The sequence below is a fragment of the Nannobrachium achirus genome (assembly GCF_963921795.1).
Source record: "Nannobrachium achirus genome assembly, chromosome: 9".
NCBI lineage: Eukaryota > Metazoa > Chordata > Actinopteri > Myctophiformes > Myctophidae > Nannobrachium > Nannobrachium achirus.
The window spans coordinates 61,575,072-61,719,250 of record NC_137818.1 but is presented as its reverse complement, the minus strand read 5'-3'; the positions used below and the strand labels follow the sequence as shown (position 1 = coordinate 61,719,250).

Here is a 144,179-nt window from a genome sequence, read left to right as displayed (position 1 = left end):
ACAGCTAAGTGTGCCCTCATGCACATTTCAGCACGGCTGGAGAGCCGATTTCAGCTTGGTCAGAAAAACTACCTGTAGTATAATATAAATATTTCACTCCACTTATTTATCTTATTTTTGGGAAACTCCTCTGAGTACCACCAGGGGGGGGGGGGGGGGGGGGGGGGGCATGTACCACCAGTGGTACACGTACCACAGGTTGAGAACCACTGCACTAGTCTAAAGGGGAATTCCCCTTTGACCAGGGGAGATGTTACGCTTTAGGTCATCAGGCAGTGGCTCTGAGCCACTATTGCTACACATAATAAAAACATTGTATGAAGCATTCAAATAATTGAAATCAACAACACAAACTGTACAATTAATCTCAGAAGACAAAACAGCAGACATCACATCACACACAGAGGATAAACTCAAGGACATTCCGCCTACGCTTGTTTAAACAGTACGTGTGAGGACTTTTATCTACTTTTATGTCCAACACTTTATAGCCTAGAAAAGACAGACTCGAGAAAAAAACAAAACAAAACAAAAACTAATCTTAACCCGTATCCCCACCTGACACAACAGTGCAGGGACGTGCAGAGAATGTTAGAGAGGCAGGGGCTGACATTTCTAAAAGGGCCTTAGAAAGAGCTTGGAGGTTGGCAATTTTCGGTGCGTAATACCACACTGTACTAAGCGTAATCAATACTGGAGATGTGGTGTAACGGCATGGATTTCTACACACAGAGGGCAATTCTTTCAACATAAGATGCTGCATTCAAGTTCCGAAGAGTTTGGACAAGGCAATTCTCTTGAATGCTGCCTTCAGGTATGGCATATAAAGAAGGCATTTGCATTTCTTTCACCACAGTAAAAACTGCATTTATGGTCTGGAAAGGGCACTTTTTTACAAATGGATAAAAGGGCAGGGGCTCAAGCCCCCTTTGATGTCTATTTGTGCACGTATACCTGCAACAGTGGTCTCCCTCCCCAGTTTGACTTCTAATCTAGGAGGATGGTCCCTGCACGGTAGCCTGCCTCCAGCCCCTGAATCACTAGCCTCGCATTCTGGAGTGAAACAGAATGAAAATTCTGTACGAGTGTCAGGCCTAGGTCCCTGGTTCACAATCTGGTTCACAGTGCTAGATACTGGGCTGGGGTATCCTGCATTTCTGTGAGAACTCTGATCAGACCTGTGATGCATCAGTGTGCCAGTGGTAAAAAGCTATGATTGCGACCTATATGTCGCTATTTGGTATGAAAACGTGCAGAGCTCTCATGTCTGTGTCTGTCACACCGCTAACCTGTTCTGACATCACAATGATGATAAGTCTCATTTGGTGTATGACGTCAGACATCTATGATGTCAGACGTCAGTCATATCCATATTTTGGAAAATATGGCCACATTTTGTCCAACTTAAACAACCAACCAGGTCTGGTGATTTTTTGGTCAAAGTTGATCCCATGCCACAGCGTCAGCGCCCGCCCAGGAGTCTGCCATAACCCAGGTGGATGCGTGCACGCACATGTGTACGTGTCCATGTGCGTGACCTCGTCGCTTCTCGCCCTTAGGGCGTCTTACTGGTGTATTCTTATCTTCTCTACAGCCCTACACCTTAACCCCACGAACCCTAACGTCATTATTCTGGGCATGTCATAATATGCAACACATTGTGAGCTTATAGATCAGAAGATTTAGTGTACGATGTAGGGGACAAGGGAATAAGGAAGGGGGAGAAGACGACAGCCAGCCCCATGGCCTCCGGACCAAGTAGGCTGTATAGTTCCATGATGGGGGTCCCCGGTCAACAAACTGTATAGGTTAAGTGGTTAAACGTTTTAGGTCAGGGCCCGGACGGCTGGTCTGGCAGAGCCTGACAGGGTGTCGCGGGTTAAACTCCCGATCCCGATGACCTTTGCTGCCCACTAGCCTAGTAAACTGACTCCTCCAATCTTCTGTTAGAATCTGAATCAGAATGAAGGCAGGAGGAATCTGGTTTACGAGGCTAGCGTGTCATTCCCCATCTCTCGCTCCCCATTTCCAGTCAGACTACTGTACCAATAAAGGCAGACAAAGCAAAAAGGAACGATAGGGACCCTCATGATTCCTTTCTATAACTCTGAGTGACCATTTGCAGGGGTGTTGCACCAAATTCTGGGCCCTGGGTGCTCGCTGCGAGCTTGTAGATCTGCTATTTTTGAAAAATCTTGAAAATGTGCAAGTCTTTGAATATTTCAAATCCTTTTGAGGTTTTATGAAAAACCTATGTTTCTATGTCCGTGGTGCTCAAACCTTGTGAAGAACCCCCAAAATGATATGTATTTGGCCACGGACCCCCATCTCAAAATGTTTAGTTCCAGGAACCCCCCAGAGCAAAATTTGAGTTACAGTTGGTCGCTTAAAAAAATACATATAGGCCTATTCAAGATTTGCAGACATTTTCACAATGTTTCAAAAATAGCAGATCTACAAGCTCGCAGCGCTGTGAGCTTGTATGTCTGCAATTTTTCAATAGCTAAAGTATAAAATAATTAAGGTTTTTGAATAGGCCTACTTATGTGGGGGACCACCTTTGTGATTAAACCTTTTATATCCACTGGTATAGAACGTATATGAACAGTGGGCAGCAGTACCCAAGACCAACAGTGGTAGGCAGCAATACACACCAACAGGCGAAAACTGAACACACAAGGTTGTGTTGTTTCTGTGTTTGCGACTGTGCACCGCATGTCCCTCATGGCATGCCGTACGCACGAACTGTGTGCAAGTCACATGACTCTAGGCAGGGCTGCTATTCTGCAGCTGGACATTTCAAGCTGTCAGAACAACCCAAAATACAGTTGTTGTTGTTCTGTACATTTGTAAGTATGCTATAAACGCCGCCTTGTTTTAGTTTTTCTTTGCAGGGGTGATTTGAGCATTATTTGCCTATAAAACGATGATGTCTATGATGTTTTAGCTTTACAAGACAGGAGAGAAACTAGGCTAAAGCTAACGAGGCGTAGTTCTGTCTGCAACGGGCAGCGCTAGCCAACAACACTGATCCAAATACATATTTCACCCAACAATTGTTATTTATTATTATTTAAATTTTGGGCCAGGTCTGCGATTATTTTATTCGGATAGTCACAGTAAACTGTGTTAATGTTGTGGTGCGTGAAATAGCCTGCAAAGTCCACTGCCCGTTAATATAATTTCAGGTTTTCTATGTGCATAGTAGCCTGGGATATGCTTCTTTTGTTTATTCTGACATTTGCATATGATATATGGAAATGTCAGAATCGATCAAACCCCCACTACATCTACGAAAGTTGGATCAATCCTGGTAGACAAACAATGATCGTTTTACATACCATGTACAGCAGTGGATCTCAAACATAGACATTCTCATGTCAAGGAGCCAGAGACACAAATGACCTGCATTTGGCTGCGGACCACTACACTACCTGAAAAGATATTGTGCCCATGAGACTTATAGCAACATTTACGTAACGAAATAGCAGCTATACCAGCTCACAATGCATGCATTGTGAGAGATTTCAGAATATAAAATAGGGCTTTAAATATTTAAACTGTTCCACATTTTGCTGGGGACCCCCCCTGGAACTCCTTCAGCTCTCCAGGGGGGTCGAGGACCCTACGTTAAGAACCAGTAAGACCAGTTAAGAACCTGAAGAACAATGGAATTGTACACTACTGAGTAGTGTACAATTCCATTGTTCTTCAGTTATAGCCAGCCTATGCCCTATGGTGGTCTGTTGGGTGAAGTGGGGCCAGAGGGATTGAGTATAGTACCAGAGCAATGCATAGTAGGCTAGTCATATGTGTAACAACATTGTACAGCACATTATTTAGCCTAATAACATTGAATATAGTATGAACAGGAAGGATGAATTGAATCAAAAGATTCGGTTTCACATCTTCGACTCATCATTCTGTTTCTGTGTGTCTGGTCCTAGCCACAAATTGCAACACTAGAAATGTTTTAATCGGTTGAATCTAGGGTTGCAATACGTCCCATAGGCAGCCAATGCATCAAAATGTTTTTTGGAGTATCCTCTTTCTATCTGCAAAGTGTTTGTTTCATAAAAACCAAGCGTAGACATGTTATGAGCTACTTTCTATCAAGAAATTCAGTTCAGGTGACTATTTTTTCTAAGTGCTGGAGTTTGGAAGCGCTCGTGGGAAGTCACACTGCGGTCCTGTGTACCATCTGGTTCTAAAGCCCATTTTCCACTGGCCCAACTCCACACCACTCCACACCACACCGCCCACTTGTGCCAGGTCTTCCACTACAAGGACCGGGGTAGAGTGGTGTGAAAGTGGTACTAAACAGGGTACTAAAAAGTATCCACTGTAGAGTAGGTCTGAGCTTGGCCAAACAGGGCCAAACACTTCATAATGACTGATCACTCACTGACTTTTCATTTAGACCACCAGGAGGATATAGTTGTAATACATGATAATAGATTCTATTGTGTTTTAACCACTATTATAATCTATTATAGTGTATTTTAATTATCATAGTAATACATTAATACTTTATAATGTATTATAATCACAGTTATAATCCATTACAGTGCATTATAATTAGGATAGTTGTAATACAAATTTATATAGTATTATAATCACAGTTAAAAGGGTCAATTTGTTTCTTACCGATAGGGGTACTTTTTTGTAATGGAAAATGTAGATATTTTTATGTGGTGTGGTGTGGTGCTAAAACTGCAGTCGAAAAGGGGCTTATATGTCACAACCTAATGCAGGAGGCAGAGGGACATGGCTTTATAGAAGACAAGCGCTTCCAAACACTTAGAAAAAAAAAACATGTCTGCTCAGATTTATTGACAGATAGTAACTCATAACATGTCTACACTGTGTTTTTATGAAACAAACACTTTGCAGATAGAAAGAGGATACTTCAAGCTTTCCATACAACCCCAATATTGGTGAGTTTGATGTCGTTTAATACAATCAGAAAGAAAAAAAAAACTGTTTTGATGCATAGGCTGCCTATGGGAAGTATTGCAACCCTAGATTCAACGGATTTAAAAAATATCTAGAGTTGCAATTTGTGGCTAGTCTGGTCCAGTGGACACAATGTTTAACAGTGCAGGACACTTTAAACTCTGCTGCAGCACAGCTGCATTACAATACTCAAGTAGGCACACATGAATAATAGTCTTGTGAAATCACTTGTTACAAAAATAGAGTACTCAATTCTCAAGTACCGAAAACATTCAACAATGTGTCAGTCTGGGATGCATTTTGCAACATATTGGAAAGGACAGTCTCAGGCCTCTATATCGTCGTTGTCGGGTGAAAACCTTGTATGTCCAAAACCGTTCATTTTGCATTTTTCATTTTAAAAATTATTTAAACTAGTGAAAACAGCCGATCTACAAGCACACAACGCCTCGCGGTGCGAGGCGTTGTGTGCTTGTAGATCTGCTGTTTTCACTACTTTTGTGCGACGGCCTTGTATGATGAAGCAGCCAGGGCTTTACTTTGCGAAAGAACATACACATTTGGAACTTGGAGATACAAGGTTTCCACCTGACAACGATAATATACTGTAAGACAGGGCAGTGTTGCAAGGAAAGACAGAGATAGAGAGAAAGGAAGTCCTGGGTGGGTCTCACAAGAAGCATGTCATTGCCGCAAGCAACTTTGATGCTATCTGAATCTTTGTAGATCCTGTGTACCACCTGTTTTGAAATTGCACTATATGCTGTTACATTGAGAGATCTAAAACAAGTGCTTCCAAACAAACACATAGAAAAATCATGGAGTTTATGGACAAAGTATTGACAAAGAGGATAATCCATGCTGTCCATAAAGGTTGCATATTAGTGAGTTTATCAGTGTTTATTACTGTCAGATAAGACGTCTCATGAATGGGCTGTCAATGGAGCTTGTTTTAGCTTATTTCAAAGTCACTAATACATATTAAATTAACTTCGAAAAGGCTTCTATAAGCCTACACCAGGGGTAGGCAACCTTAGGCACGGGTGCCAACATTGGCACAGGGGAGGGTGATCACCGGCACACTGGCAGAAGTGTGAGAGGATTTTTATATTTTTAGGGGCACGGTGGTGCAGTGGTTAGCACTTCGCCTCACAGCTAGAAGGGGGAAGCTGTGGGCGCTGGGGGCGTGTTCCTCCACCCGCGTCATCAGCACCCACACCCTAGGTGGGGTTGGCGATAGGGCCTTTCTGTGGTGAGTTTGCATGTTCTCCCCGTGTCTCCTTGGGCATAGGCCCTCACACAAAAACATGCAGTAGTCCTGGTTTCTATACTACCTCCCCCTAGCCAGCCGGGTGCTCCCCAATGTCCCCTCGCACGGCAGGGGGAGAGCGGAAACCAGGACTACAGGTTAGGTAGTCACCGGGTGAGAAAAATGGGTTGCAAAAAAATGGCCCCAAATAACTTTTAAATATCTTGCAATTGGCGACGAGTCTCTTACTAAATCGGCAAGAGTGCCTCTCATTCTCAATACATAAAGGCTAAGCTATATAACCTCTCCATCATCAGCAATAGTCATGGTGCGTGTTCCCCACAATCCCAAGCCCCCACCGTTGTGCTTAGATTCACCGGGAAATACGCGGTCGCACCCCTGCCCTAGAACCATTTAAAAAGCCACAAATCCTCTAGGAGTCAGTCTAGTAGTGCAAGCTTTACTAATACACCACCTTTCTGTGATCCCAGGAGCCAGGCGTTTTCCTCTGGTGCAATGGAGCTGACATGGGGTGGGCTGCCCGCCCAGCGCTGGGCAGACTGAGGCTATTGGATATTATCTCCTCTCCAGTCTTGCACACCAGCCAAGTCTTGTCATCATGGCCTCTGGCTACCCACCCCCATTTGAAGGGGCAGAAATGAAGGAGGGCTTCCTCTGCCCTCTGTGTCTGAAGGACCTGCAGTCCTTCTACCAACTCCAGGACCACTATGAAGAGGAACACTCAGGGGAGGACCGCCATGTGAAGGGACAGCTCAAAAGTTAGTCCATACGCACAGGGCTGTTGCACCAAATTCTGGGCCCTGGGTCCAATTCACTGCATTATTTCGTGCTTTAACTATTGAAAAATAGCAGATATACAAGCTCACAGTGCAGCACCGAGTGCCACGCTGCGAGCTTGTAGATTTGCTATTTTTTTTAAATCGTGGAAGTTTGTGCAAGTCTTTGAAGGTTTTTTGAAAAACCTATGTTTCTATGTCAGTGGTGCTCAAACTTTTTCATGTGAAGGACCCCCAAAATGATATGAATTTGGCCACGGACCCCCATCTCAAAATATTTAGTTCCAGGGACGTAGTGTAGCAGAGCCTTTCCATCCAGTGAGCCAACAAGCACACTAGCGTTACCCTGACTATGTTTGACCTGAATAGAACACACCCTTAAAGGACAACTTTAGTTTTTTACATCAAGGGTTCATATTTTAGATTGTAATTAAAGAATATAAAAGATAAATGTTAAAATTATTTCATTTACTTCTTTCTATTGTTTTAGAGATTCTTATTTCAGTGGTTGGGGGCATGCGTACAAGTGGCTAAATATGTCAATTTACACAGAATAAGCCCATCCCCAAGATACAACGCAACCTTTCATGATTGGATGTGACTTATGGGGGCTAGAAGGGTTACTGTAAATAGCAATACAGAAACTGCTGGCTTATTGTGTCTAAAAAGATATACTCTGCCACTTGTACACATGCCCCCATGCGTACGCATGCCCCACATTTTAGCACGGTAAACGCGATAAAACAATAGAACGAAGCAAATGAAAACATTTTAACACTCACTTTTTCTTTTCTCTAATTACAATCTAAAATATGAACCCTTGTTGTAAAAAAACTAAGTTGTCCTTTAATTAGTATCATTGGTAACACACCTGTTTACCCTGCAATTTCATGTCAAAATGGCTGAAAATATCAGTGGTTTTTATAAAGGAGATATGATGGAAGAATTGACTATAGAAATCACCACCTTTCATCCCTCCCATTGTAATAGTGATTACCTCTTCTTTTGTAATCCCTCTAATTAAGGCTGCACGATATGGACCAAATTTCATATCTCGATATTTTTGCCAAATATTTCGATATCGATACGATATTACCGTACACATTCCATATTCAATATTTTAAGTGTTGCAACAGTGAAAACTAAGCATTATTCAAAAAAACTGCACAATAAGTCAATATCACTCTTGATTTTAAGTCCTATTGGGTTCTCACACTTGTTATTTTGATAATCTAAGTGTAGCAAAAAGCAACGATATATAGGCGATGTATTGCCCAGGGCAATATATCACGATACCGTTGCCTTTCGCGATACTGATATTGTGCATGGTCATATCTCGAACGTTAACGATAACAATATATTGTGCAGCCCTACCTCTAATCATTGTAATCTGTCTGCCTTCTCTTCTGAACCGTATGTTTATTAGGGATGGGTTCAAATGGTCAACTAGAACACTGGTTTTCAGCATGGGGTTCCACTTTCCAGGGGGTCCCCAGTTAAAATGATTTAGGAACCAAATCGACCCCTTATGTCTAACTCATAGAGAGTCAAATGGAATGTAAGGTTCCATTTGCACATTCAGTTAAATACAACAGGATTTTACTGTGTCTGCAGATAGGGGTCAAGGACTCCCATCAGTATCAAATGGGGGTCCTGGAAATTAAAAAGGTTGAGAATAATTGGACTAGTTGACCAACAGTTGGCTATTTAAACCCTTAAATAAAGCAACAACATTTAGTTGAACAGCCAAATGCCTACAGTATATACAGTTAGGGCTGTCACAATTATTACATAATCGTCTAATCGCAATTATTTGACATAATAGCAATTATTTGACATAATAGCAATTATTTGACATAATAGCAATTATTTTGTGATAATCATCATAATTGTTGACATGTTGAAAAATGTTTATATATGTACAAAGTAAACATTAAAAAAATAGTGGAAATAGCCACAACGCATCATCAATGTTCTTTTTAAAGTGTAAAATTGTCAAATATGTCCTTCGTTTCTTTGTATATTTAGGTTGTGTCATATCTACCATGTGCAACTTGAAAGCCTACAAGCCAAACAGAAATGGAGTTGTCAACGACAAAAACACAATTAAATCGTTAATTGCAATTATTTGAGTGACAATTAATCGTCATGTAAAATGTCATAATCGTGACAGCCAACCGCTAACGTTACTCTCATGTACTGTACAGGTCTGGTCCAGAAGGCTAAGAAAGCCAAAGACAAATTACTGAAGCGAGATGGAGAAGACAGGCCTGACACAGGCAGCTACGAGTCCTTCTACTATGGTGGAGTGGACCCGTACATGTGGGAGCCCCAGGAACTGGGTGAGAGACTGGACACAATGGACATACTGTATCTAATTCTATTAGGTCATTACCAGCAAAGCACATCGTCGTTGTCGGGTGGAAACCTTGTATGTCCAAAACCTTTTGTTTTGTATTTATCATTTTAAAAATGATTTAAACTAGTGAAAACAGCCGATCTACAAGCACACAACGCCTCGCACCGCGAGGCGTTGTGTGCTTGTAGATCAGCTGTTTTCACTACCTTTGTGCGACGGCCTTGTGTGCTGAAGCAGTGCTTTACTTTGCAAAAAAATTTACAAATTTGAAACTTGGAGATACGAGGTTTCTGCCCGACAGTGGCGATATCTTGCTAATATGAGGGACCTCATTATTTTCTCAGCGATTAATTGAATGGAGATGCGTGTTTATTTTTTATATATCACCAACCAACATTATTATCGACTACATAGATTTATCTGATTAACCATTTAACTTTATACTTTGTCGTACAATGCTGAAGAAATAATGAAACTTGATTGCGAGTTTACATATGCTCAGAAGCTTGTAGATCTACTCTTTTCTCAATTCTTTGCTATTGTACTAAAATTATATATGTATATTTATTTCCTTTTTTTGAATTGATTATATTATTTAAATCGATAATTTCTCATAATTGATTCTATTGATTCGTTCTATTAACCACTTGAAGTTGAACTCATTTTACTACATTGACCAGAGTCGCCCAAGGGATCTATTTTTCCCTCTACACCAAATCTTGTTGGCCGATCATTCGCGCCAGAATATGGATGCTAAGGTTCATGTGGTTAACCTTTGCACCTCTAGCTAATATTATATTCCATTGATCAGCCTTTTCTTTGTCTCATTGGTAGGAGCAACTAGAAACCATGTGGACTTCTTCAAAAAGCACCGGGCAGCCAGGATAGATCATTACGTCATAGAGGTCAACAAGCTCATCATCCGTCTGGAGAAGGTGCAACAGCAAATCGCTACTTGTTAATACCAATGACTTTATTTTCACTGTTTCACTATAGACCAGGGGTCTTCAACGTTTTCAGGCCAAGGACCCCTTAGTTGAGAGAGAGATGAAGCAGGGACCCCCCACAACCTTTCCATAGATTCCATAGTTTAATCGTTTGACAGCACAATCATCAGTGTATTTTGGATTCATGGCAATTTTTGTTTTCAGATATTTAACCACTTGAACCGTCAATGCTTAATAACCTTGACCTTTCACTCTGTACTTAGTCTGCTCTTTTTCCCCTCTACACCAAACTTCTTGCTGAAAATAGACGATCTACAAGCTCACAACGCCTCGCAGTAGATCTGCTATTTTTGTCTAAAGTTCTCAGATTATGGATGCTAGGGTTCAAGTGGTTAATATAAAAAAGGAGAAAAATAGTTTCTATCACACAAAGATTCGGAGGACCCCCTGTAGTAACTCTGAGGACCCCCTAAGGGTCCCGGACCCCCTGTTGAAGACCCCTGCTATAGACTAAATGCTACCACCTCATCCCTTACCAAGAAAACCGTTTATTTTCAGCTGACGTCATTTGACCGGACCAACTCGGACGCTGCCAAAATCAGAGGTTTGTCCTCATAGCTTTTCAATAGCTAAAGCATTCAATAATTCTAGGCCTAAATGGGTTTAATATGAGCAAATAACTGAATGCCCGTATCTGTTACAGCCATAGAGAAGTCTGTAGTGGCCTGGGTGAGTGACTCGGATGTGCCCTTCTGTCCCGACTGCGGGCACAAGTTCAACCTGCGGAACAGGCGGCACCACTGTCGTCTCTGTGGGTCCATCATGTGCAGGAAGTGCATGGAGTTTGTTCCCCTGCCGTTGGCCTGTAAGTATCATGTTCATTTTGGGGGTCATTTTAGTTAACTGACGTCAGACGCAAGACTGCACATTTAGGCAAGGGCCTGATAAGATCTCCATTGACTTTCATTATGAAATTAAAGTTAAATATTTCAGAAAGTAAATATTTCTAAACATTTAAGTGGAGATAACCTTTCTGAATTACCTCTGGAAATATGCTAACACTAATCAACCCGGGGCCCTTGACCCACATTTCTCCCACACACTTTGCTAACCTAGGGTGGCTAAATGCAGACGACAGGGTTAAACCACTAAAAATGGGATTGACATTCAAAATAGTAAATGCAAATCGGCCCTCCACCAAAACAGTACCTGTTTATCTGACAAATCACCTTAAAAAAGGTTAGCGACACCCACAGCCACAATACCAGAGGGAGCACACATAACGACCTGTTAGTACAAACATGTCACACAAATATGGGTAAATTCTCTTTCTACAATACTGCCACACAGGTGTGGAATTCCCTGACTGTTTCACTTAAGACATGTAGCTCGCTGGGCCCCTTCAAGGTGGCCCTGAAAATCCACCTTTCAGGAGGCCAGAGGCAAAGGTAGTCAACACTTCTCCCAGTGAACACCCACCACCTTCTCACTTATTTATATTTGATAATTGCGTTAAATGTAACTATACTAAAACTAAAAGCCTTTTCACAAAATAAAAACTAAACCAAACTAGCCAATCAACTTTCACAAACAATTACAAACTGAAATTGATAACATAAAGTCAAAATGAAATCATAAAAGACAAACGCAAAACTATAATAACCTTGCAGAGCACGCATAGCGAAATAAAATCCTATCCAATCATAACCAGTGTCAGAGTGGAGTCGAGTCACATTTCTGCCAGTTCACCACCACGGTGTGAAATTCGAGCCCCTTTTCCCTTCCCTGCACTACTATGCTCGAGTCTCACCTACAGTACATAATAGGTACTGTGAGGCTGAACTGCACCTACTGTACATAAATATATATACTGTGAGGTTTTTAATTATTCTGACCTGTTGCACATAGAACACACTGTGAAGTGGTTTACAAAAGGTTAAAGTACAGTAGCTATTACGGGAAATAATGCCATTGGTGTATACATTATGCCAAACTTTATGCACATCATGACATGTACTGTACAGCTGAGGATGCTTTTTTCATTTTCTTTGCTCTTTTGCCTTTTGCACTCTCTTTCTTTCCTAAGTCATTATTATTATTACTGTATTAATGTGTTGTTTCTTGTTGTTCTGCTGTTATTTTATATATACCACTGCATTGTCTGAAAGGAAGCCGAAAAAAAAAAAAAGTTTTACTCTTATGTACCTATACATAGGGCTGTCACGATTATGACATTTTACTTGACGATTAATTTTCACTCAAATAATTGCGATTAACGATTTAATTGTGTTTTTGGAGTTGACAATTATGACGATTATTTCTGTTTGGCTTTTAGGCTTCGAAGTTGCACATGGTAGATATGACACATAACCTAAATATACAAAGAAATGACTGACATATTTGACAACTTTACACTTAAAAAAGTACATTGATAGTGGAAATAGCCGATCTACAAGCTCACAACGCGTCGCGATGCGACGCGTTGTGAGCTTGTAGATCTGCTGTTTCCACTATGTTTGACCTTTTTTTTTAAATGTATGAAAATGTTTCAACATGGAAACGATTATGACGATTATGAAAAATAATCACGATTATGTCAAAGAAAATCACGATTAGACGATTATGTAATCATTGTGACAGCCCTACCTGTACAAGTACAAAAGACGTAACAATAAAGTACAACCTTGAACCTTGAACCTTTCTCCGTTTGCCCCCTCTCCAGATAAGCTCATCAGTGGGACCCGGGAGGCGCTGTGTGTCCCCGGCAGCCCTGGCCAGTCCCAGCAGCAGCAGGTGTCTGCGGCGGGGAGCGGCGGTGGTGGCGGTATGGGCTCCCGGAGAGGCAGCATCAGCAGCCTGAGCAGCGTCACCTCTATGCTGGAGGAGAAGGACGACGAGAGGATCCGCTGCTGCCACCACTGCATGGACACCCTGCTGAAGAGGCAGCAGAAGCTGGAGGAGAAGGACCACATGCCCGACATAGTGAAACTGTATGAGGTAGGGCATTCACCAAATATTCGAATATTAGAGTATCAAAGTCACTATTCGACGTTGTTCACAGAAGTCGAATATTCACTTGTTTTAATTTTTTTATTGTTTTCTCTTTAAATGCCCCTGGTGGATGAATTTCTTAATGCTCTATACCAGGGCTTCTCAAACTTTTTTAGGCTGTGACCCCCAAAATAAACATATTTGAACTGGGGACCCCCACTCTGACAAGCACATTGTAGGTATTACATTTAATGTGACGGTTCCGCAGATAAATATTGTGAAAATAGCAGATCTACATGCTCACAACGCCTCTTGCTTATTTAATATTTGACAGTTTTGCCAGTCCTGTCGAATATTCGACTATTCGAATACTTTGAGGTTGAATAATTCGAATAGTAAAAATCACTATTCGTGAATGCCCTAGTATGAGATACGGTCAGGGGCGGGGGGGAAGTGGGACTAAGTTACTAGGGCCCAAGGTTGGAGGGGCCTGTCATTATTTTATACTTTAGCTATTGAAAAATAGCAGATATACAAGCTTGTAGATCTGCTATTTTTGAAAAGGCGTGAAAATGTGTGCAAATCATATGTATATATATATTTTTAAGCGAACATTTGTAACTCAAATTTTGCTTCTGGGGGGGGGGTCCCTGGAACGAGATGGGGGTCCGTGGCCAAATACATATCATTTTGGGGGTCTTTCACATGAAAAAATGTGAGCACCACTGACATAGAAACAATAGAAACATTGAGAAACAAAAACGTTTGAAGGATTTGAAATATAGACTTCCACACATTTTCACAAGGTTTAAAGAAATAGCAGATCTACGTGCCGCGCTGGGTTAAACCCCCTCCCCCTATGAAGAACATTCATGGGGGGCCTGCAGTGAATCCTTGTACCCAGGGCCCAGAATTTGGTGCGACAACCCTGGGTACAGTAGGTCATCGGTATCGATAGTCAGCAGAGCTGAAGGTCGGAGGCCTGGTTATACGAGTGCCCGTGGACGGCGAATGCGTATTTAAAGGAATATTTCACCCTCAATATGACTATCTCCCTTTGAACCTTGAAGCCTTGAATACATGGAACATTTTATATTTAGCTTTTGTCGCTTTCTTTTAAGGTGAATGAAGAATGGAAACATTTGAGAAGTAGAGAATACTTGATGAATCGACTGAAAAAATAAGTGGACCATTCATTAACACATTGACCGCCATTTTAACATACCTCCGTACTCCCACCTGCCATTCGTCTCCATAGACTTCCATGTAATTGGGTGTGCACGGATCATGCACACCCATGCCTAGATAATGCACCACGTGTGTCCACATTGCTCACAGCTTTCAAACAAAAAAATCCGAATGGAAATCCGTTCAGGCATTCATGAGATAACAGCCACTATGTTTAACAAAGATGGCTGCCAAAATGGCTGCCATGCTTGAAAGATGGGGTTGCTATGGGGGTTAAACATGCAATTTCGCGATTGCTATCATGCCTACTCCATTTTTTGGGGTCCAAAATTCAAAAAAAAAAAAATGATTTTTTTTTTTTTTTTTTTTTTTTTTTTTTTTTTAATTCTCGGGACTATCGGGCCTGGCGGGGAAAGACATTGGAATAATCTCGGGACTATCGGGCCTGGCAGGGAATGAGTTAACAACAGCAAAACTAGTACTACACATCAAAAATGTGCTTATAAACTCCAACACTGTTCCCAGAGTGTAATCCCAAGTGTTTTGTATCCATTCGTATCCTCATTACTTCAAAAACACAGCTTTGATAAACTGCTGCATTTGTATGCACAAGCGAGGAACGTGCCCTTGGGGTTAAACATGAGCTGAACATGCACATGCTTGTGACGTTGGCGCGTGGTTTAGCCTGGAACAGTTTTTAAACAATAAATATTCTGTGAAAACGCTGTTTTTTAAAGTAATAAGTATATGACTGGATACAAAACACATCGAATCTGAGAATCATGTGGATGTCTGTGAAGACATGAGCTTGTGGCTACGCTTCGTATTTATTGTTTGCCTGACATTCCCCAATTCACCCTTTGTCAGCCTTCTGATTGGTCCCTGACTGGCCAACCAGAAAAATCATTCACTTTTGCTGTACCTGGTCAGTGCGAGGTACCCAAGATGCACTGCTCTCTCTCTCTCTATGCCCCCTGCCTGTTTCAGAGGATTAAACTAATTAAAACATGTATTTTTTTGTTCCTTTTTTATTAATATTATGTAGATGTTTTTCTTTTGGTACTTAAAATAGCAATAATGAGGCTATAATGAGGCATTCACTTCCATTATAAAAACAATCTTCCCTGGCTTTTTTGTCCCACCTAGTTACAGAGTGACATGGGGTGGGACTTGACAAAGGGTGAATTGGCAAGATGATTTCTCATGATAAATAAGAAACCATAACAAATTTGATGCACACTGCCGTGACTGGCAAAGCATTTTGCTTGTAGACCTTCATCGTGCATAGATGCATTCCTCCATTACTCTTTCTTAGTCGCATCTTTATGTTTGTTCTGTCATATCCTTCCTTCCTGGGATTTAGTCAGTTATTTCCTTCAATTCACTGGCTCATATTTTGTCTTCCTGTTTGACAGAGGCTGAGGTTGTGCATGGACAAAGTGGACGAGAGGGCCCCAGAGTACATCCGAATGGCTGAGTCTCTCAAGTAAGGCCCCTTACGTTGGCAGCCATCATAAACAGAGAAATGACTGAAAATTGGCATTCTTTGATGTATGTAGATCAGGGCTTTTCAAAGTGGGTGACGGGGCACCCTGGGGTGCCGCGACGGCAGTCCAGGGGTCCAGCGAGGTAATTTGATAATATTTGGAATTTATTTGGACACTTAAAAACATATTTAGTATCATTTTAAACTTGAAGTACAAAGTTATTTTCAGTCAGTTCTAACCAAAATGGCTGTTATCTCAACGTTTTCCTCGCAACATAATCGCTAAAATATCGTCACTGTCGGGCAGAAACCTCGTATCTCCAAGTTTCAAATGTGTACGTCTTTTGGTAAAGCAAAGCCCTGCTTCATCATACAAGACTGTCGCACAAAACTAGTGAAAACAGCCGATCTACAAGCACACAACGCCTCGCGATGCGAGGCGTTGTGTGCTTGTAGACCTGCTGTTTTCACTAGTTGAGTGAAAATTATAATGTAGGGGTGCCTCGGATTAAAAAAATGAGACAAAAAAGTTTGGGAACCCCTGATGTAGATGACTTGAACTGTAATTCTGGCTGCATACATCCACAGTGCTGGAGAGACGACGTACAATCTGGACACTGCTGGGGGACTGAGAATGGAAGTACAGAAGTACTATGAACTAATCGATGCACTAAGGTAGAAGTCTAAACAGATTTGACTTTTAACAAAAATAATTATTGCTTTTCAAACATTTTTACCCGGGTTAAATTGATTTTTTTTGTGTGTGTTTTTGTTAGTAAGAGGATTTTAACTCTCGGCGTGAAAGATGACCCGCCGCCACATCCCAAGACCCTCCAGCTGCAGAAGATGGTCCGCTACACAGCTACACTCTTTGTTCAGGTGAGACGTCCAACAATCCTGTTTAACCCATTTAGGCCTTGAATTATCGAATGCTTTAACTCAGGGGTGGGCAACTTTGATGATGGAGAGGGCCACTATATTTTCACACTCACCTCAGAGGGCCAGTGGGCCACATTGCATATACAGTCAAAAATAGCAGTCAAAATACAGTCAGACGTGTTGCAGTGCGACACATTTTGTATGTACCAAAATTTAGTATTTTAATTTAATTTCAATTTGAATTTAAATAAAAAAGGATTTAGAAGACACTTATAGAATCGGGTCAGAATTCAAATGTTCACGATTTTTCAAAAATAGCAGATCTACAAGCTTGTGAGCTCTGCTATTTTTTAATAGTTAAAGCATAAAATAATAATATGCATAATGTGTATCCGTTCTGAATGGGTTAATATTGTGTTATTTCTTCTTTTATGGATCTTTTTTATGTAAAGCACTTTAAGCTGTATTTGATTTCATGAAAGGTGCTAAACTTTCAATCACTTTCAAATAATTTATTATTGTTAATTTGACAACAGATGAATGTGATCCATAAAACCTTTTTGTCTATCCACACCCTCCTCACTTCATACCTTCCTCTGTTCTGCATTTTGTTCCACTTTCTAGGAGAAGCTGTTAGGTCTGATGTCTCTGCCCACTAAGGAGAAGTATGAGGAGCTGAAAGAAAAGAGCAGACAAGAACAAGAGAAGAGGCTTCAGCAGGAGAGATTGGTGAGGAGGTCCTGAATACGCACTGTTAATGTATCCTTGTCACAATGCGGTGCCGCTCGTTTTTTGGCAAGCAGCACCGTCATGGTAGCCTGGCGGGGCCCGACGTCATACTGTGTTCACTCACTCTTTCCTTCCACAGTATAACGTCTGGACTTCCCGGCATAGGCAGCGAGTATCCTGATTATTTTCTGATCGGGGCACAACAAACGTAGTCTTTCTGACAACAAGTGAAAAGCTTTCCCTGATTGGTCCATGTGTAGACGGTGACGTAGATGCATGCCGCAGCATTTTCAAAACGACAATGGCTGCCCTCGCGATGCAACAAGTGTAACAGTTAACGCTCTAACGATAAAACAAACAATAAGTGCAGTTATTTCAGAGTTGGAATCAATTACAACAATTAAAAAAGACCACGGGGGATGCGCTAGCAGAGTTCATCGGCCGAAAAGACGTGTTTGTTTGCCGTTCTTCCGACTGGCTGAGAGATGTTTTGCTACGCTGATTGGTTAGAGGAGTCTGTCTGTCAAGGCAAGTACTCCCGCCCACTTTTCAAGCTGCCAATAGGCCGAAGGCCAGGCGTTATACTGGGGAAGGAATAGAGACAGACGGGCTCCTACAAATTCACGCCCACAATTGAAACAGCGGCCCCGCTTCGGGTAAGGGAGAACGGTGAACTGCAAGCCAGCCCATAGAAAGTCATTGCAATTCACCTTTGGTTAGCCTAATATTAAAATAATCATACACGAACTGAAGACTATATTGATTTAAATAAAAATGTGTTTTCAAATGTATGGCCTGACCCTGATAACATACCTTCTTGTTTGCTAAATACATGATGTGAGTCACGTTTAATTTGCCACTTGAATGGGTTACCCATAATGTTAACAGAGAAGAGGGGAAACGGCAGAGAGAAAACCTGTCGCTTTTCAGTGACATCACTGTCTTTACTGCTGTGCGTTTAATGAGTGCCGACTTTGAAGATCCTGACCTTTTCAACTACAGAGTGGATTCTCCAGGTTAGTATTAATCCAAAAATAACCTGCAAGACTCCGTTTGGAAGAAGCGAGATGCGATCATTTTCCAAAAATAAACAGCCTAATTATACATGAGAGACAAGCATATCTGGGTATTGAAACCCTCAAGGGATGCGTTCATGACGTATGTACCATGCGACCACCTAAACTTAAGATTTCCAATGCTAGCACTTTTGACTCACAGATGAAGTATATTAAAGTATATTGTAGGTAGTGTGTCAAGATGACAGATATGCCACTTTAAAAAGGCAACATTAAACTCATGGGACACTTTATTAGAACACAAAAAAAATCGCTATGGACTCAGTAGTCAACCACTGAAATTATGATATTTCACGATGCCTCTCATTGGGATTGCATTGGCAGCTGCAGTTCACCGTTCATCCTTACCCGAAGTGGGGTCGCTATCACAATAGGGCGGCCATATTTGTAGGCGCCCGTGTGTCTCTATGAGTGAGTGAACACAGTATGACGTCGGGCCCCGCCAGGCTACCGTCATGGGATGAAGTGCACACATTTGGCTTCAGTCTCCAGTTACCTGTGAAGTTAGGGTACAGTATGTGTACATCAGTGTTGTTTTTGACAGCAAATTTTGATTTCGTTTTAGTCATAGTCTTTTGAATAAAATGTCATTTAGTTGTAGTCATAATTTAGTCACCTGAAAAGTTTTAGTTTTCGTCTAATTTTAGTCGACTAAATATAAGATTTTAGGCGACTAAATCTACAGTTTATTTAGTCAACTGAAATGTATTTTGGCAGGCCTTGATGGTATCGTAATGACTGATTTTACACTTGGTTGCGTGCTGAAAATAGCCGATATACAAGCTCACAACGCGTCGCTTGTAGATCTGCTATTTTCAGCACGCAACACTGGAGAGCAACCAAACATAAAATTACTCTCTTCTCCACTAGTCCCTCCCTAACGTTTTAGTCTAGTTTTTATTTTGTTGACGAAATTGTCAATATATTTAGTCTTAGTTTTTGTCAGTGAAAAAACGCAGTCGACATATTTTGTCATAGTTTTAGTCGACAGAATCAACACTGGTGTACATTTCACACTCCTCTCTTTTCACCAGGTTGTCCAGGAGACCCTGAAGAGGAGGCAGGAGTCCGAGAAGAACCGCCAAGTCGCCAACATCAACGGAGAGCTCCCCCAGCAGGCCCCCGCGCGGGCGCCGCGCATGACCAAAGCCGGCGGCTGGCTGCCCTCCTCGGACTCCCTCCACGCGCGGTGCGAGTTCGAGGACCCGCTGCTGCAGCAGATCGAGAACATCCAGTCGTTCCTGCGCCAGGCGCGGGAGGCCCGCCGGATGGACGAGGTGGCCATGCTGGAGGAGAACCTGCGGCAGCTCCAGGACGAGTACGACCAGCAGCAGACCAGCCTGGCCATCGCCCTCTCCCAGAAGCTGCACAACGAGGAGAGCCTGCAGCAGGACGAGATCCGGCGCTTGGAGGCCCGCGAGAGGGAGGAGAGGGAGGAGATGGAGCCCGTGGCCACGGCCCTCTCCATCGTCTGGGGGAACTCTCTGGACCTGGGCCCGGCGGGGGACTCCCAGCGGGACGAGGAGGAAGAGCCGGCGGAGGAGGAGGAGGAGCTGACCCCCAAAGCGGAAAGGAGCCCGCCGTCGTTGAGGGCGTTCCCGGCTTTCGCGTCGCAGGAGGAGTCGCCTCCGAGACTGAGAAGCTTGGGCGGACACGTGACTCCTCCCGGAGGCGAGGAGCAGAACAGCGTCTCCCTCAACCCCTTCGACGAGGAGGACTCCTCCACGCCTGTGGAGGAGGACGCGTCCAACCCCTTCTTCGAGGAGATCCGGAAGGAGCACCGGGCGACCAACGGCAAGAAAGAGTACAACCCCTTCGAGGAGGAGGACGAAGGCGGGGAGGAGGGACAGGCGGACGGCGCGGCGGGCAACCCTTTCGAGGAGGAGAGCCGCGACGCCGGCAACCCTTTCGCCGAGGCCTCCTCCGGGAACTCCCCCCCGGGGGCCTCCTCGACCAATCCGTTCGACGGGGCGGACGAGGACGACGTCCTGCGAGACGTCGACGTGATCGAGGAGGAGCTGCTCCTGCAGCAGATCGACAACATCAGGGCGTACATCTTCGACGCCAAGCAGAACGGCCGCCTGGACGAGGTGGAGCTGCTGGCGGAGAACCTGAGAGAGCTGCAGCGCACCCTGCAGGAACAGAAGAAAAAGACACGCTGACGCTTTGGTTCTCCCCTAACGGCCCGCACCGGATCACCCGCTACTTATAACAAAGGTTCTCCATCCACGTGGATAGCTCACTTTAAAATGACTAAATGATCCCTCAGACACAGTGAGGACAAGGTCGGTTGTACTTGATACGTACTGTGTCTCAGTAGTTGGGGAGTTATGAAGTGTCTACAGAAAGTTCCATCCTGTACAAGCACTACAAAATGCATTTTGAAGTCGTGTTGGCAGTAACTGTTGGCTGTTTTGATAGAATGGAGACAAGGGAAGAATACCACTTAAAGGATAATTCCTGTTTTTTTTTATGCAGTTGCCAAATGGATGTTTTGAACTGGAAGTTGTCTACTAAGCTATGATATGCATAGTTTGGAAGTCCCATCAGATTTGGCAAATGTTGCCATGTCACAAGGCAACTACAGAATATTTCCAAAATCACTTTCAAATAATCTCAACAGTACCAAGTTGCTTATATTAAGATGATTTGGCCCAAAATAAGAGAGATGTTTTAATTGCTCTTGTATGGCTAATACTCTAATTTGTGTTCATGTGATTGTTAACAATCAAACAAACACTCTACTTACTCTACACTCTACACAGGCAAATAGCCAGTTGAACAAAACAAAAATTAATCGCACAGGAAAAAAAAGAGAAAAGAAACCGTCTGGTCCAAGACTGAGAATTGTGCAACGTAGCACATGAAGGACATTGACCAAGTATGAAGTATATATTGCATATTTAAGCTACTAATTCAATTTCACCATTTGGAATTGTCACTAAAGAAAGACAATTTGTTTTCATAGAGTTGCAGGTGAAAAGCACAAGGCTCACTGCACGATCGCAGGAACGGGTCGTGTCGTTTGCTAGCAGAGAGCAGAGGCTGGCTTTAATCTTAGTCCTACTTATTAATAGAGTAGGTACAACTACAGTACAAAGAGAATATACGTGACAGGATTACATGCACAACTAGAGAGGTTTGCTTCAATCTTAGCCCTACTTAACAAATACAGAAGGTAGATGAACTACAGTACAACTGAATATACCTGACACAGGGTTCCCACGGTCATGAAATTCCTGGAAATATTTTGAAATTAGAAAAATATTTTTTCCAGTACTGGAAAAGTTTTGGAATTGATCAAGGGTCCTGACTCCTGGAAGGTCCTGGAAAAAAATAGCTATGCATTGTGTTTGGTTATTGATTTTGTTAATACCTCTGAAATGACAAATTAAACATTGGCCAAATTGTCAAATATTAGAGGCAGAAATTGTGAAAATGGCAGATCTACATGCTCGTCGCGAGGCGTTGTGAGCATGTAGATCGGCTATTTTCACAATAAAACCGTGTTATACAAAATTCCTCTACTCTTAGTGCTCGTCAGGGTGGTGGGTCCCCAGTTCAAATATGATTATTTCGGGGGTCAGGGCCTGAAAAGGTTGAAAACCACTGGCATACACTACTACCTGTCTTTGGGCATTGAGCATAGGAGTAAGCGACTCGTTATTGAGCTGAATTATTGTTATATAGTCCTGGAAATCGGGTTAAAAATTCTGGAAACATTTTGGAAAAGTTTTAGAAATGAATTGGTAAAGATGTGTGGGAACCCTGCTGACAGGATCACACAACTGGAGCTCTCAGTGGATTGTAAACTGTATCTATGCCAGACCAGGTGTCCAGTCTTATGACGTATCTGGGATGTATGACTCAACATTTGAGCGTAGTTACAACTCTAGCCAACCCCCATTGACTTACATATTATAAAATGGACTCAAGTTAAATATTTCAAAAAATATATAAAACATGAAAACACGCTGCTCGCTCCTCTCTTGCCTTTGGCCTGGCAGAGGTAATTAGGGCTGCAACAGTTAATCGAACGAATCGATTTAATCGATTATTACAAAATATTCGATTTTGGTAGAGGGGCACATTTTTGTTTTGTTTTTTAAAACCATTTCAAAAACGGCAGATCTACGAGCTCAAAAACAATTAGAATTAATTTGCATAGATCTGTTGATATATATAAAAAAAATCGAAACGATTATTTGATCAATCAAAAAGTGTATCGATAGAATCCGCTATGAAAATAATCGATATTTGCAGCCCTAGGCATAACTTAAAAGCGTGATGAATGTTGTGTTCGTCTCGAGTGGTTTGCTGTTAACGGCTGTTAATTTGTCAGTGGAAGTTTTTGCATTTTGGATGCAACAATACAAATTAGCATGTGTAAATTAGTGTTTGGCTACTATCCGTCTTTAATGCATGATTCAGTTCAAATGCGTTCTGCTCAGTCTTCATCTCAGGCCTGCGTGTCATAGTTGGTGTTAACGCTGGTTAATTTTGGAAATGGTGAAAATGTCATGGTTAAACAATATTTTCAAAATCCTGCTTTTTTTTTGTTTCGTTTCGTTTACCGTGGTACTAATTTGAGCCACCCGAGCACAGAATGAATGCGTTAACGTAGCTTTTCCTAAAGGTAGCATGATTTGTGTCCACGACGATATCCTTGTGAATTGCTGTTTGATGCTGTATTTCTGTGCGGGCAATGGTCTAGTTTCTTGTCCCTCTACAGCTGTGTTTCTCAACCTTTTTTCTGCATGGGCACACTTGTCCCAAGAATCCATGGGCACAGCAACATAATACGGGGGTGTAAATATCGTCACTGTCGGGAAGAGACCTTGCATCTCCAAGTTTCAAATTTGTACGTTTCTTCGCAAAGTAAAGCCCTGCTTCATCATACAAGGCTGTCGCACAACAGTAGTGAAAACAGCAGATCTACAAGCACACAACGCCTCGCATCGCGAGGCGTTGTGTGCTTGTAGATCGGCTGTTTTCACTAGTTTAAATCATTTTTAAAATGATAAATACAACACTGGCTTTCAAGCAGTTTCAAGGGGCACACTTGACCCTTTTCAGGGGCACACCAAAGGTCCCCAGGCACAGTGGTTGAGAAACACTGCTCTACAGTACATTTTTACACATTGTAGTTCTACTGCTCAAGGCTCAGCTCTGCTCTTCCGTCTGCCAAGTCCAGTCCTGTGAAACACCCTCCCTCTCTGCTAAGTCCTGTTATGAATATGTACAGTATACACAAAGCTACCATTCATTACACTAAAGCCTGTTCAGACCAAAGATTCGCAACGAGACAAACCCGAAAAGTGTACTCCATGATGGCGTACCATGCTGGAAATATAGATCGGCTATTTTGGGACATGCGACGCGGTAGGGGTGGGCGATATGGTGATAATTATCATTGAGACGATACAATGTCTCCGCGATATGCCTTTTCAGAGGTATCGTATATTATCGTGGTACAATTGAGGGAGCCTTGTAATAAATCCTGTTTAATCGTTAATGCAGAGATTCATTGCAGAATTCAATTTAAACCTGCATTTTGGTGTAAATCAGTTCTCAAAATTTAAAATGTCAAGGTCTCCACTTAACTCTGACAGTAAACAAATGAAACCATTTGGTTTCATTTGTATACTGTCAGAGTTACATACTTGTAAAGTTCAATTTAGACCTCCCAAAAGGAACCCAGAGTCTTGTTTTTGTCAAGTAACTTGAAAAATATCCATAAAAACTACTTGAAAAAGGAATCGTGATAACATTGTAATACAGCTTGGGTAAATATCGTGATATTGTATTTTTCCATATCGCCCACCCCTACGACACTGTCGTTCTGATGAAGCATTAGAATGAAGAAAAAAACGCAGCAGTCTGATTTACAATATTGTTGTAAAATGAATCTAACCAAGTCGGTTAGAAATATCATTTGCTTAACACTCATCATAGGCAACACAGTCACATGACATGCACGTACAGGTAATTTTAGTTTATTATATAGTATGTACATTGTACAGTACAGCACTGACATTTTTAATGGTTCTCCAGAATTCTTAGAACAAGTCAAATCATTAAACATGTTGTGCACCCGGAACAATTCGTATCTGTTATTGATGGATAAGACACTAATCAATACAGTGCCACTAAGTATTAACAGATCATGCTGCTACTGTATGTCTCACTTTGTGTAAAAAGCCTAATTTGTGCTCTGTCTGTAATACAGTGGTGTCACCGTTGTGTGAGGGAGTTTAAGGCCTCTCCATACTTCGACCGAAATGTTCGGTGTTTTGTGTTTTCTGACGTGCAAATTTCCGAACTCATTCGGTCTAATGCTTTTCAGAAGTCCCCAGGGACATAATTTTATGGTCGAAAAAGGACCTTTTGACCGAAATCTTCGGTTTCGGTCGAAGTATGGACAGCCCTTTAAGCTTCAGTCTGAATGTGAGGGTGGTTTCTTGCTGTTCAAGACGTCCACGTTTCCTTTTTAAGGACATTTTAAGCAATGTGTTGGCTGTTAATCGGGCACCACTAACCTATGTTAATATCAGAACATATAAATCCATTTACTTAAGACATGGAAAACTATGGAAAATGTGAATAACTTGTTTAGATTTTTGATAATGTTGGCAATTCACTTTGTTACCTTTGGAAACAATTAAGTGTAACATTATCTCCATTAAAGAACCCATCTTATTGAGACACTAACATGTTTCAGACACTTGGATTTTATTACCATGAGAAGGCACCATCGCAACACTAATAAAATATATGGCAAAACTATATGGTTTCTTCCTCAGATATATTTGTGTATGTGTAAACATAATCAGAACAGAACAACTGGAGCTCATTACATCCAGTTGCCATTATTTACAAAACAGAAAGCAATGTTCCAGTCTTGTTCAACTTAGAGGAACCAAAAGGAGTGGTTAACACTTCAGAACATTAAGTTAGGCCTAGAATTATTGAATGCTTTAAACCAGTGAAAAATAGCAGATATACAAGCTCACAGCGCGGCACCGAGTTTGAAAAAGTCGTGAAAATGTGTGCAAATCTTTGAATACATGTATTTTCAAAGCAAATATTTGTAACTCAAATTTTGCTTCTGGGTGGTCCCTGGAACTAAATATTTTGAGATGGGGGTCTGTGGCCAAATACATATCATTTTGGGGTTCCTTCACATGAAAAGGTTTGAGAACCACTGACATAGTAGTCTCTCAAGAACAGACTAACTGAGCTCCATTTAAGTGAAAAGGACCTTTTCTTTGACAATGGCTAACCAGATTGCTGACATAGAAACAGGTTTTTCAAAAAATATTTGAAGGATTCAAAAAGACACTTATAGAATCGGGTAAAAATTTGAATTTTCGCGATTTTTCAAAAATAGCAGATCTACAAGCTCGCAGCGCGGCACTCGGTGCCGTGCTGTGAGCTTGTAGATCTGCTATTTTTCAATAGTTAAAGCATAAAATAATGATACACAATAATGTGTACCCGTTCTAAATGGGTTAAGGGCTTGTTCTGTCACCATGTGTATCTGGAAATGTAGAACACTAATAGAAACAGCAACAGAAAAAAGTTCATAACACAGACAACAGTAGCTTCGTGGTCTCAGGAGCACTGATGGGGCAAGACTCGTCTTGAGTTGAGCCACACCCAGGAGCAGTCAATTATGTTTCCATGTATCATTGAAGGTCAATGACACAATTTCTTGTGAAGGAGAAGTTGGACCACTCCTTTTCTTCTCTATGTTGGCTGTCCTACTACAGGGGTTCCCAAACCTTTTTGGCTCGGGGCACCCCTATAAATATTTTTTTCATCCGAGGCACCCCTACATTATATTCATCATTTTCACTCCCAGCACCTTATATTCATAGCATATTTTAGCCATTATGTTGTGAGAAAACATTGAGATAACGGCTATTTTGGTTAGAACTGACTGAAAATACATTTGTACTTCAAGTTTAAAATGACACTAAATATATTTTAAGTGTCCAAATAAATTCCAAATATTATCAAGTTATCTCGCGGCACCCCAGGGTGCCCCGTCACCCACTTTGAAAACCCCTGCTACACACCTGTCCTCTGTAAGTGGGTGTGAAAAATCTATTTTTTAACGTACAAAAAGAACCATAGCGAATATGTTACATCTTTTACAGTAGTTATTGTCCATTGCTCTTGTCGGCCTCTCAGTCCTGCGAGGCAGCCATCTGGGCTCTTTTGTATTTGCCCGTCATCTCTTTGGGCAGTGGCGTGGTGCCAGGGCACGGCACCTGGCCCTCCACCTCGCAGATGCACTCCCTCAGACAGTACTTCTTAGGCCCAAAGTTGGCAGGGTTGGAAGCCTCCCTCTTGGCGTCAGCCTCCGCCTGTAACACGTCTCTGTGGAGAGATGAAATACAAAATTAACACATCATCCACAAACATATCTTGTGGTAATAAAACTTGAGGTGCTATAAGTGTAGTGTTGGGGAAGTTAAAGTTACATGTAACTGAGTTACGTAACTTAGTTACATTTTGCTGTAACATGCTGGTAACTGAGTTACATTCATATTTCTGTAACTCGTCAAGTAACTGAGATACTTTTTGGGTCATTTTTGGCTCAAGTTACAAGAAGTTACAAGCGAAGTTATAATTTTACATTTAAGTTTTGTTAAGATTGACGATCAAATGTCCAGATCATATATATATATATGTTTTTACTTTATTTTAGGAACACGAAACGTTTACTAAAGAAAATGTCAACCTTTTTTAAATAAGACATAAAACTCAGTTGAGAGGCACATTTCTGCTGGCATGTGACTTTTTTTGTAGGATATTATATTTTGTTTCATATACACCAAATGCACATTCTCAATTTAACGCTGAAAAAGAAAAAGAAAATCAAGTAATTCAGTTACTTTTTCTATGTAACTTGAAACTTGAAAAGTTATATTTCTCCAGGGGTATAACTTTAACTTGATCAAGTTACTGCCATGGTGAGTTACTTGTAACAGTACAAGTTACGCTTTCAAAGTAACTTCCCCAACACTGTATAAGTGATATTTTTTGGGTGGCAATGGTGGGTGTCATGTCGGTATAATAAAAAAAAATCACTTACTCTGATTTGCCTAGGATTTTCCTCACATGTTGTGAAATCTGTTTGAAGTCCTTTCCTTCGGCATCAACCAGCACTTGCTCCCCATCATCTGCAGGAGAGAGACAATTCAGAGTCAGTGCATTGTGCGAACCACGTCTCATGGCATGATGTCATATTAGACCAGGGGTCTTCAACGTTTTCAGGCCAAGGACACCTTAGTTGAGAGAGAGATGAAGCAGGGACCCCCACAACCCGTTCATAGATTCCATATAGTTTCATCGTTTGACAGCACAATCATCAGTGTATTTTGGATTGTCAATTTGTGTTTTCAGATATTTAACCACTTGAACCGTCAATACTTAAAGTGACCTTTCACTCTGTACTTAGTCTGCTCTTTTCCCCTCTACAACAAAGCTCTTTGCCAAAAATAGCCGATCTACAAGATCGCGATCACAACGCCTCGCAGTGCGAGGCGTTGTGATCTTGTAGATCGGCTATCTTTTGTCTTAAGTTCTCAGAATATGGACACTATAGGGTTCAAGTGGTTACCTGTAATAGTTCTATCACACAAAGATTTGGCGGACCCCCTGTAGTAACTCTGAGGACCCCTTAGGGGTTCCAGACCCCCTGTATTAGACTAACACTTTCAGATCTACACCGGCTTTTGAATAAGTGGTTGATGTTAATGAAGGATGAAAAACACTAGAGACACAGGCTTCTTCTCACCTAGGTAGAATTTCAAGAAGGGCGATGGGGTCATGTTCTTAAACATGACTACTTGGACCCATGGATTCTTGTACTGGATTTGAGGAACGTTGAAGAACACGAACTTTCTGAAAAACAGAAGGTTAGATGGGAATATTATCATGGCAAAGTCACATAAGGCGAGGTATAACATTCTCGTACATTAATATGTAATATTCTTCAATTAATATGCAAATATTTAACTTTTTATGCCACTACAATTATTTGAAAGCTTTAGTTACTAGTTACTTTTGTTACTTTAAAAAAATATATATTATTAATACATTATTACAAAATATACATTACTCACTTAAGTTAATCATAGGCTTTTGATTGATTGAATACTTTATTAGAATAGGAAAAAGTACAGTTTCATGACGGTACAGTTCACTGGTACAAGGTCTACTAAAAGGAGATCCTAGAAAAGACTAAGCTTATTTTCATAGGAAACCATTGAAGTATCTCATAACACTGAATGACAGACAGATAGAACACAGTACTATGCAGTAGATATAGTCAGGCTATACATTTTGGCCATTTGAAATAGCTGATCTACGAGCTCACAATGCGTTGCACTGCAATGTGAGCTTGTAGATCTGCTATTTTCAAAGGATTCGTAGGCTACTATACCACATAATGAATAATAATGCCTAGTCAAGTGTTGAAGTGCCACTGTCGTGTTGTTGGAATCACTGACCTTGCTCCCTCGCTGAGCTCTCCACTCGTGTTGTAATTCACTGTCATAAGCTTCACTCTGTTTTTAAATATAATGTCGCCTTTCTGGAGATATTCCAGCGTCCTTCTGATCGGAAACCGTCCTTTCATAGGCATGTTTACGTCTTCAATAACCAAAATGTGTCAGAAATAAAAGCAGACGGCCGCTTACAAGGAGGCGCACATTGATGACGTCAGTTAGGATTTGTAGCCTGGTGGTACTTGTAGTTTTTAGCGTTCATACTTAGAAAATCATAATTCTTTGTTCTTTGGTAGAGCAATACATATCTGAGATTACTGTGCTATTTATATCGTTGGCTAAAGTGCTAGTGTCATCCTGGTGATGTCAATATGACTCAGTCATATCAATAGGCCTATATGGAGTCAGCCATGCCCAAATATGGATGGAATGGAATGTATGATGTCAGACAGAGATAGATGTCAATTCGTTCCATATATGGTGCATGTTCCCGGTTGTCGTATTAACCATAAACGGCTTTAGACTGAATAAATAGTTAGAGCAATTAGGTGATGTGATTCTTTGATTGACAGATGGTTAGATATGGTAACCAAAACAACCCGACCCACACTGACCTAGGTATTACCTAGGTTAAACCGGCAACCATATTAATATGCACAGCCTAGGCCACTTATTGATAACATCAGGGAACTCCATTTATGGGCATAAAAAAGACAGGGCCAGACAGATACAGAGCTCTCCATATATGGGCATAAAATACTCTGTGGAACCAATCAGGAGGGAATAGGGGAAATGGGACAGATCCATGTTGATGACATGACTTCTTAAGTTCTTTACCAAAAAAGGAGCACAATCCACGCCATCCAGGGACGTGCAGAGAATGTTAGAGAGGCAGAGACTGAAACTTCTTAAAGGGCTTTTTGGTGAAATTCTCGAAAATAGCAGACCTCCAAGCTCACAACACGTCGCAGCGTGACGCGTTGTGAGCTTGGAGGTCGGCTGTTTTCGATGCTTGATTTCTACACAGAGAGGGCAATTCTTTCACCATGAGACACTCCATTCAAGTTCGGGAGTTTGGACAAGGCAATTCACCCTTTGTCAACCTTCTGATTGTGATGCACGGCACGGCCGCAGCGCAGTACGGCGCTCCGTGGTCATAGCGATTTCGATAATTATAATGAAATAAGCTTCAACAAACTAGTTCACATGAACGATATCGATGTAACTAAGATATTTGATTGGGTACATATATTTTAAATGGGCAGAATTACAATTAAAATACATTTTATGTTGAGAGCGAGCCTATAGTTCCACAATGTCCTGGTCAGTGCGAGTCACCAAAGATGCACTGCTCTCTCTCTCTGCCTTCTGCCTGTTTCAGAGGATTAAACTAATTAAAACTACTGTACTTTTTTGTTCCTTTGTTATTAATATCACATAGATGTTTTTCTTTTGGTACTTTAAATAGTAATAATGAGGCTATGAAAAATCCCTGGCTTTTTTGTCCCACCTAGTAACAGAGCGACATGGGGTGGGACTTGACAAAGGGTGAATTCTCTTGAATGCTGCCTTCAGGTATGACATGGAAAGAAGGCATTTGCATTTCCTTCACCAACATATCCTTCATAAAAGGGCAGGGGCTCAAGCCCCCTTTGATGTCTATGTGTGCCTGACCCCATCTGTAAGATCTGAATAATGCGAAATTCCATGCATTTTTCCTATGTTGTACAAATTTTTAATATACACAAGACATTATGCCTTGGTGTTGTCAACGGTGGTCATGGCTCTCGGGGAGCTGTGGAAGAACTTCCCCGGTCTCCACAATGGTATCACCAGGAAAGAGTCTGGGTTTGAGCTCCACAATGCCATAGGGCCTTTTAGCGACATGGTATTTCACGTAGTAGTGAACGACCCACGCCGGTATCAAAAGACGTGTTAACGTGAACACTCCACCAGTGTATACCTTGTAGGTATACAGCCTCCACAGAGACTTGGGTTGCAGAAAGTTAGCCCAGAACTTCTCGATGGCGCCCGGAGCTTTAGGTTTGATCACAGGCTCTCGTGAACTCAGCTCCTGGTCCTTCAGCCATTGTCTTCTGAGCATTATGAGCTGATCCATACGGAGCCTTTCGTCTGGCGTGTAACCAGACATAATGGAACAATACTGTTCTTGCTTATAATTCCTCTGCGTAGTCAACCTCAACACCTACAGTACAATGACGCAATGCCGTCAGGTTGTTGGAAGTGGCTTCTGAGAGGATCTGTTAGCCGCCTGATGTCTTCTGGCTCAACAGGGTCAGATAGAAGACCTTCTGGAGTGATGCGTTAGAATCGTAGTTGGATTCACAGAGCCGGAAGCAGCAGTGTCATGGGCTTTCTGCCACTTTCAGGTGATAAGTATAAAGTTCTATCAGTGATCATGCAACCTCCACTACAATGTAATCTCTCTGAACATCCTTTAATAACCAATTTCATCAACACTGAAACATCACATTGTGACGTCACATGATGAGTCATGGAATGCACAACATGAGCTCCAACGAGCTGAACCAAGACCAATAAATAATAATAATACCGTAATAATAATAGTCAGTGGGATAGGCATGGAATCAGGTGGTCTTCAAGGCATGTGACCAGAACCGCAGAGCCGACTGATATGCACCAAATATAGATAAACATAGATCTGATTGTCCAAAACCTCAGTTGAGATCCATTTGTCCAGAATGTCAGTAAGCCCATATTGTTGACATCAGGTTTCTCCATATATGGGTATAAAAGGGACACAGACAGACAGACTGGTATGATGGGTACAATGTGTACAACAGAGTTTTGCATGCATTTACAACTTGCATGGTCCCCGAGAACGTAGTCTCGCGTGGCCAGACTGTTGACTCCGCGATTTGGAAATACTCCTGTCATACAGTCTGAGGTAACGTAAGAAGAATGATGAGTATCCGGTTAAAGCGGAAGTGAAGCCTCCTCCCCACTTCCATTTCGTTTTTAAAGAGAAGGGGGGGGGGGGGGGGGGCAGCTGTGTTGGGCTGCAAAATACTGAATTTCCCCTGCGGGAGGAGTAGGTAATATACTATATATTTTATAAGACAGCTGCAGGTGACTTTTAGTTGGACTACACTTTTAAAGAGGACAGCAAAGCTAAGAAAAGGGGTTTGTTTTAATAACTAGACCAGGTCAACCTGGTTGTGCCAGACCCCCTGTCTGTCATCATCATTTATGACATCATGCCTTTTGTAGGCATGTCATCATCATGTCATCATCATATATACCCTTTATATAGAAAACCCGGACCGACATTTGCTTATGTAGGCCTACCCATTTCATGGGTCTGGCAAATACAGTGAAAAGAGAAACCCACTACTTGAGCATGAATAGTTTATTATTTTTCTGAACTGCGCTTTCTGGGGCTTCAGACTCAGAGATACCAGCCTCAGAGAATGGAATGATACAGGAGTTCAATCATCAAATACATTTTTTCATTGATATGAGGTAGAAAATGTAGGGTTATGACAAACTTGAGCAAAAACTGAATGCATTTTTTGAATAATCATTCAATCACCATATCTGAAGAAATAAGTTTTACACGAGTGAATATGTACACTTATAAAACTTTAACAATAGTATACTTAATCCATAAAGCAGGAAAAAAAAAAGCATGGCGGCTGTTCATGGTTAGTATTTTAAAGCCACAACATTTACATTTTTCATACAGCATTTAATAAAATGCATTTAATGTTTTCATGCACTGCAATGCACTATAAAAAAAATAACAATAATGCTCCTTGTTTAAGGGCTGACAGCGACAAGATTAAAAAACCCCGCTTAAAAAGGACATGCACTCATTTTTAATGAAATTACATGTACAAAAGTCTGTTCACTTAAGTGCCTTTAGAAAAAGTCTTTACAGGTTTTAAACCCACATATTACAATTGACATTTATTTTATGAGAACATAATCACTGTTGACTTCATGTCATCTGTCGTTCATGATGCTGCTGTTACTAATGCTCTTCTTCGAGAACGATAGAATCTACAGGTAGGCCTATGCATACTGCTGTAGCCTAATCTATACTAGGGCATTAACGACTTGTGATTTTTGCAAGTCGACTCGACTCGGTAAAAAGTTGAGTTGAAGTCGACTTTATCGTTTGATGACGTCATCACATCACACACGACCCCCCCAATTATTTTGGGGGGTCCCCAGATGATTAACTTAATGTGAAACATTGTTTTCTCACTCAACTGTAAATAAACCAACATAAAGTTTAAGTGTATAGAGGGTATCTTCACATTTCTAAAGTGCCAATTTAAGGACTTTTTAATACCTCTAAAATGACAAATTAAACATTGTCCAAATTGTCAAATATATAGAGGCAGAAATTGTGAAAATAGCCGATCTACATGCTCACAACACCTCGCAACGCGAGGCGTTGTGAGCAAGTAGAAAGTATTTTTCAATAGAATGTATTTTTCTTTTTCAACTTTGACTTTCGACTTTCTCTGGTGGGAGTCGACTTGTGTAACGAAGTCGACTTGTGTCATGAAGTCGACTTGTCGACTTATTCGTTAATGCCCTAATCTATACCCAGTCATACAACGGTACACAGCCGAAAAAACTACCGATCTACATGCTCACAACGTGTCCAATTGGGACGGACACGTTGTGAGCTCGTAGATCTGCTATTTTCGTGGTCTTCAAGGCATTGGTGCACTTGAGGCTGCCATCGTCTTTTTTCTTTTTTTAAAAACCTCATAAACCTGCCCAAAACATACTTTAAGTACACTTAGTATTGGACACGTTAATTTGCTCACAACAAATCAGATTTAAAGTTTGAAAGCAAAACAAACTAAAGTTTTAGTCAGCATGAATGCAGCGGGACACCAGAGGCTGATGGATGTGCACTTAAAAGATTACAAATGCCAAAACAATGTAATGTACAAAAAACAGTAGCTAGCATAGCTCAACGAAAGTAACCTTCTGAAGCAAATTTGCCCGATTCCTCTTAGGAAAAGACGCCATTTGATAAATATAGTACATACAAAAAAGCAGATACAAAAGCAAGGCTGATATGAAACTACAGCATGATAATTAACCATGACTGAAGGAGAAAACAGCATAGAATTGATTGTCATAAAAGGGTAAAAGTGATGTGTGGTAATTGCACAGACATAACAATAATACAAATGTGTATCTCCTAATCCGGAAATAGTTTCACTCTACATAAAACCTGTGATGTTATTCAGAACAAAACGTGAATGGCTGATTGGCTGTCCATTGAGAGAGCTTTCGTTTGATTGGCCAATAGGCTCTGTTCCATTCTGGTCAAACAGAGTCAGGGTGTAGATATTGTAAATGTTGGCTCACTGGAAACACTTGCTACACCAGTGGGTCTCAAAGTGGGGTCCAGAGACCCTCATGGTTCTCGAGGGGTTTCCAAATGTACATATGGAACCAAATGGACGCATAAGGATAATTCTTTAACTGATTGTCACATTCATTTCTGGCTATTGAGATATTTGAGACTAACTTGGGAGTATTATTGGTTTGTCTTTTAAATGCAGCTTTGAAAACTTCATAGATTAGTTTGACAGCATGGTCAACGTCAGCGTTATCTAAATAAAGGTAGGTTATGTGATATTTTCTGGTTAAAACAAAAAGTTGTTTGTTAAAAGGTTAAGGCACTATATTCTAGAGTGTTAGTTCAGTAACCTGCGTCTCCCTGTCTCTTCAGCTCAGGCCTAGAATTATTGAATGATTTAACCAGTGAAAAATAGCAGATATACAAGCTCACAGTGCGGCACCGAGTGCCGCGCTGCGAGCTTGTAGATCTGCTATTTTTGAAAAAGTTGTGAAAATGTGTACAAATCTTTGTTCAATGTTCAAATTTTGCTTCTGGGTGGTCCCTGGAACTAGATATTTTGAGATGGGCGTCCGTGGCCAAATACATATCATTTTGGGGGTCCTTCACATGAAAAGGTTTGAGAACCACTGACATAGTAGTCTCTCAAGAACAGAAGAAGTGAAAAGGACCTTTTCTTTGACGATGGCTAGCCAGATTGCTGACATAGAAACCTAGGGTTTTTCAAAAAACCTTAGAAGGATTCAAAAGACACTTATAGAATCGGGTAAAAATTCTAATTTTCACAATTTTTCAAAAGTAGCAGATCTACAAGCTCGAAGCGCGGCACTCAGTGCTGTGCTGTGAGCTTGTATATCTGCTATTTTTCAATAGTTAAAGCATAACATAATGATACACAATGATGTGTACCCGTTCTAAATGGGTTAAATAGGTATCTGAAAGGAGAGACAGGGACACTGAACAAAGTCAGAATATAGAGCTATTTAACACATTAACTAACAAATATCACTTAACCTACTTTTAAATATCTTTTGTTTATTTACTAATTATCTTTGCTAATGCATATGTTGGATTCGTGTTAATGTCTACTTCCAGACATTAACTTTGTTTGGAGAAAAAAAAAACGAACATTAAACTCTGTAATAACTCTGAGGACCCGCTAAGGCAGTGGTTCTCAAAGTGGATTTCAGGGACTCTCTAGGTTCCTTTATGGGGGTCTAATTTGACCCATACAACGGGTTCATTTGGTTCCATTTGTACACTGTCAGAGTTAAAGGTGATACACCATGCATTTAAAAAGTATTTATGTCATATTGTTTATGTTTAACGTTTTTCAAAAGGTTTGAGGCTAAATTACCACTCCTGAATAGAGAGCCTCTCATTTTTGAATGGCTTCAAAAACGGCCGTCGATGACGTCATCGACGGCAGCAAATCTGGACAGCCTGTTTTGAGAACCAACATAAAGTTTAAGTGTATAGAGGGTATCTTCACATTTCTAAAGTGCCAATTTAAGGACTTTTTAATACCTCTAAAATGACAAATTAAACATTGTCCAAATTGTCAAATATATAGAGGCAGAAATTGTGAAAATAGCCGATCTACATGCTCACAACACCTCGCAACGCGAGGCGTTGTGAGCAAGTAGAAAGTATTTTTCAATAGAATGTATTTTTCTTTTTCAACTTTGACTTTCGACTTTCTCTGGTGGGAGTCGACTTGTGTAACGAAGTCGACTTGTGTCATGAAGTCGACTTGTCGACTTATTCGTTAATGCCCTAATCTATACCCAGTCATACAACGGTACACAGCCGAAAAAACTACCGATCTACATGCTCACAACGTGTCCAATTGGGACGGACACGTTGTGAGCTCGTAGATCTGCTATTTTCGTGGTCTTCAAGGCATTGGTGCACTTGAGGCTGCCATCGTCTTTTTTCTTTTTTTAAAAACCTCATAAACCTGCCCAAAACATACTTTAAGTACACTTAGTATTGGACACGTTAATTTGCTCACAACAAATCAGATTTAAAGTTTGAAAGCAAAACAAACTAAAGTTTTAGTCAGCATGAATGCAGCGGGACACCAGAGGCTGATGGATGTGCACTTAAAAGATTACAAATGCCAAAACAATGTAATGTACAAAAAACAGTAGCTAGCATAGCTCAACGAAAGTAACCTTCTGAAGCAAATTTGCCCGATTCCTCTTAGGAAAAGACGCCATTTGATAAATATAGTACATACAAAAAAGCAGATACAAAAGCAAGGCTGATATGAAACTACAGCATGATAATTAACCATGACTGAAGGAGAAAACAGCATAGAATTGATTGTCATAAAAGGGTAAAAGTGATGTGTGGTAATTGCACAGACATAACAATAATACAAATGTGTATCTCCTAATCCGGAAATAGTTTCACTCTACATAAAACCTGTGATGTTATTCAGAACAAAACGTGAATGGCTGATTGGCTGTCCATTGAGAGAGCTTTCGTTTGATTGGCCAATAGGCTCTGTTCCATTCTGGTCAAACAGAGTCAGGGTGTAGATATTGTAAATGTTGGCTCACTGGAAACACTTGCTACACCAGTGGGTCTCAAAGTGGGGTCCAGAGACCCTCATGGTTCTCGAGGGGTTTCCAAATGTACATATGGAACCAAATGGACGCATAAGGATAATTCTTTAACTGATTGTCACATTCATTTCTGGCTATTGAGATATTTGAGACTAACTTGGGAGTATTATTGGTTTGTCTTTTAAATGCAGCTTTGAAAACTTCATAGATTAGTTTGACAGCATGGTCAACGTCAGCGTTATCTAAATAAAGGTAGGTTATGTGATATTTTCTGGTTAAAACAAAAAGTTGTTTGTTAAAAGGTTAAGGCACTATATTCTAGAGTGTTAGTTCAGTAACCTGCGTCTCCCTGTCTCTTCAGCTCAGGCCTAGAATTATTGAATGATTTAACCAGTGAAAAATAGCAGATATACAAGCTCACAGTGCGGCACCGAGTGCCGCGCTGCGAGCTTGTAGATCTGCTATTTTTGAAAAAGTTGTGAAAATGTGTACAAATCTTTGTTCAATGTTCAAATTTTGCTTCTGGGTGGTCCCTGGAACTAGATATTTTGAGATGGGCGTCCGTGGCCAAATACATATCATTTTGGGGGTCCTTCACATGAAAAGGTTTGAGAACCACTGACATAGTAGTCTCTCAAGAACAGAAGAAGTGAAAAGGACCTTTTCTTTGACGATGGCTAGCCAGATTGCTGACATAGAAACCTAGGGTTTTTCAAAAAACCTTAGAAGGATTCAAAAGACACTTATAGAATCGGGTAAAAATTCTAATTTTCACAATTTTTCAAAAGTAGCAGATCTACAAGCTCGAAGCGCGGCACTCAGTGCTGTGCTGTGAGCTTGTATATCTGCTATTTTTCAATAGTTAAAGCATAACATAATGATACACAATGATGTGTACCCGTTCTAAATGGGTTAAATAGGTATCTGAAAGGAGAGACAGGGACACTGAACAAAGTCAGAATATAGAGCTATTTAACACATTAACTAACAAATATCACTTAACCTACTTTTAAATATCTTTTGTTTATTTACTAATTATCTTTGCTAATGCATATGTTGGATTCGTGTTAATGTCTACTTCCAGACATTAACTTTGTTTGGAGAAAAAAAAAACGAACATTAAACTCTGTAATAACTCTGAGGACCCGCTAAGGCAGTGGTTCTCAAAGTGGATTTCAGGGACTCTCTAGGTTCCTTTATGGGGGTCTAATTTGACCCATACAACGGGTTCATTTGGTTCCATTTGTACACTGTCAGAGTTAAAGGTGATACACCATGCATTTAAAAAGTATTTATGTCATATTGTTTATGTTTAACGTTTTTCAAAAGGTTTGAGGCTAAATTACCACTCCTGAATAGAGAGCCTCTCATTTTTGAATGGCTTCAAAAACGGCCGTCGATGACGTCATCGACGGCAGCAAATCTGGACAGCCTGTTTTGAGAACCCGTGGGATGCTTTTAACTTCCACCTTCTCAAAACCAGAGAAAGACACAACGGTCTGAAATGGGACTTTGTGAGGATAGAAGGTGCTCAGAAGGACCCCAAAAAAAGGTTTTAAGTGAAATTTCATGGTGTATCACCTTTAAGGGGAGACCTTGAAATGTGAAAGTTTGAGAAACACTGCGCTATTAGGGTCAAAGTTAAATAGAATAAAAGCTTGCCATCACATGGTTTTGAACACAGTTATGAATGGACTTTAGAGTGGAGTGACCATACAAAATGACTTAATTAATTGGAATATTTCACAGACTGAACACTGTACTGAGGTTAGTTGCCATTAAACTGAGTTAATTCTTGTACCTGATTCAGCAGTTATCATTCCAATCATGTACATTAGGAGGAAATAGTCATTATATAACTAACTGTACACTGAAGTGCTCCTGGTTTGTACGAAATCGTCACTATGAAAATATATATACAAAACAGAGAAAACGGAACAAAAACAATGTATTATAACACATATTTCAACTAAGAACACATTCAGAGAAATCTTATTTAGTTTTAAATTATGACTTTGTAAAACCGCTGTAACACATCGTCTCTGTCGGGAGGAAGCCTCAACCTTACTTTTTCAAAATAGCAAAAATAGCAGAGCTACAAGCTCAGAACGCGGTGCGAAGTGAGGGTTTTGAGCTTGCAGATCTGCTATTTTTGACACTTTCGTGTGACACTAGTATTTTCAAGTAGGGCATTCATTTACAAAAAAAAAAAATAAAAAAAAAAAAAAATATGGAGATCCGGACAGCAGAGTAGCCAATGCATTTATAAAGTTCCAATTTCAACATACAAGCCTATTTTTTGTGCCAAATGTTGACAAATACAAACTGTGCATTTCGCTGTAGGCAAGTACCAAGACTTCCTTTAGGAGTGTTTTAAAATACGTATACCTCTAATCCCACCTCTCCTATACGTGGCCGTGTGTGTATGCGTGCGTGCGTGCGTGCGTGCCTGTCTGTCTGTCTGTCTGTATGTAGCCTGCAATACCTTTTCTGACCACACATGTTAAGGGTTGTTCAGCCTCAGGCCAGGCACACTCACACTCACATTCACTCACACACAGACATACACACGCACGCACGCACGCACACACACACACACGCAGCCTCCACCGCTCAGTTCACACGAGTGTGATTTTTGGACTGTGCTTGAACATACTGTACAGCTATCTGATATAACTGCAGAAACGGTGTTAAGGTCTTTGCACACAGACGCGTTTTTCAACCATTGCGTTTTTTTCGTTTGCTGCATAAAACGCATTGGCGTTGGTGTGCAATGCTGTGCGGAATTGGTGCTGCGGATCCCAAAAGGAGTCATAAAAGGAGTGATGAGTTTTTTTACCGCATGCGACAAGACGCACAAATCGAATTGGGTTCGATTGAGAAAAAAAGCGCACGGCCGCAGCCACTTGACGCACGGCCGCAGCCACTTGACGCACGGCACATTCGGAGCTGGTGTGCATGAGGTCGTAGAGAATCATTGTCCGTTTTATCCGTGCGAACAAAGGCGTCTGTGTGTGTGTGTGTGTGTGTGTGTGTGTGTGTGTGTGTGTGTGTGTGTATATATATATATATATATATATATATATATATATATATATACACACACACACACTGCTCTATAGTATCATGAAGAGTGCACAGTAAGGCTACGTAAGACTAAAATAATTTGAAAGACTTCTACAAGAAAGGTTAAATTGACTCGTGAGGAAATGAATGAGGTGCGATAAACCTCGATTGAGACCAGGAAACGGAGACAACGGTGGGGAAAGCCCTCTTTCATAGTGCCACGAAACTCTCACACCTGCCTCCGAGAAGCATCTCCTCTGGATAGGATTCCAGTCCTCCTCATCCTGGTGTCTCCACTAACAACTGTCCAATTTGAGCCCAATTCATAGCCAACCTACAAGCTCACAAACCGTGTTGTTGAGCTTGTATAGGTCGCCAATTCTCTGCCGACACCATCACGTGATCGAGCATAAATTAGGCTTCAGTCTTTACAGCGATCCCTGAATGACTTTGCGTCATGCACCATTAAAGGTCTTTACACATCGGGAGCACAGTCAAGTTACTTTGCATCAAAGGTATTAATATATCTCTGCTGTCAGGCCGAAACCTCCTAACTCCAAAATGTTCATTTTCGGAAAAATGAGAGTTAAGAGGTTTTGACCGAAGCACTTTTTACTACTTTTCATTGGTTCAATATTATTTGAACCAAAACACAGACGTAAAGGGTGTTCAATAGCACAGATTTATGAAAAAAAAAAGAGTGGTGGAGTTAGCTGGTTTGGCAAAAAGTGTGGAGTTAGGAGGTTTTGTCCAAAGCACTTTTTACTACTTTCCATTGGTTCAATATTAACAACAAACAGACGTAAAGGGTGTTCAATAGCCCTGATTTATGCAAAAACCTCAACAATGGAGTTCGGAGGTTTTGGCCAGACAGTGACGATATCCTATTCGCTTTAAAAAAAACGACCTCATTCCGAATAGTAACTTTTATGTAGTATTCTGTGTGGATCTATTCATCTTCTTTTTAATATTTTTTTATCCCACGTTTTTTTGCAACCCATTTTTCTCACCCGGTGACTACCTAACCTGTAGTCCTGGTTTCCGTTCTCCCCCTGCCGCGCCAGGGGACATTGGGGAGCACCCGGCTGGCTAGGGGGAGGTAGTATAGAAACCAGGACTACTGCATGTTTTTGTGTGAGGGCCTATGCCCAAGGAGACAAGGGGAGAACATGCAAACTCACCACAGAAAGGCCCTATCGCCAACCCCACCTAGGGTGTGGGCGCTGATGACGCGGGTGGAGGAACACGCCCCCAGCGCCCACAGCTTCCCCCGGCAGGAATCGAACCCAGGACCTTCTAGCTGTGAGGCGAAGTGCTAACCACTGCACCACCGTGCCCCTCGGATCTATTCATCTTGATTTATTTATTCATCCATACAAAACAGAAAAATATATTGTAATCGCAGAAAACAAAAGGCCCCCTGTGTGTAAAGACCTTAACAAGGCGGCACTGCACCGATTCTTATAGACTGGATCAGACAGGTAACCCTCTCAGAGGACAGAGAGGGCATGGGTGAGGAAGATGCGCTCATCTTTGAAGAGGCAGTTCTTCTTGTAGGACGTCAGTCCGTAGCGTCGGGGTCTGGGCTGCTGTACTCTGCATTTTCCATCTTGAGGATGTAGGGAATGATGCTGTCTATAGAGACGTTACCTATTAATCCCGTGAAGAAGAGCTCCTCTGTGATGCTGGAGTTCATCAGACGCAGGGCCGGGAGTCGCGTCAGGATCCGCGTTAATCTGAGAAACCACACAAACATGGCTTTAGAATGGGTTGCCGGCGGTGTAGTTTTTGACAGCAAATTTTGATTTAGTTTCAGTCATAGTCTTTTGAATAAAATGTCTTTTAGTTTTAGTCATAATTTAGTCACCTGAAAAGTTTTAAGTTTTAGGCGCCGTTCACACTGCGTTTTGGCAACGAGAATTACGCAAAAAGAAAAGTCAGATAGGCCTTCCGTTCAGACAACAACGGCATTTTCGGGGGTTAAAAACGGAACGATCTGGATCCGCAGATTTGGGAGGAAAAGCTGACTCCTCTCTCCCCTCACGTCACCGTGTGTGCAAGAGAAACGCAAGAAGGAACAACGCATTATTATCCATGACGGAGGCGATGAGCCGATTCAGCGCCGTTACCGAGTTATGTGAATAATGTAATAATAATAATAACTTTATCGTCGAGAAAAAAAAAGGGGAAAGAAAAGACCGAGTGGGACGTTAACCCAGGGCAGTTGGATCGTAAAAGCAATTCCTTAACCACTCAACCAGCAAGGCTCAATGCAAAGAAGGGCTTTCTGTCTATATTAGTAGGAGAGAAAAAGCTTAGCATGCGTTGTTCCTTCTTGCGTTTCTCTTGCACACACGGTGACATGGACACTACATCATTTCGGCTTCATATGAACGCTTGATAAAAAGACAAAGCGCAACGGAAATATCCCGGGACCTCGCCGTTTTCTCTACAGAGCGTTGCCGTATGTACGGGGCCTTAGTCTAGTTTTAGTTGACTCATTCAGATTTTAGGCGACTAAATCTACAGTTGATTTAGTCAACTGAAATGTATTTTTGGTAGGCCACGATGGCATCGTAATGACTGATTTTACACTTGGTTGCTGAAAATAGCAGATCTACCGACGCGTTGTGAGCTTGTAGATCGGCTATTTTCAGCACGCAACATAGGAGCAACCAAACGTCTCCCCAACATTTTAGTCCCTCCTCAACATTTTAGTCTAGTTTTTATTTTATCAACGAAATTGTCAATATATTTAGTCTTAGTTTTAGTCATCACAGCTTAGTTTTTACCCTAACCCTAATCCAAAATCAACACTGGTTGCCGGTAGGGCATTCACGAATAGTGATTTTTAGTATTCGAATTATTCGAACTCAAAGTATTCGAATAGTCGAATATTCGACAGGACTGGCGAAACTGTCAAATTTTAAGTAAACAAGAGGCGAACATTGTGAAAATAGCAGATCTACATGCTCACAACGCCTCGCGTTGCTATTTTCACAATATTTATCTGCGGAACCGAGTCAAATTAAATGTAATACCTACAATTCCAAGTGCTTGTCAGGGTTCTTATGCCTTCCTATCTAGCCAAGCTTTATAAACCATGAAGAAATATATATATATTTTTAAAGACAAAATAATAATAATAAAAAAAACTAAGCGAATATTTGACTTTGGTGGACAACGTCGAATAGTAACTTTGATATTCGAACATTCGAATATTCGAATATTTGGTGAATGCCCTAGTTGCCGGTAGATGAATAGATAGTCCATCAACCACACACATACGCACGTGGTCCCATTTTGCAATTTCCTCCTCTCTCTGGCCTCAGTTTCCTGTCTCTCTACTATGAATACACTCCTCTGCATTATCAGTGATCACTATAGAAAAATACATGTTTGATATGTGCTGCTATGCGTTGTCTCTCACTTGCACAGGAGATAGTTACTTTGGGAGTACCGGTATGTGCGAAAAATAATTCACCCTCTCTTTTACACCCGTAAACTAGTGATTTTTCATAATACTGTGACTAAATCAGTGTTGACTAAAACTATGACGAAAAATGTTTGTCGACTGTGTTTTTTTTCACTGACGAAAACTAAACAAAAACTAAGCTGTGATGACTAAAACTAAGACTAAATATATTGACACTTTCGTCAACAAAATAAAAACTAGACTAAAATGTTAGGGTGTTGCGTGCTGAAAATAGCCGATCTACAAGCTTGTGCTTGTAGATTAGGGATGATTGTATTATTGACAATAATACAACACAAAATACATTACTCGTCGTTAATGCGAAACACCCGTGGACGCGGTCGGGGAAGGAGAGCGGGGCAGACAAAAGCTCCACATTGATACACCAGCCTGGGGTGATAGCCACGGCAGCCAGAGCGTTCCCACTATACTACGTTCCATGGACTTTGTCACTCCGCTTCTAGTCTCTAGAGAACAGACTCTGTGCTGCCAACGCAAGGAAGAGCAATTATTATTAGGGCTTTGATGCCAGTTCTGATGGATGCAGCTGCATAAGTTGTGTTGCTTAAAGTAATGCGCCGTTGTGCTCTCCTCTCAGCTGCTGCTTAGCAGGAAAAAAAGTGAAAAAAAGTCGATCGACGCATTGATTTTCGGCCGCGACGCGTCGATTCGCAAATAATGCGTCGATTAACATCCCTATTGTAGATCTGCTATTTTCAGCACACAACCAAGAGTAAAATCAGTCATTACGATGCCATCAAGGCCTGCCAAAATACATTTTAGTCGACTAAATCAACTGTAGATTTAGTCGCCTAAAATCTTATGATATTTAGTCGACTAAAATTAGACTAAAACTAATACTTTTCAGGTGACTAAATTATGACTAAAACTAAATGACATTTTATTTAAAAGACTGACTAAAACAAAACTAAATCAAAATTTGCTGTCAAAAACAACACTGGACAACATAAAAGATCATTTCTTCTGATCTATCCAGGAAGAACTTATAACAATGATTGCTTAGGGGTCATTCAGAATGCAGCTACATAATGCTTAATCCCGCCGTACGAGGGTGTTGCACGCCATAAACAGCCAATATACAAGCTTGTTGTCAGCTTGTACAGTAGATTGGCTATTTTCGGCATGCTTTACCTCCATACAACAAAGTACAAATCAGGCTTGAAACGGTTTAGTCCAGGGGTCTTCAACGTTTCCAGGCCAAGGACCCCTTAGCTTAGAGACATGAAGCAGGGACCCCCACGACCTGTTCATAGATTCCATATAGTTTCATCGTTTGACAGCACAATCATCAGTGTATTTTGGATTCATGTCAATTTGGGTTTTCAGATATTTAACCACTTGAACTGTCAATACTTAATAAACTTGACCTTTCACTCTGTACTTAGTCTGCTCTTTTTCCCCTCTACACCAAACTTTTGCCAAAAATAGCCGATCTACAAGCTCAAGATCTGCTATTTCTGGCTAAAGTTCTCTTAGCAAATCTTTGGTCTGAATTAGGCTTTAGGTTCTACCACTTTGTGTGGTCACGTGTTCAGATACTGGATTCTGATTGGCTTAAAACAGTGGTAAATCAGTCAACAACCTTGAGTTGGCTCATGGACCCCGCCCACTGTTGTGTTGCAGTTGATTGTAACTAAATAACCTACCTTGCAAGTTACAACTGTGTTTTCTTTCATTTATATGGTAGAAGTGGTAGAAAAGCAATTTACCATTCGAGGGTCATGGGTTGTTGGCTTCGCCTCGTGCAACAACCCTGAAACAGTGGTAAATCAGCCAACAACCCACTCCCTCTCATGGTAAATGGCTTACATTCACCATGGCTCAGAGGGTGGGTTGTAGTTTTGTAGGTTTTGGTAGAAAGCGATGTACCTGTACGTGTCATCTGGATAGGTCTTCTGCACATAGTCCTGAAGCTCCATTAGGGTTTTCTCCTGAAACTTCTCAATCTGGCTGCTGCTATCCAAGCCTGGGTGGTCTGGTGAGTGGCACACACAATAGCCATTCTCTGAAATGGTCAACGTATCATGCTGGTTCAGTCAGTAGTTTTGTTCAATAGTTCAGTCACTGCCACAGGAGTTGCATTTTTAAATTGCTAAATGATTCGCTCTCTTTGTTATGCCTAGTGCTAGACCAGGGGTCTTCAACATTTTCAGGACAAGGACCCCTTAGTTGAGAGAGAGATGAAGCAGGGACCCCACAACCTGTATATTGATTCCATATAGTTTAATCGTTTGACAGCACAATCATCAGTGTATTTTGAATTCATGTTAATTTGTGTTTTCAGATATTTAACCACTTGAACCGTCAATACTTAAAAAAACTTGACCTTTCACTCTGTACTTAGTCTGCTTTTTTCCCCTCTACACCAAAGCTCTCTGCCGAAAATAGCCAATCTACAAGCTCACAACGCCTCGCAGCACAAGGCGGCTGCGAGGCGTTGTGAGCTTGAAGATCTGCTATTTTTGGCAAAAGTTCTCCAAATATGGCTGCTAGAGTTCAAGTGGTTAATAAAAAAAAGGAGAAAAAAAGGTTTCTATCGCACAAAGATTTGAAGGACCACCTGTAGTAACTCTGAGAACCCCATAGGGGTCCCAGACCCCCTGTGGAAGACCCCTGGGCTAAAATTATTCGCTCTCTTTGTTGCTCCTAGTGCTAGACTTTGGAGCAGGTCAACGTGGGTCTCAAGCGCAATTGCTTTTTGACTCTTCTCTCTGTGGGGCCTTTTCCACCGGCAAAGAACCGGTTCCGGTTCTTTCTCCCGCCTATGGGATCAACCAGAGTTGTGCTTTTCCACCGAGAACCGGAGTTGGTTCCGAACCGTAAAAGTTGGTTCCGAACTGAAACCACAGAATCCTTGGTTTTTCCAGTGAACCACCATCTGAACTGGGGGACAATGGCTCTGGTTCAATCTGGTGGAAACGCAAGCCGGTTCTCAAGAACGAACCAAGGTTCCAAGAAAGTTGAACCGGCACTGGTTCTGGAACCAAGGTTCTTTGGTGGAAAAGGCCCCTGTGTGTGTAAGATACGGGTGCTGGATGGGTGCAAAATCATTTGTTTTCTGAGTGATTGACTGATTGAATACTTTATTAACAGTTTGCAAAACAGCACAGGGTCTGCTAAAAATATATGCACTATGGATTATTTCCATTGGGATACCGTGTATTCAATTCATTGAAACAAGATGGAGAACAACATTCATCTAAAAAAAAACACATGGGCGCTGGGCTTAAAAAAAGACATCTGCGTCAGTTGAAAAATACCGACTATAATTTGCGCTGCACCTTAGCATCCTCTTGTGGTGGGTGGAAGACAGGGCCCTTTGTCTGTGAACAGTGAACACCTCACACTACAGAATAATGCAGGCAGATAATCTGCTCCGTACAGCCTCACATGGGGAACACCTCTGTAATTGTAGGGAGGGGCACATGTGCCCCCAAATCAGGGTAATTATGCTCTAGTGCAGTGGTTCTCAACTGTGGGTCGGGACCCCAAGGGGGGTCCCCAAATTATTTAGGGGGGGTCCAGAGATGGTTAACTTAATGTGCAACATCTTTTTCTAACTCAACAGTAAACAAACCAGCATAACGTTTAAGTGTAAAGAGGGTACCTGCACTTTTAATACCTCTAAATTAAACATTGTCCAAATTGTCAAATATTAGAGTCAGAAATTGTGAAAATAGCCGATCTACACACTCACAACGCCTCGCGTTACAAGGCGTTGATCGGCTATTTTCACAATAGAACCGTGTTATAAAAAATGTAATGCCTCAACTCTTAGTGCTCGTCAGGATGGGTGGTCCCCAGTTAAATTATGATTATTTTGGGGGTCGGGCCTGAAAAGGTTGACAACTACTGCGCTATTGTGGGGACACCTTAAGCCCTATAATGACATGACATGCAAAACCAGGGACACCAGGTTGAAAGTGCTCAATGGACCCCGATCAAGGCACTTGTCTTTTCAAACACACTGTACTCACCGGGACTGAACAACACTATAGCCTTTAGGTAGGCGAACTCGTAGCCGTCCGTCTCCACTCGCGTCATGCTGTTACAGAACTCCTGCAACTTCCAGATGTGCTCCATCACCTGCTTCACCCTCTCCCCAGAAACCTTGTCTGAGACAGAGAGAAAGTCGGGCCTTTATTTGACCAAGTAGTTTGCTTACATAAAGCAGCTGTTCGAATGCATAATAAACAAAAGAAGTGTATTCCCATGGGAATAAACAGGGTGCCAATCATTTGACTGAAGCATTTACAGTACATAACATTAATGTAGTTAATAATCCGGGTTAACGTAAAGGTTTGCTGATACTGTACTTCCTATATGAGGTTCAAGTGAAGTTGTTACTTCTTGTGGCACATTAACACTTCTACTGCCTCTTACTTTGAAGGGATGCTTGGTGCCTTGGTGCCGTTTCCTCCGTAGGCCGCTGCTATTATTTTGAAGGGCCGGGCGGGGTTGTTTTTGCGCAGATGGATTATCACTTGACTTCAACGTTTACGTCATCTAGTCACATGACAATGTGGGCCCAGAAAAGTGTCATGGCCATGCCCAGCCGAGTGCAGTTTGTACTGTAAACATGCCAACCTTGGGATCAAAATGTCTCTTTTTGAGTAAATGAAGTCTCTTTATGGGCCTCTCAATGGATTTACTATGGAGGACGTTCACTTTGCGTGCACGGCTGCATGCCCAACGTGTGTTGTAAACAAGTCGCGGGATTTACCGATGCACAGTGGACCACGGAGCCGTATAGTAAGTCATAATATATTTACTGTATTTACAGCACCATGATATTAACCCTTTAAATGACGGTGAGGACTGTCATAGGCAACAGAAGTGTTAAGAAAGCGTTAACACAAAGTTTGCGTAAAAACACTCAGTTTTTACCCTGATTAAGACTGTGGAAATCAGATAACGGTGTATACATGCCCATTTCACTGACGGGTGCACTGCCCGAATAATTGGGGTGAGATCGGCAGAGTGTGCAATTTGCATATAAATGCACTCAATACAGTATAACTCAGTCATTATGAGGTCTGAAGGCCGTCCTACCATCCTGGATGCTGCTCTGCAGGTGGTTGATAATGGCAGCTAGGATAGTGGAGAGGTTCATCACATGAGCACACTGAGCAAGACCCAGAGTGAAGAGCTCGTTCCAGCAGGCTCGTATCAAACTGGTGTTCACCTCCTGGCTGAGAGAGAAACACAGAGAGAGAGAGAGAGAGTGAGACAGAGGTGAATAACCTTCAAATAACGGGAACGTGCCCGAGTCACGTTAGATTTTAACCACTTTAACCATTATTTTATGCTTTAACTATTGAAAAATAGCAGATCTACAAGCTCGCAGCGCGGCACCGAGTGCCGCGCTGCGAGCTTGTACATCTGCTATTTTTGAAAAATCGTGAGAATGTGTGCAAATCTTTGAACATCTTTGACCCGACTTCTAAATCCTTCCTCTAAATCAGTGGTTCTCAAACTTTTTCATGTCAAGGACCCCCAAAATTACATTTATTTGGCCGCAGACCCCCCCCCCCCCCCCATCTCAAAATATGTTGTTCCAGGGACCCCCCAGAAGCAGAGATTTGAGTTACAAAGGTTTGCTTTGAAAAAAATATATTGAAAAATGTGCACAAATTTTCACGATTTTTTTTAGCAGATCTACAAGCTCGCAGCACGGCACTCGGTGCTGAGCTATGAGCTTGTATATCTGCTATTTTTCAATAGTTAAATCATTAAATAATTCTAGGCCTAAATGGGATAAAGGAACCATAACGTGGGTACAAAGTTATACATAACACAAAAGAGAAGCTGTCTGCGCTACTGGCTACAAGTTATAATTAAAAGTGTCTTTGTGCAGAGTGCGCTCACACACCCAAGCGGAAACAGTCGATCCACAAGCTGACAACACATTGTGAAGCAACGGAACAGCTTGTGGATCCGCTGTTTCCCGCCTACAATGATGATGCCAAAAATAGGGACGGCAGATTGAAAGTGGTTTAAGTGTCATTCGTGCCAAGTGCGTTCTTCTCACCCGAGGGCAGAGAAGGCAGGGATGGAGCGGGCCCAGTGCATGGAGAGGAAGAGGAGGCGGGACGCGGATTCACAGATGTAGTGCACGTTCAGATACTCAGGCATTGGACTGGGCATGGTCAACTGGAGGAAACGAGATTAAAGTGAGAGAGTCAAAATGGTCCAAAGACAAATAAACTTTCACAGGGTTCCCACACATTTTTACCAATTAATTTCCAAAACTTTTCCAGAATATTTAACCCAATTTCCAGGACTATATAACAATAATTCAGCTCAATAATAGGTTGCTTACTCCTATGCACAATGCCCAAAGACAGATAGTGTATGCCAGTGGTTCTCAACCTTTTCAGGCTGTGACCCCCGAAATACTCATGTTTTAACTGGGGACCCGGCACCCTGACGAGCATTAAGAGTTGAGGAATTTTGTATAACACGGTTCTATTGTGAAAATAGCAGATCTACATGCTCACAACGCCTCGCAAATGTAGATCGGCTATTTTCACAATTTCTGCCTCTAATATTTGACAATTTGGCCCATGTTTAATTTGTCATTTCAGAGGTATTAACAAAATCAATAACCAAAGACAATGCATAGCTCCTTCCAGGACCCTTGATAAATTCCAAAACTTTTCCAGTACTGGAAAAATATTTTTCTAATTTCAAAATATTTCCAGGAATTTCGTGACCGTGGGAACCCTGCTTTCATTATTTAAAGCCTACAGCATATGACAAAACGACGTAGAACCCTTTTTCAGCTCGGGCAGGTCTTCTCGGGAAGCAAGACAGTATCGAGGACAAAGGTGTTTTAAACTCTAGAACTGTGGTTTTAACCACAGATTATTTGCCCATTGTTTATATCAATCTCCAACATGCTTTGGTGTCATTTGCCCCGAAGATTTCACGGCTTGTACTGGCAGACGCGCTGTGCAAAGTGTGTGCCATCTCTTTCCATTAATTAACTGCCATCTGGTTGTGTTTGGAGTCGTTCAGAGGGGGATTATAGAGGTGTGTACCTCCTAACATCCTCAGACAACCTTCCTTCAAAAGTGTTCATCCATCATATGTTACTGGAAGAAAGAATACCAGTAAGACTCCCTAATCAGGAGATAAGCGACCGCCACGTCGCATACACATACTTTAGAAGGCAATCGTAGCCAATCAGGAGGGAATATGGGAAATCCATATTGATGACATGACTAGAGATACTGTGTACCGCTTTGTGTGATTTTAGGGCAAAATATGTAGGAGCAGTGTTCAAAAATGTGTTTTGCAAAGATCAGCCTGGTGGTGGCGCTAGGAGAGGGGCATGAGAGAAATCAGGAGCGGAGGTTGTGATTTGCCATCCAATTTGCGTGATTTTAGGCCAAATTCTGTAGGAGCACTGTTCAAAAATGTGTTTTGCAAAAAGCTGTGACTAGTTAAGAAATCTGCAAGAACTGCTGAACTGAACGACGTCAAGGCACTGGCAAAGTTCTTATGACATAATTCTGTTCTTATTGACCTGCCAAAGCAAAAAAAAAAAAGGTTCTTGTTCGTTCTTCCTTGTTGGAGAATGTGGCAGCTTTAAAAGGTACGGTAAGTGATATCATTTGGTTAAAACAAGGAGTGTGTTAAAAGGTTAAAACACTACAGAGTGTATTGTGTTCAATACGTTAGTCCCTCTGTAATAAACAGAAAATACATTTTCGGTGGAGTTACAATTATTGATCAGCTAATCAGGAGAGAGTACTGCTTAAATGTTATACTGTTGGAGTTTCTGCCAATTACTTTGTGTCACCACTTCCAATTTCACTTGCTCAATCTGTGTCCTTTGCGAGTTCTCTCTCCTCATTGGATCAAATTGGCATCCTGACCTGAAAAAGCAGGTTCCGTTTTCTAAAAAGAGCTGAAGAGACAGGGAGACTCCTACTGAACAAACACTCTTTATATCAATGAGGTCTATCATAGCATAGAGCCATTTACTACTTATTTTAACCCATTTAGAATGGGTACACATTATTGTGTATCATTATTTAATGCTTTAACTATTGAAAAATAGCAGATATACAAGGCACCGAGTGCCGCGCTGCGAGCTTGTAGATCTGCTATTTTTGAAAAATCATGAAAATTCGAATTTTGACCCGATTCTATAAGTGTCTTTTGAATCCTTCTAAGGTTTTTTGAAAAACCTTATGTTTCTATGTCAGCAATCTGGCCAGCCATCGTCAAAGAAAAGGTCCTTTTCACTCAACTGGAGCTCAGTTAGTCTGTTCTTGAGAGACTACTATGTCAGTGGTTCTCAAACCTTTTCATGTGAAGGACCCCCAAACTGATATGTATTTGGCCACGGACCCCCATCTCAAAATATGTTGTTCCAGGGACCCCCGAAGCAAAATTTTTGTTACAAACGTTCGCTTTAAAAAGTACATAATATTCAAAGATTTGCACACATTTTCACGACTTTTTCAAAAATAGCAGATCTACAAGCTCGCAGCGCGGCACTCAGTGCCGCGCTGTGGGCTTGTATATCTGCTATTTTTCAATAGTTAAAGCATTCAATAATTCTAGGCCTAAATGGTTTAACAAAACAATTAAGACTGAAGCATACTACATTAATTTACCGTTGTCTACTTATGATTTTGACTGCCTGCCCACCTTAAAGCCAATGTGCGTGTCAGTCAGCAGTGGCCCCTCCACCTCGATGATGGGACTGTCCTGATCGTGGCTGATCAGCTGGATGGTGGCTCCACCTTCGCACTCCCCTTTAGCGGCCAGGCTCTGTCCCACCCCTGTTTCTGATGGGTTCAGGGCTTTAGCCAGGGTGTCAAAGGCACTGTGTGTAAGACACCGACACACATGACAATCACACCCAAAAGTATAATGCAGGTGAATACAAACTCACATGCACGGAACACACACACACACACACAATATCCATGGCCACATCCACAATTATTTGGTACTAACATACTGTTTAGTACAGGGGTCTTCAACGTTTTCAGGCCAAAGACCCCTTAGCTGAGAGAGAGATGAAGCAGGGACCCCCACAACCTCTTCATAGATTCCATATAGTTTCATCTTTTGACTGCACAATCATCAGTGTATTTTGGAATCATGTCAATTTGTGTTTTCAGATATTTAACCACTTGAACCGTCAATACTTAATAAAGTTGACCTTTCACTCTGTACTAAGTACAGTCTGCTCTTTTTCCCCTCTACACCAAAGCTCTTTGCTGAAAATAGCTGATCTACAAGCTGCGAGGCATTGTGAGCTTGTAGATCTGCTATTTTTGGCTAAAGTTCTCTGAATATGGACGCTAGGGTTCAAGTGGTTAATATAAAAAAGGAGAAACTTTTTTTTTCTATCACACAAAGATTTGGAGGACCCCCTGTTGTAACTCTGAGGACCCCCTAGGGGTCCAAGACCCCCTGTTGAAGACTCCTGGTTTAGTATGTCAAATCAGTATGTGAGACTTGCTTAATATGGCTGAAAGCTTAGCAACCACTCAATAGCCTGTGATATCATTCAATAGCACGTGTAAAGTTCACTAAATTCGGGAAATATTACGGTATGCAATGCTGGTCTGACAACATGGCGTAACATCAATTACTCTTCCATTAAACAAATCTAGAACGTAGTTATTTGCTGAAACCATTGTCCAATAAACAATGTTTAACTGCTAAACAAATTGATGAACAGGCACATGTAGGTGTAGTACCTCTGCTTTGTCACAAGATGGGGCACTTTCCCAACATTCTGTGTGGCCAGATAAGTATGTCCACTATGTGTATGCCCTCAAAAGTTGCACTCTAAAGTAAACTCGGCACAAAAAGAAAGGAAACTTGACATCGGTCCATTATATCTCCCCTTTAATAATACCAAATTGTATTGTGTTTTATATCGTTTTTATCTGTGATGTGTCACCTTTACAATGAGGTAATGGGTTAGGGTTAAGCATCAGGCATTCAAGGCATGAGCTACACAGCCAAATGTGTGGGTAGCGCCGACCGATATTTTGCCCAAATGGCTTGCAATAATAATACCAAATTGTTCTGCTGACATTTACTCTCGTTTTGGGCTTCCCTGACACTGAGCTTAACATTAACAAAGTGTAGAAATAGCCAATATGTGTTGTTGTTTTCTTTTCCTTATTACTGTGGGAGAGTGCAATCATTTAATGCTCCAAGCAACAACGGTGAACACCAAAAGAACAGGCCATTTTGACCATTTTTGGAGGGGTGCTACCCACACGTTGGGCTGTGTTGCTCATTCCACGAATGCCAGATGCTTACAAGCTGTACCTCGTTGTAAACGGGACAAATCAACGATAACAATGATATCAAACACAATACCATTTGGCATAATTAAAGGGGGGATATAATGGACCGAATGTTGGCAAATTTTGGGTCGGCGCTACCCACACGTTTGGCTGTGGTGCTCATTCCACGAATGCCTGATGCTTACCTCGTTGTAAAGGTGACGAATCAACAATAAAAATGATGTGAAAAATTGGTATTATTAAAGGGGAGATATAATCGACCGGAGTCAAGTTTCCTTTCTTTTTGTGCTGAGTTTATTTTGTAAAATAGAAGTGTGTATGTAGTATGTGATTGATATGATATGATATGATATAGTACTTTATTGTCAGTTCACACTGAAATTTGTCTTACGACACAGCAGTCATGTATTCAAAACATATATACAAACATTTGTAACACATCAAGGCATACGTGACACGCTGAGTCGCGGTGCAGCCCCTGTACCAGCGCGGGCACAGCCATTGTGACTCTTAATAGAGACAACACAACAGTGTTCATCAACTTGAAAGGTGTTCATCACAGTACTGCCAACTAACTGACCGTGTAATCTCGCTGGCAGACTGCTCCTCCCGCTGGTTGTCTGAGGTATCGCCATTGTTTACGTTGTCTTTCAGTGAGTCACTGAGGTTGGCTAGGGATGTCACCACGCTGGCTAGTGTCCCCAGGCCCCCCTGCCCTGACTCCATCTGGAGGGGACACAACATTATGTAGCCATGCAAAGGATTAGCCCACTTTAAAGGTGATACACCATGCATTTAAAAAGTATTTATGTCATATTGTTTATGTCCCAAAAACGTTTTTCAAAAAGGTTTGAGGCTAAATTACCACTCCTGAATAGAGAGCCTCTCATTTTTGAATGGCTCTCAGAGCATTTTCAGCTGCAGTACCATCTTTTTGAAAAAAAATCTTAAAAAACGGCCGTTTATGACGTCACAAACGGCAGCAAATCTGGACAGCCTGTTTTGAGAACCCGTGGGATGCTTTTAACCTCCACCTTCCCAAAACCAGAGAAAGACACAACGGTCTGAAATGGGACTTTGTGAGGATAGAAGGTGCTAGTGGGACCCCAAAAAAAGGTTTTAAAATAGGAAAAGTGAATTTTCATGGTGTATCACCTTTAAGAGACTTGGAATGTTACTGGCTGTCAGAAACAGTGTCCCACGTATAGGGCTGTCACGATTATGACATTTTACATGACAATTAATTCTCACTCAAATGATTGCCATTAACAATTTAATTGTTTATTACATTTCTGTTTGGCTTTTAGGCTTTGAAGTTGCACAAGGCAATTATGACACATACCGGTAACTTAAATATACAAAGAATTTACCGACATTTTTATTCTTTTATACTAATTTGATAACTTTATACAAGAACATTGATAGTGGAAATAGCCGATCTACAAGCTCACAACGCGTCACTAGCAAAAACATAATTGCATCAATATAATTTAACATACTGTAATAGTGGTATATAACCAGTGCCTTAATAAGCTTGATGGTACTGAGGGTCTAATTGAAACATGTGCTTTAGAGAGGGATGTGAGTGGAGTGCAAACATAGATTTTGCAATACAAAAAAATAAGATTGTCATCTTGATTTCTTTCTCACACGTTTAGGCATAACACAAAGTTAGATGCTGTACCTCTGAGTCGGTGGCTAGCAGCAGCGTTCCGTCAGCCTGGATGAGAGGCTGCTGGATGTTCACTAGCATTCCCTGTTCCAACAGACTGGATCTGCATGGGAGACACAGCAATAATCAGTCAGTAGGGCTGTCACAATTATTACATAATGGTCTGATCGCGATTATTTGACATAATCGTCATAATCGTTTCCATGTTGAAAAAAGTCAAAAAGAGTGGAAATAGCAGATCTACAAGCTCACAACGCGTCGCATCGCGACGCGTTGTGAGCTTGTAGATCGGCTATTTCCACTATCAATGTTCTTTTTTAAGTATAAAGTTGTCAAATATGTCAGTAATGTCTTTGTATATTTAGGTTATGTGTCATATCTGCCATGTGCAACTTCAAAGCCTAAAAAAGCCAAACAGAAATGTAATTGTCAACGACAAAAACACAATTAAATCGTTAATCGCAATTATTTGAGAGACAATTAATCGCCATGTAAAATGTCATAATCGTGACGGCCCTACATGTCAGTATCAAAACATATTGCAATATGTGACGGCTCCCGGACGAATTGAACCATTTTAATCTCTAAATCTTCAACAAGTGAGGTGCGACACAGACAACTTAAAGATGGGGAAAGAAACCACAACCCAGCTGTTTAGAACAGCAGTCCAGGATTCATTCCTGCATGGTGTCTCCCTCTCCTGCAGTAAGATATCATTGGCTGCCAAACCACAACCTCCACCCCTCATTTCTCACATGGCCCTTTTCTAGCGCCACCATGACGCTGATTCTTGCAAAACACATTTTTGGACACTGCTCCAGTGCTCCTACAGATTTCGCCCTAAAAATCACGCAAAGCGGTACGCAGTAGGGGTGGCTCGGTATCAACATTTTGTTATCGCGGTTACCATCCTCCCATTTACCGCCGGTATTGCGGTAATTACCGCACCCCCGTATCTATTAATTAAGGTTCGGCGATAAGAGAAAATATTCCTATCATCTGCCCAAAATTCGTCGCTCCACAGTCCTATAAGCCCGACTGCTCGAGTTCCCCGTACAGCACAGTGGGTCTGGCTTTTGAAAGTAGCAGATCTACAAGCTCACAACGCGTCGCGTTTGCAACACGTTCTGAGCTTGTAGATCTTTGCAGTGTCGGGTTACTTTAGTAACGTAGGCTACAGAGGCAATTGGGTATGGCAAGCTATGGCACCTGCCATACCTAGGCTACAGGGGGAAATAATAAAATGTACTTTTCATCGTGCCTGTTGCTAAGGTATGGCAACATGACTGGTGTCTTGCACGCGCGCGAGGGCACGCGTGCAAGACACAAGTCATGTTGCCATACCTTAGCTTTTGCTGAACTGACGCTACTGGGGCTTCAGACATGTACTGCACGCTGGTGAACAAACCAGATGAGACGGGTATAGTGATTGTGTACGGTCTGTGATTATGTAAACTGACGTCTCAAATCGCATTGATTGAATGGTGATATAAACATAGTAAGCAGGTTACCAGACTTGACAGAAAAGGTTGTAGTCGAACAACGACGGGCACACGCGCTACTGTAAAAGTACTCACGTCTAGCGCTGGTTTCATTTTCGGTTTTAGTCCTCGCGCTCCGCCCATATGAATAAAACAGAAACGGCCACAAGGTATGTATAAACATACTTGTGTGAGTTGTGACGTGTGGATTATGGAGAAAGTTTAACGCTGCTGAGGCTACGAGGCTACTGCACTGCTCCAGTGTCCACTGTGTCTCCGACTCTCAATGTGACGGGCCAAGCTTCCAATTGTTCCAAACCTGTGGTACGCGGCCCAGAGCAGAGCGGCATGGAGCGCATGCGGTCCTCGCTTCTCCCCCGTTTTATAACTCGCTCGTTCTCAATAAAAATAGCCTATTTTTTGTCTTTTTTGGCCGCGGTAAGGACCCTGACACCGCGGTAGGCCGCGGTATACCGCGATACGGCGGTTACCGAACCCAGCCCTAGTACGCAGTACGTCTAGAGTCATGTCATCAACATGGATCTGTCCCATTTAGCGCCACCATCAGGCCGATTTTTCCAAACACATTTTTGGACACTGCTGACCTGACGGTCGCTTATCTCCAGATTAGGGAGTCTTACTGGTTTAAAATGTGTTTGAACTAGAACAAAGACGGCAGATCATCTAGCGTCACACTTCCATACTCCATAGTATGCATTCAGCGATCCAGCAGAGTGAAAATGGCATCGACAAACCATACTCACCATGCCAGTCTCTAAATGCTTTGCTTAATAGAGACTATCTGACAGATGTTGTAGCTAAAACTGGTTGGAAAACAAATAGATAAAAAAACAAACTGCATTTCAGAGGCAAACCAAGTCTTCAGGGTGGTCATTCATATTGGAACAATGGCATGACTGTTTTCTCGCTGCTGTTCTAGCAACTAGCATGGATTTAAAAGTCCCAAGGGCCTAAGAGTTCCCTATCTGAGTGGATCAGATTTGGATTTGGGGTGAAAGTTTTGTTTCGTTAATATTTCTAAATGTATCAAACAATATTTCTTATTGACATTATAGTCTAGTCATGTAAGCTGCTAACACTGTATAGCGTATATCGCCACTGTCAGGTGGAAACCTTGTATGTCCATAACTATTACTTTTAAAAGAACCTGTGTTCCAACGGATCAACCTCTTTCAACTGTGACCATGATACTATGTTATCCATCTGTACAGCTACCATACAGATGGATAGAACATCAATTAAATAAAAAAAAATCAAACCTCGGTTCGAAGTGGAGCGGTGAATTTGAGCAGTTCCAGGTCTATGTTTTTGATTCTATGTGTTCTAAATCTATGAATTCTGTCCTAGATCTATAACACAGTGATGTTGCTAGCTTTTTAATGTAATGAGTCCCGGGACTCAAGAGGGGTCTTTCAGATGGGTCCCAGGGACATTTTATGAGTCACACAAAAAATCAACGAGTCAATGTAATTTTTCATAAAGTGTAGCATTTAACTTGTGTTAACCCTAACCCTTTAATATGTGCAGTATATGCAGACATAGAACAGTGCAAAGTGTATGCAAAATGAAATAGGACCTACATTAATAAAATAAGATAAAATAAAGACCAGTAATTCCCAACTGATACTTTTACTCCACTAAATCTCGGATCCGAACTTTACTCCACTACATTCATTACAAAACTTGATAGTTATTAGTTAGTTTGTAGATTTTGATTTATACAAATCATACATTAACCACTTCAGCTGTAGCCTATATATATTTGGCCATTTAAATAGCTCACATTGTGAGCTTGTAGATTTGCCATTAAAAATATTTGTATACACTTGAAATGGGACATTCACAATGAGTACTTTTACTTTTGGTACTTTAAGTACATTTTGATATCAATACTTTTGTGCTTTTACGCACAAAAGTAAAAAACAAAAAGTTTTTTGTTCTGGTAGCTGCAGAGAAAGGTCCTTGTCCAAATGTCCTCCTGCATGTGGTTGTGTATGAGTGAATAATGAAGATGAGTTGTCGATGCTTGCTTGGTCCCAGTGGTGTTTGTTGACTTTAAGATAACACTGTGTCGTTACTGAGGAATGTCAACAATGTTGCCAGGTTTGCTCATTATAAGTGACTTTGGTCTTCTTTTCCTGTAAAGTCTCTAGTTGCGAATTGCTTTTATTTGGGCTTGTTTCTGAAGTATAGTTGCTTATGTGGCTTGCTTTCAACATGCTTTTAGAAAATAGCGAATGTAATATAGGTCAAGTGGTGAAACCTTTGGGCTCGTTTTCATAGACCTGTTTGCTTGTTTCACTCACAGAATCTGGCAACCGTGGCTTCTCCCCTCTGTGTGTGTGTTGCTTGTTTTTGGAGTGAGTGTGGGGGGTGGGCCGTGTGTGCATGCGTTTGTGTAGTGTGTGTGTGTGTGTGTGTGTGTGTGTGTGTGTGTGGGGGGGGGGGGGGGGGGGGTGCGTGCGTTTGTGTAGTGTAGTGTAGTGTGTGTGTGTGTGTGTGTGTGTGTGTGTGTGTGTGTGTGTGTGAGTGCGTGCGTAGTGTGTGTGTGTGTGTGTGTGGGGGGGGGGGGTGCGTGCGTTTGTGTAGTGTGTGTGTGAGAGTGTGGGGGGCGGGCCGTGTGTGCATGCGTTTGTGTAGTGTGTGTGTGTGTGTGTGTGTGTGTGTGTGTGTGTGTGTGTGTGTGTGTGTGTGTGTGTGTGTGTGTGTGTGTGTGTGTGTGTGTGTGTGTGTGCGCGCGTGCGTTTGTGTAGTGAGTGTGTGTGTGTGTGTGTGTGTGTGTGTGTGTGTGTGTGTGTGTGTGTGTGTGTGTGTGTGTGTGTGTGTGTGTGTGTGTGTGTGCGTGCGCGCGCGTGTGTGTGTGTGTGTGCGTGCGCGCGCGCGCGTTTGTGTGTGCGTGCGTGCGTAGTGTGTGTGTGTGTGTGTGTGTGTGTGTGTGTGTGTGTGTGTGTGTGTGTGTGTGTTCCTTGCACATGTGAGTGAGTGCTGAGGTGAGTGTGCCTGGCCTGCACAAAACAGCGCCCCTCCTTTAACTAGTGTGTTGTGTGTGGCCACTCAAGGTATTGCCAGACTACGGACACGGCCAGCCAGCCAGCCACCCAGCCAGCCACCCAGCCAGCCACCCAGCCACCCACCCACATACCCACGGATATACCTGTCTATTGGGAGCGTTTTCACCGCTCCAAAAAAACATCCTGGATTGGAGGTTAAATATCACTTTACCGTGAGCCTTCTGTGTCTGTGTCAGAGATGAAGGTTGGCGTTGCGATGAGAGGGCTGTTGAGGTCTTTACGGATGTAGATCTTCTGGGTTGAGGCAGCACAGTTGGCGTGTCTCTCTCTGGGCACAAGGTCAATGGGCTTCCTCTCGCTCTGTACAGCTGTCCACACCAATAATATAACAAAGAATATATATGGTAAACACAAACAGTATAAATCAGGGGTTCCCAAACTGTTTTGTTCGTTATCGTTGTTGTCAGGTGAAAACCTTGTATGTCCAAAACCGTGTCCAATTTTGTATTTATCATCTATAAAATGTACTAAACTAGTGAAAACAGCAGATCTACAAGCATGATGCGAGGCGTTGTGTGCTTGTAGATCTGCTGTTTTCACTAGTTTTGTGCGACAGTCTTGTATGATGAAGCAGTGCTTTGCTTTAACAAAAGACGTGTCACGTGCACATTTGAAACTTGGAGATACAAGGTTTCTGCCCGGCAGTGACGATATTTTAGTGATTATGTTGCGAGGAAAACGTTGAGATAATAGCCATTTTGGTTAGAACTGACTGAAAATAACTTTGTACTTCAAGTTTAAAATAATACTAAATATTTTCCAAATTGTCCAAATAAATTCCAAATATTATCAATTTATCTCACGGCACCCCAGGACTGCCGTCGCGGCACCCCAGGGTGCCCCGTCACCCACTTTGAGAACCCCTCATATAAATCACGTTTCTGGATCAGGGTCTACTTGAACATCTGGAAAGTTTAACACATTTTCGTGCCGAGGACGGAGATCTCTGTGTTCCCCTCTTTTCAAGGTAAAACCGTAGCAGGCGGGGGGACATCTCATTAGTCCTACATCTCAATAGTCCTACTTTGGTTAGGGTTAGGTTTTAGGGTTAGGTTTAGCCATAGTTTTATTGAGGTTAGGGTTAGGGTTTGGGTTAGGTTTAGGCATAGTTTTACTGAGGTTAGGGTTAGGTTTAGGCATAGTTAACATTCACCAGATTCGGACTAATGGGATGTAGGAACAACATGTTGGACCAATGCCATGGCACCGTGGGCAGTCTTTAGCACCCGCGACTGATGCAAAAACTCAAATTCCCATCGGCATTGGGAGATGACATAATCATGACATAATCATAATGACGTGATCAGGAAATCACAAACATTGATGTATCTAGTAATCTAACTCCAGATGACGTTATTGGTCAAAACAAGCCCTTCTCTACGGACCATAATGTGCGTCTGGGTGAAAGAAAATACGACTGCCGCGCCCGACCGTGACGAATTACTAGCGGCTGTAACAGTGGACTATAATTGAACGTGTTAATGCGTGATCCTGGGATGGCACAAACTCACACTCCATCTTCATCCCCATCTCAAGGCACTTCCTCAGCCGGCAAAACTGGCAGCGGTTCCGGTGATGTTTGTTGATGATGCAGTCCTGTTTGCTGCGGCAGCTGTAGGTCAGGCTCTTCCTCACACTCCTCTTGAAGAAGCCTTTACAGCCCTCACAGCTGACTGCACCGTAGTGACGCCCTGAACACACACATGGAATGGATGTGTGGGAGTCACTGTTAGGGGTGGGCGATATGGTGATAAATATCGTTGAGACGATACAATGTCTCCACAATATGCCTTTTCAGAGGTATCGTATATATCGTGATACAATGAGGGAGCCTTGTAAAAAATCCTGTTGAAGTGTTAATACAGAGATGCATTGCAGAATCCATTTAAACCTGCATTTTGGTCTAAATCTGTAGTTCTCAAACTTTAAAATGTCACGGTCTCCCCTTAACTCTGAGAGTATACAAATGGAACCAAATGGACCCATAAGGGTCCATTTGGTTCCATTTGTATACTGTCAGAGTTACACACTTATAAGGGTCAATTTAGTCCCTGGAACACTGGTCTAAATGTTATGTTTTGTTACCTTAATAGGTGGTTGTACTGTTAAGTAACTTGAAAAATAACAATAAAAACCAACATGAAAAAGAATCGTGATAAGATCGTGTATAGTGATACGGCTTGGAAGAATATCGTGATATTGTATTTTTCCACACACATATCGCCCACCCCTAGTCACTGTGCATATGTGTTGTTTTAAAGACGGATCTTCCAGGTTAAATACAATTGTTGTAGTTGTTCAAGGAAATCACCAAATCTTATGAGGCCACAGTGAACAGTGCCCTTTGCCTGCCACAAGTAGTGACATGTCTGACCCCTGTTGACCTATAAAAGGTTCAAATCAAAATACCATAGAAATAAGTGAAACTTTAAACTTGGCACGCTACCGTTATTCCAGTTTACAATCACTTAAATATTGTTTTGAGAAATGAGAAATTTATGGAAGCTGACAGAAAAGATAACACTTAAAATATGTTATTGTCGCACCACGCAGTGCACATTTTTGGGGCGGTGCAACTAATTAAGAAAGTTAGCCACACCAGTGCAAACAATCTATTGGTAGTCTCAAGCCTTAGGCCTAGGCCAGATGGAGCTGGATATTTCATATATCCCAGTTTTTCAGATATCCACATAGAAAAATATCTAGGTCTACACGACAAAGATATCTAGGTCTAAAATAATCTGAGTCCCCAGACCTCCACTAGGGGGACAAGCACACACACAGTTAAGTCTTCAGAGATATCCGGGTTCCATGTCTACACGGATCCAGTGAATCGGATATTTTTCAATGTCTCCACTCTCCACACACCGGTTTCAAAAATATCCAGCTTTGTGTGGCTGCAAGCCCCAACCGCACAAAAAAATGTCTAGCAAATGTCTAGCTTCCGAAATATCCAGCTCTGTGTAGCCGGCACCTTAATCGGGCTGTACGTGAGCTAACAAGCGTGCAAGCAGTGTGTGTGTTCAGTATGTGAAGCCGGACGTACCTGAAGCCTTGTCTCCGCACACCACACAGTACTCCACCGGCTGCGGTCGGTTCAGATCCCCCGCCTGTCCTAGCAAGCGCTCCATCGACGCCGCATCTGTGACAATCTGGGAAAAGGGTACAAGGATAAAGGTACAGTCAAACAATCTCCTCTCTAATCCCAAGTCCTTATTATTAATACAGTTTTAGTATCACTGTTGGCACAGCTTTAAGGTGTCAAGAACAAAAGTAGTACACACCAGAAACACAAACGCCTGCAGCCACAAATACCAGATCGTATCGTGCTACGCTATGACGTGGTTTTAGAGAAGGGGTTTTCAAAGTGGGTGACGGGGCACCCTGGGGTGCCGCGACGGCAGTCCAGGGGTGCCGCGAGATCATTTGATAATATTTGGAATTTATGGACACTTGAAAAAATATTTAGTATCATTTTAAACTTGAAGTACAAAGTTATTTTCAGTAATTTCTAACCAAACTGGATATTATCTCAACGTTTTCCTCAAATAATCACTAAAATATCGTCATTGTCGGGCAGAAACCTCGTATCTCCAAGTTTCAAATGTGTACGTCTTTTGGTAAAGTAAAGCCCTGCTTCATCATACAAGAAAGACTCTTGCACAAAACTAGAGAAAACAGCACACAGCGAGGTGTTGTGTGCTTGTAGATCTGCTGTTTTCACTAGTTTAGTACATTTTATAGAATACAAATACAAATACAAAACGGTTTTGGACATACAAGGTTTCCACCCGACAACGACGATATGCTATAAATATAAGGTGCTGGGAGTGAAAATGTAGGGGTGCCTCGGATTAAAACAATATTTAGAGGGTGCCCTGAGACAAAAACATTTGGGAACCCCTGTTTTAGACCAATGAATCTCACACTTTTTAATTTCAAGGACCCCCAGATTGATATGCATCAGGCCACCGGCCCCCATTTGAATCAATTTCTTTTCTCTGGGACCCCAATCTACCCTGTTGTGAGAGTGTACAAATGGACCCCTATACCGGTCGATTTCATTCCATTTTACACTCTGAGTTACAGACCCATTAAGTCCCTGGACCCTACACTGAGAACCAGTATCATACTGTAGACCAGGGGTCTTCAACAGGGGGTCCGGGACCCCTAGGGGGTCCTCAGAGTTACTACGGGGGGTCCTCCAAATCTTTGTGTGATAGAAACTTGTTTTTTCACCCTTTTTTATAATAACCACTTGAAACCTAGCCTCCATATTCTGAGAACTTTAGCCAAAAATAGCAGATCTACAAGCTCACAGCGCCTCACGCTGCGAGACGTTGTGAGCTTGTAGATCGGCTATTTTCGGGCAAAGAGCTTTGGAGGGGGAAAAGAGCAGACTAAGTACAGTGAAAGGTCAAATTTATTAAGCATTGATGCGGTTCAAGTGGTTAAAGATCTGAAAACACACACTGACATGAATCCAAAATACACTGATGGTTGTGCTGTCAGACGATGCAACTATATGGAATCTATGAACAGGTTGTGGGGGTCCCTGCTTCATCTCTCTCTCTCAGCTAAGGGGTCCTTGGCCAGAAAACGTTGAAGACCCCTGCTGTAGACTATTGCGTACCTGTATCCTGCCAGGCATGAGGCGGCCGTCTGCAGCTGTGAAGATGAGCTGCTTGGTGGTGGTGTGGCTGTCAGGGGAGGCCAGGATGACCTTGGCCGCGCCAGCGCCATCTGCAGTGGTCAGGATGAACTGCTGCTGCTTGGCAGCGCCGGACGGGTTCATCGCTGTCACTATCTGGAACTTCTGAGCCGCCTGCTGCTCAGTTACAATCTGACAGCAAAGAGGAAGGAAGACGCAACCGTCTTAACCATTCATCGATAATTGAGTTGAAGAGTTGTAATGGATTAAGTTAGGCCTAGAATTATTGAATGCTTTAACCAGTGAAAAATAGCAGATCTACAAGCTCACAGCGCGGCACCGAGTGCCGCGCTGCAAGCTTGTAGATCTGCTATTTTTTTTAAAAGTCGTAAAAATTTGTGCAAATCTTTGACTAAATGTATTTTCAAAGCGAACGTTTGTAACTCAAATTTTGCTTCTGGGTGGTCCCTGGAACTAGATATTTTGAGATGGGGGTCCGTGGCCAAATAAATATAATATATCACATGAAAAGATTTGGATTTCAGCATTTCACCAGCGTCGGACAAATGTGACGTCGAACTATCGCACGCTACGCTCCCGAGTCCCGAGTAGAACATTTTTTCTACAACTAGTTCGTTGTGATAGCCTTTTCGCTTGCTGCAAGTAGGATCTTAACTCATTCCCAGCCAAATATGATTTTATCATCTTTTCTAGGTAGTCCCAGTCAGACAGATCATCTTTCACCATCTTTTATCACATTCTGTTAACACCTGTGCAGAGGGATTCATTCAAGGTACAGATATTTGACTGCACAGGTGTTAGCAGAATGTGATGGAATATGGGCAAAAAGATGATGAAAGATGATTGGAATTGGCTGCAGATAGGATAGATAGGAAGTTTTTAATTATTTTCATTATTAAGTCAGGCTACTATCTGGTAAACATTGTATATTTCTCCTGCAGGTCTATTGTCTGATTTATTTATAGTATACTATAGTATACTATATTGGGGATGCACCGATATATTGGCAGTATATCAGTATTGTCCGATATTTACCTTGTTGACTGCCATTGGCATATCGACAAATAAGATTCACCAATGACAGAAGCCATTGCCTAACTATTGTTGTGATGCATAAATGTTGCACTGTACCTGAATTCGCTGTGGTGTTGAAGCGGGCTCGGTGGAGATCACCTGGAAGTGTTGCAGAGGACCACTCATCACTGAATCTGCAGGAGAGGACGATACAAGTTACAACAACCTTCAACATTTCCAAATCCGTCCAATTCTATCAAATAATCTGCAGCAGGCACACTGTTAACACGTCTGACATCTGCTTCTGTTTGCAGGGTCAGAAGAGCCGAAATTGGTCAAGCAAACGACAACAACACTGAGATGCAAGGGTCACTGTGAACCTGACGCTGAAACTAGGGCTGTCACAATTATGACATAATCGTCTGATCGCAATTATTTTGTCATAATCGTGAATGTCAGAAATAGTGGAAATAGCCGATCAGCAAGCTCACAACGTTGTTGTGAGCTTGTAGATCGGCTATTTCTACTATCAATGTTATTTTTTAAGTAGTAAGTTGTCAAATATGTCAGTAATTTCCGTAATATTTGAGTTATGTGTATCTACCATGTGCAACTTCAAAGCCTACAAGCCAAACAGAAATGTAATTGTCAACAACAAAAACAGAATTAAATCGTTAATCGCAATTATTTGAATGACAATTAATCGTCATGTAAAATGTCATATCGTGACAGCCCTAGCTGAAACTGTGGTGTTTCCATGGCATGAAGGCAAAAAAAAAAGAAAAAACAGAATACACCACATCTACAGCCAGTTTGAGTGCGCATCATTGGGTTAATAGACAGTTAATCGAACTAATCGATTTCATTGATTTGAAAAATAATCAATTTGAATATAATAATCGATCGTGGGGGGGAGAGATATAGAATATAGAAATGTAGTATTTGTTTCATTAGTTTTCGGAGCCGAAGGGCTTACATGGTTAATCTGACTAATCAATAGATTTGATTCATCATTATCTTACAGTCTATGTAACCATTGGAAATGTGTGCATGCATCGCTCTCTCTCTCTCTATGACTGTTCATTTACAAAATATGCTTCCTCTCTAATACACACACACACACACACACACACACACACACACACACACACACACACACACACACACACACACACACACACACACACACACACACACACACACACACACACACACACACACACACACTCACCTCTACCACCTGCTCAGTGGCCATTTTCTGCTGAGCAAGCGTCTCCAGGTTGGTTGTCATGGCGATGTAAGGTCATTGGCGAGGTCTGTTTGAAAGAATGCCAGAGATGTGTGTGAGGCGTAGAAGTGCAGCATACATATACTGTATATGACATACAGTATTATATACTGTACTTCCTAGAACAAGGGTTCCCAACCATTTAGGCTGCGACCCCCCCAAATTAATCATATTTGAACTCGGACCCCCCACCCTGACAAGAACTTGGAATAGTAGACGGTACATTTGACTCGGTTCCATAGATATAGATAAATATTGTGAAAATAGACAAACTACCTCTGTATACACCAAGGGTCTTCAACAGGGGGTCTGGGACCCCTAGGGGGTCCTCAGAGTTACTTCAGGGGGTCCTCCAAGTCTTTGTGCTATCCACAACTTTCCAACATCCCATCGTGCATTGCGCAGAATGTGCAGGCAGCTTCCGGCGCCGCAGCCGAGAGTGATCTACAAGCTCACAACGGTTGCATCTGCGACGCGACGTGAGCTTGTATGTCTGCTGTTAACCGGAATTTAATGCTACAGTAAATTCTCGCGGAAACAGGTGGATAGAAACCTTTTTTCTCCTTTTAACCACTTGAACCCTAGAATCCATATTCTGAGAACATTAGCCAACGTGCTGCGAGGTGTTGTGAGCTTGTAGATCTGCTATTTTTGGCAAGAGGTTTGGTGTAGTGGGGGAAAAGGTGAGTGAAAGGTCAAGTTTATTAAGTGTTGACAGTTCAAGTGGTTAAATATCTGAAAACACAAATCAACGTTTTCAGGCCAAGGACCCCTTAGTTGAGAGACAGATGAAGCAGGGACCCCCACAACCTGTTCATAGATTCCATATAGCTTCATCGTTTGACAGCACAATCATCAGTGTATTTTGGATTCATGTCAATTTGTGTTATCAGATATTTAACCACTTGAACCGTCAATACTTAATAAACTTGACCTTTCACTCTGTACTTGGTCTGCTCTTTTTCCCCTCTACACCAAACCTTTTGCCAAAAATAGCCGAGCGCGAGGCGTTGTGAGCTTGTAGATCTGCTATTTTTGGCTAAAGTTCTCTGAATATGGATACTAGGGTTCAAGTACATGCATATAAAAAAGGAGGAAAAACGTTTCTATCACACAGATTTGGAGGACCCCCTGTAGTCACTCTGAGGACCCCCTGTTGAAGACCCCTGCTTTATAGCTGTTGTTTTATGAACTGGTGACAATGATCTTTGAAAGGTGATCCATAAATGCCCTGCCTCATGTCCACATCATCACCAGCCCCCATTGGCTGAGGAGGGGGGGGGGGGTTGTTTGCTGATTGGCCGGACAGAGGATCAATCAACACTTTCTCCCATTAAAACAGTGGACAAAATGGAGAGTCTGGCAATCAGCCAATAATAGATAGAGTGCCCTCATTAGAAGCATCACAGAAATTTTCTTTATCAGACCAATATGTGTAAAAATATATATTGACAGCTATGTCAACATGGTGGGAATAAAAGTGTAACGCCATTATGTCAACAAAGTGTTACTTGTACATTATTATTTAGAAGCATTAAATCCAGTTCCTGTCCCCGGGATGGCAAAGGTAAAAGGGTCGAGTTCACTGCCTTTGCAGGGAGCTAGGCTAACGTTAGCTTCTGTAGCCGAGCAGCAGTGAACTGCAGCTGTCCTGTCTGTTCTCCTGTCTGGCTCTTTATCTTAGAACTTATCTAGAACATTTGGGTTCTTCTATCTAGCAGTAGATCTACAAGACAACAGATCTACAAGACAAATGTGACGCACTGTTAAATCTGATCTTTTTTGAGGGGCAGACAGAGAGAGAGAGCTGCTGCTAGCCACACACCGACAGGTCTCTCACACCCCAACCCGGGCTTTGAGGCTTCAGGGTCGGTCTAGGTTGCAGAGCTCGCCTCGGCTAGCCGTCCCAAAAGCTAACGGTGTGGAGCTGGATCTTTTTCTTTTTCCTATCGTTTTGAATGAGGGAAGAAAAAGCAGCGGATCTTCACTTACCTCCTGCGGGCCGTTGGAGGAGATTTCGCGGATTTCTATCAAAGTTCTCCGCTGTTTTTAATATAATAAAGTGTTTGTTTTGGTTTTCTTCTTCTGTTAAAGGTCATAGTTCGTGACCCCCGGCGTCGCACCGCCTTGCCAGCAGCGCTGAGGTCTGTGAGGTTGTTTTTTTCTTCTCCTCCTCCTGTCTGCGCCCAGTGGCGTCAGTTCAGCAAAAGCTAAGGTATGGCAACATGACGGGTGTCTTGCACGCGCGCGTGCAGGACACCAGTCATGTTGCCATACCTTTAGTCAGGGAATATGAATTAATAAAACCTGGGAATAAATTCCTTACCAAACAATTTCTTCACCAATGTGTTCGTAAAGGAAAGGTGTCTAGTAACATATCTAACAAAGATTGAAATTCAACATCCCTAGCAAAATATTTGACAGCTAGGGTAATTCTGGGTCTCATTCACTTACTATACACTGTAGGCTACTATAAGGGGAAAAAATCACTCCAAAAAATATGCTTTAAGTAGCATGTTAGGGGTCTAACTAGGTGTTTTTAATTATTCTGAATCCATTGCAAGCATTTGTTTTGCACGAAAAACATTCATTGGGCTAAAAACAGACCCAAAAAACTGTGGCTTTAATAGTGCATCATGATGAGTCATCACTTTTCACAGTTGTAGACCTATATGTTCCATTTTTGACCCCAGGAATGTTTTTCGTTTTTGGGAGTCATTTTGTGTAAGTGAATGAGACCCAGAATTAGGCTACCCTAGCTGTCAAACATTTTGCTAGGTATGTTGAATTTCAATCTTTGTTAGATATGTTACTAGTAGACACCTTTATGAACACATTGGTGAAGAAATTGTTTGGTAAGGAATTTATTCCCAGATTTGACGGGTACAAATTTTCCCTGACCCTGACTACTTGAGTTGATGAATTTATTTTAAGTAAAGTTTAAGTTTTGAGTACATTTATTTTTATGTAGCTACATTTATTTTTTCCCCCCTGTAGGCAAGGTATGGCAGCTGCCATAACTTGCCATACCCAATTGACGCCTCTGTCTACGCCCCCACCTCCCGGCACGAGCGAGCCAGACAGCACTGACGTCATCTCGTCTGCATGACCTGTCAGAGGAGTTGATTAAGGTCTTATTTATCTCAATCGCAGGCCAATTAAAGGGTGTTTAAGTGAAAATGAATAATATTGATCAATATTGTGTATTTTGGCTAAGTGATAAATAACTATATTCTGATTAATTATTATTCATCAGAAAGAATATTGTGATTATTAAAGGACGACTTCACCACTTTTCATCACAATAAAATAGCAATTTTTTTGTCTGTGGGCAGTTCAGAAACTTATTTTCACCTGACGGGGGAGTTTCACAGTTGAACGCCCTCCATCAGGCATCCCGGCAGGCAGTATAGAGACCAAAAGGAACACGGGCAAGTTGTGTTTGCATAGACGGCCAACAAAGCCAGATGCACCATGCTGGATTTGACCCAACATCTGTGGTGGCAGGGAATTAAATTGTTTTTAACACATCCTTTTCATATTCATGTTATATTATCATTAATTATCATGTGTTTCGCCAATTATTTGGGGGCCACTTGCAATGGGCTACCCTCATGGACGACAGGTAGGTGTAACAGGGTTAGAAATACCTTGTTATTAATTTCTACAAAATCCTCTTTCTATATATCTATACTATAATTTTGCAAATGTCTGAGTGAGTGAGTGTCTGAAACAGCGTTTCTCCTCAGTGGCTGGAGCAATTGATCTGAAATCGCATCACCATTAGCATATGAACACACCTGACATAACTGTGAAGCCCGTTTGTCACTTTCACAAATCATATGCTGTATAATAGCATTTTTATGGTGTATCTATATCTATTCTGCATCTAGCATGAGGCATATCTATTCTGCATCTAGCATGAGGCAAAATGTTTAACCAGCTCTGTGTGTGTGTGTGTGTGTGTGTGTGTGTGTGTGTGTGTGTGTGTGTGTGTGTGTGTGTGTGTGTGTGTGTGTGTGTGTGTGTGTGTGTGTGTGTGTGTGTGTGTGTGTGTGTGTGTGTGTGTGTGTGTGCGCGCAGGCAGGCGGGTGTGTGTGCAGGCGGGTGGGTGGGCGGGCGGGCTGGGGGGGTATCTCTGTAGCCATTAAACGAAACGGGTTTCTTACATTGATGCTCCTACATCATGCAAGCACCAGTTAAAGTTACTTTCCATCCCTCATATACTGTGTGCACAGTGCACATCCCATAACCCACACACTGCACATCATTTTGGAGCTCATATCTTTGAACGGGTAAGGGCTAGTTGTATACTACTATAGTAATAGAGCCACCTGGTGGAAGAACAGCGCAGCTGCATGTAGTCTAGTGTCCCTTTGTGCACACGTAGTTTGCCTCAGCAAAGGAAGTTAATCCTTGCTGCAGATAGGGTGCATGAGAACTTGGTTGTAAACAATACAAATATATTTTCGTGCTTTATATTAATTTTTTGCACTTTTTGCAACACAGATGTGTGCACTACTGTATATGCTGCTGTGCTGTGCTGACCAGACCATGACCAGTGTCATGTATTAATGTGTTTAAACCAGGAGCTCCAAAGTAAAGTGAACCTGAGTGAGAGCAAGTCCTGTGTGGCCGTGTCATCACTTCTGCACCATAGACACCTTCACCAAATATGCAGACAGACACTACCCGTTACATAGGGAGTGGCTGCACTAAACCATAACAGGAGAAACAGATGACGTTCAGAGAAGAGGAGGCTGTGAAGGGTTAACAGTAACAACAGAGCAGCCTCTCAGTCACTGATGCGATCTAAAAGTCCAAAGCTCAAGTATACAGTAGGTGTGGGCGGCAGCACACACACACATACTGTACACACACAGACACATAGACACACAGACACGCTCTCTACTAAACAAAAAAAACGTCAGTTTTTTTGCTGAAATATTGACATCGTAAAGACAGGTGAGTACATTATGATAAGGATTTATTATTCTGTAATAGAGAACAAAGACTTATTAAACTGTAGCCAGACACAATCTTCCCTAAGTTTCGTTTTCCTGGAAATCCTGTAGTCTAATGGTTCAGTTTGTAAAATGTTTTTTTTCACCGCAGCTCTGATCGTGGGCGTTGGGGTTTAATGGTAAATTGCTTATTTTTCATCACTCAGGGAAAAGAATATAGATATCTGTTGTTTATAATGATTAAATACACCTGTCCACAGTGTTTGTACTTCCTGAAGACTTGCAAAACAAGATTTGTCACATGATTTCATCCGAATTCCCCTTTGAGTCGCCGTACTTCACTATACAGCGCATCAGCACTATATAGCTCATTGGGGACAGAAACACTGCGATAAAAATAAAGTACAGGTATTTACTGTTTAACCCCACCGCTCACGATCAGAGCTGCAGTCAAAAAATATATAATAATAGAAATAAACCACTGTACTGGGATATTATAACAGATATCATAATCAGATTAAGGCAAAACAACGGGTAGTTCGGAAATCTCTGTTAAGCTGTCAGTACTATAGCATTCAATTTCTTTCTTTCTTTTCCAGAGTTTCTTTCTATATTTATTTGCATTGTATAGAAATGGCTTGTGCCAGCATTCTCCTGTCTGAAGATCAGTTCCTGTGTTCCATCTGTCTGGATGTGTTCACTGATCCAATCACCACCACATGTGGACACAACTACTGCAACACCTGCATCACACATTACTGGGACACCAGTGATCTGTGTCAGTGTCCACTATGCAACGAAACCTTCCATAAGAGACCAAAGTTCTCTGTTAATAAAGTCTTCTCTGAGATGGCTGAGAAGTTCAGGAAGTTAAGGCAACTGGAAAACAATTCCACCTCAAACCAGGAACCTGCTCAACCAGATGAAGTCTCCTGTGACGTCTGTACTGAGAACAAGCTCAAAGCCCTGAAGTCCTGCCTGGTGTGTCTGACCTCCTACTGTGACACTCACCTGGAGCCTCATCACAGAGTCTCAGGGTTAAAACGACACAAACTAATCAACCCTGTAAAGAACCTTATCTGTGAGAAACATGACAGACCTCTGGAGCTGTTCTGTAAGACTGACCACATGTGTATTTGTCAGTTCTGCGCCAAGTCAGACCACAAGTTACATCAAATTGTATCTCTGGAAGAGGCTTATGAAGGGAAGAAGGCTGAGCTGGGAAGGACAGAGGCTGAAGTTCAGCAGATGATCCAGGTGAGACAAGTGAAGATTCAGGAGGTCAAACACACAGTACAGCTCAGACAAAAATATGCAAATATAGAAATAGCAGACAGTGTGCAGGGTTTCACTGCTCTGATCAGGTGTGTTGAGAGAAGCCAGGCTGTGATTATTGGTGTGATTGAAGAGAAGCAGAAAACAACAGAGAAACAGGCTGAAGGCTTCATTAAAGATCTGCAACAGGAAATCACTGAGTTAAAGAAGAGAAGTTCTGAGCTGAAGCAGCTCTCACACAGTGAAGACCACCTCCACCTCCTCCAGAACATCAAATCCATTAAGACCCCGCCACCCCCCAAGGACTGGACAAAGGTCAGTGTCTCTCAGTCTTCATATGGGGAGACTGTGAGGACAGCTGTGGCTCAGCTGGAGAATACACTCAGCCAAGAGATGGAGAAGCTGCGTGATGCTGAGCTGAGGAGGATCCAGCAATATGCAGTGGATGTAACTCTGGACCCTGATACAGCAAATCCCTACCTCATCTTGTCTGAGGATGGAAAACAATTGAGGTGTGGGAAAAAAAAGAAGAATCTCCCAGAAAACAAAAAGAGATTCTCTGAATATCTTGATGTCTTGGGAAAACAAAGCTTCTCCTCAGGAAGGTTTTACTATGAGGTTCAGGTTAAAGGGAAGACTGACTGGGATTTAGGAGTGGTCAGAGAGTCCATCGACAGGAAAGAGGATATCACAGCGAGCCCCAACAGTGGTTACTGGACTATAGGGTTGGAGAATGGAAATGAGTACACGGCAGGTACTGATGATGACTATGATATCCTCCTCCCTGTAGAACAGAAGGTCCAGAAAGTGGGAGTGTTTGTGGATTATGAGGAGGGTCTGGTCTCCTTTTATGATGTGGAGGCCAGAGTTCATCTCTACTCTTTCACTGGCTGCACCTTCACTGAGAAACTCTATCCATTCTTCAGTCCAGGTGACTCCAGTGATGGTACAAACTCTGGTCCTTTGATCATCAGACCTGTCATTCACACTGGTTAGACTAATTTAATCCTACATTTAAAATGTTCTTTTCAACAAAGACAACAAATGTGTCTATGGAAGGACTGATTTACATGTTTATTTTTCATTAACTGTTGTTTCAAATCAAGCCATTTAACTGTTGATCCTAACAGATGTATTCTATTGGCAGTGGTGGAAAGTAACTAAGTACATACTCAAGTACTCAAGTGTGATTTTGAGGTGCTTTAACTTTACTTGAGTATTTCGTTTTCTCAATACACTTACTTATTTCTACTCCACTACTCAGAGTCAGAGGGAAATGTGTTACTCAATTACACTTGAAAACTTTAGTTACAAGTTACTTTGTAGATTTAGATTATTATTACGAAACATACAATAACCACTTAAAAGGAGTAGTTCACCCCCAAAATGACTTTTTTCTATTGATTACTCACCCCATGGAGACTTCAGTTCAATAATACTTTTTTGTATTTGTCGCATTCCTAAGACAAAAAATATATTATAGTAAATTTACCTCCATTGATTCCGGATGGGTCCCCATCCGGAATGAATGGGGGTACATTTATTGTATTCAAATTATTGTCCTAGGAATACGACCAAAAAACTAAAAATATGATTGAACTCGAGTCTCCATGGCCTGAGTAATCAATAGAAAAGAAGTCATTTAGGGGGTGAACTATTCCTCTAAGCTCTATTTTATACTCTGACTGTTTCGACGACAGCAGATCTACAAGCTGACAACCTGCGGCGAAGCTTGTAGATCAGCATATTTCAATAAAGTTTCTGACACATTTTACAATGATTTTAGTGATTTTACTTTGGCAATTGGTACTGAAAGTAATTGATGCCAAGTGTTGCTATAGTAAATAGTAAAATATATATATTTTTTGTCATTTGTAATAAATATGAATCGGCCTCAGTTCTAAATGGGTTCAAACTTTGAATACAGGCCTTTGACTTACAGAGTTTTTTTCATAAATGAATGCTCTACTTTGTGACCCTAAAGCATCAAAAGTAGCAGATTCACAAGCTCTAAACACGGCATGAAGCGACACACTTTGATCAAATGAATATCAAACATCTAAATACTGATGAATCAAGCAACTTCAAAGCTGTCCATGGTTCTCCCAAAAGTCTGAGTAGACGATAAAATAACCAATTTTATCTTTTTAAGTGAAATATTAAGTAAAAACATTTGAGTATGTCTTCCAGCCGTGTCTATTGGGTGCCAGGTCAGTAGTCTAACTGACATTGATTGACTCTATTCATTTTTTAATCCTCGTCCTAATAAGGATTAAACTCTGCTCCTCTGACCATCTCTCCTGTCAATAACACCGGCGAGACTTTTCCTTTCCATGTCTAAAAGAGATGTAATTATTACATTATTATTGTGTGCATGTATATATTAGCATCATCTAACCCTAACCTTTGATTATTCATACAAAATGTACAAGCAAGTGGCACTGTGAAACTTATACATATAAATGAATAAAATATAATTTTGTCCAATCTGTTTGGTGGAGTATACAGTATAATATTATTATAGTATAATAATATTAATATTATTATAAATCTTTCACAAATGAATGCCCTACTTGATCGTACTACTGCAAGCAGTAGTAGCAGATGCACAAACTCCACAGAGACGATAGTATAGTCTCCTTATAGTATATCTTAAATTCCAGTACTGAAACCACAGGCAGAAAACCTGGCTCAAATCTGTGGTATAAGAGGAAAGTTACATAATGCAGCTTTAACTTAATTAATTAACTTAGGTAAATATATTGTTGTTATTCTTTTATTTTATTTTTTCTTGACAAATATGACCATGAACATGTCTGACATCATATGAGGTACAGATGTCAGACATGTTCATACAGTATGGTCAAATTTGTCCAGAAACACAAGCACACATGCAGACAATTCAACTTTATATAATGGCTGCTATACAGTACTGACAGTATAGTAGTGATGTCATAGACACTCGAGTCCAGTGGTTCGCAGACATTTTCATGTCAAGGACCCCCAAATTAATACACATTTTGCCACACAGACCCCCATCTGAAAAGATGGTGTGCCTGGGACCCCCATACAGGATATGTGTTGTTAACATGTTTCAAGAATATCATTTTTATATCACATTTTTATATGTATGTGTGTATAGTAGATCTACAAGCTCACAAAGCATTGCAATATGACATGCTGTGAGCTTGTAGATCTGCGATTTTCTTTTGCCCCCACAATCTGTGTTAAAGTTTACATTTTACAGACAGCAAGAAAAGCAGTGGTGAGATTAGATCCAGACAACAAGTGTAGATCTGCTATTTTCAAGTAACTAATGTCTATAGGAGTTAAAGTGGTTAAAATAACTTTTGCTATATTCACTGATTTGGTTGGGGATCCCCTGGAACCCCCTCAAGGACCCAGAACTCACATCGAAATATATGTATTATACGTCATATACAGTTTATACTAAAGTAGCCTCAAGGTAACGATGTGACATGTGATTGGATTTTGAAATCTAAATCCGCTCATGTTTCATTACTGTCAAACTAAATATGACATGTGCTTATGTGGGGTAGATCTCACCCAATGATAATAATGTCATCCACCCATAAATCAATCTTCAACCTTTATTGTAATTTTCCATGTTTTTTTATGACGGCCACTGTTAAATGTTCAAATCAAATTCTGATCAACGTTACGCCCCGCCTCCCTATCCTGTTTCACATGGAAATAAGCACACAACTTAGATACTCTCCATGTGCTGTTTAATCTGGACTTCAACTACTGTATTGTATTTTATGTGAGAAATGTGCTATAAAGCATTGCTCACAGCTCATAGATCGGTTATTTTCGAGACGCAGGATTACTGCGTTTTTTTAAAGTTTTTTTTGTTGGTACCTATAGGTCTACCCTAGGGCCTTTAGGGGACATGGGGAGAAAAGGTAAACTCCACAGAGAAAGGCCCTTTCGCCACTGACAGAGGAGAGAACACGCTCCCAGCGGGAATTGAACCTAGGACCTTCTAGCTGTGAGGTGACAGCACTACCGGCTGCACCACCATGCCCCCACCGCAATTATTATTTCTAGGCTACAGTTTTTGTTCAGTAACAGGATTCCTTGTCTGTCCAGCTCTTTAGAAGAGAAAAAGGATACAGGATAAATATGTGAAATTGAAAGTGATTAAACAAACAATGACATGAGAAGAAACAATATTTAATTTAAATCTGCAGCATAACTTAACGGTGGGTAAAGTGATATTATTTTGTTAACTTAATGTGTTAAGTAGGATAGCTCTAATCTGATGGTAACCTACTCATTGCTATATAGACTAGAGTTCAGTAACAGGAGTCTCTCCAGTCCATGTCTCGATAGCTCGTTTACAGAAAATGCATATTCAGGCTGGGATACTAATTGTCTCCAATCAGGAGAGGCCTCTCCTGCAGAATACTAGCCTGGTAAACCCTCATGCTGCTCCTATGCTGTGCTATGACCAGGGGCGTCACAAGGGGTAGGAAAGTGGGACTGAGTTACTAGGGCCCAAGGTGGAGGGGCCCTAGTAACTTTAGCTATTGAAAAATAGCAGATATACAAGCTGCCGCGCTGCGAGCTTGTAGATCTGCTATTTTTGAAAAGTCATGAGAATATGTGCAAATCTTTGAATATGTATTTTTTAAGCGAACATTTTTGTAGCTCAAATTTTTGGCCAAATACATATCATTTTGGGGGTCCTTCACATGAAAAAGTTTGAGCATCACTGACGTGGAAACATGGGTTTCTTGCACACATTTTCACAATTTCACAAAAATAGCAGATCTACAAGCTTGCAGCGCGGCACTCGGTGCCGCGCTGTGAGCTTGCATATCTGCTATTTTTCAATAGACATTCTTTGGGGCCCACAGTGAATCCTTGTACCCAGGGCCCAGAATTTGGTGTGACGCCCCTGGCTATGACAGCTACATTCCCCTGCAGGACCAATAAAGGTTATGTTATCTGCCCTTATCTAAATCACCTTGTTGTTTCTTCTTTTATCAACCAATCAATGGTTATATGATGAACGTTTATGGTTTTATTGTATTTGTGGTGGCAATACAAGTACGAGAACTGCACTGCCGATGAAGACCACCAGATGTCATCAATGACCACGAGTTGGTTCCTACTTGGACTGATTGATTGATTGATTGATTGAAGTAGGCTATTTATTAGAAGTTTGCATAGGAAAAGGTACAGTTTCATGACAGTACAGTTCACTGGTAGGCCTGCAAGGTCAACTAAAAGGAAACTCGGGTAAGACGAGGCTTATTTCCACTGAAATCCTTCTCCTTAACTAACTCATATAACATTGAATGACAGAACACAGTAGCCTACTATGCAGTAGATATCACCAGAAAAACAGATGTAAAAATAATAATTAAAAAAAATAAAAGCAAAATAAAAGGTATTTACAATAAAGGGTCAGGTTAGGTTAGTTTTATTGTTACCAGTTTCGAGTGGTTTTTCTGAGCAGTTTTAAAGGAAGTTAGGGATTTCCTTCCACATTTTATGCAGAACGAATTTGACCTTTTGCTTGAGCCGAATCTGGGTTGAATGCATATGCTTATATTGTGAACGTGTTCAAGTAGGCCTACTGCGGTAGGCCTATAGAAATACTGCAGTAGCCTATTTATTATACTAATAAATATTATAAAACATTGTGAGCTTATAGATTGGCTATTTTCAAATGGCCAAAATGTATAGGCCTATAGGGCTGAAGTGGTTAATATAGCCCAGGGGTCTTCTACAGGGGGTCCGGGACCCCTAGGGGGTCCTCAGAGTTACTACAGGGGGTCCTCCAAATCTTTGTGTGATAGAAACGTTGTTAATTGCGGTTCAAGTGGTTAAATATCTGACATGAATCCAAAATATAGGCTACTGAGGATAGTGCTGTCAAACAATGAAACTATATGGAATCTATGAAAAGGTTGTGGGGGTCCCTGCTTCATCTCTCTCTCAACTAAGGGGTCCTTGGCCTGAAAACGCTGGACCCCTGATATATATATTTTGACAGACAAGGAATCCTGTTACTGAACAAAAACTGTAGCCTAGAAATAATAATTGCGGTGGGGGCATATTTTGTAATCAAAATAAAAATCTCTTTTAGCTCAAGATTCATGAAAATCTTTTTGGGGAAAGTTTTTTGAAAATGGTTTGAAATAATAGCCTAATAATTAAAAACCAAACGTAGGGGGGAATTTTATTAAAAATAAATAGAGGATCCATAAAAATGTGTCCCGTGACGCACAAATGGGTCCCCGACCCACTGCTTGGGAAACAGTGGCCTATACAGTACTGTCTGTCAGTAGCCTACATTATAGTGCTGCATAGATTCTGCACTGCAGAACAGGGTCAACGAGAGCTTCAGGCAGTTGGCTGGGGGGAGTCGGGAAGTAAAGATCGACCGTTTGTTTCATAAGCGCCAACTCCACATATTGCGTGTCGAAAGCATAGGTCGAAACGAAAGAGAAGAGAGTGATGCTGCTGCAGACTGCAGCTGCGCCGAGGAGACCACAACCACATCCACTCCTCCCTTTCAGCTCTACTGCTGCTGCTGCTGATGATCATCATCGCGTCCGCTCCGGCTGCGGAGGACGACCTGAATACACGATCAAGGGTAAAAGGAGCGTCCAGCGGACATCATCAGGCGTGGTGCGACTCTCGCAGGAGGAGGAGGGACACGGTTATTACTGGAGAAGAAGTATCCTTGACGGCGTTCGGAGAAACACGCGAAGGCTGATCGCGCTGTGCGGGCTGCAGCAGCAACAACGGTCATCCGTCTCTAAACGCTGCTTGTGGCATCGTGGAGGTTGCGGGGAGGTCATGTTGGGACGGGGCGGACTGTGGGTGTGCAAGCCCCGGTTCGGAAAGAGAGCGGGCAGGTATGGGGTTCTGCCTCTCGTCGTCGCTGCGATAGTGGTCGCGTGCCTGCTGGCGCTGCTGTTCGTGGACTCCATCGAGCTGTGGGTCACCACTATGAACATGAACACGGTGGTGGAGCCGCACACAGCACACCACGCTCACATCATCCCCCCGCAGAGCATCCCTCCCACCAGATCGGAGGAGTTCCTGCTCATGCCCAGTCCCCTGGTCTGTCAGGTCTGTATAATATATACTTACTGTTTGTTTAGACCAGGGGTCTTCAACGTTTTCAGGCCGAGGACCCCTTAGTTGAGAGAGAGATGAAGCAGGGACCCCCACAACCTTTTCATAGATTCCATTATAGTTTCATCGTTTGACAGCACAATCAGAGTATTTTGGATTCATGTCAATTTGTGTTTTCAGATATTTAACCACTTGAACCGTCAATACTTAATAAACTTGACATTTCACTCTGTACTTAGTCTGCTCTTTCCCCCCTCTACAACAAAGCTCTTTGCCGAAAATAGCCGATCTACAAGCTCACGAGGCGTTGTGAGCTTGTAGATCTGCTATTTTTGGCTAAAGTTCTCGGAATAAGGACACTAGGGTTCATGTGGTTAATATAAAAAAGGAGAAAAAAAAAGTTCTATCACTCAAAGTTTTGGAGGACCCCCTGTAGTGACTCTGAGGACCCCCTGGGGTTCCCGGACCCCCTATTGAAGACCCCTGGTTTAGACTTACTGTTTTTCTTTTTTTTTTCTTTCATTTTATTTTATTTACATATCTACTGCATAGTACTGTGTTCTCTTCGTCTGTCATTCAATGTTATATGAGATACTTAAATGGTTTCCTGTGGAAATAAGCGTAGTCTTTTCATGGATCTCCTTTTAGTAGACCGTGTACCAGTGAACTGTACCGTCATGAAACTGTACCTTTTCCTATGCAAACTTCTAATAAAGTCTTCAATCAATCAAAGCGTGCCAAGCCCTATCTCATCATCATGGTGACGTCGGCGCCTGCCAACCAGCGGGCCCGGCAGGCCATCCGGGACAGCTGGGCCGGGGAGATCGAGGTGAGGGGTCTCCGGGTCATGACTCTGTTCATGGTCGGGGTGACCAACGACCCCGGGCTGGCCAAGCTGCTGATCGAGGAGGCGCGGCAGCGAGGAGACCTGATCCAGGGGCGGTTCCTGGACAGCTACAACAACCTCACCCTGAAGACGCTGTGCATGCTGGGCTGGTGCCGCCGCTTCTGCCCGCAGGCCCACTTCGCGGCCAAGGTGGACGACGACGTCCTGTTCAACCCCAGCGCCCTCCTGCGCTTCCTGAACCGGAGCCGCAACCCCTACGAGCAAGGGGACCTGTACCTCGGCCGGGTGCACCTCCGGGTGGCTCCGGATCGAGACCAGGTGACGTAGAAATTCTACATAATTTATGGACTCCATAGCGGAATTGAAACGCTCAAAAGATCAGCAAAAGCTTGACTCAGAAACGATGTTAAAAGATAATAGAAAACATGTATTTACAGCGCTGTAACAGTCACTCACACAACATACACATGCATCCTTCACCAACGACAGACAGACTGCCTTGCCCTCCCTCTCACAGTTCATTATTAATTTGCTAAAACAAAAACATCTCTATTCCTTCTCTCTCCTGAGCTCATTAAACTCCAAGAACTTATCTCTTTCTCACAGTCACAAAACAAGGAGGCACTGCCTGGCTGCCAGCTGTGACCTTTCATGCTATACTCCCTACTTTCTGACCTCATCTAATGGTTCTCTCAGGACTCAAACTAGCAAATGTATTCACTACTAACCAATAGGGCATTCACGAACAGTGATTTTTAGTATTCGAATTATTCGACCTCAAAGTATTCGAATAGTCGAATATTCGACAGGACTGGCCAAACTGACCAAACTGTCAAATATTAAGTAAGCAAGAGGCGGTTACATCCCGCCACTCCGACATGTCTCCTTTCCGACATGTCTCCATTCCGACACTAACTCTATCTCTAACCCTAACCCTAAACGTAACCCCTATGGGAGTGTCGCCACTCCGACAATTAGAAGTCAATTTCGGAGTGGCAACATGTCGGAATGGAGAGAGACTCCCGCAAGGGGCGAACATTGTGAAAATAGCAGATCTACATGCTCACAACGCCTCGCAGCTGCTATTTGCTATTTATCTATCTGCTATTTATCTGTGGAACCGAGTCACATTAAATGTAATACCTAGAATTCCAAGTGCTTGTCAGGGTTCTTATGACTTCCTATCAAGCCAAGCTTTATAAACCATGAAGAAATATATATATTTTTAAAGACAAAACAATACAAAAATAAAAATAAGCGAATATTCGACTTCGGTGAACAAAGTCGAATAGTGACTTTGATATTCGAATATTTGAATAGTCAAATATTTGGTGAATGCCCTACTAACCAATATGCCATAATAATAATGTAATTGCACCTCATCACAGGACAGCAAGCACTACCTCCCCGCCGGCGCGTACCACGCCGACATCTTCCCGGACTACTGCAGCGGCACGGCCTACGTTCTCTCCCGCTCCGCCTTGCTCAAGATCTCCCTGGCGGCCGCTGCCACCCCTCTGTCCACCCCTCTGCCCCCCGAGGACGTGTTCGTCGGGCTATGCGCCCGCGCGGCCGGCGTGACGCCCACGCACTGCCCGCTGTTCTCCGGAGGACCGGCTGTGCCCTACGGGCGCTGCTGTTACCAGGCCATGGTCTCCGTCCACCATGTCGCGCCCCGGGAGATGCTGCAGTACTGGGCGGACACCCACTCGTCGCCCCCGTGCTCCTGGCTGGGGACGCACGCGTCCCTGGGCGTTTGCAAACTCAGGTCCATGCTCGGGACGGTTCTGGGCTTGGAGCAGGGCTTGTGAAGATGATCGTCCTGCCTGGCTTAATGTACGCCAGGGGTCTTCAACAGGGGGCCCGGGACCCCTAGGGGGTCCTCAGAGTTACTACAGGGGGGGTCCTCCAAATCTTTGTGTGATAGAAGCCTTTTTCCTCCTTTTTTACATTAACCACTTGAACCCTAGTGTCCATATTCTGAGAACTTTAGCCAAAAATAGCAGATCTACATGCTCACAACGCCTCGCGCTGCGAGGTGTTGTGAGCTTGTGGATCGGCTATTTTCGGCCCAGAGGTTTTGTGTAGAGGGGGAAAAAGAGCAGAGTGAAAGGTCAAGTTTATTAAGTATTGACGGTTCAAGTGGTTAAATATCTGAAAACACAAATTGACATGAAATCAAAATACACTGACGATTGTGCTGTCAAACAATGAAACTACGTATATGGAATCTATGAAAAAGGTTGCGTCCCTGCTTCATCTCTCTCTCAAATAAGGGGTCCTTGGCCTGAAAACGTTGAAGACCCCTGATGTACACTTATGTTAGGGGCTGTGCCTTGCTTAAATACTGTGAATAGCACAAGCGCTCTGGCTGTGAAGGCACACTGTGCACACTGAGAAAATGTAATTTTATTTTTATAGCTCTTTTTTTGTTTTTGAATACTTGAATGTCTCTCTGTTCTTTTTTTTATAGGCTTTCTCGTTGATGCCAAAAGGGAAATATGTTGACTTATTAGGAAGAGTATACTACACTACCACACATGCACCGACACATTACTGTAGGTAATGAAAAACAAACTCGCAAATATTCAATATTTGCATGCCCCCAATTTACAGTGAAGAGAGAGAACTGCTTTTTATGTGTGACCAATGCTCTGAATATATATATATTTTTAGGTTAACACAAGCATGAAAGCTAGAGGCTTCTGCCCATATACATCCTAACACATTCTGAGACTAGATCAAACCTGTTTAAGTCAGAATAAGTAATCACAGTGAATGCATGTAACACCCCAAATATAACAAACGTGTCCCATTAAAACTACACCGACTAGAAAATAACACCCTCAAGTTCACTCTGCTTATACGATTTAGTAATCTAAACCTCTTATTAATATTGAATTAATTGCAAATATGTTGTTAGGCTACATATGCAAATATACAGAAGGTACTGTAGAACCGATGTATGAAAAGATTTCAGTAGACTGTCTTGATTCAAAAACATTAGATTATAAGATGCAAAATGTGAGACTATGACGTGTACAGTATTTACAGTAGCTAGTGTGGATGTACGGTAGATAAATCAAACACAATTACACCTTGCATTGAAATATCATCTGTATCTGTATAACCACTGTTAACATGTGTTAAAGTGAGTGGTAAAGGGTTCCCGAAGGGTTCCCAGTTCGAATCCGGGCTCCCCCTGAGTTAATGTCGAAGAGTCCTTGGGCAAGACTCTGAACCCCACATAGCTCCCGGTGAGCCGGTTGGTGCCTTGCATGGTTTCCTCCGCCACCGGTGTATGAATGTGTGCGTGAATGGGTGAATGTAATGCACAATCTCTGTAAAGCGCTTTGGATAAAAGCGCTATATAAATGCACCATTTACCATTTACCATTTGTAACACGACACGCGCGCATGTCTCCTTGTATGGGCCGTTCCGTCCGTGATGTCAGTTACTTTTATGTGTAATACATTATGTGCTGATACATTTCGTACTAAAACACACAGTGAAATGCAGGAGCGTTTTGCACCGCTCGAAAACGCAGATTTATAAGCTCACAACGCATCGTGAGAGCCAGGTTGTGTGGGTCTGAGGTCGTAGATCGTTGGGAGCATCACAATGACTACATTTGGTACCTGTTGTCAGAGTGACGTCAGCACTATGACGTCGAATTGATGACATCAAGGATCTCCATATATAGGAAAAAAGGGACACAGACAGAACGGATACAGAGATTAGTGTTTTTAAAGATGTAGCCTATAGGTAGATGTTAGAGTAATGTCTGTTGGGAACGATGGACGTTGGGAGCGCACACCCCTCCTTTTGCATACTTCGTTCGTTTTCAGTTTCCAATTAATTAACCCATTTAGGCCTAGGATTATCGACTGCTTTAACTATTGAAAAATTGCAAATATACAAGCTCACAGTGCGGCACTTGTAGATCTGCTATCTTTGAAAAATCGTGAAAATTAGAATTTTGACCCGATTTTATAAGTGTCCTTTGAATCCTTCTACGTTTTTTTTTTGAAAAACCTATGTTTCTATAATGTCAGCAATCTGGCCAGCCATCGTCAAAGAAAAGATCCTTTTCACTTAACAGTTAACAGCTCAGTTAGTCTGTTCTTTAGAGACTACTATGTCAGTGGTTCTCAAACCTTTTCATGTGAAGGACCTCTGTAAAAATAATTCATATCTCAAAATATTATAGTTCCAAGGACCACCCAGAAGCAAAATTTGAGTTACAAACGTTTGCTCTAAAAATACATATATTCAAAGATCTGCACACATTTTCACGACTTTTTCAAAAATAGCAGATCTACAAGCTCGCAGCGTGGCACTTGCAGCCATCCCCTTACCAAGTGCATGCACTACTGATTATCTGTTTCCTGATGTGCATTGCTGATGGTTGCAAGAGAAAATAGTAAAATACATCAGTGTAAATTAACTCAATCCAGAGATGTGTTGCCCCTCTCTTCAGACAGCATCCAGGCTGTGCAGGTCAGGATTATCCAGCCTCTTTGAGTGAGCTACCAGCTCAGTAGCCTTGTGATTTGAGTGTCCAATCTGAGATTTGGAGGGCAGGGTTCAATTCCTGGCCGGGTCATTTGAAAGACTATAAAAATGGTACACAACACCTCCCTGCTTGAAACTCATAATCAAAGGTTGGGTTGGAGGTAAATCTCTTCGACATACGTGCATCCAGAGTGTACTAGTGCAGTGTCTAGTGCATCATGGCTGGGGGATGTACTGTATGTGTAGGCTACATCAACCTGACTCACTCTACAGGCCTATGGGCCACATGGCCGGACAATGACAAGGCGTACTACTACTTGTGCGAGCTATGGAGATTTTATACATTTAACATCCATATAGTTTGAGTGGATATCCTGCCTTGAATTGACTATGAAAACTTTAGTTTTCCCTTGAAAGAGCTGGAGGGCTTTCTTGGCGAGATAGACATCTTTAATGCTGTTTGACAGGAACTGTTTTGCTGAAACTTTCCCCAATGGTGTATCATCGTCCACATGGTAAGTAGTTGGAGGCTTGCCACCCTGGCATCTCTTCCGTGTGGCCTCCTTCAGTAAAGATGGGAGACTGTACATACGTAGATCTCCATATACTCCTTGGACTTGCTATCCAGTATGGCTTTGAAGTGGTCAGCCTACTGGCCACATGATCTATGATGGCTTTCCAATTCCTTGTCCCAAAGCCATTCCGTCCATGAGAGTTACCTTCTTAGTTTACAGGAGATAACCATCAATGGTAGCATTTTACGGTTGCTGATCAGCATCGCCAAAGTCTCCTGGTTGGGCAGTTACTTGAGTAATATGGTCTGAGATCATCTCTAAGTTGGAAAAAAGGGAAAATGCAGTACAGTAATTTCCTGATTTGTATTGTATTTTTGCACCATTTATGCAAACATATGCTTATGAGGGGAGATTGCATGACTGCACCATAGTAATAGATTATTTTCTGGACATCACAAACATGGACCTTGACTCTTGAATTACCTTTCAACGTTCATTATAAGCTAAATGATAGTGATCCACTTTTTGGATAATTAGACAATTAATAATTGTGCAAATTACGCAAAGTAAACGCAACAGAAGAAAATGGAGATATCTTTATTTAACGTTCTATGAATCCTAAGAATCTAAATCTACCACTCAACAAAGATAAATAAGTGACAATCACGGCCATCACAATTTGATGGATAGGACCCCTGAAAAGTAGGCGTGGCCCATTTTATGGCCAGGAGTAGTTTCTTTTTAACTAAAAACTAATGGCTGGAATGGATTCAGCACCCCTGAAAACCCATAATTAAACATCCCAAAAGTTCATATTGGCCTATTCTAATTTCCCCAGTTGTTTGCCCAGGCCCTCCGGGTACCCCCACTTTGATTGGCTCCCACAAAGTTTCCCAAGGGAGTTGGATTGGTGTTAGTAGACACCTTTATGAACACATTTGTGAGGAAATAGCATTTATTTTCCAAATTGGTCAAAAATGTGTCTAACTTTCCCTAACTAACAAAGCAATAGTATACTTACCCACAGCACTCATGTAACCATGTGTGCTGTGGGTGATGGCAGATTTAAACAGTCACACCTGGCTTGACAAATTGGACTGTTTGGTGACTGCACACTTGTTGCATATTGATGCACCCAGGATAAATCCCCACACACTCATCTAGAGCAGGTGTCTTTAACAGGGGGTCCTCAGAGTTACTATAGGGGGTCCTCCAAATCTTTGTATGGTAGAAACTTATTTTTTTTATAGTAACCACTTGAACCCTAGTGTCCTTGTTCTGAGAAATGTAGCCAAAAATAGCAGATCTACAAGCTCACAACACCTCGCGCTGCGAGGCGTTGTGAGCTTGTAGATCAGCTATTTTTGGCAAAGAGCGTTGGTATAGAGGGGAAAAAGAGACAACTAAGTAGCCTACAGAGTGAAAGGTCAAGTTTATTAAGTATTGACGGTTTACGGATGCCCCCCCGAGCGCCTTCCTAGGAAGGTCCTCGATGCACGTCCCACTGGGAGGAGACCCCGTGGCAGACCTAAGACCAGATGGAAGGATTATATCTCCAGACTGGCCTGGGAACGCCTTGGTATACTCCCAGAGGGAGTGGAGGAAGTTGCGCAGGATAAGGAAATCTGGAAGTCTCAGTTGGAGCTGTTACCCCCGCGACCCGATTCCGGATAAGCGGTTGAAGATGGATGGATGGATGGAAGTGGTTAAATATCTGAAAACACACATTGACATGAATCCAAAATACACTGATGATTGTGCTGTCAAAAACGATGAAACTATATGGAATCTATGAAAAGGTTGTAAGGGGTCCTTGGCCTGAAAACGTTGAAGACCCCTGATCTAGAGCCTTCACCATGACAGCAATCCCATCTGCTCTTCTCATGCAACATCCTGCCTCTCTACAATAAATGTTAATACCATCTGGCTGGTAGCATCATCTTTCTACACTGGCCCCCCGAACAGGGGCACAGTCATGTAATGTTAAATATATATTTTAGAGAGGTAAGATGTTACAAGCCAAAAGAAGATGGAATCGCTGTCATGATAAAAGCTGTGACTGGTTAGACTGGTTATACTGTAGGTGCGTGGTCACACCCAGCTCAGTCCAATTACCGGTAGTTTCGTTTGGCCTGGTGTGATTGCTTAAATCAGCCCATCACTCACACCACAAGACATAAAGGAGTGTGAATGTTTGACAAACACAAATTGATCTGGACTGATTTGTCTCTTTTGGTTCTTGAAGGATAATATTACCGAGTCAGAGTAATGGTTCAGGCTGGGAAATTAAACTGAATGTGTGCAAATACACTCAGGAAATGTATATGTGAACGGAATAGTCATTAATAAACCACTCCACATTTTCTTCAATGCTTTCCTGTCTTCTTCACAATTCAGATATTCATGTCTGGTTACCAATTTTCATATAAATGTGTAGGCTATATACACTGTGTATATAATTTATACACTTTAAGATGAAAGGTCAAAAGAACAGCAATAGCCAGGTAGGATCTGTTTTTGTATATTCAGTATATACGGTGACATATCGTCACTGTCGGGCAGAAACCTCGTATCTCCAAGTTTCAAGTTTGTACGTTTTTTCGCCAAGTAAAGCCCTGCTTCATCACACAAGGCTGTCGCACGGAAGTAGTGAAAACAGCCGATCTACATGCACACATCATCTCGCGGTGCGAGGCGTTGTGTGCTTGTAGATATCTGTTTTCACTAGTTTAGTTAATTTTTTAAATAATAAATACAAAACGAACGATCTTGGACATACAAGGTTTCCACCCGACAACGACGATATCAAGACTAGAACATTTTGCTATAACTTATAATACAATTGTGTAATAGACATTTTCATACAAATCTGTTATTTTTGATCATGTTTTTATTCTCAGAACATATTTCTATAAAACTTTTGACAACTTTTTAAGTACAGTAATAGGTTCAAGCCCCACAGGAGTCCATATTACAGTTCTGCAGATACGTGTTGTATGGACTGTTGTATGGAGCTAGTTGGTACTAGCACCTCATTGTGAGAGCACTTAATGAGCCATGCTTCTGGCAACAGACAAATTGATTTGTTTGCCCTAGAAAGTGACAATGGGTTACACATATGAGATAATCAATGAACCCCCCCATTTTTACAAACTCTCAGTATGAAGACTTAAAAGCTCACTGGCAATCTGAATATTACTGCAGGGCCTCTTCGCGTATATTAGACCGAAGACAAGCAGACAGTGTGTGTGCCTTTTACAGAAAGTTCAAATGTCACTCCCCGCACAAAATGTCACTGTGTCAAAGCCAAAACAATGGTTCCTTCTTGTCTATTTCTTGAATCGGTCCAGGGCAGACTTCTGTCTGGAAAATGACTCTCTCTTCTCTTTCTCCTTCACCCTTTGTTTTGCCATCCTCATTTTGTCCTCCACCGTTTTCCTTATCACTTCCTGGAGGGGAGAAGTAAACAATTCAGTCAGACAAGACAAGTTAGCGACTTAGTACAGAGTCTGCCGACATACTGTAAGTGAGGGCGACATCAGTGTGTTCAAATGAGGTCACATGATCATCAATGGCCTAATTCATATTTTCGAATAACTTACCCTCTGGTCCTCGTGACCCACTTGCTTCTTGCGCCTTTCGATATTTCCACTTGAGCTCCGGCCCTTTTTCTTTAACCGTGGCTTGAATTTCTCTACTGCGAGTGGATCGTAACCCTGAGAAGACATCAAAACATAAACACTTAGCTTTAGGAAAACTGGAGGCCATCATTAACATAATATTGTCTCTGTCAGGTAACCTCGCGTCACCAGGCTTTCTCGGGGGAAACCCTGGTGTTTGTTTACAAAACAGATTGTTTGATCCGGTCTAGACCGGATGGCATCCTAGACCGAATGGCAGAAGTGGCGTCGCTTTGTTTTGGTTCCCCGTTTGTTTCCCCAATCCCTATCTAAATGCTAGAGGAGTTTAGTTTTGCCAGTCGCTGCGAGTTGGACTAAAAGATGGATATACCAAACAAACCTTTCAAAAGGTATTTCCTGCCAAAGGGTTAGGGTTAGGGTTAGGGTTAGGCCGAAAATTGGAAGCAATCCCAGGCTACTGTCAGGCAGAAACAGTCTACAAAAATATTTTTGTTTTTTCATAAATTATTTTTTTCATATTGATTACGATCCTCATCTGGACTGCTTTCCCTTATGTCCAAACTAATAATGATAATAATGAATAATAACCAGTAAGACTCCCTAATCGGGAGATAAGCGACCGTTGGTCGCTTATCTCCACAAATAGGCCAAAAGTTTGTTTTTGAATCCTCGCGCGGGGGAAATTCAGATATCGCAGCCCAACCCAGCTGCTTTTTTATATCAGCTTTGACCCAGCTGAACTCAACCCAGTGATGCCCACAAGGAGCGCAAGGGGGAAGGGGAGCAGTGGTAGCTGGAGTGGGGAATCGTACCTGCGACCTCTGGGGCCTCCGGAGTCCTAGGTGTGGACACTAACCACTCAGCCACCACTGCTCTCAAACTGAATGTAGAACTTTATGCACAAAGACCTATATTCTATATCCGTTTACTAATATAGTGCTCCAACTTATCTACACATCTGAATCTGCTGCCACCTAATAGTACTACATACCAGCTACTATATTCTGCTATTACTACATTCTGCTCATATTAGAACATTTAATTATCTCATCTGTACCCTGTTTTGTTCGAAGTGAAGCCCATAATGACATGCCCAAAATAGGGAGAGCAGGTAGGAAATGGTTTAATGTATGCAAAAGAACATTCACCCAACACTTACCAGAGCTGTGACCCTGTCTTGGTGCCTCTGCTCAAAACCGGCATAGTCAACCAGGCCCAACTGGCCTGGATCTAAGCTTATCAGCTCTGGTTGGATCTTGTCCAGTAAAGCCTTGACCTCCCACTCCTGCCTCTGCTTCACACTGCGGTATGGATTTGCATCCAAACCGTCGAAGTTAGCCTCACCAGCACCTGTGGAGAGAGGAAAGACTTAAGTAGGGGTGCAACAGTTGTGCTTGCGTGTCCAGTGGGTTGTGTGTGTAATAATTCACGTGTTGAAATGTGTACTTCAGTGCAAGTCACTTGACAAAAAAACAAAACAAAAACAATATTCTGTTCAGTGGTTCTCAAGTTAAGTCAAGTTGAAACAGTGTGTGTTGGTCAACTTGGTCTCACTTGCACTGCATAACACAGCAGCAGAGTTATGGGAATAATTATTACATTTTATGTTGAGTAAATAACAGGTACATGAACTGGGCAGTGCACTATGGCGATGAACCCCTCATAGTGCAAGCAGCAGACATGGTAGGATGAACGCAACGTTCTCTTTCCAGTCTTTAATTTTCTCTGTCAAGTTTCACCGTCAACTACTACTTAGACTTCTGAATGAAAATTGAGTTTTGTGTATAAAACAAACAAAACAACTCATGTTTCACACGCCTTAAACTGATATGTTCCGAGGAGACCATGAACAAAGAAAGAGCTTGTTCTATGAAAAAGCAAAAAAAAATGTTCCAGTTCTTAATTATATTCTGGCCCACCAATGGCTTAGTAAATAGGGGTCTATTATATCACAACAGTTAAGTCCTCGCATTGTGATTGTCAGGAATGGCATATAAAGGAGTGGCAATATCAGATAATGCACTCTGAACAAATGCATCGTATTTGCTTTACCGGTATGCCGGCTAGCAACCGGCTAGCAACGCCCAACAGCAGCTGTTGGTAACAAAAACTAACGTCCGCTTTTTATGTGTGTGTGTTTCTAGAAGGTCACACTGTTGTGTCAAACATGAATACAGTTTGTCATTTAATATCATGTAGGGATGTGCATGACTGACCACAATCATTTTTGAATAGTGCATTTCTCCACCTCCTTCTCAATTCATGTTTCTAGAAAAGGTTTGGCCCTGCCCTGCCGCTTCTGTGTGTGGGGTGTGTGTCGCCAAATCTTTGCCCAAAATAGCAGATCTACAAGCTCACAACACGTCCCAATGCAACGTGTTGTGAGCTTGTAGATCGTCTATTTTCACAGAATGTTTGGCTATTGTGACTTTTGATACCCAGACTTGGGAAGTTAGTTAAATCATTGTTTTTCAAAGTGGATTCTAGGGACTTTGAGGGTTCCTTTATGGCAGGTGTGGGCAACTTTAATGATGGAGAGGGCCACTATATTTCCACACTCACTCCAGAGGGCCACACTGCATATACTGCAGTTATCTCATATTTTAACCCTTTTCCTAAATGAACCCTTTCCCTATACTCTGTCATTCTATGTCACACAAAAGTAGCAAAAATAGCCGATCTACAAGCTCAAAATGCGTCGCACTGCGACACTTTTTGAGCTTGTAGATCAGCTATTTTAGCTATTTTTGAATTGGAATCCTGAAAAGTACATTATTTTCTTTTTATTTCATTTCAAATGCATTTAGTTATACTTATTTCAACTGTATGAACTTAAATACAAATTACATTCAACATAAAAAAAATAAAAACTCTTTTTTTAAATACTTGTCATTAAGCTACTAATACAGACTGAAGTAATTAAAGCGGGTTATTTTTTTCATGTTTGGAATTGTAACAGCTGAAATCAATAATATACAGTATCAGTATTCCTATATTGACCTGAGGGCCGCAATTAAGTGAAGGTGGGGGCCGCATGTTGCCTCGGGCCGCCAGTTGCCCATGTACGCTTTATGGGGGTCTAAATTGACCCATACAAGTCTGTAACTCCAACAGCATACAAATAGAACCAAATGGACCCTGACGGGTCCATTTGGTTCCATTTGTATACTGTCAGAGTTAAGGGGAGACCTTAAATGTAAAAGTTTGAGAAACACTGGATTAAAAGAAAATAGTTTGGGATGTGTGGGATACCAACCTGGTACCACCATGCTGGTGAAGCCCTCTCCATGGCCCACTCCCAGGACATCCTCAAAGGGACAGAAGTGCAGTCCCCACACTGGTCCCCGCAATCTGTGTGCCATGTAGGGCTTGGTGACTGGGGTGCTCCATACGTCCCTGTACACCTGCACAGAGCCGTTCACACCATTTAACCCATTTAGGCCTAGAATTATTGAAAGCTTTAACCAGTGAAAAATAGCAGATATACAAGCTCACAGCGCGGCACCGAGTGCCGCGCTGCGAGCTTGTAAATCTGCTATTTTTTAAAATGTTGTGAAAATGTGTGCAAATAAGCGAACGTTTGTAACTCAAAGTTTGCTTCTGGGTGGTCCCTGGAACTAAATATTTTGAGATGGGGGTGCGTGGCCAAATAAATATCATTTTGTGGGTCCTTCACATAGAAAGGTTTGAGAACCACTGACATAGTAGTCTCTCAAGAACAGACTAACTGAGCTCCAGTTAAGTGAAAAGGACCTTTTCTTTGTCGATGGCTGGCCAGATTGCTGACATAGAAACATAGGTTTTTCAAAAAATCTTAGAAGGATTCAAAAGACACTTATAGAATCGGGTCAAAATTCAAATTTTCACGATTTTTCAAAAATAGCAGATCTACAAGCTCGCAGCTGAGCTTGTATATCTGCAATTTTTCAATAGTTAAGGCATAAAATAATAATACACAATAATGTGTACCTGTTCTGATTGGGTTAATAATTGCATAAACAGGGAAATTATTAGGGCTGTCCACCGCCCCCCCCCCCCCCCCCCCAGTCCATCAATCAGTCCGAAATCGATTTTGTTGATTGATTAGTTGTTTTTCTGTAAGCTTTTTTTCCCCCTGTGCACATCTGTTCTAAATATTATTTATCTTCTCTGCACATCTCTTCTAAATAAAACCCTTTAATTAATGATTGCGAGTCATAGCCAGGAACCATTGTGAAATCAAAACTAGAGAGATGCAATTGGAAATTGCATGTGTGGTTGCCTATTTATTGTCTGGAAAGCCAGATTGTCATGGGAAACTTGACCTATCCTCAAGATTACACCAGTCCCCCATTGAACTCAATTGACTTACTGATTCAAGGTAAAAACCCATTAACTCTCAAATACCTGGAACGCGCCCGAGTCGCGTTAGATTTGAACCACTCTAACCATTATTTTATGCTTTAACTATTGAAAAATAGCAGATATACAAGCTCACAGCAGCGCGGCACTCAGTGCCGCGCTGCGAGCTTGTAGATCTGCTATTTTTGAAAGATCGTGAAAATGTGTGCAAGTCTTTGAATATCTTTGACCCAGTCTTTGACCCGACTTCTAAATCCTTCCTCTAAATCAGCTGTTCTCAAACCTTTTCATGTCAAGGACCCCCAAAATTAAATTTATTCGGCCCGCACACCCCCCCATCTCAAAATATGTCGTTCCAGGGACCCCCCAGAAGCAGAGATTTGAGTTACAAAAGTCTGCTTTGAAAAATATATATTTAAAAATTTGCACACATTTTCACAATTTTTCAAAAATAGCAGATCTACAAGCTCGCAGCGCGGCACTCGGTGCCGCGCTGTGAGCTTGTATATCTGCTATTTTTCAATAGTTAAAGCATTCAATAATTGTAGGCCTAAATGGGTTAAAAAATAAAGTTTATCTAGAATAAAGTTTCCCCAGGACTGCAGTGTGTTGCCCTGTTGGGCAACCACACCAATTATGCTCAGTTCACAATCTCACCATCCGGTAAAGGCTGATTCCTGCATGATAGTATGTGGCATGTAGATTTGTTGATTAAATTCTACGACTATTAGACGACCAAGAATGTCTTTACCCGAGGACAAACATGATGTTATCTTGATGCTAGACGATTTGTATTATGCTGAACAAGCTTTGTCTAAGATTTTATGGCAAACTTTTGTAATCTTTGCAACTCAAAGAATTACTTAATTAATCACAACTGGCTTCCGTTATTTTGGATTAAAAAAAAGGTGCAATGGAGCTTTGTTTTATCCATGTTTCAACTGACATGAGGATGAATAGAATGTGGGGGTTAAATCAAGTGAATTCCATTTACCCATACTGCCCTACAAAGGCAGAGTGCAGTAACTACGTTTTCGGACACACCGACTTATTTGTGGCGCCCAAAGGTCAAATTAGCCTTCATGATATTGGGGGATGAACAATTAGCTCATGAACAGATGTACAATCAGTGTAATATCACTATAGGTTTTACAGTAGGTTAATAGCATCCCAAGTAACTCATCAATGATGTATTATTTATTAGTACGTGTGGAGAAGACAGTCACCTGAACAATGTCCCCCGTAGCAGCAGAGAGCAGACCCCTCTGGCTCAATGAGAGAGAGGACGCCCCCGCTGGCAGGAAGTAGGACTGCAGGGGTTTGAAGGTCCTGATGTCATAAACCTTTAGCTTCTTGTCCATACCCGATGTCACCATATACCTAGCAGGACACACAAGAGGAAATTAGAAGAAGCTGCCCTCTGGTGGGCATTAAAGGGATATTTCACTTTCAAAAAGACTTTTCCAAGGCAGCTCCCCAATGGGCTTCTCCCCATACAGCCATTGTAACATCAAATTCCATTTGAACCACGATGGATTCATTAAAAACGCCCTCATAAAACCCTCCTAAATACAAAAAATAATTATTAAAAAGAAATGAAAAACGTTATAAAAAAAAAACACGGCCTGCTCACGTATTAGGAGGGTAGTATGAGTCACCAGAAAAGATAATGTGTTTGCATCAATCATGGTTAACTCTCCTACTGCCAGATTATTTATTTATTTATTGGGTCTGGTGCCATCAAAAAGCGGCTTACCTTTGCGACGTTATAGTAGATAGACAGACATTTATTTATTTATTTATTTTTTGATTGTGCAATAGTGCACTTTGGTCTGCCAGGCAGCAGAGGGCGGCGTCATGCGAGAATGAATGTGAATTTGCCTGTTATGTGTTGCCGTACATTCAGACCAGTCACTGGCCACAGAGCCTTACAGCCAGAGGAAATCAACAAGGAAGTGAATTGGTCTCCGTTGATGTTAACGCATAATGGATTTTTTACACCATCACCGCGGAAAATGTGTTTACAGTACACGGCGGCGCGACCCCTCATCAGCTTCAACAAGGTAAACGAACGAACGAACGAACGAACGCGAACGAGCGCCATATTGGCGCGGAGGTCTCTTGAGAATTGGGGCGAACAGGAACGTCCAAAGCAGTATAAGAGTTAAAAATGGAGTTTGAAGTTACAATGGGTGTGTATGGGGAGAAGCCCTGGAGGAGGATGGCCTGTTAACATTTACATCAAATATCTAAATGAATGAAGCAAATTAAAATCTTTCCAGTGTGTTCATAAAAGAATGATTAAATGACCAAACGTTTTTTTTAAAGTGAAATATCCCTTTAAATGAAGGGGCAAGGCATTCAGTAACACTGAAAACAAATAGGTCATTATCATACATGTAAAGAAATCTGTACTGCCAGTCCGTGGACACCGTTTGTGATTCCAGTAGCCTAAATGTAAATGTTGGTGCTACTGATACAAAGACTAGACAAGTGTGTGCTTCCACTTTCGAGTAGCAAACTGCTTCCCATTTCTGACAACCCTCCCCTTTGCCCCCCATACGGCAATGTTTTTTTTTTAGATGGTGAGGAAGAACTTGACTGGCCTGCCAGAGCCCTGACTGTAAAGCCCTTTGCACACGGACACGTTTTTCTCGCACGGAAAAAAAACGGACGATTCCTTTTTTTAAAAGAAAACAATGATTCTCTATGACCTCATGCACACCGGCTCCGAATTTGCCATGTAGTGGGGGAGCCAATCAAGTGATTCTGCTGGTTGTAATTTTGGAATGATAATTGTTGGAGACATGTATATCTTCATTCTTGGGGTTCTCACAATGCCAAAAAAACATGTCTTCAATTTTTCTTTTTGGGTTTAGCATGTGTAATTAGCATAATTAGCCAATTAATTAGTCATACAACCTTTCATAATTAGCATAATCAGCTTAAATTATACAGAAACGAGTTGAAAATCATGAAATCGCTTCATTTTTCACATTTAGCTGACTTTGGAGAGATAATCTGAGACTCTTATTGACTAATTGAGTATGTTTACATGTCCAGAAATTCCTATCCTGATGTAAGTAAATCATGCAACCTTTTGTCATTAGTACAATCTGCATACATGAATTATTAATTAGTCTGAAAGTAGGAAATTACCGGTTTCTTTTTCTGTTAGTATATCCATAGATTAATTCTTGTCATAATGAGTCAAGCAACTGTGCTTCAGCTGTGAGGGATCACAGCTGATAAAGCTAATCATAGTTATTGAAATGGTGTTACTGATATACACTTTCATGCGTGCTACCCGTGATGGCCTCTGGGAACTTCATCTTTCTTCCCTGGATGAGCTATGCAAATACTTCTTTGCTCATGACAAGCAGAAGTATGCCCGGTTGGTTCCAGTCTACCTAGCAGAAATGAAGGCCCTGCAGACCACAGATCCAGAGATAGAATTTATGGATGGGCAGTTCACTGTCAATAAAAATCAGATACCATTCTGCACCATTGGGGTGGATCATGCCCTTGAGCACATCACTCGCATCATGAATGTCACTGGAGGCCTTGTGGGCATTACTCAGAATGCTAGTGCTAGGGAAAGGTTCTTCTTGACAGCACCAGAGCTGAGTAGACTTGCTGAAGAAGCATGCCAGATGGCTGGCACACAAACAGCTACACAAAAGGAGCACCATGACTTGTCCATTGCCGTCTGGACAAGGCAGGAAAAGAATGTACTTCGATTGAAGCATGTGATCAAGTCATCTTTGAATCCTCTAACATATGATGGCAAAGACCTACCCAATATCATCACAAAAGTTGTGATGCCACCCCACGTGGAGAAAGATGTATGCAGCCAAGACGAAATTGGCCAGCAGAACTATGTTGCTTTTGTGAAAGCACGCAATAACAAAAATGAAGTCAGTGTCTGGGCCAGAATGAAAAAGGTTCAACTGAAGATGTGGAAGAGTGCAGGAAAAGTTTTGAAACGCATAAGCTCGCTGACCAGGTGGTGGAATTGAAGGATGACAGGTCATTGTTCAGAGATCAGCCTCAAAGAAGCCATTGGCCAGCACAAGTTCACTGCCAAACCACATGCTCTCTTCACAGTGACTGGTGAGCTTCGGCCCTGCACAGACAAGAGCAAGCATTCTCGAGGAGCAGCAGAATGAGAAGAGGACTGGTGACGTTGGTGTTGATCAGCAACTACAGAGTGCTGCCACTGACAGTTGTCCCCTGCCATCTAAGAGTGTAACTGTCATAGATGGAATGGCATTGGTACAGGCAATGGGAAAGCCATCATGGATCAAGATATGTTCCCAGTGGGCTGACCACTTCATAGCCATACTGGACAGGAAGACCAAAGAACATAGTGAGACCCATGTAGTATTTGACCGCTATGATATTGCATCTTCACTGAAGGAGGCCACGCGTAAGCGACGCCAGGGTGGCAAGCCCCCTACCACTTATCATGTGGAAGACAACACACCGATAGGGAAGGTGTCTGAAAAACAGTTCTTGTCAGGTATCCACACCAAAGATGAGCTGACTGTCTATCTTGCTAAGAAAGCCCTCCTACACTTCCAGGGGAAACCCAACATTTTCATAATCACGTCAAGGCAAGATGTCCACTCAAACTCTATCGATGTAAAACATCTCCACAGCTCACAGGAAGAGGCTGACACAAGGATAATCCTGCACAGCCTGCTGTCTGAAGAGGGCAACACAGCTCTACATTGAGTCCCCGGACACTGATGTCTTTGTTCTTGCAATCCGACGGTACAATCAGCTGTACAAGGATACCTATTTCATCACCGGTGTGGGAAACAAAAAACGTATCATCTCACTGGAGCCAGTAGTGCAGGCACTGGGTGAAACAAGGACTTCAGTCTTACCAGGGTTCCATGCCTTCACTGGAGCTGACCAGACAGGCCATTTCACTGGAAAGGGAAAGTTAACCTGTTGGCAAGCCCTAAACCGGTGTCCTGTGGAGGTGGTATCTGCATTTGCTACTCTAGGTACTTCAAAAAAGCTCAGTTCTGACACAGAAAAAAAGATTGAAGCATTTGTTTGCCAGCTGTACGAGCCCGGTACAAATCTTGTGGATGTTGGTGAACTCAGGTGGAGGTTATTCACAAAGAAACAATTGGAAGCAGAGAAGCTGCCACCTACACAAGGAGCATTACATCAAGCCATTGCCCGTGCCCATTACCAGGCAATGGTATGGTATCAGGACCACGTACCTAACCCACAACTTTCTGTACATACTGTATTAGTATAAACGATCTGATAATTCTGTGACCATTTCTCATATTGTTCTTTATTTTATATGAGGGATATATAAATAAATATAGCTATTTCTGGTTTCGGTGTGATTATTACATAATTATTACACAGACAAAAGGTTGCATGATTAATGTATAGGATAATAATAATTCCTGGACTTGTAAACATACATCTTAGAGTCTGTGAGAAGCTTTCAAAGTTGACTAAAACAAAGAAATGCAGCAATTTGCTTATTTTCACCTCGTTTTTGCGTAATTTATGCTAATTATGCTAATTAGGAAAGGTTGTATGACTTCACAATGGTAACAGATGAGTTTCTGGACCTCACAAACATGGACTTAGAATCTTAGATCACCTTTATAAGTTACCCAGAAGCAAAGTTATTGCCATTTACTGTTTTTGGCAATTAACTGGCTAATTATGCAAATTACACATGCTAAACACAAAAAGAAAAATTGAAGACATGTTTTTTTGGCATTGTGAGAACCCCAAGAATGAAGATATACATGTCTCCAAAAATGATCATTCCAAAATTACAAAAATTGATAGGCTCCTCTACTAATGTGGCAGGTGGCTGCGGATGTGCGTTTTTTTCGTGCGTCTTGTCGCATGCGGTAAAAACTCATGGACTCCTTTTACGACTCCTCTTTGGATCCGCAGTGTGGATTCCGCACAGCCTTGCACACCAAATCCAATGCGTTTTAATCATGCAGCAAAGGGAAAGAAACGCAACGGTCCTGTGTGCAAAGCCCTGGCCTTAACCCTATCAAACACCTTTGGGATTAACTGGGAGCCAGGCCTAATCGCTCGACATCGGTGCCATCAACCTTGTAAATGGTCTTGTGGCTAAATGTAGGTAAATCACAGGCATCGACCCCCCCCCCCCCCCTTTGCTACAAAGTCATAGGCTACACGGAGCTGGATATTTCATATATCCTGGTTTTTCAGATATCCACATCGAAAAATATCTAGGTCCACACGACAAAGATATCTAAGTCTAACAAAGTCTTCAGAGATATCCGGGTTCCCTGTCTACACGGATCCAGTGAATCGGATATTTTTTATATTATAAAAATATATTTTATATTTTTTATCTCTCCACTTATTTATCCGGTTTCAAAAATATCCAGCTTCGCAGCCGAAATATCCAGCTTTGTGTGCATAAACGCATAAAAAATGTCTAGCTTCAGAAATATCCAGCTCTGTGTAGCCGGCGCCTAAAACATTCTCCAATATTCTGGAATGGCTTTTCACTGGTTTGAACTTTGCTGCTGCAATATGACTATTATGCCAAATGTTCACTATCTTACGGAGTGTCAGTGAAACGTAAGCATTCTTCTTGCAGCGCACTGTAATTATAACGCTTTTATAATAGTGATGACCAGCCAGTCCTTCGACCACATAATGGTATAACGTCAACGGTTTGATTCCAGATGGAGATCTACAGTAGACCCCCCCCCCCCCCAATCTCTGCACTCAGATTCCCATATCTCTACTATCATATCGTTGTTGTAGGGTGGAAACCTTGTATCTCCAAATTTCAAATTTGTATGTTCTTTCGCAAAGTAAAGCCCTGCTTCATCATACAAGGCCGTCGCACAAAAGTAGTGAAAACAGACGATCTGCAAGCACACAACGCCTGCTTGTAGATCGGCTGTTTTCACTAATTTAAATCATTTTTAAAATGATAAATGCAAAAGGAACGGTTTTGGACATACAAGGTTTCCACCCGTCAACGACGATATCTAAATAAAGCAAAAACCGCCCCACAAGACATAACGAAAATAAAAAACTAAAAACTTTAATTGCAACCTACGTGCCAGTCTTGTCGACTGTGACCGAGCGCACGCCGCCCTGGTGACAGAGCATCTTGACGAGAGCTTCTTTCTGGTTGGGGGACCAGAGGGTCACGGTGCCTTTGGAGTGGCCCAGGTGGATGATGGCGTTCTGCGGGTTCTGGCACATCACGTCAAGCCGTCCCGCCTTGGTGCCGATGGCTGCCACCTCCTTCCCCACAGACACGTCCAGGTACTGCAGGAAACCCGTGGCACTCTGAGCAGTGAGAAGAACAGTACGTGGTTATGCCTTTGTTCTCGTGCTGCACAAAACGGTATGGCTAGCTTAAAGAAATGGATCTTCAAGCTAACAATGATCGCAACGTATTAAAAGGATCCCTGGCTAATACGACAAATATGCCTTAAAACATTAGAATTGTCCTCTACAACCACAATGTAAAATTAAAAACACCTTAAATATTTTATTTCTTCTAGAAATAGCTAACCTTTCACTCAATAGGGGAAATGCCCGTCGCAAGTTGATGATGTCATAAATGTCATGTGTGATCTATCCCTATGGAATTTATGGCATGCATGTGCAAAAGAAACAACACAAACGCATTTGAAATATTGATTTGATGCTCACATTAACCATAGGAAGTATTACGTTTTTTTTTTTTTTCACATGCATGCCATAAATTCCATAGGGATAGATCACACATGACATTTATGACATCATCAACTTGCGACGGGCATTTCCCCTATTGAGTGAAAGATTAGCCATTTCTAGAAGAAATAAAATAATTGAGGTGTTTTTAATTTTACATTGTGGTTATAGAGGACAATTATAATGTATTAAGGTATATTTGTCGTATTAGCCAGGTTTAAGCTTTAACCAACTCTCTAAAAAGACGTGAAACACAAGCTGTATTATACAGTATATTCATAAAAAGATTATTATTAGAATATTTTGTGTATTTATTTCTTTAAAGGACAACTTTAGCTTTTTACAACAAGGGTTCAAATTTTAGATTGTAATTAGAGAAAAGAAAAGATTAGTGTTAAAACGTTTTCATTTAATGCTTTCTATTGTATTGCGATTTTAGTATTTTGATTTCAGTTGGTGGGGCCATGCGTACAAGTGGCTAAATATGTATTTTTAGACACAATAAGCTGGCAATTTCGTTGTTACTATTTACACCAGCTCCCATAAGTCACATCTGCCCTTGAAAGATTACAGTGCATCTTGGGAATGGGCTTATTGTGTCTAAAAATATATTCAGCCACTTGCATGCATGCCCCCAACCTGGGGTCATGCATGCAAATCAAAATCGTTAAAATCACTAAAACGATAGAAAGAAGTAAATGAAAACATTTTAACACTCATCTTTTCTTTTCTCTAATGACTATGTAAAATACGAACCCTTGTTGTAAAAAGGGATTTTCAATATCCTGCTAATATTTGGGGACAGGTTTTCAAGGGCTCACCGCCGTGGCCAGCAGAAAGTGATAAGGCAGGAACTGCATACGAAGGACATCGTTGAATTTACGAATGCAGTGAAGCTCAATGCCGTTGGAGTCGTAGATATACAGCCACTTCTTCTGAGCCACTGCAAACATAGCCTCGCTGTGTAGCCATCTGAAGAGAGCAATACATGGAATAGGGTTTAGAACACTGGAATATGTTTGTGTTTTGCTGAATGACGTTTACATTTAGGCCTAGAATTATCGAATGCTTTAACCAGTGAAAAATAGCAGATATACAAGCTCACAGCGCGGCACCAAGTGCCGCACTGCGAGCTTGTAGATCTGCTATTTTTGAAAAAGTCGTGAAAATGTGTGCAAATCTTTGAACATATGTATTTTCAAAGCGAACGTTTGTAACTCAAATTTTGCTTCTGGGGGGGTCCCTGGAATGAAATATTTTGAGATGGGGGTCTGTGGCCAAATAAATATCATTTTAGGGGTCCTTCACATGAAAAGGTTTGAGAACCACTGACATAGTAGTCTCTCAAGAACAGACTAACTGAGCTCCAGTTAAGTGAAAAGGACCTTTTCTTTGACGATGGCCGGCCAGATTGCTGACATAGAAACATAGGGTTTTTCAAAAAATCTTAGAAGGATTCAAAAGACACTTATAGAATGGGGTCAAAATTCTAATTTTCATGATTTAAAAAAAATTGTAGATCTACAAGCTTGCAGCGCGCTGTGAGCTTGTATATTATCTGCTATTTTTCAACAGTTAAAGCATACAATAATGATACACAATAACGTGTACCCGGGGTTAAATCTAACATTTCATCGTGTGCAGGCCAACTTACTTCACGTCGTTAACAGTCTCCATAACGTTCATCTCACACATCAGCTGCTTTGACTGCCAGTCCAGACAGGCGACATGGCCTCTTCTCCCACCGACAAGCAGTTGGCTGAAGACAACACGACAAACATAAAACACAAACACCTCTCACATGAATAACCAACATACAATGTAGTCCGGGATCCCTAGGGGGTCCTCAGAGTTACTACAGGGGGTCCTCCAAATCTTTGTGTGATAGAAACTTGTTTTTCCCCCCTTTTTATATTAACCACTTGAACCATAGCGTCCAAATTCGGAGAACTTAGCCGAAAATAGCAGATCTACAAGCTCAGAGGAGCTTTGGAGGAGGAAAAGGGCAGACTAAGTACGTCAAGTTTATTAAGTATTGACGGCTCAAGTGGTTAAATATCTGAAAAAAACAAATTGTCATAAATCCAAAATACAATGATGATTGTGCTGTTAAACTATGAAACTATGGAATTTACGAGAAGGTTGTGGGGGTCCCTGCTTCATCTCTCTCTCAACTAAGGGGTCCTCGACCTGAAAACGTTGAAGACCACTGATGTAGTGTCACAGGACTGCTAAGAGAGTATCTTGAATTTGTTCTTGATTTATTACTTATACTGTACATTGCACGCTTGAGTCCCTTGTGTGCCATAAATGGCAGACCTACAAGCTCACAACATGAATCATAATATGTGACGGGTGGCTGTGTTAGTTATGGTCACAAACAACAAAATGGCTGTGTGCATTGGTTATGCAAAGGGATTTTATTTAGATCAAAAAATAAGTATGTGAAAATGTGGCAACCCAAGAACTCTAGAATGGCTCTCCATTTGGTGACTGAATTTCCCTTGTGGGATCAATAAAGGTCTTATCTTATTCACATACAAACATCCCCCAGCAAGATGGCAGGAATTCATATCGCTAGCAGGTTCTACAAGTGTGATTTGTTGTGAAGGGACCCCAGCATACCGTCTATACTTGCTACTAAGACATTTATTAGAAAACAAAGCACAATATTTCAGTCCTCCGGACCTCACTAGCCAAAGATCCTTACCCTATTTCTCATAGCTATCATACTTCTTAGAATGGAAACCTCCACTTAACAAACAGGTAAAATAACAATATCATGTACACCAGACCCAGATACTGTATATAGAGAGCATGACACTGACCGTCCAGTCTTGCTATAGTCCAGTCGATATGGCCCAAACTGTGACAGATGAAGGTTAAAATACTAGAGAGAAAACAGGAGAGATTTGCATCGTAAAGACAGACAATGAAAACAACATTGTCAGAAAAGACTGTGATCTTCCACCATTCACTGAGATGTGCACTCAGTAACTCACCTTTGCACCGGATGTAATATCCACAGCCTCTGCGATGTCCTCTTGGGCAATGGTACATGTGTCCTCATCCTTGTCACCTTCTAAGAATCTAAGTGTAGAAGGAGAGGTGTCACAAAAGCAGTTCACTAATGGTCTCCAGTCATATTCCCTATATGCAGCATACTGTATATGCAGGAGCTTTACCCCTGCACCACCCGAGCATCCTATTTCAATTTCATCATCTTCGTACTAGGGATGGGACGATATGTGATATTATCGTTTATCGTGATAAAAAACACTCACGATAATCGTATTGTAGAGATTTCATTTATCGTGATTCGTGATATCGTCCTCCGTCATGCACTGGGATCAATTCACCTTTTATATTGCCGAGCTGCAAATCCGGTACCACTTAAAACCCTCCATCATTGGTAAAAGGTACTTAAAATATACGTACTTGATACAGTCTTTTTTCACTCTATCAAATGTCTTTGCCAAAAAATAGCCGATCTACAAGCTCGCGATGCGACGCGTTGTGAGCTTGTAGATCTGCTATTTTTTTGGCAAATGTTCCTCCCCAAGATAATGGATTTTGATTATCGCGATAATATCGTAAACCGCAATTTCTTTTGTCACAATAATCGTGATATGAGATTGTCATATCGTCCCACCCCTACTTCATACACAGTGATGCTCAACATTTGGTTATTCTAGAACTGATTTACCCTGCATCCTCGGGGAGGAGGAGGTCCTGTCGTGCAGCTTTATCCTGGGCCATTTCTGAGGCAACCTCTGACTGTGCCATAACTCGTCTGAGCTTGTAGAGCTGACGGGAGGGCTAGAAACACAAGAATAAAGGAGTTCAGCGTGTCCTGGTGGCAAAAAGACTACCATAATGTGAATCATTTAGGAACAGAAAAAATATGACACACCAGTTTGACTTTGTCTTTCCTCCGGAACTTTTGCAGCTTCTCCTCTGGGACGGGAGCAGATCCAGGGAATGGATCCATTTTCTAAAAGTGAGAAAGCATCACATTGGGCAGATCATGTCAACTGTTTCAAGATCAGTGCAGTTAACCCATTTAGGCCTAGGATTATTGAATGCTTTAACTATTGAAAAAATAGCAGATATACAAGCTCGCAGCGCGGCACTCGGTGCCGCGCTGCGAGCTTGTAGATCTGCTATTTTTTTAAAGTCGTGAAAATGAGTGAAAATCTTTGAATATATGTATTTTTAAAGCGAATGTTTGTAACTCAAATTTTGCTTCTGGGGGGGTCCCTGGAACTAAATATTTTAAGATGGGGGTCCGTGGCCAAATACATATCATTTTGGGGGTCCTTTACATGAAAAGGTTGACATAGTAGTCTCTCAAGAACAGACTAACTGAGCTCCAGTTAAGTGAAAAGGATCCTTTCTTTGACATTGACTTTCTTTCACTTAAAGAATCGGGTAAAAATTCAAATTTTCACGATAAAAAAGAAATAGCAGATCTACAAGCTCGCAGCGTGGCACTCGGTGTAGCGCAGTGAGCTTGTAGATCTGCTATTTTTCAATAGTTAAAGCATAAAATAATAATACACAATACATGACAGTACGTCAAGGACTGAAAACGTATCTTGAGCAAAATTGTTACACATTAAAGTCCTCAAGAGTGTGTACACTCTCCGAGATGTAGGGCGACGCAAGTTTGCACAATCATAGAAATATCAATTTACTTACGCCGCCGGATACCCCAGTCGTTTTACTTCTCTCATCTTCTTGTGTTGTATTCTTTGCTGCCTGTGAAAGAGTATGACCATGAATCAAACTGAACCGATCTTGATCCTAGTATCCAAGAAGGGACGCCCCAGCACCCTCAATGTCTACAGGCCAGTTACTCCGACACTGCACGATTCATGAGCATCTCGGAAAGAATGCTTGAGACTTAAACCCTATATACTTCATCGGCCGGGGTCTCCGAGGGTTACAGTATACTTGGTCCCCATTTTTATTTTCCATCTAAATCAAAACTCTTTGCCGAAAACAGCCAATCTGCTAGTTCACAATGCTTAGCAAATTTGTGACACGTTATGAGCTTGTAGATCGTCTATTTTCTGCAAATGTTTGCCTATTATCACATATTCAGAATAAGGATCCTAGGGCTTGTGTGCACATGTTAACCTTAGTAGCTTGAAGATATTGATGTTACAATAGGCATTTGGCAAAAGCTCTAACAAAGTGGAAGTTCAGAGAATGCATGATGAAATCTAATCAACATACAGCGGTCAAGTGCTAAGAAAACAAGTTATGTCAGTTATGGGTTTACCTGCATATCTTGAGCAAGATCACCATTCTTTGCTAGTCTTGCATAGACATAAGATCAGAATTCTGATGTGTCTGGTTTACAGTTTACAGTTTAGGCATTTAGCCTAAGACGCTTTTAATCCAAAGCGACTTACAATAAGCAGATAAAACATCACAATAATAAACAAGATAATATGTCAGTACATCAACAGCAATATAACAAAATGCAAATGAATATCTATCTAGAAAAAAAAACAATATAATCAGTAAAGAAAAAAGGTTTCTAAAAAAAACTAAAAACAAATGCTAACTAGCTTCATGTATGGTCATTGATCTTTTCAGTAGTGCTAAGGGTTTAGGTGGAGTCTGAAAAGGTGAGTCTTCAGTCCACGTTGTTCTAAGTGCGACAGGTGACATCTAAATTCAGTGAATGGGCTAAAACTGTGTGGAAACAAAAATTTGACCGATTTAAAAAACATAATCATCACAGAATCAATGCAAATGCAGTTCTTGATATGGGACGGTATCAGGATCGTTTTTCAAAGCAGTAGGTGCAGGTTTGTCAGTGATGTTTTTTTTCCATTCATTTTAGAATTTAGATTTCCCCAAACCTATCATTAGTATGGGTCAATGGTTCCCAAACTGGGGGTCGGGACCCCAAATGATTTTGGGGGGTCCCCAGATGATTAGCTTAATGTGCAAAATTGTTTTCTCACTCCAAAGTTAACAAACCAACATATAGTATAAGTGTAAGTATAAAGGGTATCTACACATTTCTAATGTGACAATCTAATGATTTTTAAGACCTTTTTATTATTAAATTGGCCAACTTGTAGATAGATAGATAGATAGATAGATACCTTTATTATCCCAAGGGGGAAATTTAGTGTAACTAAAGTGTAACTAAATGTAATGTCTCAACTCCAAGTGCTTGTAAGTGTGGCAGGGTTCCCAGTTATTTTGGGGGGTCACAGCCTGAAAAGTTTGGAAACATAGGTGGAGATCTCTGTTGGGCTACACTGGCTTTGCATGAGTTTGTTCAGTCACCCTTTCCATTTACTTACCACCAGCATGGGCTTCTTTTTAACTCCTTCGTGATTTTCAGCTTCTCGTTTTCTTTTCTTCTGTCCCTGTTAAAGAGTTACAACAATAATCGACTTATGTTGTTGCATGGTAATTTCCATTCATTCAAAAACAGCAGGAGGACACTAACAGAAATGTCATATTTCCACATCATTTGAGGTTTGACTTTGAATGATAATGATATATCATTTAGGCAGCCCTCTCACCTGTGAGGGTACAGGTCGTGATGTTTTGGTGATACATACATGATGGAAAACACTAAATTATGCCACCGACCATGGTATATTTTCCTGGCGTTTAGTGTTGGTGGAATTGATTGATTGATTGAATAATTTATTAGAAGTTTGCATAGGAAAAGTACAGTTTCTTTGCAGTACAAATCACTGGTACACGGTCAACTAAAACAGGAACCACTTTATGTATCTCATACAACACTGAAAGACAGATGGATAGAACACAGTACTTTGCATAGGATAACAATCAATTATAAAATTTGAAAAAATAAGAATAAAATGGAGAAAAAACAGAAGAAGCAAATAGTTACAGTGGAAAAGCGGAGGGAGTATGGGCTTAGTCTATTTACAAGTTTGGAGTAGCAGTCGTCTGTAGGTGACTTTTCAGACCAATTTTGACAGAGGTTAGGGATTTACTCTCTTTTAGGGCTTGGGGGAGTGCGTTCCACATTAGTGGTATAGCAGGAGAACAGGTTTGAGCCTTTTTTAGAGCCAAAGGAGGGCTGAACGTGATTAGTGGAGGTGCCTCTGGTGTTGTAGTTGTGGACATCCTCGACGTTTTTGAGGTAGTCAGGTACATGGTTATCTTAAGCACCCTGTGCTCTGGAGAAGACCTACACTCAACACCACAAAAAAGGTCTAGTGTATGCATAGAAGTAGTAACAATGCGCTCACTTTTAAGTTTTAACAACGGTGTCCGTCTGTCTGTCAATGTCAGCACAATGAACAATTTGCTTGCAGCTACTGGTGTGAATTCAGCATCTGGGGTCTAGTGCAAGTGTCAACGATACATAACCCTGCCCATAGCTACTATGTATCTTCACAAAGATTATTAAGGCTACGCAAGTTTGTGCACTCACAATCAATTCCATTTACCTACCCCAGGCACACCATTCTTTTTACTTCTCTCATCACCTTCTCGTGTCGTTTTCTTCGATCCCTGTGAAAGCATATGACAATAAATTAACCTGGACCGATCTTGTTGTTACATTGTTCCAAGTTAACGCTGTGTCCATGACACGCTGAAAGCGTCAGTGTCCCTGGCATGCATCAAGCATTGGAGCAGAAGGAAGGGAAGTTTGCACGCGGCATATGCTCCTAGTAGAAAAATGTATTAAACAACTTTTTGACAACTGTGGGTCTTCATCAGGTCTGATAGATTACAGGAAGAAGGCATGTTATACACACAAACTGGAGGACCGCCATTCCATTCGCTCTCGCTCTGTCCGCGCCGAGCACCAAAGCTCCGAAATGGAACCCAGCACTGTGCGACGTGTCAGCATTTTTTTTGACGCATCCAGTGTGGCTGCAGCCGTTGTAAACAAGATAATTTAACACTCACAGTCGCAGTCTGTCAGGAGCATGTTAACCGGAGTGGCATGAAGATATTGTTGCCTACTATTTTCATATTTTGCCATTAAGCTCTTATCCAGGGTGACTTACAACATGCATCTAAGTAGCTTTAATCAGCTGGTCCTCAACACAGGGTCCAGGGACCTTGCAGGTGGTCCACAGCTAAATTACTGATAGTTAGGAACCAAACGCACCCTCTGAGTGTACACGAGTCAAATGAAATGACATTTGCCCAATCTCAAGAGTTAAGTTCATTACTTTTCAGTGTAGATTGCCGGCCCATAGATACAAATCCCCCTAAACATTTTTCCGGTCTATTAGACGTCTAATATACGTCTAAGGCATGTCTAAAATACGTCTAAAGCATGTCTAAAATACGTCTAATCCTTCGGACAAATGAACCTTCGGACTTATGGGCAGTCCCCCTAATATACGTCTCGATTTGAATTTTTTTTTAGACGTCTAAGCTAAGACTAGGCGTTGATTAGACGTCTAATAGGCGTCTATATTTAGACAGTCTATATTTTAGACGTGTATATATATTAGGGCTGTCCTCGACTCAGGATTTATGAAGTCGATTCGAGTCGCGGGGGTTAATCCGACGCGTCGACGAATCGTTTTATAGTCTACTTTGTATAAAAAAAAAAAAAAAGTGTTGCTTTAAACCACGTCAACATAATACAATAATACATTAAGAGATGAATTGAATACACAGTGTTTTCGGTGATATCGGTGCGCGAGCACAAATGTTATCTGCATAGCAGTGTACAACCATAGAGTTATAACACACCGTTAAAACAAATAAAACATCTCCGCTGTTTCAACTCTGCCCCGTCTCTCGGCAGCGTGCAGTAGATGAGACATTCGCGAACGATTCCGCTCTCTTGAACAGCTCTTTTAAATTAACGATGGGATCCAGTCCGCAGTCTCGGGCACAGAGCACTGACAGAGTAATGAGTCAGTGTCGAGAACGGATTCATTTCAGAAACGGATCATAAAAAGGTGGAGGCACAGCTCCCGCTAGAGCCAGCAGTGTGGACATGTCATGGACGCAAACACAGCGAAACACAATCATTCATCATGGATTACAACACTGGAACAATTCAGAAGCACTTAAATTAGAAAATGTAACTTGTAGCCTACACTTGTGTATGTTAATTTGACTTAAGAAGATTGTTTACTTCGTGGACGTGCGTTTGTGCTGTGGCAGGAGGTTATTTAATATGGGATTTTGACAGCGTGCTTCCTAGGGCTGGGTTCGGTAACCGCCGTACCGCCGTATCGCGGTATACCGCGGCCTACCGCGGTGTCAGGGTCCTTACCGCGGTCAAAAAAGACAAAAAATAGGCTATTTTTATTGAGAACAAGCGAGTTTTAAAACGGGGGAGAAGCGAGGACCGCATGCGCTTCTTGCCGCTCTGCTCTGGGCTGCGCACCATATGTTTGGAACAATTGCAAGCTTGGCCCGTCACAGTCTCCGACAGAGAGTGAGACACAGAGTAGACTAGACACTGGAGCAGTGCAGTAGCCTCGTAGCGTCAGCAGACAGCAGCGTTAAACTTTCTCCATAATCCACACGACACAACTCACACAAGTATGTTTATACATACCTCGTGGCCGTTTCTTTTTTATTCATACGGGCGGAGCGCGAGGACTAAATGAAACCAGCGCTAGACGTGAGTAGGCTACTTTTACAGTAGCGCGTGTGCCCGTCGTTGTTCGACTACAACCTTTTCTGTCAAGTCTGGTAACTAAAACCTGTTTACTATGTTTATATCACCACTCAATCAATGCGATTTGAGACGTGAGTTTGCATAATCACAGACCATACACAATCACTATACCCGTCTCATCTGGTTTGTTCACAAACAACGTGCAGTGTCTGAAGCCCCAGTAGTCTACCAGTGGCGTCAGTTCAGAAAAAGCTAAGGTATGGCAACATGACAGACACCAGTCATGTTGCCATACTTTAGCAACAGGCACGATGAAAGTACATTTTATTATTTCCCCCTGTAGCCTAGGTATGGCAGGTGCCATAGCTTGCCATACCCAATTGACGCCTCTGTAGCCTACGTTACTATAGTAACCCGACACTGCAAAGATCTACAAGCTCAGAACGCGTTGCGAACGCGACGCGTTGTGAGCTTGTAGATCTGCTACTTTCAAAAGCCAGACCCACTGTGCTGTACGGGGAACTCGAGCAGTCGGGCTTATAGGACCGTGGAGAGACAAATTTTGGGCAGATGATAGGAATATTTTGTCTTATCGACGAACCTTAATTAATAGATACGGGGGTGCGGTAATTACCGCAATACCGGCGGTAAATGGGAGGACGGTAACCGCGATAACAAAATGTTGATACCGAGCCACCCCTAGGCTTCCTCCTCTTAACGGAACACCTTCCCGGCTCCGAATGTTTTAACGAAGCGGCGGTTCTGAACCGTTCTGGCCGTTCTGTCTCACTTTCACCCCTACGCTGGTGCGAGACAATAAATAACTGTTCGCCAATTGCTACTTCTCATTGGAAGTACATGACACCAGTCCAGTAGTAGGCTAACTGGTGATATAAAAAATATATATATTTTCGCCTCGACTCAAACAATTGGCGTCGATTCGCGGGGCTTAAAACGACGCGTCGATTCGTCGATTTTTAGAGGACAGGCCTAGTATATATTAGACCGTCTATATAACGTCTAGTCTAAGCTTAGACGTCTAAAAAAACTTTCAAATCTATACCTCTGTTAGACCAATTTTAGCTAGACGTCTAATAGACGACTATTGCTCAGTGGGATAGTATCAAATGGAAGGTGTGTGGCTAAAACTAACTGAGGAATTAACAATGTCAGTGGTTCTCAAACCTTTTCATGTGAAGGACCCCCAAAATGATATTTATTTGTACACGGACCCCCATCTCAATATATTTAGTTCCAGGGACCACCCAGAAGGAAAATTTGAGTTACAAACGTTCGCTTTGAAAATACATATATTCAAAGATTTGCAGACATTTTCACAACTTTTTCAAAAATAGCAGATCTACAAGCTCGCAGCGCGGCACTCGGTGCCGCGCTGTGAGCTTGTATATCTGCTATTTTTCACTGGTTAAAGCATTCAATAATTCTAGGCCTAAAGGGTTGAGAATTCACCGCTCTTTCACCTACATATCTTGAGCAAGATCATTGGGGCTTCACAGGACATGAGTTGTGTTCATAATCACGATAGATTCCATGTACTAACCCCAGACATTCTTTTGAACTTTTGAACTCCTTCATGATTTTCACCTCCTCCTCCTCCTTTTCTTTTATTCACTCTCTGCTTCTTGTTCTGTTTTTTCTGCTGCTGTGCCAGTTTACTTTTTGGTCCACCATCAGGCTTCTCTTCTTGATTCTTCTTTTCTTTCTGTAACTGCCAGTAGCGAGGAGTAACCTGTCACAAAAAACAAAACAAAAAATGATGAATGACTTTATCTGCAGGATGGCTGACACACGGTGCTTCCCATCACAGTGGAGGAGTAAGAACTCAATTGTTTTATACCTAGTAAAAGTAGCAACACCACAGTGTAGAAATACCCTGTTTTTGATTGATTGACTACTTTATTAGAAGTTTGCAATACCCTGTTTTTGATTGATTGATTGACTACTTTATTAGAAGTTTGCATAGGAAAAAGTACAATTCACTGATACAAGGTCAACTAAAAGGATAAAGACCACGAGAAAGCTGATAAGCTTGTTTCCATTGGGGTCCCTTTGTACTAAATTCATAGTGTTACAACTTGTAACACTATGAACTTTTACTTGTAACTTACAAGTAGAAGGCCTGTATTGAAATGCATTTATTTTTTATTTTTCGGCTATTCCAAAATATTTCTTAAGGGCGTCCCTGACACAAATTGGGGGTCCGCATATCAATGTGGGGCTCCTTGATCTTAAATGTTTGAGAACTATTAGCAATATAATGAATGTCAATAATGTTCCCGTTGGTTGGAATACTGAGCCTAGGCTCCGACTGGAAAACTTCATGTGGTTCCCTAAGGCGCACGACGTTTGTCTAAGCTCGATAAGTCATTACAAACTGTGACAGATATAAATTGTATTTTATTAATATTATTACGACTATTGTAATTCTGAATACCTTCTTCTTTTTGGTGTTTTTCTCCTTCCCCACGTGTGTAACGTTGACTGCAGCCTCGTCGGACGCCGCCATCTTTGTTGTGTATACTTTCAACTCCTGAACTTCCGGCTACGTCAGAGGGCAAATCTTAAAGAAACAGTGCAGGACTGCAGGCTGGGAGCACTGAACATTTCAGAAGGGGCTTGCAGCCAAACACATCAATTTGGGGGTCCTTGAATGAAAATGTTTGAGAACCACTCACAAATCAAATAAAAAAAAATAGTAAGTTGTTATATTTATACGTTAAACAGTATGAAAGCTTTAAAGACTGACTGGCCTACATTTGTTGATAAATAGCCTACTACTTTGTGTTGACATGACATTTTACAAGGCGATCCATCAATGGAGAGGGTCTGTGTATCCAGAGGTATTCTCACAGACCACTGGACCAATCAGCAACAAGTAGGCCCAACCTTTCAGGCCACAACCTCCCAAAATATGGGAAGCCCCCACAAAATAATCATATTTGAACCGGGGATCCCCCACCCTGACAAGCACTTGGAATGGAAATCTAGGCTACATTTAGTTTGACTCATCATTGCCTATCAACGACGATTTGTGCATGTGGAAATCGGTCAGATTGCTGCTGTGACATAGATGTCCAAACTCTAGATGTTGAGGGGGGCCTTTTTTATAATTTATTTAATTAACAGTCTTTCCCCAGGATCATGTAGATACGTTCGACTCCAGATGTTGAGTGAAAGGATTTAAACTTAAAATCACACCTGTGCGAAGTGAGTGGTGCAAACACGACACACGTGCATATCTCCTTATATGGGCTGTTCTGTCTGTGACGTCAGTTACTTTATATGTATGAGCACTGATCTCCATACATGGGGTTAGGGTTAATACACACGGATCTCCATCCAGAGTAATATAATCACCAACAATATAAGAAGACACACGATGTTCTGCACAAGCATTGTTCATACTACAATACAAATAACATAACAATGACCAAAGATGACTGGAAAAAATAACAGTGTTCACTGTGTATGGCGCAGTCATTTTTAGGGTCTTCCATCCTGCTGGCCCTATATGGCCGGATTAATTTATATCCTCTCATGTCCATGTCACTAGCAACCCACCCAGGCATCTTGTCTGTGTGTCTTGGAGATAAATGAGATCTTTCTGGCCATGTCGGCGTGGTAGATCCGTTTGCAGTTCTCATAGTTTTTCCGCCTCCTCTCTTGGCAAGGCTTTTCATAATAACGCCTGCGCTTCACTGTTTCGATGATCCCGTCGTGGGCCAGGACCCTGGTCAAAGCCTTGTAAGCTGCATCAACGTTGCCTTCTCGAACCATCACAGTCCGAGCAACGAAGCGAAGATGGTTCGCCATGTTGAGACTGGAGGTATAGCTACAGTTATCGCTTGAAATGTATCCAGTAACTTTTATAATTAAGTCAATGGGGTTGTGATTGGCTGAAATATTGCCCAAATTTGGAGCAATATGCCATAGACATGTTAGACGTCTGATGTCATAGCTGACTGATGTCACAACAGAGACTGAAGTCTGAGATCCACATTAGAGCCACACCCTTCCACGTGGATCCCCAGATCCACATATATAAACATAAACATGCCTGGATGGTGGACGTCACTATGCCCATATATGGAGAGGTGAGCGTCACGTATGTGGCATCACAAACATGCGTCAATATGCCCATATGTGGAGACTGGTGGATGGTGATGTCCCCTAAAATCTACAAGCTTGAAGATCTACAAGCTTACATACTCTGCTCCAAGGAAAGAAGGTTGAGTACCATTGGAGAACCACCTAGAGCAGTGGTGCTTATAGTGGGTCCATGCAGTGGGTCCCCAACAAAATGTGTTAAAAATAATATCAAAATCAGTTTAATCACTTTACCAATATATAAATTGGATATTTGAAAATAGCAGATGCTTTATTTAAAATTTAAATCAATTAAAACAATTTTTGTAACATGTTAACAACACAAATCCTGTATCCCTGTCTCTTCAGAAGGAGGTCCGCGGCCAAATAAATGTCAATTTGGGTGTCCTTGACATGAAAGGTTTTGACAACCACTGACCTAAAGAACAGGTGAGATATCTCCCCCCTCCAATACAGGGACTGATCCCCTATATTGGTAAGTATGGCACGTATGGACCAGAATCGAGATCAGTGCATATATGGGGGAAGGGGCTAAGTCTAGGCTCCCCCAGAAAGTATACAGGCTACACCCTCACAGACACTCAGAAGGAGCCATGTGTTTCTCATCATACAATGCATGACTCAATTTCCTCCCATCTCCCAAATGGTGGTCTTCGTTTATGTACTTTGTTGTGACGAATAGCTCATAATGCGTTGTGAGCTTGTAATGTACAGTATAGGTCTGCTATTTTCAAAATAATTTTTTATTAACCTTTTTGAAAAATGTTGCCTATAATGACATACCGTACGTACCCAAAATGGAGAGACCAGTTTGAAAGTGAAGATAAGTATGCACATGTGACATGCACAGCAACATCTGAAAATCTGGACATCTGTTTCAGATTTTGCTGTGCATGAACAAAAAGAGCACAGAATAACAAACAGTAAGAAATCCAGATTTCTGGGGGAGCCCGCTGGCCTGTACTGGTCCGGGGCCGGGCGCATACCACCTAGGCATTGCCACATAGATATTGATGCCTGATGGCGTCGCCGGTTCGATTCCCGATCCGGACGACCTTTGTCTCTCCCCGTCTCTCCTCCAATTTCCTGTCAGTCTACTGTCCTATTCAATAAAGGCATAAAAGCCCCAAAACAAATCTTAAAAAAATAAATAATAATAATCCAGATGAGTGAAAAAACTCTTGCACACATCTGTCATCTGGGTTTGTTGAACATCAGAGTAACAGCATCTTCTTGAAAAGACAGACAGACACACCTGTCGTATATAGCACGCAAGCACAGACACAGAGGTAAAAATGTGTTTGGAAGTTTTGATGGTTATGAATTTGATATTTTATTTATGTTGATCTCTTGTTTGTCCTGTACCTGGACACTGCAGCGAATGTGCATCTGATGAATAAAAGTTGAATCTTGATGTGAGAAAGGCAGGGGCGTCAATTGGGTATGGCAGGGGTATGCAGCTGCCATACCCTGGGTCCAGGGGGAAAAATAAAAGTTACTTTTAAATATAAATCCATAAATGTCTCTTTGTCTATCTGTGCAGGTTATTATGTTGTTAAATTACAGTAAAATAACTACAAATGCAACATTTAACAAAATGGTCACTTTAACAAGGTATTATAATTGTATTCTCCACACTTGTATTCTCCCCATCTTGACAGAATGGTATATTCCCAGGTTCCGCAGGTCAGCTGCACAGGTGGAATGCATTATTGTTAATTGTGGCACGTTTACTAACATGCCAAGTTTAGCTGCACTTGAACAACCGTTCCAGGCTGCCATATCCAGCCCAAGAAACCGTAGAAACGGACAAAACAATGTAATGTACCTCTTAAAATAAATGTATCATGCCTGTTGCTAAGGTATGGCAACATGACTGGTGTCCAGTCATGTTGCCATACCTTAGCTTTTTCTGAACTGACGCCACTGTTTGGAAGTTTTGATGGTTATGAATTTGTTATTTTATTTATGTTGATCTCTTGTTTGTCCTGTACCTGGACACTACAGCGAATGTGCATCTGATGAATAAAAGTTGAATCTTGACTTGATGTGAGAAAGGCGAGGGAGGTGGGCTTCTACACAATAATTGCGACCGTAGGTCGCAGTTACTTGCACACTATCCAAACCTCCACCGGCTGTCCCTCCGTCACTCCCTCCGTCACTCCCTCTGTCACACGTCACACGTCACACTTTTGCCCTGCTCATATCTCTGCAACCGTTGCCCCGATCCATGCCAGATTTTGCACACACACTCCTTGCCTGCCAAACTACAACCTCCAAGGACCCCCGGAGTTTCGGGGACCCCCAGGTCCCTGGGGGACCCCCAGGTGTAAAAAATTACCAAATGTGCAAAAATGACCAAATGACCACCCCAACGGGGCTGCTCTCTCTGTGTCACACACACACACACACACACACACACACACACACACACACACACACACACACACTCTCTCTCTCTCTCAAACATAATGTGTGACCTGCCAAGTGGCAAGGAATGTTGCCACTGTCCTCTCTCTCTCACACACACACACACACACACACACACACACACACACACACACACACACACACACACACACACACACACACACACACACACCCCTTCACACCAGGGAGTCCAGGAAGGATGAGCCTCCATGCTTAAATAAACAGACCTGGGTCCACTATCAAGATCTGCCTGTGGGTGTGTCTACTTTTAGCAGGAGAGCTTGCATCTTGCATGCTAGTATTGGCATTTCTCACTTGCACACTATCCAAACCTCCACCGGCTGTCCCTCCGAACTCTGGAGTGTCAGGTGATCATTGCTGAAACCTCAGAACAATAGCCACATATTAGCAACCATAAATACAGATGCCCACCCTTTAGCTAACAGAAACTGCTTTTGTAAATGCTGGAATGTTAAAAAGGTCATCTCTTTCACTTTCAATTGTATACATTAGCTATTGTTCATAACTACACAGTCATGTCATCAAAATGCATCTGTCCCATCTAGCGCCACCATCTGGCTGATTTTTAAAAAACACATTTTTGGACACTGCTCCTACAGAATTTGCCCTAAAATCACACAAACCACTACACAGTATCTCTACAGTCACCCTGCTCCTACAGATTTTGCCCTAAAATCATGCACACCAGTACACAGTATCTCTACAGTCATGTAATCACAACGCATCTGTCCCATCTAGCGCCACCATCAGGACGATTTTGCACAAACTACTTTTTGGCCTATTTATGGAGATAAGCGACCAACGGTCGCTTATCTCCCGATTAGGGAGTCTTACTGGTTGGCACTGAAAGCACAGCCAAGAGTGACACGAGGCACAGAGAGAGAGAGAGGGGTCATCCAGAGCTTACAATAATAACATGACAAGAGGAAGGAAAAGAATGTGGTACAGCCAGAAATGAGAGAGCGGTGGCAGAGAACAGAGAAGGAAATCACTTCAGATACAAGGACACATTACTGAATTGTCAGCATGTCACTTGCTGTGGACAAGGTAGTCTGTTACTAATGTTATCAATTTTGCGCAATTGTCTTTGCCGAGTCTGTTAGTTTTGCAAGGAGTTATTGAAGAAGGAATACTAAGTACTGTTTCTATGCAATGCAAAACTCCTAACAGGCACAGGTTTATTGCTGATAGAGTACAATGGTATTTTATTTCATTTCTCAGTTTTTTAAGGCTATAATGAATTGTAATGCATTTTGAATTGCCTTGGTGCATGTGCTAAAAACACATTTGCCTTTCCTTGAATGTTCCTTGAATCTATGCCATACGTGCTTGTTCATTAATTTACACTTTGTTATCAGAATGCTCTCTGCCTTAACGAGACAATGAAAAGCCCACTTCCCAAACATTCACTTTCTTCTATTAAAAAAATGCTCATTTAGACCTCTCATTATTGTCCTGGTCATTATGTCATGTTTCTGTTTCAGAAGGAGGCACGTCCTCGACCAAAATTGTTTGACTTTCGTGGAGTCTCTATGATCAACTATTTCACAGACAACTGGGAGAATGTTGAAAACTTTCAGGCCAGACCAGATGACATCCTCATTGCGACATATCCTAAAGCAGGCGAGTGTGTGAAAGTGAGATACTCCGAGTTTTCAGATGAAAAGGATCATGTTTGCGATGACTCAGGATTTAAGGATTTTTGTCACGTTTCCCTCTCTTTCTGTGCAGTGACTCTCTCTCGCTCTCAATTTCTCTCTCTTGTCTCCCAGGCACCACATGGGTCTCTTATATTCTAGACCTTCTGTATTTTGCCCGGACAAATTTAGAGCGTCAGACGTCCATCCCTATCTATGACAGAGTACCTTTCCTGGAGGTCATGTATCCTCCTTATCCTCCAGGTTTGATCATGAACCCCTGTCTCACTATCTGCATGCTGCAAAATGATAGTGCCTTGCTTCAATTCCATTACCATAATATAAACCCATACATGCTTCTCTTTGGTTGGAGTTTTTATTAGTTGTAAGTTCATCCTCATAAATGTCTGAAGGTATAACGTTCTTTGTAGCATTATTATGTTACATTTTCCATACATGGTCAACCAGTATCATTAACTTCTAAACAAGGCAGAAACTGATTCTAAAGTTCAGAGTATGATCCAGTTACGATGAATCATTAAACACATTTCTTTGAGAGTCTTGTCAAGGTTCTCGGATAAAACAAGACACAGCATACCTTCAGACATATCGTCGTTGTCGGGTGGAAACCTTGTATGTCCAAAACCGTTTGTTTTGTATTTATCATTTTTAAAATGATTTAAACTAGTGAAAACAGCCGATCTACAAGTGCTTGTAGATCAGCTGTTTTCACTAGTTTTGTGCAATGGCCTTGTATGATGAAGCAGTGCTTTACTTTGCGAATAAATGTACAAATTTGAAACGAGGTACGAGCCGACAGTGACGATATGTTACATTGCAAAGAGAAAATAAATAAATGTAATATTAAAGTTGTTGATGTAAAACTCCCGCTGACAGCATCCTGCAGAGCTCACCTTTATTCCTCCATACAGGGACAGAACTGGCAGATAAACTGACCACCTCTCCTCGCCTCATCAAAACCCATCTTCCAGTCCAGTTGGTGCCAAAGTCCTTCTGGGAGCAAGGCTGCAGGGTAGGAGCATAACGTATTGTCGTTGTCGGGTGGAAACCTTGTATGTCCAAAACCATTCGTTTTGTATTTATCGTTTTAAAAACTATTTAAAATAGTGAAAATAGCCGATCTACAAGCACATTACACCTCGCACCGTGAGGTGTTGTGTGCTTGTAGATCTGCTATTTTCACTAGTTTTGTGCGACCGTCTTGTATGATGAAGCAGGGCTTTACTTAATGAAAAAAAAAAAGGTTTCTGCCCGACAGTGACGATATATGTAATACACATTTTTAAATCAACTTATAACTCCATTACTTTGACATGCAGTACAATCTAATCAAATACACAGAGGAAGTGGTAAGGGAGTTATTGAATCTTGTCACATGTACAGTATATATCCACACACATCAATCATCATCGGTTCAGTGTTTTTGGAGCTGTGTGAAACACAGGCTCCCTATACGTGGCTGTGTGGGTCTGTGTGTGTGTCTGTCTGTCTGTCTGTGTGTGTGTGTGTCTGTGTGTATGTAGCCTGAACTTCCTAAACTTCGGCACGCCACTAGTCCCACAGTTTTGCCACCAAACACTCGCGCCATATGTCAAATCGACCGGCTTACTCGGGAATCGTGGGCTATTACTTTTCTAAGAGAAAGGTTCTATAGTTTAATTGATATTAATTTATTAGTGAATTAATTTTCCCCATTGACTTAGAATGGGAATCGCAAAAACTCACATTCAATTATTTGTCTCTCGCAAACCACAGGGGCTACAGTTTCAAGACTTGGAGAGGAGGTTCATAATGATTTCAAGGATTAAATAAAAAATAATTGTGTCATTTGGCCTCATGGTGGCGCTATAACACCCCACTTTACGTTTTGGCCTGTAACTCTTGAACCGTAGGTCGGAAAATTAAAAATATTTTTTCCCTGGATTCCTTGGGTCATGAGGCATCTCCCCATATAGGCCACGCCCATTTGCGCCATGATAGATTTTCCGCCATCTTTAATTTTCTCCAAAACACACTTTTTGCTCCTTTTCCTACATATTTTCTTCAAATGTCACAAAAATCGGTACACATGATCCACTGTCCATGAAGCCCTGTCAAATCAAGACAACTAACTGCTCCCTCAGCTGGCCATTCCCGGCCGGTCCAGGCTGGCCATTAGGAAAGAAATGAAAATAAAATGTCTGCCTTCGTTCCATTTTGGGGGCTGGGCGGCCAACAAAGTAAATCATCACTGTCGGGCAGAAACCTCGTATCTACAAGTTTCAAATTTGTAATTTTTTTCGCAAAGCAAATCCCTGCTTCATCAAACAAGGCTGTCGCACAAAAGTAGTGAAAACAGCAGATCTACAAGCACACAACGCCTCGCGGTCAGGGCCGGATGTAAGCTCTAGTAGTAGGTGGGGCGAGAGGAAATGCCAGGGGGGCAACCTTTTTAGGGGGTCATAACGCCAGAAATGCATAAAAACCTATGCATTTTGGCACACTTATACCAATGACACACCATGCTGTGTACAGTACAAGTCACAGAACTTAAGAAATAAAATACACAAAAAAGTAAAAAAGAAAAAAAAAAGAAAAGAAAAAACACAAAAAAACAACAACAAAAGGTTAAAGAAATGATAAATAATGTGATAAACAAAAGACAGACATGTTACTGGTGTGATAGCTATATAAACTGATGTGATTGACAAAGATGAATGCAAATGATACTATTAACTGATATAGATATAGATTGATACACTTATATGACACTTGATAGATGATAGATATGATACTGGATGGATGGATTGATACACTGATATGACACTAGATGGATGATAAATATGATACTGGATAGATTGATACACTGATATGACACTAGATGGATGATAAATATGATACTGGTCTGGATAGATTGATACACTGATATGGCACTAGATGGATGATAGATATGATACTGGATGGATAGATTGATACACTGATATGACACTAGATCAGGGGTTTTCAAAGTGGGTGACGGGGCACCCCGGGGTGCCGCGACGGCAGTCCAGGGGTGCCGCGAGATCATTTGATAATATTTGGAATTTATTTTGACACTTGAAAAAATATTTAGTATCATTTTAAACTTGAAGTACAACGTTATTTTCAGTCAGTTCTAACCAAAATGGCTGTTATCTCAACGTTTTCCTCGCAACATAATCCCTAAAATATCGTCACTGACGGGCAGAAACCTTGTATCTCCAAGTTTCAAATGTGTACGTCTTTTGCTAAAGCAAAGCCCTGCTTCATCATACAAGACTGTAGCACAAAACTAGTGAAAACAGCCGATCTACAAGCACACAATGCGAGGCGTTGTGTGCTTGTAGATCTGCTGTTTTCACTAGTTTAGTACATTTTATAGATAAATAAATAGATGATAAATACAAAACGAACGGTTTTGGACATACAAGGTTTCTACCCAACAACAACGATATGTTATAAATATAAGGTGCTGGGAGTGAAAATTATAATGTAGGGGTGCCTCGGATTAAAAAAATATTTATGGGGTGCCCTGAGACAAAAAAGTTTGGGAAATGGGAACCCCTGCACTAGACAGACAGACAGACAGACAGACAGACAGACAGACAGATATGACACTAGACAGACAATTTCCTCCAAATTTGCGACAAGGAAAACAAAAGCACGCATCTAGCTTCACTGAATATTCCAGCCATGGTCTTCCACGGTACCAGCCCGGGCTGAATGCGCGTGCTGTCTTGCCAAAATGACGTTTTGGAAACACAAGATTAGCGGGCTGTGATGGTGCTGTTGTGCTTAAGCCAGTGCTGTTAGCAGCGGCCACTGCTGCGTCGTGTACGGCGAAGCTTTCAGGCTGTGTTGCGGTGGTTGTGGAACTCAATGGATCGGGTCGAGGAGCAGCAGGTCTACCTCCCTGCGGCTGCGTGCTGCTATCGGCGGCCGCTGCTGAGTGCGTTGCGAACGGCGACGCTTTCAGCTTGTGTTGCCGTGCTTGTGGAACTCAATTGGGGGTTAGGGTTTGGGTCGGGTCGAGGAGCAGCAGCTCTACCTCCTGCTCCCTGTGTGCTGTTATCGATAATCGGCGGCCGCTGCTGCGTTGCGAACGGCGACGCTTTCAGCTTGTTGCCGTGCTTGTGGAACTCAATTGGGGGTTAGGGTTTGGGTCGGGTTGAGGAGCAGCTGTACCCTGAGTCGACGACGGCTCGGAGCCTGCCTCTGGACTGACTGGAGCCGTAGCAGCAGTGCTACTCGCGTCGCGAGGTTTAGAAACCAGAAATCGACGCATATTGACCGAAAGAGCCAGAGAAAGAGAACAGAAGTTAAAGTGAAACAAGCTGCAAGCACAACTAAAAAACAAATTGTTCCTTCTCTCGATTAGTTCCTTAATGCGCTGGACAAAACTGAAGTTAGTTGGCAACCAGAAGTGGTGCGTGTACTTGTCTGTCGAGACGAGACTGACTGCTGTTCCCTCCTACGCATTCAACGCATATCGGGGGCGGAGCTGCTGGCCTTGCTGGAACATTATTATTTGTTTTACTTATTTTGAGGTGCAGAGAGGGAGAGAGATGGCATTGGCGATCAGAGTTTTTAAAATGTATATATAATGAAATGGTGTTGGTTTTGGTGGTGCGACAGCTGTAGCATAATATATATATAAAAAAGAAAAAGAAAATATATATATATTTTTATTTTTTCATGCCATCTTGTTTGGTGGGGCAGACAGGGCATTTAGGGGGGCAATGCCCCCCCTTGCCTATGGGGATATCCGGCCCTGCTCGCGGTGCGAGGCGTTGTGTGCTTGTAGATCGGCTGTTTTCACTAGTTTAAATCATTTTTAAAATGATAAATACAAAACAAACGGTTTTGGACCTACAAGGTTTCCACCCGACAACAATGAAATATAACTCATGTAATTGAGGCCCACTGGCTTGTCACTTGTCATGATCTGAAATGACAAATCTTGTGAGTAGCAGCAGCGCTATGGAGAGAGATCTCTCTCTATAACGCGCAATGAGGGCTCTCTTTTTCCCGGGCTGAATCAGGGGCCCAGCATGTCCCTGCTCAGCTGCGCCCTTCTGTGGGCAGCACTCAGCTGGGAGAAGCTGAAAACTCAATTTCCCCCAAAGGATTAAATTGGTCTAGTTATTATTATTATTTATTAGCAAGCTTGCCTGTTGAGTAATTTCAGTGATTTCTTTGAATAGGTTGTCTACGTGGCTCGTAATGCCAAAGACAATGCAGTGTCCTATTTCCACTTTGATCGCATGAACATGACCCAGCCAGAGCCAGGAGACTGGAGCAGCTATCTTCAGAGATTCATGGACGGAAAGCGTGAGTATGAAATAAAAGTAATAGAAACGGCCAGTTTATAGGGGGGATCATTTTGATGGATTTCAAATATCTTCTTGTCTAGAAGTTCATTCACTTCTATGGTTTCAGTGGTGTGGGGATCTTGGTATGACCATGTAACTGGCTGGTGGGAGAAACGACAGGCTCACTCTAAACTCCACTACATGTTCTACGAAGATCTGATTGAGGTGCGCATGTGTTTGAGTTTAACCACATGAACCATAGCTTCCTTATTCTGGGGTGAACATTCGGTGGAAATAGCCAATCTATCCGATTGTAGATCAGGCTTTGGTAATGCCAATTAGTGTAGAGGTAAAAAAGGAGGGGGTCTAGTATAGACCCCTGGGGAAACCAGTCAAAATAAGTATATACGTAGGGTTTAAGTGGTTAATTCAGAATTTTGAGATGATACTAAGATTCTCCCCACTAGCCAACAGAAATAAGATTCTCTCTGATTCTCTCTGTTTGTACAGGACACTGGACTAGAGATAGACAGACTGTGCTCCTTTCTTGGTTTGTCTACATCAGCCGAAGAGAAGGAGAGAATCAGAGCAGACGTGCAGTTTGACAATATGAAGAACAACAACATGACCAACTATTCCACTGACTCGGTTATGGATTCCAGAATATCTCCCTTCATGCGGAAAGGTGAATTATATAATGTAAAGACAGTCAGGGACATGCTGGGCCCCTGATTCAGCCCAGGAAAAAGAGTTGTAGAGGCCCTCATTGCACGCTATAGAGAGAGATCGCTCTCTATAGCACTGCTGCTATACAAAGATTTGCCATTTCAGATCATGACAAGTGACAAGCCAGTGGGCCAATTACATGAGTTATATTTCGTCATTGTCGGGTGGAAACCTTGTATGTCCAAAACCATTTTAAAAATGATTTAAACTAGTGAAAACAGCCGATCTGCTGTTTTCGCTACTTCTGTGCGACAGCCTTGTGTGATGAAGCAGGGCTTTGCTTTGCGAAAAAATCTACAAATTTGAAACTTGGAGATACAAGGTTTCTGCCCGACAGTGACGATTTACTTTGTCGGCCGCCCAGCCCCCAAAATGGAACGAAGGCCGACATTTTATTTTTTATTTTTTCCTAAAGGCTGGCCTGGACCGGCCGGGAATGAACCGGCCGTTCGGGAGTTGTCCCGCTTTTACCAATGGCCAGCACGTCCCTGATAACAGTGTAAAGAGGAGATAATAATTATTTAATTTCTACCACAGTTATGATACAGCCGAGCTCCTCTGATTTTAATTGTCCCTCCTATATTCAGCAGGCTGGCCAGCTGGCAGCCCATCAAGTTCCCAGTGCAGCTACGGGTACACCCAAATATGGACTGTGTTGTCTAAATGTGTTATCATGTCATCAGCAAACAAATCAGTCACCTCCATAGGCCCATATGGGCACAAAAGGGGGCTTGCCTATATATGGGCATATACTGATGACATCAGGGATCTCCTTATATGGGCAATTGGGCATATCAGTCAGATTGGTCGCAGTTTACCAAGAGAAATGTCACAGCTTGTCTCCGTGTGTACACATTTTTACAGTCTATGAGTTGGTTCCCTTGACAAATCACTGTGACATCACAGGTGACATCACCTATGTAACAGTCCATATTATATATATATATATATATATATATATATATATATATATATATATATATATATATATATCATTGGCCAGATGGCCAAGACATGGCCCATATCTGTGTGGCTGGTTCAGATCTCCATGTATGGGCATAAAAGATATTGTATGTTATGACGTCATGAACCACTCTAACAGAATCCCTTTTATGCCCATTATATGAAGATCCCTGATGTCATCAATATTAAGCCCATATCTAACAGGACTTCCTATGGGACTGCCCATATATGGAGGAAGACAGCCCATATCTGTGTAGCTGGTTCAGACAGGGATCTCCATGTATGGGCATAAAAGGGATGTACTATATACAGTACATGGATCTCCATATATGGGTAACTGGTCCGATATACATCACTGGCCAGATGGCCAGTCGTTATTAATGACGCTGCTGTTACAATGTTGTGAAGAACTAGAACTAGCAAGTACATTTTACTCTTATGTACCTGCACACAAGACATAAAATAATACTAATAAAGAACACCATGAACCTTGATGTTCCAGGAAAGGCTGGTGACTGGAAGAACCATTTCACTGTGGCCCAGAATGAAAAAGATGAAGAATCCCACACTACAATTCCGTACCGAAGTTTAGAGATGTCTAGCCAGCTCATGCAGGCATAAATATGGATCAACCTACCTGTACAATAAAATACTAACATGATGCTGGTAAAATAAATAATTTTAAAACAAACAAAAGTTTCATTCTCTTTCTTAGACTAGTATCATAGTAGGTTCAAATTAAGTGTGACATAGGCCATAGGTGCTGTAGGCCTAATATTGATAATAATATTGGTTTATTTGGACTTTTGGAAAGTTAGATAGGCGACCTCACTAGCCATTTTAAAACTCTCTTAAAGACTCACGTCTATAGAGTGGCTTTTAATACAATACAATTGAACTGTTTGTGTGTAGTTTTTTTTTCTCTCTCCTTTCCCACACTGTTTTGCTGTGGTTTGTGATGTGAAGCACTGTGTAAACTTGTTTCTGAAAAGTGCTATAAAGTTTATTATCTGGATTACTGTTTAGCTTTTTGGTGAAATGTTGTGAACTGTTAGTTATTCTGGCAATAATTACCACTAAAACTGTTTAGCCTAGCTCAGCTAGACCATCCACCCATGTTAAAACAAGGAGGGGATGATACTGTTAGTTAGCTGCATTAGTATATAGTCTGGCTAAGCCAGGCTATGTCTGACTAGCTGATGCTGAGCTTGGCGAATCCCACAAGGTTGACATTATCAGGAATTTCGTTCTCATCTAAGCCTGATGCCAGTTTGAAGGTAACACTTCTGTTGTGCTGAGGATCATCAACAATCTTCTGTAAATTGGCAGCAACAATGACCAAGTCTGCACCATCAATCAGACCTTCTGAGACCAACTCCTGAGCCACCCCATTAGCTGAGTCTCTGCCAGACACAAAATCAAAGTTGATGTTGCTGAGTTCCTTATTCACATCCCTCAGCTTCATCACCAAGCTGATGGGGACGTCATTGATGCTTGATGCTATCAGGTCCTGTGCAGCTGGGGGTCCATGTGAGGGATTTTCAGGGGCCGCTGGTATAGCCTTTTCACCTGTCTCTTCTGCATTCACAGTGCTCTCCTGGGCTGGAACAGATCGTTGAGGACACGGGGTGCCAACTGTAGGCAGGGAAATCTCCAAATCCTGGGATCCGTCCTTCACCCTGCGTGATCGCTGAGCTGCCACCGCCGTCTTCCCCTCTTCACTCTCCTCGTCCAGCTCATGGTCGCTCCACTCCCATTCTCCGTCCTCGGTCTTGTGGAGTCGACCGCTGGAGCCGGGTACGCGGCGCACCTTTTTGGATCGATCCAACATCGTCGGTCCCTTCTGAAGAAGAGTCTTCACCAAGTATTGATTGTTCTTGGCATACTTTGTGAAGAATTTGTGCTTTAACAATTCGGCAGCAGTCGGCCTATTCGCTGGGTCTTTCTGTAAACACAGGGTGATCATCTCCCTGAAGGACTTGCCATACCTCTCCACCACCTTCTTGTCTTTTAAGCCTGTCTCCAGGCAGGGAGGGTCATTCTTTAGGATCAGCAGCAGCACCTTCATGGGTGAGTATGTGTGATACGGCACGGTTCCGGTGGCGAGTTCGATGGCCGTTATACCAAAACTCCATATGTCAGCCTTGAAGTTGTAACCCCGTACCTGCTCTATGACCTCTGGGGCAATAAAGTGCGGGGTACCTACGAGTGTGTTTCGAACATTTCTGGTCATGTCTCCTCCACCATCCACTAAGGCGCTCACACCAAAGTCTGCAATTTGCACGGAGCCATCGTCGCCAAGGAGAATATTACAGGCCTTCAGGTCCCTGTGAATCTGTCCGTTTTTGTGTAGGTATTCAAGCCCTTCCAACACCTCTCTGAGGATGGTGGCGATGCAGGCTTCATCCAACACGCCACCCTTGTGTTCGCCACGCGACATAGTATGCTTGATGGTGTCAAACACAGAGCCACCTTTGAGTAGCTTCATCACCACCCAGAGCTCATCCTTAACCACAAAGGAGGTGTAGTAAGGGACGATGTTTCGATGGTGGCACTGCCTCAAAGCTTGGCTCTCTCTAAGAAGCTCCTCCATGCTGGTCTGATACCTTTCCAGGTTGATGCGCTTGATGGCCACATGCTCCTTTCTGGGCTCACAGTACGCGGCCTGGACCACAGCCGAGGAACCACTCCCTATCACATCACTGAGAACATAATCATCCTTATTGTTTGACCAGGATTGAGAGATCTCCTCTGCCATGGTTAAACTCAAATAAAGTCAGGTTGGAAAACAAAACTTCTGCTGCAGGGGCGTATGGCAAGAACTTAACAAATAGATGTCTGTCTGGTCTCTGGTGGAGTAGTTACTCCTGTTGGCGTTGGAAGGCTTGTTAAGGCTCTGTATGCAAAACCATTCCTTTCTGAATCAGGTTTTATAAGCCGAACGGCTGACGCTCTCATCATCACTATGATGTCACTAAGAATCAGCCATGCCCATATATAGAGTTCCTGGCTGGTCGTCTCGCCCAAAAAGGGAGGTCTATGATGTCAGATTGTTCCCTGATTAGTAATGCTAGCAACCATAATCTCATATCAACCTATATGTAACCATAGCAACCATATATCAACAAATATGGATGCCATGACAGGTTGTGTTCAAGGATAACGACAGCAACAAGTGTTGAGCGTCTTCTTAGCAGCTTCATGTCACCGGCTCCTTTGAAAATGACTTGTCACTTTGTCAACATGGTGTAAAGGACTGAGGACTGTAGAAGAGGACAACAGGCCAGATCCCAACAAACCAGTTTTAAGAAAGGCCCGTCCACAACATACAGATTTTGATATATTTGTTGCATATGAAGTATGCTGATGTCACTCGGTCATGCCTGACACAGAACTCCATATACAGTATGGGCATAAAAGGGAGACAGACGTATACAGAAATCTCCATATATGGGCATAAAAAGAACATAAAAGTGAGACAACTGGTACAACGGGTGTGGCATAACTGGGTGGGCATGCATTTGCAACTAGCAGGGTAACTCCCATATATGGACATATTTGAGACCAGTCTGACATCAGTACTATGATGATCCATATATTGGCATTTGTGCATTTCTATATATTTCTGGAGATTTGTTGATCCGACTGACTTCATACTGGCCATGTCAAGGCTTCTGGTCCTCAGCTCCACATCACGGCGAGTTTGAAGCCGGTCGCAGTTCAAACTCATGCTCCAGACAGAAAGGGAGGTGTGGCAATCTGTTGAGCGTACCTTTTTAGTGATTCATATATTCATTCTTGATGAACTATGAATATATTTATTCATACATATTCATTGTTGAGGAGGTGAGGCACTGTAGACTTTTCTGCTTACTACGCCTTATATCTTTTGCACTCTCTTAATGCTCTTATTAATGCATTAAAGGAGTAGTTCACCCCCAAAAATGTGGGTGATTACTCATGCCATGGAGACTTGAGTTCAATAATATTTTTGAAGCGGTGAAAACCGCTTCCTATGAGTGGCTTTGTGTGTATCACGCCCATATATGGTCATTTTAGTCCAGAATGAACAGGCTTTTTCAAAAACAGAATGTCCGTTTAATTACCATATATGGTGATCTCAGTCCAGAATGAACAGGGTTTTTCAAAAACACAATGTATGTCACCTCATGTCCATATATGGTCACTCCAGGCCAGAATGAACAGGTTTTTCCTGTCCCGTACGTGCAAAATATCAGTCCAGAATGAATAGGCTTTTTCAAAAAGCAAAATGTGTGTCCCATGTCCATATATGGTCATTTCAGTTCAGAATGAATAGGCTTTATCTGTCCTGTACGTCCAGAATATGTGTGCGGTGTCCCTCCCGGTCAGATGAATGGATACTTTGAGGATTGGTCAAGCTTCACATGATAATTTGGCCTTCAAATTATCATTATTATCCGAAATTATCATTCCGGATGGGACTTGATTCCGGATGGGTCCCCATCCGGAATCAATGGGGGTAAATTTATTGTAATCAAATTATTGAACTCAAATATTATTAGTCTCCATGGCGTGAGTAATCAATAGAAAAAAAGTCATTTTGGTGGTTTACAACTCTTTTAATGTCCCAATTATGCTTAATGTTTTATAGCACTTTTAATTGCCTTGCTGAAATGCTATACAAACTAGAAGCAGTGCTCTTCCGAGCACAGGTCTCCACCAGGCCGTGCGTCCTGGTGGTGCTACTGTATAATAGGCCTATGTAAAAAGGGTGGCATATGTTCTTCACCTTAGATCTTTCATGGCAATCGGACGCTGCATGCATGATTTGAAGCATTGTGTTCCAAAAATGTGTTTTGCTAAAGTCTACCTGCTGGTGGCGCTATAACAGGCCAATGTGAAAAAGGTAGCATTTGTTCCTTGACCTAGTGGAATATGTGTGGCAAATTTCACGGTAATCGCTAGCTGCGTTGATGATTTGAGGCATTTTGTTCAAAAATGGAGCAATCCTGCAAACTTTGGAAGCCAATATTAGCCAATCAGGATGGAATATGAAATATCAGACGGATCGGACTTGATCACATGACTATAGAGATACTGTGTACTGATTTGTGTTCTTTTTGGAGAAAATCTGAAGGAGTAATATCCAAAAATGTGTTTTACACAAGTCGGCCCAAAACGGCTCAATCCTACAAGCTTTGGAAGCCAATCTTAGCCAATCAGGATGGAATATGCAAAATCGGACAGATCCGTGTCGTTCACATGACTGTCGAAATACTGCCTACCGATTTGTAAGATTTTTGGACAAAATCTGTAAGAGTAGTGCACAGAAATGTGTTTTGCGAACATCGGCCACTAGGTGGCGCTAGAAAAGGCCAGTTTGAAAAATTTAGGGCAGAGGTTCTAGATTGGCATCCAGGGAATGTGTGTGCTCACTTTGGCAGCGACCGGGCCAACAGCGACTGAGATTAGGTGCACACAAAGTGCGAGGACGCACGCACGCACGGACGGACGGACGGACGCACGGACGGACGCACGGACGGACGAAGGGGAAAACATACTCTCCCCCATGCCTTCGGCTGGTGGAGACAACTATTATCTATTTGAAGCGCCCAGGGCGTTTCCTCAATGCTGGGCTGGAAGAGGAGTGCACCAACCTTTCATGGCCTTTTCCTAGCCCTGAAACATAACTGTCAAATCATGACAGTTACGGGTGCCCCTCAACCTGTTTTTGAGCAGTTCCTCCCAATTTGCCACTTACGTCTACACAAAAGTTCAAATTTAAAAAATAAAGTGCTTACCCAAGGCTCAAGGATGTCACAATATTGTACGCTCAAGCATAATTACCTGTATCTTCTGTATTGTTTAATAAAAGGCAATATTCTCCGATTTCTCTCAATATGCTTTCAAATATACTGCACTCTGATACATTCCCCTGCAGGCAATTTGGATCTTTAGCATCATGTCTTCGAAATTACATATATCCCAGTATTTATAGTGGAAACGTTGGAGAAGACAACGTTGGTGACGTGAGTGAGACTGTCTAACGAATCGAAACTTGTCACACATTTCTTTCTCCAGTGTGGAGACGCTGGCGTCTCCTCAAACTACCCGACTCTGTGAAACTCTTGTTACCCTGTTTACAGTTGAAATGTTTTTCCTCTGGTGTGGATTCGCCGGTGGGAGTTCAGGTGACTTGACCGACTGAAACTCTTGTCACACTGTTTACAGTTGAAAGGTTTTTCTCCCCTGTGGAGACGCTGGTGTCTCCTCAAACTACTTGACTGAGTGAAACTCTGGTCACACTGTTTACAGTCGAAACGTTTTTCTCCAGCGTGGAGACGCTGGTGTGCCTTCAGGTCACTCAAGGCACTGAAATTCTTAACACAGAATTTACAGTCAAAACCTTTTCCTCCGGCGTGGAGAAGCTGCTGGTGACTCTGGGACCTAGCTGACTGAGTGAAACTCTCGTCGTACTGCTTACAGCGAAAAGGTTTCGCCACAGGATGAGTACACTGGTGTGTCTGCAGGCCATCTAACTGACCGAAACCTTTGTCACACTGTTCACAAGTGTGACTTTTTTTATCTGCGCAAGTCATCTGATGTCTCTTTACTTCTCTTGGTTGAGTTGGAGTGTTGGTTGTTTGTTGACAGCTCAAAGATCTTGGTTCATCTGTGCCTTCTTGTTTCTGGCTTGTTTCTGGTTGTTTCTGGCTGGTTATAGAGCTGGTGCTTTTCCGACAGGCTGCTGGGAGGATCTGTCCGTTTCTCAGCATTTCACAGTAGGTATTGATGTGGCTCAGAGAGGGGATCTGTCCATTCTTCAGCATTTGGCAGTATAGATTTTCGTGGCTCGTTTTCAAGTGTTTATGGTAGAAGACCTGAGACGTGAAGGCGTACGGACACTCAGGACAGGAGATGACCTGAGCCCTGGAAGATTGGGACATGACTTCTTCCATGACTGCCGGTTGATCATGAAAGCAGCTATAACACGTGGACTGCGTTGGGACAGAATCTGGGACCTCACTGAGACTGCGTAGGATTTTAAGCTGACCGGCCGTGACGCTCTAATCGTGTCACTAAGAGTAGGCCATGCCCAAATAAGGAGTTCTGGGTCAGCCCAAATGTGGCGATCCATAAAGTCAGACTAAGTACATTTTCTGCATAGTACTGTGTTTTATTTGTCTGTCATTCAATCTTATACACGTTCAAAAAGGACCCCAATTGAAACAAGACCAAAATCTTTCTTGCTGTGTTTATCCTTTTAGTTTACCTTGAACCAGTGAACTGTACCGTCATGAAACTGTACCTTTTCTTATGCAAATTTCGAATAAAGTTTTCAATCAATCAATCAATCAATCAATCAATCAATCAATCAATCAATCAATCAAATAGTTACTGTTGAGGATGGTGCAATAAAAAATGAAGATGATTTGACTCACACTGTACATCTCAGCCAGGGCAGATGCAAGCAGCTGTTGGTGTAGTTACAGCCTGGGGTCAGACCTACTGCCTTGCAGCCAATGCTGGAAAAACAAAGGACATGGTTATTAGTCATATTACTCATACGGACACTCATACAGATAGTTCTGTCTGTGACGTCAGTTATCTCCATACATGGAGTTCCGTGCTCATACGGACACTCATACATACACACAAAGCCAGACATAGGAGCGGTTAGCACCGCTTAAAAACTAGATTGGTTTAATACCCAAGAACATTACATCCGAATACATATGGAAAGTGAAAAATCAAACCTCGTTCGAAGTGAAGCGGTGAATTTTTATTCTATGTGTTCTAGAGCTATGAAATCTGTGTTCTAGATCTATACATTCGGTGTTCTAGATCTATGTGCTTTAGTTCTATATTTTTATGAATTCTGAATGAATTAATGATTTTGTCTGGAGGGCCAAATTGTCATGTGAACCCTCAATTCTGCATGCACGGGACATGTACGGGACAGACAAAGCCACTCTTTGGGAATCTATGGGAATCCTCAAAAAAAAAAAAAAACATGTACGGGACAGACAATTATTATAAATGATTGTTGCCCGACAGGGCAACACACTATAGTCTGGGGGAAACTTTATTTCTTCTTCTTCTTCAGAGTTACAATTGGAATTCAATGGGGGAAAAGTGCATTCTGAATTCAATGGGGGAGTGGTGCTAGCTCGAGGATTGGTATGGCTTTACATGACAGTTAGCTTGCTGCAGAATATAGTCACGACAACCACACTTGCAATTTCCAATTGCATCTTTCTAGTTACATTACATTATAAGTTATTACAGTGTGTGTGTGTGTGTGTGTGTGTGTGTGTGTGTGTGTGTGTGTGTGTGTGTGTGTGTGTGTGTGTGTGTGTGTGTGTGTGTGTGTGTGCGTGCATGTCAGTGTCACAGACATTTTTACTAGTGCAGCTCTTCATAACACTGACATTTGACAAAAATAGCTTAATACTAAGTCCCTTTGTGTTTCATTTTGAGGTTGTTTTATGGAAGCAACACAAAAGTAAGACAATAATGACACGCTCTGTGGTTTGATGGTGAACTGCGCCATCTCCTGGCAAAATAAAGCAACTGCAGTGCCATACAACTATTTCACCTGGTAACATTATCATCTGCAGGAACACAAAAGGTAAAAATACATCAAGCCAGGACCAAGTGTGGAGAAGAGGGGTCACAGGTGCAGTGCACAACTTGGTTGGTGAGTTGGTGAGACGAAGGAGAACTCCAGGCAGGAATAACCCCACAGTACTGGAGAACTCTACGCACCTGTGTCACCTCAAGACCTCAGGAGGGACCCACCCAATACCTCCCCAGAGGAGCCTCTTGTTGGGAAAAAAACAAATAGAGCAGGAGAGGGGAGTTTAGCCTTGGCCAGGAAAGGGAGATGGGCAGTGATTTGGCCACCAATGCCGACCCGGCCATCAGGAGGGTGTAGCGGAGGTTCACGGGTCGAAACACCTGATGATCGATGGTTACCGCCTGAAGACATCAAATTTTCCTGGCCAAGGCTACATTCACCAAACGTGAATGGAGGAGAAGCATCATTAGATGTAATTATAATCAGGCTATGATGTATGCACAAAGCCTATTAGGAGAGCGTGTACGCATGCAGTTATATCACAGCTCTTAAGTACCAGGTACACAGTTCACACATACAACACACCAGGTCATATCATGTAGTAGTAAAAGAAATATGCCTCTAGCATCACATACCTCTAGACCCAATATGTATACAGTATATGTCATTCACATATTCAGAACATAGCTGGGGCACGTCTGAATCCCCTGCATCAATGTCCATCACATGCTCTGCAGGTTGTTCTGGAAAAGTGGAGTGAATAACTGAAGGATGTGCTACTTTGGGTGTCTGCTTCAAAGTCATTTTGGTTGAAGGATTGGTCACTCCAGTCCTCTGATAAGGAAGAAAAAACAAAATAAAGATCAAAACACATTGTCCTTCGGGGTTAAACTGTAGCTAATTTGTATCTTGTATATCGTCGTTGTCGGGTGAAAACCTTGTATGTCCAAAACTGTTTGTTTTGTATTTATCATTTTAAAAAGGATTTAAACTAGTGAAAACAGCCGATCTACAAGCACACAACGACGAGGCGTTGTGTGCTTGTAGATCTGCTGTTTTCACTACTTGCGATGGCCTTGTATGATGAAGCAGGGCTTTGCTTTGCGGAAAATAAAATACAAATTTGAAACTTGGAGATACGATGTTTCTGCCCGACAGTGACGATATATATTGTTTAAATCACTGGTCCTGGACATGTCATAGACCTACCCCGATGCTCTTTTGGCTCATGATAGTTTCATGGCAGTGCCACTGCCTCAAACCTTTAAAATGCATATATGTTCTCAATAATCTTTGTTGTGTTATTGTCTGTTTATGCCCGTAGTTGGATCAGCGTGTATCCAGGGTCATAACAGGCAACTAGACACGTTGTGACCCTTTGGAATGGATATTTTTACCATCTGTCCTGACAAATAATATACAGCTTAAATGGGTCACAACTAGGATGTAGATCTCTCTCTCTCGCTCTCTCAAAAATGACACCTATACATCTACTAAACAATATCCAGGCCAATTATCTTCCAACTAAGGGTACTTGGGAGATCAAGTCTAAATTCATATTTCACTATATATGCAGTACTTGTGCTTAGCAGGGCATATAGAATGTACAGAATGTGTCTGATGATGATGGATGTCTGAACAGTCATAGTGAACATATAATGACATGATATAATAACATATCGTCACTGTCTGGCCACAACCTCTTAAGTCCATTTTTGAGGTTTTAGATTTTTTTGGCATAAATCAGGTCTATTTAACACCCTTTACATCTGAGCATTGGTTAAAATAATATTGAACCAAAGGAAAGTAGTAAAAAGTGCTTGGGACAAAACCTCCTAACACCACACTTTCTGCCAAATCATCTAACTCCACCCGATTGGCCCTCTATTTTTATCATAAATATGTGCTATTGAACACCCTTTACGTCTGTGTGTTGGTAGTAAAAAGCCCTTCGGTCAAAACCTCCTAATTCCACTTGAGCTAATTTTCCAGAAAATTAACATTTTGGAGTTAGGAGGTTTCGGCCCGACAGCAGAGATATGTAACAATATATAATAAAGTCTAATGAACTTCATATGTAACTTGTATGTCTATACAAAATGACATTGACCCACTGCCCTTTCTGAGATACTAAGACTGAACAGTCCTCAAGGATAACAAATAAAATCGTAACGGACCCTTTATAATTGTCCTCAGTCCAAATAATTTAGATGTATAAAAAGGAGAATGGAAATACCGAAGTTGTGCAGTGGGAGGCGCGATAAGCAGTTCTCCACAGGCACGATGAGCAGTCCTCTTTCCCCACGCTGTCCACTTTAAACAGAAGAGAGTCACACAGAAAAGTGATGTGATATGAATGACACACATGTCTCTCACAGTCACAGACAAGGCAAAAACCACAATCCATTTAGTCTTCTTTTACGTCAATAATAAACACAGGATTCCCACATATTTTCAACAATGAATTTCCAAAACTTTTCTATAACTTTTCCAAAGTATTTCATCCCATTTCCAGGTCTATAGCAATCACGGTGCAATAATGAGGTCTCTTACTTCAGTGTGCTATCAATGCACCAAGACTGAGCAAAGGTGTCAGGTGACAAAAAGAACAGATCTACAAGCTAACAACATATCACGGTGCAACATGCTGTTAGCCTGTACATCTATTATTTTCGTGACGTGATGTCCTGTATACATTAGGCCGCACTCAGACAGCTCGTGCAGCGCAGCACTACATTCTACCATGTTACATATTTCACGTAATGTTAGACAACAAAAACAATGTACCGTATATATAAACATTTTTGAAATAGTTAATTATTAATTCCAAACCTGGAAAACTGTTTTTCTCATTTCTAAATATTTACAGGAATGTCATGATCATGGGAGCCCTGTAAACATTACTGTACCCTGGGTTTAACACACAATAAACATTACCATAAAGCAAACAACAGATTACCATAAGACAGATAATGTTACACCTCCCGTTCACTATACTACATAGCAGAACAGTGTCACACAGAAAAGTTATTTGAGATGAATGAATGAATGACGTGTTCTCCTGGCTGACATCATAGAACGACTATCATGAAAACAGCCGAGTTACACATGTGTGATGATGACCTCTCTGTCTGCTAGTAGGACTCTAGTGCAGTGTGTGATGATGACCTCTGTCTGCTAGTAGGACTCTAGTGCAGTGTGTGATGATGACCTCTGTCTGCTAGTAGGACTCTAGTGCAGTGTGTGATGATGACCTCTGTCTGCTAGTAGGACTCTAGTGCAGTGTGTGATGATGACCTCTGTCTGCTAGTAGGACTCTAGTGCAGTGGTTCCCAATTGTTTTAGCTCAAGACCCAAAAGAGAAATTAGACCTTTGCCCAGGACCCAAACTATTGAGAACAGCAGATCTACAAGCTCACAATGCGTTGCTTCGCACCACGTTGTGAGCTTGTAGATCGCCTATTTTCACTACTAATTAACATGCTGTGCATACTGATTACAGTATAGTAAATTGTATGTCTTCTCATATGTGTGTGTGTGTGTGTGTGTGTGTGTGTGTGTGTGTGTGTGTGTGTGTGTGTGTGTGTGTGTGTGTGTGTGTGTGTTTGTGTGTGTGTGTGTGTGTGTGTGTGTGTGTGTGTGTGTGTGTGTGTGTGTGTGTGTGCGCGCACGCACGTGTAGGTACTGTAGTGCTCCTGGGATGAGCTGTTGAAGGAAGTCCAGCAGGCTCAATACTTGGATCACATCATCACTGCCCACAAGATCTTCCTGGACTCCATCATCTCCAGATGCCTGTTGGACAACACACACACACACACGCACGAACGCACGCACGCACGCACGCACCCACGCACGCACACACACACACACACACACACACACACAGGATAGTGTATATGCCCAAAATATGCCATGTTATGCATCATGCTATTGCTTGTTAAAAAAGACCATGCTTTTCTATTATCAACATACAGTACAAAGATATTCTTTATAAAATATCCATTGATTCAAAGTCACACTGTATAACTGTATGTCATTGGTACCACACTATCCTACCTTTATACAGTAACATTTAAGGACTTTTCCAGTACCAATCGAAATGAATGAATTAGTTCTAGTACTCCAGTCCTGAACACCCCCACTCTAACATGACATGGACCTGCTCCATATGAATCCAAGGTTCTTCATTGAGCTTAATTTACATGTTTTATACTTTTATATATCATGTTTACTTTGATACTTTTTTAGAAGAATGTCTGCTATGTTGATAACGTTCTATATCTATGTTGACACAGTATCTTGTGTAACAGCAATGTCACTATCTTTGGAATCAAACTTGAATCAAACTCAAAATGTGAGTTTGAAACATATTTAGTTTCCATAAGATAAGCAAAGATAAATGACTGGTGATGAGTGCTGTTTGCAGAAAATGTCTTTGGCAACCCTGTCATTTAGACTAGAGTAAACAAAAGAAAAGAAAAAACAAAATAAAGAAATTATAATTATTTTACTTAATTATATAACTAATTAGGTGTGTCTGCAATAAACGGGCAGTTATAGTGTACAGAGTCTACAGACTATAGGCTATTATTATGCTACTTTAATTAACAAATTCCATCCACACCCACATAAGCTAGCAAATTGCTACCTGCTAGCTTACTACTAGCTAGTCATAAACATCCTGGCGTTTGCGTTTCCCTGGCCGCAAATACTTATTTCTGCTGATGGCTGCTTGTTGTTGTTGTTGTTGTTGTTGTGCCCACATCTATGGTTGTGCCACGATGGCCAAAAACTCTCCAAAGAACAGGCAGTTCACAAGCCTGCAGCGACACCCAGTGGATGTAAGGAGTACACCCACACACGCACGCACACGCACAGACGCGTCACACACACACACACACACACACACACACACACACACACACACACACACACACACACACACACACACACACACACACACACACACACACACACACACACGTGGTTAAAAAAGGGGCCGAGGAAACGAAAAAGCGATCTGAGATTTTTGATTCCTACACCTACATTAAAACTAATTTAAAAGATAATAATTAAATAAATTAATAATCAATTATTTACCTGGATTTGGTAAATAATTGGGCCTAAAACGAATAAAAAAGCCGAAATTAAATAAATACTGAGCATGTTTTGATTTTACTGGAGATGGGAAGGAGCGGAAGGAGCACGCTGATTGGTCGACTCAGTCACGTGTCCACACGCCAAGCAATCTGCGGGCCAATGGCGTTGCGCGAAACCGCGCGTGCACCAGGCGGCAGGCGCAGGTGTTTAAATGACACCAACAGTTCAGATTCAGAACCGTCAGATGCTTTCAGAACCTTCACCGGATCAGTCACGCATCACCAGCCCCGACTTGAGACGTTGTCTTGGTTTTCAACCCAACCTAACGAACTCGTTTGAGCGTGTTTCACCTTCAACTCTTCTTCATCTACAGTTTGGACAGTAGGCCTACTTGACTTTTCTTCCTTTTTTGGGCGTCTAAAGTCAAGTTCCTCGTCGACCCGGTCGACGACTGGTTGACGGTTGACTCGACCGTCAACCAGTTCTACCGAGAGGGTAAGTTGACATGTTACCATTTTTCTTCGAAATACTATCTTATAACTGAATTGTGTGTTTACATTTTGAAATATGACACCATGTTGTCATTGGAAGTCACTCGCTGTCTCCTGCCGCTTGGAGCTTGTCATATTTGAGCTTATGGTGATGTTGGGGGTGAGTTTTGATGAACGCCAGTGTCATGTCAAAAAAATGACATGAATGTTGTCGTTTGCCGGGAAATCACTCGTTTCGTCGTGTCGCTTGTCATATTTGTACTGTTATGGTGATGTTGGGTGAGTTTTTGTGACAGTTGGCTAATGTTTTGATTTAAAAAGTGGGGCTCAACAGCATGTTGTCGTTGGGAATCACTCAAATCGTCGTGTCGCTTGTCATATTTAACTGTTATGGTGATGTTGGGGGAGTTTTTGTGACAGTTGGCTAATGTTTTGATTTAAAAAGTGGGGCTCACAGCATGTTGTCGTTGGGAATCACTCAAATTGTCGTGTCGCTTGTCATATTTAACTGTTATGGTGATATTGGGTGAGTTTTTGTGACAGTTGGCTAATGTTTTGATTTAAAAAGTGGGGCTCACAGCATGTTGTCGTTGGGAATCACTCAAATCGTCTTGTCGCTTGTCATATTTAACTGTTATGGTGATGTTGGGGGAGTTTTTGTGACAGTTAACTAATGTTTTGATTTAAAAAGGGGGGCTCACAGCATGTTGTCGTTAGGAATCATTCAAATCGTCGTGTCGTTTGTCAGAACTGTTATGGTGATGTTGGGTGAGTTTTTGTGACAGTTATCAAATGTTTTCATTAATAAGGTAGGCTCACAGCATGTTGTCGTTGGGGAATCACTCGAAGTCGTCTTTTCGCTTGTCAAACAGATCCGTTAAGCTTTGAGGTTGAACTGCTTGGGTGCCTTTTGGTAGCTTGGTATTTGGTTTAAGATGACAAGCTCAATTTCAAACACCACACTGATGCTTTTAACTGAAATGTAATGTGTTTTTTCTTCATGGAATTACATTGGTTCCCCCTCTTGATTGGTGTGTGTGTGTGTGTGTGTGTGTGTGTGTGTGTGTGTGTGTGTGTGTGTGTGTGTGTGTGTGTGTGTGTGTGTGTGTGTGTGTGTGTGTGTGTGTGTGTGTGTCTTTCTTTTCTTTTTTTTAAATCTCTGGTGCCCACTGTACTGGTTAAATAATTGAATGCCCTCTACCATGTTGCACTGGACTGGGATTTATGGTCAGAAGGACCCATCATTGTACTTTATATTTACTGTAGTCTAGTTCTTGGTTATCTTTAGCTTCACCTATGGTACAGCATTAATACATATTCATTCACATACATATCCTTGGAAACCCCTCTCATAGCCTTTTCTAGTGATGCGGTGCATTGTGAGCTTGTAGATTTGCTATTTTCACTATTGCTATTTTATTTGAAATATCCCTTTCTAGAAATGTATTAGTCAAAAGTATGCAGGCAGTATGCAGTACTAGTATCTTATTTTGGACTGAATGACTATGGCCTTCAATCCAAACTGCCACATTGACTTTGATAAAGTCAGCCAAGGGCCACACAGAACAATTGGATTGAAACTTGAATTTAGTTAAAACAGTATGAATTTGGTTGACAGTTTTACAGCTGTATTTTATCACTCTGGTGTACTCTGGGGTTGATGAAAAGATTACTGTAGCCTACATACAACAATCCACTTCAATTCAGTATTAACTTTTAAATTAGGCTATGTACTGTAGTTATTAATGACTTAGTAAACTAGGTTAGACCTTTTCCTTGTTACATTATAAACAATTAACTTTGTAACATTTGATTACACTTGGATGTAATATGGATGTAAATATTAATTACTATTAATTGTAATCAAGTTAAATTCATTTGTTTTTAACATAATGCTGTTGCCTTTTTAGAATTTAGATTTTATGGGGGGGGGGGGGGGGATGTACATTTAGTTTTCCTTTTGAGGAATGTGCGGGTCGGATTGAGATGGTCAAAGGGCCGGTTGCGGTTGGGCTCTACGTTGCCCATGTGTGCTTTAGTGACTCCCATTTTAGTAACTAGTCAGTATGTGCAGTAAGTGTTTTATAGAGTGTTAAGCATGGAACGTATGTAACCTAACATGTCTGCCTCTTGGCTAATGCATACTGTGCTTGCTAAAGAGACTTGGGGGGTTATATGTCATTTAATATTTATTGATTAGCTACTGTATAATGGGCCAAATTTGATTGTATGGTTAAATTAGTAAAAGGTCTTACAGTATATATCGATCTCATTCTGGCTAAATTAACTTGGCCATCACTTGTCACATGTTGTGTTCATTTGAAACAGGGACAAAATGCAGCAGGTTCTAAATCTGTCCACATGAAGTTACTACAAGGTTGCTTGCCAACAAGCTTGTAGATGTGTTCATTTTTGACAATAGACACTGCTCTAATGCGTGGTATGAAGTATTCTTGTGTAAGTGCAACCAGAGGCCCTTGTCAGATTTAGATTATTAACACAAAACAAAATGATGAACTACAGTACTAAGCCCTATATCATACTGTGAAAAGGTTTGACAAAGTTTGAGTGATTTTCTTCTGAAATAGGCCATTCATAATTACTACCAAAGTACTTTTTACTTTTTTACCAAAGTATTTGTAATTGATTACAAATACAGAAACATAATTAAAATGAAAGGCCATGTTATCTGCTATCAAATGTGACCCTCATTGTGTTTTTATAATTTTGTGTGAGCAATATGTACTAATCTTTTAGGTCTCTTTTTTTTCTCTCCTCAGTGCAGCAGGAAGCAGAGGGAGGAGAATAAGGAGGACACCAATAGACCATCCATCCTTCTATCCATCCATCTTCAACCGCTTATCCGGAGTCAGAGCCAGTACAGACACACACACACACACACACACACACACACACACACACACACACACACACACACACACACACACACACACACACACACACACACAGAGGAATAAGGACATCTGAGAGAGCAGAGGTCAGAGTAGAGCAGTAGTAGCCATGCTGCCCGTGTGGCGTGCAGTCC

General features: G+C 41.8%; 9 protein-coding genes across 9 annotated transcripts; 4 read left to right on the top strand and 5 right to left on the bottom strand.

Moving 5' to 3' along the window:
* The first annotated feature begins 2,760 nt into the window (after positions 1-2,760).
* rbsn (rabenosyn, RAB effector) lies at positions 2,761-23,562 on the top strand. Its single transcript, XM_080734195.1, has 12 exons — positions 2,761-2,849; positions 6,697-6,984; positions 9,210-9,344; positions 10,196-10,296; positions 10,867-10,912; positions 11,012-11,173; positions 13,031-13,305; positions 15,903-15,973; positions 16,562-16,648; positions 16,750-16,852; positions 17,477-17,581; positions 19,692-23,562. The coding sequence occupies exons 2-12, from the start codon at positions 6,825-6,827 to the stop codon at positions 20,817-20,819; spliced, it is 2,373 nt and encodes a 790-aa protein (XP_080590321.1). The 5' UTR covers positions 2,761-2,849; positions 6,697-6,824; the 3' UTR covers positions 20,820-23,562.
* A 2,575-nt stretch (positions 23,563-26,137) lies between these two features.
* mrps25 (mitochondrial ribosomal protein S25) lies at positions 26,138-29,314 on the bottom strand (the record flags this gene model as incomplete). The annotated part of the gene is made up of 4 exons (XM_080734030.1): positions 26,138-27,042; positions 27,761-27,848; positions 28,466-28,572; positions 29,181-29,314. 4 exons carry the CDS (start codon positions 29,312-29,314, stop codon positions 26,850-26,852), a joined length of 522 nt encoding a protein of 173 aa, XP_080590156.1. The 3' UTR covers positions 26,138-26,849.
* A 1,631-nt stretch (positions 29,315-30,945) lies between these two features.
* LOC308291049 (NADH dehydrogenase [ubiquinone] 1 beta subcomplex subunit 6-like) lies at positions 30,946-31,329 on the bottom strand (the record flags this gene model as incomplete). Its single annotated transcript, XM_080732965.1, has 1 exon — positions 30,946-31,329. The coding sequence occupies one exon, from the start codon at positions 31,327-31,329 to the stop codon at positions 30,946-30,948; it is 384 nt and encodes a 127-aa protein (XP_080589091.1).
* A 10,422-nt stretch (positions 31,330-41,751) lies between these two features.
* On the bottom strand, positions 41,752-69,314 carry nr2c2 (nuclear receptor subfamily 2, group C, member 2; the record flags this gene model as incomplete). The annotated part of the gene is made up of 15 exons (XM_080733939.1): positions 69,187-69,314; positions 67,138-67,222; positions 66,024-66,065; positions 64,854-65,063; positions 63,267-63,372; positions 61,732-61,911; positions 60,372-60,528; positions 55,660-55,750; positions 54,556-54,701; positions 52,351-52,528; positions 49,718-49,839; positions 48,739-48,878; positions 47,664-47,801; positions 45,556-45,661; positions 41,752-41,926 (listed from the first exon to the last, which is right to left on the bottom strand). Exons 2-15 carry the CDS (start codon positions 67,195-67,197, stop codon positions 41,752-41,754), a joined length of 1,851 nt encoding a protein of 616 aa, XP_080590065.1. The 5' UTR covers positions 67,198-67,222; positions 69,187-69,314.
* A 2,758-nt stretch (positions 69,315-72,072) lies between these two features.
* Positions 72,073-75,826, top strand: LOC308291948 (E3 ubiquitin-protein ligase TRIM21-like). Its single transcript, XM_080734108.1, has 2 exons — positions 72,073-72,159; positions 72,758-75,826. Exon 2 carries the CDS (start codon positions 72,792-72,794, stop codon positions 74,427-74,429), a length of 1,638 nt encoding a protein of 545 aa, XP_080590234.1. The 5' UTR covers positions 72,073-72,159; positions 72,758-72,791; the 3' UTR covers positions 74,430-75,826.
* A 4,444-nt stretch (positions 75,827-80,270) lies between these two features.
* On the top strand, positions 80,271-83,210 carry b3galt4 (UDP-Gal:betaGlcNAc beta 1,3-galactosyltransferase, polypeptide 4; the record flags this gene model as incomplete). Its single annotated transcript, XM_080733475.1, has 3 exons — positions 80,271-80,546; positions 81,286-81,717; positions 82,788-83,210. 3 exons carry the CDS (start codon positions 80,271-80,273, stop codon positions 83,208-83,210), a joined length of 1,131 nt encoding a protein of 376 aa, XP_080589601.1.
* Positions 83,211-89,359: 6,149 nt separating this feature from the next.
* wdr46 (WD repeat domain 46) lies at positions 89,360-114,261 on the bottom strand. Its single transcript, XM_080732472.1, has 17 exons — positions 114,200-114,261; positions 113,306-113,494; positions 109,599-109,658; positions 108,467-108,532; positions 106,839-106,898; positions 106,051-106,131; positions 105,844-105,956; positions 105,140-105,227; positions 104,966-105,027; positions 103,792-103,896; positions 102,959-103,109; positions 101,512-101,747; positions 95,639-95,792; positions 93,328-93,475; positions 91,231-91,421; positions 90,033-90,146; positions 89,360-89,879 (listed from the first exon to the last, which is right to left on the bottom strand). Exons 2-17 carry the CDS (start codon positions 113,312-113,314, stop codon positions 89,760-89,762), a joined length of 1,758 nt encoding a protein of 585 aa, XP_080588598.1. The 5' UTR covers positions 113,315-113,494; positions 114,200-114,261; the 3' UTR covers positions 89,360-89,759.
* Positions 114,262-115,576: 1,315 nt separating this feature from the next.
* LOC308291048 (cytosolic sulfotransferase 1-like) lies at positions 115,577-127,600 on the top strand (the record flags this gene model as incomplete). The annotated part of the gene is made up of 8 exons (XM_080732964.1): positions 115,577-115,591; positions 119,808-119,952; positions 120,096-120,204; positions 120,858-120,993; positions 125,183-125,309; positions 125,418-125,515; positions 125,801-125,975; positions 127,482-127,600. The coding sequence occupies 8 exons, from the start codon at positions 115,577-115,579 to the stop codon at positions 127,598-127,600; spliced, it is 924 nt and encodes a 307-aa protein (XP_080589090.1).
* A 571-nt stretch (positions 127,601-128,171) lies between these two features.
* On the bottom strand, positions 128,172-129,737 carry LOC308291420 (serine/threonine-protein kinase OSR1-like; the record flags this gene model as incomplete). The annotated part of the gene is made up of 1 exon (XM_080733429.1): positions 128,172-129,737. One exon carries the CDS (start codon positions 129,735-129,737, stop codon positions 128,172-128,174), a length of 1,566 nt encoding a protein of 521 aa, XP_080589555.1.
* Between the last annotated feature and the right edge of the window lie 14,442 nt (positions 129,738-144,179).

Bases quoted from the DNA above. Each gene is read 5' to 3' on its own strand.
- rbsn (XM_080734195.1), top strand. From the start codon at position 6,825: ATGGCCTCTGGCTACCCACCCCCATTTGAAGGGGCAGAAATGAAGGAG. The intron at 11,174-13,030 runs GTAAGTATCATG...CCCCCTCTCCAG, and splicing joins TGTTCCCCTGCCGTTGGCCT to ATAAGCTCATCAGTGGGACC. The intron at 17,582-19,691 runs GTGAGGAGGTCC...TCTTTTCACCAG, and splicing joins GGCTTCAGCAGGAGAGATTG to GTTGTCCAGGAGACCCTGAA.
- LOC308291948 (XM_080734108.1), top strand. From the start codon at position 72,792: ATGGCTTGTGCCAGCATTCTCCTGTCTGAAGATCAGTTCCTGTGTTCC.
- wdr46 (XM_080732472.1), bottom strand. The intron at 106,899-108,466 runs GTAAGTAAATGG...ACTCTTTCACAG, and splicing joins AAAAGAAGCCCATGCTGGTG to GCAGCAAAGAATACAACACA. The intron at 106,132-106,838 runs GTAAGTAAATTG...TCTCACTTTTAG, and splicing joins CGACTGGGGTATCCGGCGGC to AAAATGGATCCATTCCCTGG.